Source organism: Pinus tabuliformis, chromosome 9 (assembly GCF_031772625.1).
Source record: "Pinus tabuliformis cultivar Carrire ecotype Pingquan chromosome 9, CPIR1, whole genome shotgun sequence".
Lineage (NCBI taxonomy): Eukaryota > Viridiplantae > Streptophyta > Pinopsida > Pinales > Pinaceae > Pinus > Pinus tabuliformis.
In genome coordinates, this window is record NC_142307.1 from 668,729,885 (window position 1) to 668,874,063 (window position 144,179).

Sequence of the window (144,179 nt, forward strand, 5' to 3'; positions counted from 1 at the left end):
CTATTTAAAGAGTATGAAGAGTCATTTGTAGGGTGATCGTTCATGAGATAAGCTTATGAAATTTTATTTCTTTTACATTAATAAATTGTCTGAAGTGGCCGCGTTGGCTTAGGGCGTGGACTATTTCCCTCTTTGAGGGTTTTAACCATGTCAAGAACACTAGTTTATTGATATGTGATCTATTTGTGAGCGATGTCCTCTGGTGTTCTATCTGAGTAACTTACCTTGTAAATTCTTACATGGTATCAGAACTATTTGAGGGCTGCATCCATTGGTGATCAAAATCGGAAGCTGGTACAACTGCATCCGACTGTCGTTTCCTAGATCCACTATTTCTGACTGCTTTCGGGCCGAGAGGATTGCTTTATTATGTTAGGAGCATCTGTTCAAGTGAGGAACCCCTTTCGTTTCACGCAAAAAGGTTTCCAGTAGCTCTAGCTACGTCATTTCTAAGCTCTGGAGGTATACAATCTTTATTTGCAGTTTTAGTTATTTATCTCTCTGTTTTTTATTACTGGATCTATACGTTTCATTTCTGCGCATGCTCTTTGCCTCGCGACTCTGTGCGATTTGGGAAAATCAGAAACAGAAAGGAAGGAATTTTCTCATGTGTATGATATTTTCCGCCGCGCCTTAGTGTGATTTCGGAAAATCAGAAACATTAAGAAAAATATTTAGTTTTTGGCAAAAGCTAACTACAAGCCATAAGGTTTGGTTTTTCTATGTCCATGTTGGGTTGTGTGTTTTTTGTTTTCTAAGCAAAAATGCCTTTTTCAAGTAAGCACACACCCCAAAGCTTCAACGACTAAAGAAAAAACCCCTCCCTCTTTTCCAAAAATTACTAACCTTTTAAACTACCTCACTTGGTCCAAAGTTACTTTATGAGAATATAGGTCTTGAGTTCGAGTCTTTCTTTTTGTTGAGTTACTTTTTCAAAAAGCAAATGTAATTTATGTTTTAAAATTACTTTATGTAAAAGTGTTCTCACCCATTATAAAGGTAAGTCACTTATAATTCTAAACTCTATTTATCTTTTATTTAAGTTACAATTTAGTGGGTAGCTCATAAAGTACCATTGTAAAAGTGACTTTCACTTATTTATAAAAGTGGGTCACATATTTTTTTTTAAAGTGAACTAATTAGATTAAGTTTGGAAAGGGGGAGGATCTTTTTAAAAATATAACATTATCATTCACTTCTGCACATTCACACACTTCGTCGGCATCTTCAACAACTTTTCTTCAAAAAGCCATAACTTCTTCATCCAGAAGCCGTTTTTTTTAATCGGCCTAATTTTTCGAAGTCTTTCCATTGGAACACTTAATTTCAACATCTACTGCTTTAGTTTATGTGAAAATGGAAAGTCCATGCCAAGTTATTCTTGACAGCATCAACTACTTTCAATGGTGGTCCTACATTGTAGATTTACTTAGAAGTAAATATCTTTACATAATAGCCTCAAGCCAAGAAATTAAACCTAAAGATGAAGATAAGGCAACCAAATGGGAAAATAGGCAAGATCAAGCACACGGGTTGATATGGATGTCTATTTCTCCAGACCTTAGATTCTATATCACATAACCGAATACCCCTAATGAAGCAATGAAACAACTCAATAAATTTTTTGGAATTAAAAACGAAATTAGAGCTCATCAACTCGAAAATGAGTTGCTTAGGTTGTACCCCAATAAATTTTCTTCATTGAAGATTTTTTTGTCTAAGTTCAAGACCCTTAGACTTCTCTGAAGGTGTTAAGGTTAAGAAAAAAGATGGTAGCTTTATCTATTCCATTCTTACTAAGTTGGGACCACCCTACTCTGTGTTTGCTTCCACCTTCCATTCTATTAGAGAAGCCTTTATTTCTCCTTTATTTCTCAAGGACAAGACTACAAGTCCCCCTTTTTTGATGCCTTTTGTGATTCTTTAATAATAGAACAAGAAAAACTCTTACATCTTGGTCTTCTTAATCTTGGAAACTCTTCTAAGAAAGCCTTAGCCATCCAGCGACAACCAAATTCAAAGAATCCTAAGAAACAGTATCCTAAAAAGAATGGTCCAAAACCAAGCAAGGGTCCTAAGCAATTTCAATCTCAAAATGAAAAATCAATTCAAAAAAATGATAAGGCAAATAAAAACAAAGGGAAGAACATTGACAGACATTGCAACTTTTGTAATCGATACGGCCACTTAGAATCCAAATGCTTTAAGAAGATGGAAGCCTTAGAAGCAACAATGAAGAAGCATAACATCCATTTGGAGCACTCTTCAACTTCCACTTCATTTTCAGGAATAACACTTTCTGCATGTGGTTGTCAAGCATCTCGGTCTGGTTATGCACTAAATGTATCTTTTTATTCTCATTCTCATGAGTGGCTCATTGATTATGGAGATTCTTATCACATGACCAAAACAAAGTCATGTTTTCTTCTTTAAATGATTGTAACACCAAAAATATATATGTTGGTGATGATAGATCTCTTAGTGTTGTAGGGACTAGAATTGTTCATCTAGACAATGGTCAATTTAATGATGTATTATGTGTTCCAACCTTATCCTGCAACCTTCTATCTGTATATCAGATAACTCATTCAGGTGAAGATAAAACCGTTGAATTCAACTCTTCCCTTGGTATTTGTTGCTCATAATGATGAAGTGAGTAAACTTTGGCATGAGCGATTTGGTCACTTAAACGATCGCTCCCTTCAAAATCTATGTAAAGAAAATATGGTGACAGGTCTTCCTATGGTACCTTGTAAAGATGGTGTTTGTTCCATATGTGTACTCGGAAAACATCATCAGGATAGTTTTGAAAAATGTGCCTCTCGGCATGCCTCAATCCCTTTACAGCTTGTGCATAGTGCTTTATGTGGTCCACTTCTAATTGTTTCATTTTCTGGCTACAAGTATTTCTTAACTTTCATTGATGATTTCTCCAAACACACTTGGGTATACTTCTTAAAACTCGAGAGTGAAGTATTTAACATGTTCTTGGCCTTTAAGGCCTTTGTTGAGAACAATCTGGACATCAAATTCTTAAACTAAGATCTGATAATGGTAGAATATGTTAACAACAAATTCATCAACTTTTGCACTAAGCATGGAATTGAAATGCAACATATTGTTCCATATACTCCACAACAAAATGGTGTAGCTAAAAGGAAGAATCACACCTTAAAGGGAATGGCTAATTGTATGCTTCAATCTAAAGGACTTAGTCTTAATTTTTTGGCAGAAGCAATTAACTGTGCAAATTACATAGCAAATCGCACTCCTACTAAAGTTTTAAAGAATATCACTCCAGAAGAAGCATGGAGCTCAATTAAACCAGATGTAAGTCACTTTCGAGTTTTTGGAAGTGAAGCATGGGCCCATATTCCAGATGAGAAACATAAATTTTTAGAACCTAAGAGTGAAAAATGTATTTCTGTTGGATATTCTGAAGATGTCAAAGGATATAAACTTCCTTCACCTAAGTCCAAAAATGTATTAGAAGAGATGTAAAGTTTGCTGAAAATATATCGGCCTATGAGCCTAGCTTGGCGAATGTGCCACCTCTCTTTATTCCTTCTACTTCTGAAAATATTTCTTCTTCGGATGATGACAACGAGGATGAAAATCCTCCCCCACCTTCTCAGGATCTTCCTTCAGCTCCTCAGCTTCCAAAATGGTTTTGTGCTACTTGGGATGCAACAAGTGCTCTTGTAGGTGATCCTACAGATCAATGACGTACGCGTTTTCAGTTCAATAATGCCTCTTCTTTACTAGCTCAAGCTTCAGCGAATTATGATCTTGACACCTTTCCAGAAGCATCAAGCCATCCATATTGGGATGCAGCTATGAATGAAGAATATCGTTCATTATTGACAAATGATACATGGGATCCTATTCCTCTTCCAAAGGGACAAAAACTTGTTAGATGCAAATGGGTTTATAGAACCAAGTTTGGACCCAATGGAAAAGTTGATAAACATAAAGCTCGTCTTGTTGCTAAGGGTTTTTTACAAGTTTAAGGCATTGACTATACTGAAACCTTCTAAACCGTTGCCAAAATGAAATCTATCCACCTTGTTCTTTCCCTTGTTGCCTCTTTCAAATGGGAAGTTCATGAGATGGATGTTAAATCTGCCTTTTTGCATGGGGACTTGCATGAAGAAATCTATATGGAACAACCTCTTGGCTTTACACAAGTAGACTCCAGCCTTGTATGTCGACTTAAGAAATACCTTTATGGTCTCAAGCAAGCCCGTCGGGCTTTGTATGCCAAAATGGATAGTTTTCTTTTAGATACTGGATTTTCTAGGTGTCGTTTTGACAATAATGTCTACACCAAGAAAGTTGGTAAGTCTCTCATCATTCTTGTTCTTTATGTTAATGATCTTATCCTTACTGGTAGTGATCCCAACCTTATAAACCATGTGAATCCAGCCTTAAAAAGAAGTTTGAAATGACAGACTTAGGACACTTGCATTGTTTTCTTGGACTTTAAGTCTTGCAATCCAAGGAAGGTATTTCCCATTCCCAGTCCAAGTATGCATGTGATCTTCTACGCCACTTTCACATAGAAGACTGTAAGCCAACCCCTTCTCCCTTTCAGTCTGGAGCCAAACTTTTAGTCACTTGTACTTCCCCTGAAGTTGATGCTACCTTATACTATCAACATGTAGGAAAACTTTTGTATCTGACCCATACTCGTCCTGACCTTTCCTTTGTTGTTGGCCTTATTGCTCGGGTTATGCAAAACCCACATGAAAGTCATTGGAAAACAACTAAAAGAATACTTTGTTATGTTCGAGGTACTGTTCAATTTGGGATTCATTACAGTGTAGAAACATCTCCTCTATTGGTTGGTTTCCCTGATTCTGATTGGGCTGGTAACCCTGATGATCAGAAGTCTATTGTCGGTTATGTCTTCATTCTTGGTTCTGGACCTATTACATGGGCTTGCAAGAAACAAAGTGCCATTTCTCTTTCTTCAGCAGAAGCAGAGTATCGTGGCACCGTAGAATCTAGTAAGGAAGCCCCATGGTTTCGTCAGATCTTGTCAGAGTTTGGCTTTCAACAGCAACATCTGACTACACTTTTGTGTGATAATCAAAGTTCCATTCAACTATGCAAAGATCTAGTCCAACATCAGCACAACAAATAAATTGAACTACACATGCACTTCATTAGAAAGCTCATTCATGACCATGTTCTTGAAGTGCAATATTGTTCCACAGATGATCAAGTTGCAAACATCTTTACAAAGGCTCTCACAAAGGTGAAGTTTACTAAACTTCGATTTATGGTTGGAGTTCAGGAAGTTGTCACTAAGGGGGGATAGGCTCTAATGCTCCTTCCTTCTCCTATTGTGTCATATTTGTACATCCTTCAATCCTATCCCAAGTTGTTCTTTGAAGTTTTTAACCACTTCAAGAACATTAATGTATTGATCTGTGATTTGTTTGTGACCAGTGTCCTTTGGTATTCTATCTGAGGAACTTACCTTGTAAATTCCTACAACGTGACCTTAAAAATAGATTATTATTATATTATGATATGTGATTTTAATTAAACTTGGTTATTTGCAAATTTATTAAAATCAATGTTAAACTGTGATAATGTATGCATTGAAGTAAACTTCAAAGAATGTAAAATATTTGGTTTTATGTTAATTCAAGTAAGACTAAAAGGATATAATTTTTCATGTAAGACCTTCTCTATCCTAACCTTTAGAATGGTAAGGATACATTTTTATAGTTATTTTAAACGTATGGAGAATGGTGAGGATACAATTTTTTATAGTTGTTTTAAATGTATAGAGTCATGAATGAATTTAATTTTTTTAATTATATTGAAATTAGAAGTTTGAAAATCAAATGAAAATTTCCATTAAAAATATTTTTTTATTCAATTTTTTTTTAAGAGAGAAAAGAAATAGCAACCTTATAAATTATCACTACATAATCGAAAAATGAAATAAATCACCACCTAATCCAAATAAAAAATAAAAAATAAATAACATAAAAAGGTAAATTGATGACATTGTATAACCATAAAATTTTATTATAAAAATAATAAAAATAAACAATTCATTGGAAAAAGTGATTAACTTGTAGCATCACATATTGAATCAACGCAAAACCATGTTATTAAATGCCACCATTAAAAAAATTCATAACTCTATAAGTTTCTTATTGAGTAGGAGATAGCATTATCTTAGCTGTTATCACTTTACTAGAAGTTGGGGAAGTAGCTAAGTGCAACTATTACCTTGTGGTCTCCAAGCTGGCATAATATGCACTATGTGTGCAATCAATGTGTCTCTCTATTGTAACCAACTATCGAAGGTGTTAGGGAGAGAGGAGAGCTTTATTTGTTCTACATGGGTGATTTTATAAACCTAAGTGGTATTGGGCTAGTGGTGCAACATTTCATCTATGCCTGTAACTATTGACAATGTATTGACAGTTACATTGGGATGGAATTATCAACTTATTGAAGGAGGTGTGATCCCCAATCACTAATAAAACTTTCTTCCATTTTTCCCCAAGTTTCTTTGTATGCGTGTCGATCACATGCTTGATCAATGGCTTGATGTGCTTTGTGTTGGTTATATGTGGGAATTGGAAGTACATTGAGAGAGTAATTTTTTTTACGCGCTAAGCATTCTCCATGAGCCTCTAAATATTTTAATTGCACATTTAGATTATATTGATAACTCTTTTTCATTGCTTCACAGTTTACCATCTTTTCAAGCTCTCCTTAGCTTCCAGCGCTTTCTCTAAACCCATAATTAATCTAACCAATTCTATGTTAACTATGATCTAATGTGCTTCTTTAAAAACTACCTATGACTCAATTAGGAGGTGATTCTTCTAATTCAATGACATGTACATCTCAACTAGAAGGACATATTGTTTAATAGTCTCTCTCAAAACTTGCATCTTCAACTTCTAAATCAACATATTTTCTAACAATATTATCATTATATCCAAAACAAAATTCAACCAACATATGCTCCAAAGTACTCAACTTTAAAACGATCATATATAACTTTGTATTCAATACTCCCTACACCAAATTGCTCTCTCATAACTCTAGAACCTAGGAATGTGGCCTTAAGGGGCTCAAACCTAAATAAAGTGGTGAACAAGGTGGACCTTTGCCATAAGTAGGCATATAGAGTTCTTGGTTGGTTTGTCTACATAGAAGGTGCTAAAGCTATTATGTGTACTCCATATGTGGGGCTTCTCTGACACTAATCTATGATTGTTCTAGTTGTTGGGGTGAAGTGTTGGCGACTTCGTACATCTCTTTAATAGTGGACTAACCTAGTTGGATTGGGCACTTTTGGTATCTCCATTAGTGTGTTAATATTATCTTTGTTGCAAGGGATGAAGCATTTATAACACCTACTAAGTATGCACTTGTTCCAAAATGGGTGGAGGCATACAAAGAATGATGTGCCTAGCCAAATATGAGAACAAACTCCAAAGCATGAGGGGGTATTTGTCTTTAGGTTCATAATCGACATGATGTATAAAGGAGAGAAGGGAGTCAAAATAATTACAACATGCCACGGTTTATTTATTGAGGTGTATGTATTGATGTTGGAGTTTTTCTCAAGGGGATTTAAAGAAGCAACAAGGTGCATCTTGAGTTGCATTTAGAGGCATTTTTCTATTGTTAGAGAACTCACCTAATTTATTTGAGGTTGATGTATCTTCATATCTAGATTGTTTGCAATAATGAGGTTGATGTATCTCATTATCTAGATTGTTTGTAATAATGAGGTCGAACGATGTATCTCATTATCTAGATTGTTTACAATCATTCATTGGCATTTTTGTAGAATGTGAGTAGGATCCAGGTTTGGAACTAGCACACTCATTGTCATGCCTCTAGTGTGGGGTATTCTACACTACATGATTGTCTTCTTCCTTTGTCTTCTTGGTTGTTCCCTAGGCATCATGCTTCTCGATATACTAGTACAAGATTTTTCTAATGGGGTAACCTAGTCATTAGAGGAAGCTTATTGAACAAGGAATTGGTTGTGTTGAAAACCGCTATTAGAAGGTCGTATGTGTCAATACATTGAATTGTTTCTTGAGCTCTAGGTGGTCAATGCCATATAGACCAAATTGGTAGCAATGATGGATCATTTTGTACCACTAGTTTCTCCATGATGGTGCACAAGAGATACTTTCATGTCCTAGATCATTGCTCAATATATGTTCCCTCAATGATTGCATTGGAAGGAGGAACTACACTCTCCATGTGTCAAAAATTTTGGGTATATGCAATGTCTTGCCATCTTATACAAAATTGATTCAAATTGGATAATTATATTGTTTATGGTATATCTTGATGCTTTAAAAGGGGAAAAATTAGAGGAATCAACTTGCAAGAGCAATTTTATCGACGAGGCCCAATTTGGGATCTAAAACCTTTCATGGCCATTTTGAGTCCTTAAATGACATTCTTTGTGGGTAAATCTTTCTCACATTAGACCTTGTGACACTAGTTTACACTCAAAGACCTTTCCAAAGGTGCAATAGTTGTGGTAACGAGAGCTCATATGCAAAAATTATGCCTCCCATATGTTGACCTATTATGACTAACCACCATGATTTGAGAGGATGGTACGCTAGCATCCCGTTACTCATGCAAAAGGGGCTAGCCATATGTGAACTATGAAGAAGACTCTAGTAGGGTCAATTTTATAACTCTAATTGAGAGTTGAAGGAGTCAAACTTGACCCCTAGTTGGTTATTGGGCTATGTTATACCTAGGCCACTAGGAGGAAAATGGGTTCCATCCTACTGAATTGTATCTTGTTCCATAATAAAGCAGAGCAACTAGGAGTGGAAGTGAGAGGGAATAATAGACGGACTCAAGTAATAGTAGCCTATCAAGTCACAAGTCTCAAGTGACTCCATAGAACTTGGCCAGTTACTGGGTGTGTGCAACATTGTTATAATGTGATTTGATACACTAATGAAAATTAAGTAGTTGAGCATTAATACTCCACAAAATCACATTATATCCTCTCAAAATGCCCTCATTTCTGTGTGGTCATGATATCAAATTCCATTTGCACATAATTCCTTTGTTTATGTTTGTGGTCTCAATGTCTAACTTACAATCACTTGTAGAATGGAATTCATCTCCTTAAGTGAAACAACAAAGGGGGAAGGAGCATTCATGTTTATCATCTAGTTGGTAGAGAGTGCTATATAAGTGTAAGAAAACTAAAATATATTGTTATGTGAGAGACAGAGAGAGATGTTAAAAAGAAAATCATAAGCAAGGAAGCAAAAATGAAAACTAAATAATGTGAGGGGTAGTCTACTATGGTGTTGAGTGAGAATTTATATCCTCTTGAGTTGTTTCTCACCATGTGTTAAAGAAACATAGTTTCAATCCCAAAAATTGTGCAAATTCACTACATTAATTATCAAAAATTTGGTGTGCAAACAATGGGTGTTAATTGTTAGCAATTATGGTGGCATTAAGTCAACAAGGCAAAGTTGATTTAGTGTGGCAATGTGTAGTGTCCAACCAGGGGTTAAATTTGATGGGTGACCCTACCCGTCAGGAATATTTTTATAACGTTTTTATTTTTAAATTGCCCATCATATGACCTTTAAAATTTATTTGTACAAGTTTCATCTAATTTCAAATTGTACTCATAATTGTTCAAAATTTCCATTCTTTGTTGTACCATTCGGCTCAAGTCTCATTGCTACACTTTGTTTTGAGACCTGCTGATCAAATTTTTCTGCAAATTTTTCAGATTGTTCAAATGTTCTGAGTTTTTTTTGTTTAAAATGGAAATAGTGATAAAATAGATGGGAAATATATATAGAAACAACAAAAAATAATATTATGAAGTGAAAAAATATATATTCATAATTATTTTCACATGAAAATAATGAATGTTAATATTGTTGCAACAAATTTGACAAAAATAATTCACTCACACATACCATGTTTTCCATTTGAGTCACTACCATGTTAATCCCATTAAAAGAACAATAGTTGTGAAATAATTTTCAAACCAAAAACATATCTTGAATATTAATAAAACGTTTGGTCACATTTATAAAAATAAATCAATATAATGATGTGCATTTATTTATAAAAATAAATAAATATAATGATGTGCATTGTTGATTAAGGGGCAGTTGGTTCTCAATGGAATAAACTTTTCACATTACAAATTCTCACTGGAATAAACTTTTCACCGTACAATAATTTGTGTTCATGTAGGGTCTCGTAACTTGGCGGGCACTGGGCAGCGCAAGAGAATGTCATAGAATTATTATTATTTTTACTTCAATAAAAAAGCCTGGTGGATGCCAACTGAAATATATGAATAAAGAATGGAACGTGCCCCTCGTGGGGGGCGACTCAGGGGCTACCAGTTTCAAAATCTCAGGATGGCCAAATCGACCTCTGTTTTGCTTAATTACGAGTCGCACTGGTCTGAATCCACCCTTTGAATTCAAACCTGCTCCAGAGAAGCCGGAAATTTTCAATTCCGTTGAAGATTTGGTCATGGTGGGAAAAGCCACACTGGACATTACTATTTTATAAATTGAATCTTTGAAAATGGGGGGAGAGAATTTGGTATTTATTTTCCCAAAGCAAAGAAAATGGAATTTTCAATTCCGTTGAAGATTTGGTCATGGTGGGAAAAGCCACACTAGACATTACTGTTTTATAAATTGAATCTTTTGAAAATGGGGGGAGAGAATTTGGTATTTCTTTTCCCAAAGAAAAGAAAATGTTGAAAGGCCAAATGGCATGGTCTTCGATGTGCTGAAAAAGCTTTGATTCCAATGATTTTATAAATAAAATAAGCAATTCATAGATGACACAAAATAAAAAATCATGGGCAATGGGGAATAAGTAACCAAGACAAGCTTGATGGCCCGGGTTTCCTGTTTTTATTGGGCCTTGCTCCTATGTATACCTGATTTACTTCGATAGAAAACCGTAACCAACTGCTAAATCCCAGGACCAACCTTAACAATGTTCTGAAATTTTAGCATGGACAAGAAAAGTTCTTACCTTGTTGCTGTCCTGTTTTGCAAGATAACATAAGCATTCCATTGCTTTGAGTTGAATTGACTCCCATTGAAGTGATGTTAATGCTAATAGTCTGGGGATCAAATTTTTCTCTTCAATTATCTGACTGAAGGAGCTCCTTTCCTGGCGTAAATTATAGAGCTCTACGAGGGCTGCCTCTATCTCTTCGTCACCGCCTCCTCTAGGCGAGACCAATGTCTCTGCTGCATTTTCTAATCTGAATTTGGCATTGTTCTCCTTCCACTCCTGTATGAGCTCCCTCAAACTGTGGTTAGGAGTCAAATGCTTAGTCGTGAGCTCGCATTTCTTGACAGGGCATGTAGTGTTGCCACTCTCAAACCACTTTTCGATGGCAGATCTTTCATAAGTAATCCCCGACTCCAAATTCACTGGATCCTCCATTATTGTGTCCTCCAGTGGGCAACAGAAATGCGAAGGCGCAACAGACTGGTAATCAGGAGAAGAGAATGGAGCAGAAACAATACTAGACCTACCTAGAAATTCCTGTATTTGATCAAGCATGTAAGCCTTGGCCCTCTGTTTCTCATTCTCGAGGTCTTCCTTCTTCTTTCTTACAACTTCAATCTCAGACTGTAGAAAGCATTGGTCTGTGGGCACACCCATGGCGTTGGCCAACTGTACAATTCACTACAACACTTGTTGGCTGTCACTGTGCATCTCTTTCATTTCTCTCTCAATCTCACTTGCAAGGGACTCCCTTCCAACCTCCCCCTGGAACTCCGCGTTCCTCATGGTCTCACACAGAGCAACTGTTTTCTCCTTGATCTCCAGTGAAACGTCCAGAGTAACAATCCTGAGAGCATTCAAAGACCGTTCTATTCCTTGAGTGATTTCCTTCATTTCATCTGGCAGAATCCTGCACTTGAGAAACAAATACATCCAACTCCCTGAAGTATATGTGTTTATGAGCTTGGAGGCATTGTTCAGTTGTGTTTGCAGGTCTTCCAGCGGAACTCTTAGAGAGTTTGAAGACCCATGAATGTTTCTCTGCCACAACTCTAATAGAATGGGCTCTATTTTGTTTAAATGGCTTGAAAACTCTCTGAAACTCCTCTTTGCAAACAGCACCTTGTGCGCTGCAATGCTTGTGTCTTTTATTTGCATCAACAACCTTCCTATCAGATCACTGGCAATGTTTATGCCTATTGAAGCCAGCGCGCCTGTCATTTTGATGAATTGCTTTGTGGGTCTCTCTGCCTCGAATTATATTCTAAAGGGGGTAAATAAAGGCCTGCTCCCCTTAAATATAGTTGTACGAATGCAAGTGGGTCCTTTTTGAAACTTCTTATGCCCAGCCCTGTGTCGCGGTCACTGTCCTTTGTCCATAAATGCTAAACTTGCAAGTTGCCGGAGATTATACGGTATAAAAAATATATAACGTAACTTGTAATGTTATATATATATATATATATATATATATATATATTATAAAAAAATATTTAAAACTTTTAATTTTTAAACATGCCCGTCAATATGACGTTTTTAAAAATTAATGGCAAGTTACACATGACGTGGAGATTTGAAATTAAAACATATTTTACGGATAAAAAGGCTAAATACGGGCATACGAGCGTCAAATTTAACCCCTGTGTCCAACACTAACTCAAGCATGTACTCTATAGTTATTATCTTGTACAATGATTAACTTGTCACATCCCATTCTTGTCTATTATGTGGCAAATATTTTGTAACAAGGCATTCCAACATCTAACCAAAGTGTGCTTCTAATGTTAATATGGACAAGAATTAGACATGTTAACTCTCTCAGGGTCGAGTCAATCTTTCACTATTGTTGTGTCAATTTGACATGCCACAAAGGTGTGCCATTATGTGTCTGTAATTATGACTATCAATGATGATATTGTTCTCTATTGTTGTGAGTTGTCCTAGATAGTAAGGCACTTGATGATAGTAAAGAATCTGAAACAGTAGAACGGGAGGGAAGAATCTCATAGGTTGTTGCCAACAGGCTATAGGCCATGCCTACAGCCCATCAACATCAAACTTAGCATCATTACCACAACTGCTCTATTCTACATCCTCCTTTGTATCCAATGTAATCTACGCATCTGCCGGTGTGGAGGATGACCCCTTAAGAGTATCACATCATCCAAAAAACTCTTATCTCCTTTGTCGGTCACTCCCACAATCCCACAACACCCAAACAATGAATGCAACCCAATTTTGGCGGACACATGTCCACCAAAAATTGTGGTTCTTTTTGGGCACAAATCAGACACCTTCCATACATGAATCCCAAACTTCAGACAATTAGCCGCAGCAAATCAGGCACGTATCAGCAAAGAATTGCATTCAACACACTGGATTCGTGACACGTTTGGGGGTAATCCAATGACTTAGAATCTGATTCTTTACAATATCTTCAGACATGTAGGTGTGAGCAATATAGTGAAAAAACTAGCATGTTAGCAAAATATGGTCAAATACAAACACAAAGGGCAAGCATGAGGAGCTTTTAGTGCAAGCACGTTATTTTGGTTCAATAGTAGCAATCTGGAGCAAACCAAGTTTACAAGGGATCACTTCATGGCCTCACACCTTGTCAAGGTTTACATGAGCACGATCTTAATGACAATAAATACCATCACCATATGCCTTTTACATGGAGGACAACTTTCCTAATCTATGTTTAGTGATCCACTTGGATTGTGTACCATGCATATGTTGGGTGCACCAAAAATAACTAGTATTAGGAACATTATTTCCCTTCATGTATTTGAACCTCAATGACTATGAATTACTCTCACCTATAGTAGCAATGACAACACTCATATTGAGACATAAATTCCCAAAGTGTTGCTATCCACCATAGGTGAGACACAATCTCACGGAATCATGATCTGCTAGCCATTCGACCAATTACTATGCTCATTTACTAGTGGAAAGGAAAAGTAATGTCAATTGGCAACTATTAGTGTACCCAAGTTTCCTATCAGTTCTTAAATCCTTCCCTCACCATAGTGCCCTAGGCTTTATGCTATCTCATACTAATAAGATTCAAGGCAGCAATCAATGATTGCTTATTTAAGGTCATGGTTTTCCCTCGACTCATATAAGGATATCTCTAGCAAGTGTTTTATTGATCTGTGTCAATCCTTGCATGCAATCCCCACCCTTAAGGTGCAAAACAAATTTTCAAATTCTCTTTTCTCACAAGCAACCCATATTAATGTGTATCTTACATCAATTTTCACCAACACTTATCCAGGATAAAGAATAAAAAATGAGAGACTAGATGAATGGGTGAGCGCACAACCTTCTCTTACACACGAACATCTCACAAAGTCATTTTCTCCCAATCACGGTGGAACATATATCATTCACATCCAACAACTTGGAATGCTAATGTTCTTGTGATTAAGATTTGAGGATAAAAATTGTCGTCCAATCTTATTAGAGAAGTAATGAATCAAATAAGGGGATTCCACATACAATAAGCTCAACACTTGGAGCTCTATGACTTATTTCATCTAGAAATGACTCTTTTTTTTCTACTGCTTAACTAAGATAAAAATAACATCTCTTTTATGAGAAGTCGAATAGGACTTTGTACCCAGATTTGTCCACTAACCACTTAGTTGTAGTAATTATTCATCCATATCAACTCATATTTTATTGTTCACCATTTCTCCATCCTAATTTTGAAATATCTCATTGTAGTCTTAAAATTGACCTTTGATCTGCAATTATAATCTTGTTAATTTATCCTAAGTTTGGGGTTAACAGTAGGGAACAAGACTTTCAGTGTAAAACAAGGCTCCAACACCACAAAGTTTTTACAACAGGCATTCCTGGAGGTGGGGAGTGCAACTCATGGGAATACATTGCTTGAAGACCTGACAAGTCCCACGTCACCATATTAAGGATTCAGATCCAATTCTGTGTTTTGTTCAAAGCCTACCACTTTACGTGTAGCATGTGTATAAGCTGGAAGCTGATAATTGGCTTCCCCTTTAATGGGGTTTAGCCTTTGGGTATTGCTTCAAATGACTATGTCAGGCATGGGCACTTCTAAAGGGGACATAATTTGCCAAAGACATTACCATCAACCACCTCCATTGCATTTTAGACAATGATGTCATGATTGGTATCATAAACCATAAATTCAACGTTAAATCAGTCACAGATAGTTGAACAATATCCCTTTTCATCATCTGAAGGAGGATTTCAGAGTTTCTACTTTTTGTACCTACACTAGATGTACTCTTAGTCCCCTTCAACCTACTTTTGTGGTCATTTGTTGAACAATTATAAAACATTATTCTTATATTATCATGTAGCCTGCAACTTAAATGAAAATTTAAATGATGCAGCAAAGGGAGCAACAAACATAAACATTGTGCATCTAATCATTCATTGCTATAAAAAGCAGCTCAGGAAATTTTATCCCCGTGCATGTCACTTCTTTTTTACCCCCTTCAAGTTTCTTTCTTGGAATTTGTTGCAACTAATTGAAGTATATATAAATCAGGATCTTACAGACCAGTTTATGCACAATGCATACGTAGAGGAGCTTGACAACATCTCAGCTCAAATAAAGGACTTTAGACTTAAATGTTAGCAATTATGTAGCCAGCAGGAAAGAAATGCATCCTTAGGGATGAAGTTGATCAATGTTGTGTATAAATGGGGTAGATCAAGAAATAAAGCACATGCACGAGCATGAACTGAATGATGAATCCAAAAGACGGACCTTCAAAATGTTGGTCCATACTCCAACATGCAATATTTCCAGAGTAATCCCAAAGGAAGAGTAAATCCCAATTTAGAGGAGTCAGAGAAATCGAGCAGTATCCAACCATGAAATATTCCATTGCTTCCATACCTATGTTCTGTATCAGTCAAGAATCAAAAGATCTCATGAAGGAAACCTGCTACGCTACCGCAAACCCAACATATGGACAAAGTTGGTGGCTTTTTGCCTGCTATTTTCCTGATTTTTAAGAATTGTTGTGGAGCTAACAGGGAACTTCTTGGGTGGAAGGATTAGGACTACGTAGCCACTTAAGTCGATAGAGCAGCTCACCAACTCTGATTTTAATATTTTATTATTATACTGGCCAGAAGGTAAAGCTAAGGGGCCCTGTAATTTTAAGCTTTAATATAATTTTGTTTCTACTTTAAAAAATGCTAACTGATTCTGATTTTCCCAAGGTTACAATTATGTCCTTGTTTTTTTTTAACACGTGGCAATGTAATAGAAGTGTATTTCTTCATTGAAATACTTATACTAGATCTGTAATGCCTAGTTTTCATATTGATTTCCTGCAAGTTTGCTTTTGATTCAGTTATAACTCTGACAGAAGACTCAGAAAATGATCTGGACACCTTACCAAATAGCATCTAACATGAAACCCATTAGAAACTCATGGTGTGACCATACTCAAAAGTTCAAAGCATGTAACGATGAGATGACCATACTCGAAAAAATCAACCATGAGATAACCATAATCGAGACATTCTCAAGACATCAATGTATGCACAATATCCTCCAGGCTCCAGCTTTTACCAAAAGGTATGAATTTCTCACAGCTTTTAATAATTTCTTATTGTAGTTGAACTAATACCAGAAGCTCAACAAAATCATGAAAGGAAAATCCAGCGGTTAACCAAGGATGAGTACTGGTATCCGTGATTAATGGATATGACTCCTACCATTTCACTTGCTTGGTAATTGAAATCAATATATCTGATATTTCCACAAGCTTGCTCGCCCATCATCACAGCATATTTATTAACCTTCATATTCTGACTAATTAAACTTTTCCAAAATTATTCTGAAAAACAAAGTGAAGACAATAAAACAACTCTTGCATATTTCAATGTGACATTTCAACTCTTGCTTATGTGCATGCAAATTTCTCTATCTTCCATATCCAGAAAAACAATATTTTGATTATATCAACAAATCACGTTTGATATTTTCTAAACATCAATGTCTCAAAAATATGGAACTGCGATGATATGAGGGCCATGTGATCATTACATACGTATATCAAATTTGAATCAACCGAAGCATTTAGAAATAAAACCATATTCAGATAGAGAGAAACCACAGAGGCTTCCCAAAGATGAATTATTTTCTGAAGCTACCACCCCAATCTTAAGATGTTGTCTTGGGTAAGCAATTTGATGTGTAGGACTGCCTTGGCAGAATTCTTTTACATGCAAAGAAAGTTACACATGACGCAGAAAGAATCTGCCTACAAAATCCAAAAATGTAAATTACAGAAGAAACTCCTATGCTTGGGAACATCTGTACGAAGTATAAGAAACATACAGGCAGATACTCCAAGCTTAATGTCAGAAAAGCTTGTTGAAGAATATGTGATAGTGCCAGCAGGCCATGCTCATCCAAGGAAACACTTGGAATTTAGACATATTTAACAATCAGAACCTGAACAGTTGCCCCCAACCACAAAAATCTCTGTTCAACAGTTCATGGACTGAAGGCAGATAACAAGTGCAAATTAAAAAGGACATGGTTACACTGCTTTAATAGAATTACTTCTCAAATAGGGTAGTCTGCATTGATCCCTAGAATTCGAACTTTGTGCATGTTTGGAAACTTTGCAATAACCAGCACAAGCACAGCAATTGTGTTCAAAAAAAGCCAAGGATTTCTGTAGTCAGTCGTGTGAGATGCAATTAAGTACCTGACACAAGAAATATGAGATTGTCAAGGTGACAGATATAAACCAAAGACAAAACTCAGACCACGGCCCTTTTCCAACAGAATAAGCTCTATGAATTTTCATAGTGTAGATCATAATGCATGAGAAAAAGAGGGCAACATAAAATGTGGAAAAAAAAATCATAAAAGGTAATGCACCAAACCACTTAGTATTATGCCCAGGCATCAATAAGTCAGGTATATTTACTTGTATGGTTTACTTAAAACATCGATTAAAACAAGAATTGGTGAAAAGGTGTTCCTTATCAGTACACTATTACGGAGTAAACAGATCAAGGTATTGAAAAACAGGTGAATCTTGGAGACAAGTATTATAAAAGACGAGGAATCAAACTGTCTGTTAGATTTCCATGCAAAGTGTAACACTTATGATTTGTCCAATCTTTACAAAACCTCTGGAAGAGAAAAAAATTCAGATATGTTGCAGGGAAACAAGGAAGTGATGGTGTGAAGAATTTGTTTCAGACTATACATATAGGCATTGGGGTTTTGCTGGGGGTGTTACAGCCAATAAATACAAACATTGAAGCCTGGTTTGTTACATATTTTTTTTCTCTAATCCAGTTCACATCATCTAACAAGTACATGTTCAACTCAAGACTACATAAAATTTAGAGCCACATAAAATGCAGAATCAAGTACTAGTTATGGCAGGGACAGAATGTAACATGGAGAGAACAAAAGATACAGAGAAGTCCAACATGGTCCAACAAGTTATGTTTCATACCATTACAAAAGAGCCCTGCAAAACTGCTTCAACACTGACAAATAAGCCTCTACCTTGGTTTTAAAACTATCGAAAAAAGATGTTCCAAGTTCGCAGACAATAATTATGAGTGGCTAGTTGGGATATGAAGAGTATTTTCAACATGTTCATGTTGGTAGTAGCTTGGGCAGGTACTTCTGCACAGGCCTAATTGTATAGGCATGCAGAAGTCGCCCAATGTCTCCTTGGGACACTTGCTCAAGCATGAGTAAGTCGCTATTGTAACTTAGCCTAAGTCGAACTTAGGAAAAACACACAATTAATTATATTGGCTATTGAGCTAAAGAAACTTGGGAAAAGTAAAGTATTTTCAACCATTGATCTCAAGTGAGACAAGATCTAATCTCGGTCGCCAATCACTTGGAGATTAGGGTTATGGATTTAGCTCAATGTAAAGTTATAAAGGCAATGCTAAGAAGAGGAGAAGTATGCACAATACAACAGCACGAGACATTGATAGAGGCATCTCAGTGGTGAGAGAAGAAGGACTTCCATTCTAGTGTGCTGGGTCCAAGGAAGGTGCAGAAGTGCAGCATAGGAGTTCTAGATCAGCCAAGAAGATAAAGAATAGATATAGGGCCTGATCAGCTGGATCAGATCCAAAGTATGTTGTAACTGTAGATTTCTTGGTTGGGTCATTATAATAGGACAAGAGCCCAAGTAGGTTCTAATTTAATGAAGAACTGATTTGATTGGGAAAAATTTAAATGTGTTACATGTGATTGAGATTGGTTAATATTTTGCTTCCATTGAACAATTCTTTTAAGAACCTAGTTGCACATTTATTCAATAGATCTGTAATCTGCTAGGTTAATAAAGTGTTGGGTGCTAGGTTGAGGAAATTAACAATGTATCTACTTGAGGTATAAGTTATTGTAATGCAATAGAATATAGTTGTTCACAATATATCTTTTTAGCTGTTTTATGTATTAAGGAAACATCCCTACCTCAGCTATTGTCTATTAATTGTAATTCTATGCATATCGATATTAATGAAAGTGAACTATTAATAAAGAAGAGCCTGTGAAGTCGAGCAACAAAAACACAATAGTGAAATGAAGGCAAACTGCTGAGTAGTTTTTGCATAGCAAAGTTAATGCTATGTAAATAACATGAACAAGAAGAGGTTTCAAAAAACCTGGATATTTAAAGGCAAAGCAGCACCATAGAATCATTTTTCAGAAACTTTTACCATTCAACATAACCTACAAAGTCCACATGTTTTCCATTTGCATATTCTTACCATTCTTCTTTCCCATTGGTTAGCATTCAGTTATGTTTCCTATCTTGGGAAAACCAAGAGTAAAAGTACCAAACTACAAGCAAAGATATACTTACAGTACTACGGGAACTACAGTCAAAAATTTCCTGTTACGGGTAAGCTGTTTGCCATTATCCATCTGCTCCCACCATGTTAGCTTGTTGTACATTCCTTGGTCTTCTGAAAAAGGAGTTCCCTTCTTCCAGTGGAAAAAATGGTAAGTTACCTGCGAAACATTATCAGAAAATATGTCAAAATTGAGGAAAAAAAGATTCGAGAAGATTTCCCATACTATATTTGAAGGCTAGAAAGCATGCAGCTCAAACATAGTTCAAAAGAAACAATACAAGAACAAAGCCATCTAGGGTTAGCTGCCATCAACTTTGATATGAAACAGTGTTATCAGGACTGGACCGGAACCGGTGGAACCGGCTGGTCTGACTGGTTTGGGGGTCAAACCAGTCCGGTTCGAGGTCTGGTACCAGAAATGGCCATTTCGGTATCAAACCGGCCAGTTCCATTTTGATATTGAACGGCCTTTTTTGACATAACCAGCTGGTTCTATACAATGCGACATTGCTAGTTCAAAGGGTTTTCTGGTTCAATCAATGGTTTGGTTCTGATAACAATGATGTGAAAGGCAGTGCTGGGGGGAACACTTCTCCAACTTTGTCAACTAGGTGAGTAGTTACCAAGGTTGCCTAGTTGGCATCATACTTTCTAGAAAGCAATGATGATTCATTTTCCACATAATCTATAAGGAAGCTAGTCTCTGTATTGAAATTTTAACTAAGCCTTTGCATCAAAAAGTACAAGCAAACATAGTGCTAAAGATGAGGGAATGCCCAGTATCTGGCTATTTGAAAAAACAAGAATATTAAGGTTGGACCTTCAACATACCTTGATATGGCTTCAAACTAGTAGGGTCCCATTTTTAGCTTCCAAGAGATCCTAGAATAGTAAAAAACGTGCAAATATGCGGCGGACAAAATAAATTGGTTCCCAAAGTAATCCTATTAGCAATAAGGCATCAAATACATGCAAAACGTGCTAGAAGCAACACTTGTATATTATTCTCCCTATTAGATCCCATCCAAGGCAACCTAAGGTCTAATACCATACCTCTAGGTCAATGAAGGGAGACTGAGGCTTCAATAGGTTATGTGGCCCATTTGTTCTTTATCCAATGAATATGGGTTGTAGACATTAGATATATGATATATTGAGGAAACTATGTCCCAATGGATCCTTTAAGTAAGGCAGAGGAGAAGAAACCTGCAAGATTATAATTAGATTTGCTACTCTCTTTGGAGCTACAGATGGAAAAGGTATGTGAGGGTTAGGACTAGAAAATTTAATTTATACGTCAGCTGGAGAATGTGAAAAATGGGGGAAGCATGCAAGCCTTCTCCCATATCATATGTTGAAGAACCAACAAAGGGAAGCTCTTTGTTAGGTAAACTTGACTTGGGGTTAAGAGTCAAAGTTGCTCAGGTCAAATGGCAATGGTTTTGGGCACATGGTTAAGCATACCCATGATTTTCTACCCATGGGATTCATGTGATGGAGTGTTGAAAAGGACGAGAAGAACTTCATTGTAATGAGGCCAAGGATGTAAGGTGTGAAGACTAGCTTAGACAGGGTTTTGGCCAAGGAGATTAATGGAATTCCATCGGGCTAGGATTTTCCTTAATGTTGGGGTTTTCCCAAGGTAAATTTTGTGGATTGTGTTAAAGTTCGTTGTTGTGTTAATGTTTCCCCTCAGTAATTTTAATCACTTTGGTAAATTTTTTAGATATGGTATCAGAACCAAGAGTTGGCTTCAGAGGGATGGCTTTGTTGCCAAGGGTTTATTTGGCTTGGTGAGTATGAGAGATGCACATGAATATGAAAAAAGGAGTTTAGAGTTATGGTTTTGTTGGTTAACCCAGAGCTAATGGAGTTGGGAGCGCGAAGGAGGATTTGTTGCATCTATGAAGATCTAGGCCCAAGAATGGCGAGCTCATATTGGAACTTGGATCTGTGCGGATCGGTGGTGCTTATGGAAATGGCCAAGTGCAACCACACAGAAGAGGATTCAGATGACATGAGCTAGTTTTGATGGGCACAAATGATGAGGACAATGAATTGTTGTTGCAGGTGCTGACATTTGTGCCTGGAAGCTTTGCAGATCTTAATTGTGTGATGTCAAGGGGTGCCCGATCAAAGGTGGTGATGAGTTGCGATTGTGGCAAAGCTGCACAGGTCCTAACAGAAGTCATTGTAGAGGGTTCCAACAACAAGACAACCCTTGTAGTAGAAGAAAAGGAGGAACTAGAGGTTGAGCAAGATCTAAACGTGCCATACAACTTCGGCTATCTCTGACTGGAATGGCCAGCATCGTGAACACCCTGCAAAAAATGGCAATTGTAACAACATGCATCTAGGGTGATAGGTTGGGAGATTTCACTTCATTTGGTGGAGAAAGGAGCCAAAGTGGTCTATAAGAGTTGCGTAGAGGGAGTTGTTATGTATGTTAATAAGAGTGAGTAATGATGGGCAGTGGCATTTCCAAAAGCGAGAGCACTGACACAGATCTGTAGCTGCTTGATCTTGATCCAAGTTGCGAATGGGTTGGGCAAGCTTGGGTCATCAAGCAAGCCAAAAAGCCATCAATGATGAAAGATCCCATGTTGCGGTACCTCCACTTGTATGGGATGAAATGAAATTGTGACTTATGCTGAGGCTTATGCAAAATTGTTTTAGATGGTGACGACAACACAGTCATCCTTGCATATTGAAAATCGATCACAATGAGAGCCAAGAAAAGGGTAGCGACATTAGCAGTGGTCTTGTTTAGCAACACAAATCATAGTTTAATGTGAATGGATTTGTAGATTATAGTTTGGCCCTAGACGCCATTAGCACAGAGGCTAAAGGGTTCAAATCGTGCAAGAATTTTTAGCCAAGAATGAGTACATTATCAAGTGGGCCAAGGGCGTGAGTGTATTGGTGAGGGCATGGATTGTTGATTTTGATAGCTTGGGAGGTACTCCAATCCCTAGGGTTCAGGGTTTGGAGGTTGGAGCGCCACAATAGGGCATTGTGGGTTTGGAACCCAAGGTGTGGGCTTTGCACCCAAGTATGTGGGTGTGAATTTGTGAGGGCTATTGGACATGTGATGATTTGAAGTGACAAAGGATCCCGAGAGCAATTGGGAGCATCGAAAATCACTCAAATCCAAGGTCTAGAACATGAGATGAATTTTTTAATGTAATTGTGGGTTAATGTGGCACCTAATGGAGGACAACTTGATGTTTTAGAGTGCCACAAGTTGTGTTGTTGACACCACATGGGTTTTGTATAAATAGAAGTGAGTGGAGAGGTCATTTTCACAATCCAAATGCATCCAATGATAGAGAATGTATCTCTGAGGCAGCGAAGTTAGAAAGACGGCAGATTGAGCTTGAGACTATTTGTGTGGGTTTGTTTGTCTCTTACAGAGCCAAGACTCTACAAGCAGAAACCGCAGGCTAGAGGGCAGGTTTGTTGATGTTTTATGGTCTGTTTGGGGTGGGTTTCTCTCCTAGAAGAAGGTTGCAGACCTGTTTTTGTTCAGAAGTCAATGCTAGTTGGATTAAGGTTAGATTTCTCTTTCTTGATAATTGCTTGTGAATTATGCTACCTTCTTTTACTTATTTGTTATATTATATTTCATCAAGCAATTACCAAATTATGTGTGCATGAAGATCACAAAAACACAAGACACAAGATGTAGGCACTTTGTTAGGGCAAAATCCCTATCTAGGGGAAAACCTAGTCAAAATCTCTTCCTTCAATAGTTTTTCTTGAGACTCTTCAACCTAGGCACAGACCTCCTCCACACCAAGCCAACCTCTCCTTCTTCGATCCAACCTTCGACCTAGTAGCAGCAGCATTTTGACCCTAGCAACTTCGACTTGGCAGCTTCCGGCATCAGCAACAACTTCGATTTTGACAAGGAGACTTTGATCTCTTAAACCAGCCCACACGAGAAAGACCAAAACTTTGATTTTGTCCTTCCCTTCCTTCTTGATCAAACTCGCACTCCTTTTAGCCTCCTTCACCTTCGCACTTTTCCCAGCGCCCAGCTTCCAACTTTAGATATCGAACTATGTGAGAGAGAGAGAGATGCTCCAAATGAAGTCAAATTGCCTTATATTTATAGCCTTCCAATGAGGTCAAATTGCCTTCCTTGAGGCCAATTTGGTGTGGAGGTTACATAATTCATTTTTGGCTCAAAAATAATTATTTTTACATCGTTCGAAAGCCCAAGAAGGGTCTCGTAAAATAGACAATGATTCTAATGAATCTTTATTAATCCTAGGAGTCCACAATGGGGATACTGACTAATAAAAAGATGACCCAAGCATGAAACCCATGCTCTAATAAGTCATTGTAACAATAATAAAAATTATTTTGAAAAATACATTTTATGAAGACTGAACCTAGTTACATTTTTCAACACTCCCCCATAACTAGGGAGGTATTCATAGAGAAGATCTCAAACTATATTAACTATGAAGAGTTTAGGCACCGCAATGCCATTGACTAGATTCCTGACTAGGGCAATCTATCCAAGGTCCTCTAACAGTTTAAGCACTACAATGCCATGGACTAGATTCTTGACCAGGGCAATGTATCCAAGGTCCTCTAACAATTTAGGCACCGCAATTCCATGGACTAGATTCCTAACCAGGGCAATCTATTCAAAGTGGGACTAAGATGGACTAAAGCTTTCAGCCTCTCTAGGTACCATCAAGCTTACTTGCTAACCATCAACCCAGGGATCTAGGTGCGTATCCGAGGTCAGAGCTCCATGACCAATGCCACCGTCCCTACTTCGAGAACTAGACATCAGCACAAAGGTCGGCCAGATGTCCTCCCAGGCAATGTGTCTTACAAACAAAGCCTCAACACTCCCGATTATTCCAATTGGTAACAAATCCTTCCCGATCAAACAAATTGGTAACAAATCTCTCCCGATCAAACTGATTGACAACTCTAAGCATGTAAAACATGTTATCAAACCTTCGAGAGATTTACCTGTACAAACACAACCCCAATCAGTAACAAACTTTCAAATGTACATAAATAGATACAAACCTTCGGGATCTTCCAGACAACTAGATGTTGCTTCTCAATTTATCACAATAGGACTTTCAAATGAATCTTGACATAAGATTCCTCAATCATACATTTTCGTTTCCTACTTTACATGCAACAACATATTCTACAAATAGATCCGACTTTTCTCATCTCAGCAACCCCTCAAAATACATTCTCCACTTTTCTTCTCACTCATGGCCTTCACTAAGACTTACGACTGTTAGTCGCAGTCTAGTACATGACATATGAAGTAGAGAACCATATCCATCACTCCCTATTAATCAAAGAGGATCTAATCATTCCTATACAAGGAATATACCCACGCTCCCTCTTAACCTAGGGAGATCAACTTTCATCCAAGCTCCCTCTCAACTTAGGGAGATTTCTTTCATCCAAGCTCCCTCTTAACTTAGGGAGTTCCACTTCTTTTCTACGACATTGGAGAATCCTTCATGGCTTCCATCCTTCTTATCAGAGTTATCATGACCATCATGCTTTACTTTACGAGCATCTTCACCATCTTGAAGATTATGTACTTGCACTACTTAGATAGCAAGTACAACCAAATCTATAGAAGCATGAAGTTAACCATATCAAAATCATATAATAATGGAAGCATTCAACTTTATACATCAGATACCCAAACTTAGTTACAAACAAAAGACACATACTTTTCAACTTCTTGCTAGGGTTTTTGTCATAAACCCTAGACTATATCAAGACTTTGAGCATTTCATAACAACCTTCATTACATCTAGGGTTTCAATGTTTCTTCCAGAGGTATGACATACCCTACTACAACATATTGCAAACCCTAGAAGCAATTCAAACAAGTATAGATCTACAATGTATGTAACAACTTTAAAGTTCATATGTTAGAATTACTACTAGGATTTAGAATGAAACCCTAGATTTCATGAGCTTCAACAATCAATCACAACTCAATTCAAAGTAACAACATGACTAGCTTCCACTAGGGTTTGTTGTAAACCCTAGATTTTACTAACACCCACAATGTAATTTTAGATTTTATCAACTTTTCATAAATCCCAGATTATCACATTGTCATCATATATCAGAGATTCAAACTTCCACTAAGGTTTAGTTAGAAAACCCTAAAATTCACAAATACTATCATCCTAGAGAACCAAACTTCGGCTAGGGCTTAGTTCCAAACCCTAGGACTCATGACCATCAACAATTAGGTCAACACATATATCTAGGACTTCATCATCATGCACAAGCATATCATAACATGTGATAGTCAAACCCAAAGACACAATATCAATAAAAGTTAAACATATAACAAGCTTGATCAGACTAGGGTTTGATCGGAGAAACACACACATGCCAAGGATTTCATTCCTAGGACAATATCTAAAATAAGGGTCTTGCTTATATGCCCTAACAAACCCTATTGATCTAGGGTTTCAATACAAAACATACAAAACTTTAATTTACCAATACTTCAAAGGTTTGGGATTTCAGACATTAACATTCAACCCTAACAAGTTAGGGTTTCCATACCCATACCAAAACCCCAAACATGACATCATCAAAGCATCAAACAATTTTCTTTTGACTTCAACAATAACCCTAAGTAGTTTAGTGTTTCAAACATTATCATTGACATACCCTTAAGTTAGGGTTTTTCACAAAGAACCTTTCTAGGGTTCCACAAGAGTAATAAAAAATATGAGAGTAGATCTATCTAATGATGAATCACCCAATCAAAAATCTTCATGATTCAGGAGAGCTAGACACAATGATGTTAGTAATAGTCTATTAAGAATGAATATTATGAAGAGAGCAAAAACTTATAGTTTAAGACATACCTTTGTTTCTTAACAGACCTTGTAATTCTAATGCTTTGTCTTGTGAAGTCTTCTTTCATGGTCCTTGAGTATTCAACGTCTTTCCTAAACAAGGAAAATATGAATATAAATGTGATTAATGTTTAATGCAAACAAACTTAGATAAGGAAACTAAAAATGAAAAGGTAATAAGATACTTATCTTTGGAAGTCGGTAAGGGCTCCCTCCAAGCTTGAGGGATACTTATGCAAGGGATAGAGTCCCTAAGAGTTCCTAGCAAATACATCCTTGACTTCGAGTCCTTTCATCTGTTGATTTCTGGTAGCATCGAATGTGCTCTAAGCCTCAAATTTTGCAAGGAGGCTTGGGCACATGTATTCCAAAGAACCCATAAAGTGTTTTGGGAAATTCTACCCAGAAACGGTTTTATTAAAATAATTAATTATTTTTAATAGGACCCTAAGTCTAAACTTAGGAAATAAAATAATTAATGGGTATTAATCTAACTGTGGGTGTAACTTCTAGAAGAAGATGAGGATCAAGCAAAAATGATCTTAGCCATTGATTAGCTTTTAATCTGGGTCGTTGAATGTCAACGAGAAAATTATTTAAAGAAGCTTGAGGGTCATTTGGAAAACACACAGAGAGTTCAAAAGTACGATTTTCTAAAGCAGAGCAGAGGAGTTGTTGGGAGAATTTCGATAGAGTTGTTGCAGTGAGGGGCAAGGATAGTTGGGTTGGAGTATCTTCTCTAGAGTCGAGGATATGCACCAAAGAGGCAAAGAGACACCAAAAGGAGGCAGGGCAGACCCAAGAGGGTTGACGCTAGGCCAGAAGGGCCCACACAGAGCTTGACGCTGAGCCAGGAGGGTTCATGCAGAAGCTGTGCAGTCTTCAGTTCAAAAGTCCAAGTTTGCCAGGGGAGCTGACATTTCTGAGCCAAGAGGGCTGGAAACTGCTCCAGAGGGCAAACATTTCCCAGTTGAGTTTACACAGCCTTTTGAGGCTGACGCAGGGCCTACGCAGGGTCAGCGCAGAGATAGCCAGGGAAATTTGGTTTAGCTATCGGAGTAGTCGGGAATTGTCAGGTAGAGTGAGGTAATCTCACTAAGTTTTTCTGCCAATTTATTTCTCTATAACTAGATTGCCATAAGGGCATCTAGAGTTGTATTTAGAAACTACTGCTTAATAATATAAAACCCTTAGAGCTATTGCACCGGTTTTTCCAGGGACATTTGTCCAAAAAATATTGTCACTTGTGTGGATTTTTTCTCTATTGTTTTGGGCAAATTAATTAATTAAGTGAAGGTTGCAGCTATATTAGCTTCGATATTTGTTGTAGGAAGCAGTGGATAATTTGTTTCAATAATTAACAAATAGGAGAAGTTTAATCAGTTGCTGCAATAGTAGATTCGGGTGAGGATTCTCGAATTTCCACATGGTATTGGAGCCACTGCAAGTAAAGCAAGAAGAACAGTGCCAGAGAACATAGTGCTGAGCACAAGAGGGAGATCGAAAATGTTGCAGGAGGCAACGATTCGAAACCCCAGAGGGTTTGTGCAGTCCTAGCCGGAGGGCTGATTTTCAAGGCAGTCTCTCTCTGAGTGAGTCGACAGAGAGGAAGGACTCCCAGTTCGAAAGTTTGTCGGGGTAGAGGGAGCAGCGTTGAAGCCTCAGCGTGAGGAGAAGCTGGTGGGATGCAGTCTTTTCTGCAGGTCGTTTTGCTGGGCAGAAAGACATCAAAAGAGAAGAGAGGCACGGTTAACGGAATTTCTTCCTTAGTAAGACTTCCTGCCAAGAAGTTCCTTTTCTTATTGACTGAGTAGCAGCAGTAAGAACCAGAGAGGAGATTTTCGACATTTGTGGCAGAGATGGCAACCAGTGGATTGAGGGATCAGGATAGGTTGGACGGCGTATCCAACTTTGTAATCTTGAAGGCTAGAATGTCATTCCTTCTAGATGAGCATGCCCTCAAGACATATGTCGACAACATGGTGGTTGTGCCTGCAGATGCAGATCCATTGAAGAAGTACCGAGTTGAAATGGCAAAGGCAAAAAGGATGACCCTCGACAGAGTGAAGGATCATGTGGTCTGTCACATTGCTAGCAAAGGGACTGCTAAGGAGATGTGGGACGCATTGTCTACGTTATATTAGGGATCTTTCGAGCAGCGGAAGATGTACTTGGAGCAAAAGTTGAGATCTGTTTAGATGCAGAAGGGGGAGTGTGTGGATCCATTCCTCACGAAGCTTCAAGAGACCCGAGATGAGTTATCAGTTGTGGGGTCTACACCTCAAGACTCAGAGTTGGTTAGATCGGCCCTCAATTCTGTCTCAGATGAGTCGCAAGTCTTTGTCCAAAGTATCCTGGGCAGGGCGACTTTGCCGAATTGGGATGAAATGTGGGCAACTCTAAAACAAGAGGAGTTGAGGAGAGACTTGGTCAAGTGTAAGTTTGAGGGAAGCAGCAGCAATGGGTCGAAGCCCAAGGAGGAGGATAATGCAACCCTTGCATCGAAGGGACAATAGGAGCAGCGAAGATGTGAGAAGGATGTCTTGAAGATAAAGTGCTTCAGGTGTGGTGAGATGGGTCACTATGCAACTCAATGTCCTCTTGGAAAGAAGGACAAAGATGAGAAGCACGATATGAAGGTTGTGCCTGCAAAGATCGAGGAGGAGGAGTTTGCCATGATAGCCGAGATACCTCCAGATGGCAACCAGTGGATTGAGGGATCAGGATAGGTTGAACGGGGCATCCAACTTTGTAATCTTGAAGGCTAGAATGTCATTCCTTCTAGATGAGCATGCCCTCAAGACATATGTCGACAACGTGGTGGTTGTGCCTGCAGGATGCAGATCCATTGAATAAGTACCGAGTTGAAATGGCAAAGGCAAAAAGGATGATCCTCGATGGAGTGAAGGATCATGTGGTCTGTCACATTGCTAGCAAAGGGACTGCTAAGGAGATGTGGGACGCATTGTCTACGTTATATCAGGGATCTTTCGAGCAGTAGAAGATGTACTTGGAGCAAAAGTTGAGATCTGCTTAGATGCAGAAGGGGGAGTGTGTGGATCCATTCCTCACGAAGCTTCAAGAGACCCGAGATGTGTTATCAATTGTGGGGTCTATACCTCAAGACTCAGAGTTGGTTAGATCGACCCTCAATTCTGTCTCAGATAAGTCGCAAGTCTTTGTCCAAAGTATCCTGGGCAGGGCGACTTTGCCGAATTGGGATGAGATGTGGGCAACTCTAAAACAAGAGGCGCTGAGGACAGACTTGGTCAAGTGTAAGTTTGAGGGAAGCAGCAGCAGTGGGTCGAAGCCCAAGGAGGAGGAGGATAATGCAACCCTTGCATCGAAAGGACGACAGGAGCAGTGGAGATGTAAGAAGGATGTCTTGAAGATAAAGTGCTTCAGGGGTGGTGAGATGGGTCACTATGCAACTCAATGTCCTCTTAGGAAGAAGGACAAAGATGAGAAGCACGATATGAAGGTTGTGCCCACAAAGATCGAGGAGGAGGAGTTTGCCATGATAGCCGAGATACCTCCAGGAGGGAGGTGGGCTGATTTGGAGCTGTAGTTTGAAAGAGCTACAGATGGGCAGGATCTTTGAGGAGCCCACCTCTTGGATCATTTCCTTGCTACGGAAGCCCAAATCAGAAGTAGCAAGACGAACTAGTATCGGATGATGCCAAGGAGTATCAGAGAGACAGTTGTAGTGGCTAGGAGCAGCAGAGACTGAGCAGCGCAGAGAAAAGTTGGCAGCAGTGCAGATGGCACAAACCAGTAGTCAGTAGTAGCGCAGTAGATTCAAAGGGTCAACGCAAAGACTATCAGCAGTCAGGCTCCAGTATTTACATGATATCATATTGAACACAGTTAGTTCAGTAATTTGGGATGTTTTTCCATTGTTGATGCAGTATCAGCAGCATTTGCAGTGCAAAGGCAATTGGCAATGGCAGTGCCAGCACTAGCACGAGTGCAAAAATTCAGGAGTTGCAGTATGGATGCAGCATTGATAGTGGCAGGGTCAGCGACAATACAGATGCAATATTTGTGCAATGGTTGGTGAACAACATGTCGGACATCAGCAGCGCAGAGGGAGATGTTACAGAACAGAGTGATGCTTCAGCAGGTTGCATTGCTAGAGCACATTCCTTATTAAGAGGGAGTGTTGATTTCTGGTAGCATCGGATGTGCTCTAAGACTCAATTTTGCAGGGAGGCTTGGGCACATGTATTCCAAATAACCCAGAAAGCGTTTTGGGAAATTCCACCCAGAAACAATTTTATTAAAATAATTAATTATGTTTAATGGGACCCTAAGTCTAATCTAACTGTGGGTGTAACTTGTAGAAGAAGACGAGGATCAAGAAGAAATGATCTTAGCCATTGATTAGCTTCTAATTTGGGTCGTTGAATGTCAACAAGAAAATTATTTAAGGACGCTTGAGGGTCATTTAGAAGACACACAGAGAGTTCAGAAGTTCAATTTTCTTAAGCAAAGCAGAGGAGCTGCTGGGAGAATTTCGATAGTGAGTTGTTGCAGTGAGGGGCAGGGATAGTTCGGTTGGAGTATCTTCTCTAGAGCCTAGGATACGTAGCAGAGAGGTAAAGAAACACCAAGAGGAGGCAGCGCAGACCCAGGTTTGGTTGACGTTGGCCCATAAGGGTCCACATAGAGCTTGACGCTGAGCTAGGAGGGCTCACGCAGAAGTTGTGCAGTCTTTAGTGCAGAATTCTGAGTTTGCAAAGGAAGCTGACATTTCTAAGCCGGGAGGGTTGGAAACTGCTCCAGAGGGAAAACGTTTCCCAGTTGAGCTAACGCAGAGCCTTTTGAGGCTGACAAAGGGCCAGCGCGGAGATAGTCAGGGACAATTGGTTCAACTATTAGAATAACCTGGAATTACCGGGTAGAGTGAGGTAATCTCAGTGAGTTTTTCTGCCAGTTTATTTTTCTGTAACTAGATTTCCAGAAGGGCATCCAGAGTTGTATTTAGAAACTAATGCTTAATTATATAAAACCCTCGGAGTTGTTGTATTGGTTTTCCCACATCAGGTTTTTCCAGGGACATTTGTCCAAAAAATATTGTCACTTGGGTGGATTTTTTCTCTATTCTTTTGTTCTTGTTTTGGGCAAATTAATTAATTAAGTGAAGGTTGTTGTTGTTGTATTAGCTTCGATATTTGTTGTAGGAAGCAGTGGATAATTTGTTTCAGTAATTAACAAATAGGAGAAGTTTAATCAGTTGTTGCAGTGGTAGATTCAGGTGAGGATTCTCGAATTTTCACACAATCATGTTCTTCTTTGGTGAAACTTCTTTGGCAAAGTTTGCTTGATCCTTGTCCCTTCTTTCTCGGCCCTTTAGACTTCTTGATTTTGTAGACTTCTTCACTTTTCCATTTACCAGATCCAAGACTTTATTCCTTTCGAGGATGAGATCTATCCTCTTCTTCCAAGCATTGTAATTGGATGCTCCTTCTAATTTGTTCTCTCCATTTATTGTGTTAAACATTGTCCTTGAAGATAGTAAAGCTTCTTTCCTTATAAAGTCTCCTTGTATGATCATTTCATCGACTTCTAGAGGTTCCTTAGATTCCTTTCAATAGATCCTTAAACTGTCTTCTTCACCTTAGCTCCATTCTCTTGCTTCAGTGAAAGTTGTTTACTCTTCCCTGTCATATGCCTAGATGCTTCACTGTCAATAATCCATGCATTATCATCATTAAGTGAACCTGTAAGTGCATCTGAGAACCCTTGACTTTTGACTTTGTTGAATAAGTAGTAGAAGATCTTCTTGATACAGCGTCCTAAAGTATTGAATCCCATTCTTATCATAGAGAGAGTAATCATTGTTCCTTCAAGCCAACGAAGTGATCTTCAATCTTCTTTGATCTTAGCTCTGAAACCATGTTGAGAAATCAATGCTATTAGGATTAGGGTTAGATTTCTCTTTCTTGATAATTACTTGTGAATTGTGTTGGCTTCTTTTACTTATTTGTTATATTATCTTTCATCAAGCAATTACCAAATTATGTGTGCATGAAGATCACAAAAACACAAGACACAAGATGTAGGCACTCTGCCAAGGCAAAACCCCTATCTAGGGGAAAACCCAGTCAAAATCTCTTCCTTCAATAGTTTTTCTTGAGACTCTTCAACCTAGACACAGACCTCCTCCACACCAAGCCAGCCTCTCCTTCTTCAATCCAACCTTCGACCTAGTACCAGTAGCACTTCGATCCTAGCAACTTCGACTTGGCAGCTTTCGACATCAGCGGCAACTTCAATTTTGACACGGAGACTTCGATCTTCTAAACTAGCCCACACAAGAGAGAGAGAGAGATACCAAAACTTCAATTTTGTCCTTCCCTTTCTTCTTGATCAAACTCGCACTCCTTTTAGTCTCCTTCACCTTCACACTTTTCCTAGCTTCCAGCTTCTAGCTTCAAATATCGAACTATGTGAGAGAGTGAGATGCTCCAAATGAAGTCAAACTGCCTTGTATTTATAGCCTTCCAACGAGGTCGCCTTGCACTTTTCCCAACTTCCAGGTTCTAGTTTCAAATATCGAACTATGTGAGAGAGAGTGAGATGCTCCAAATGAAGTCGAACTGCCTTGTATTTATAGCCTTCCAATGAGGTCGAATTGCCTTCCTTGAGGCCGACTTGGTGTGGACGTTACATAATTCATTTTTGACTAATAAATTTTCTTTTTACAATGTTCGAAAGCCCAAGAAGGGTATCATAAAATATACAATGACTCTTTATTAATCCTAGGAGTCCACAATGGGGACTTTGACTAATAAAAAGATGACCCAAGCATGAAACCCATGCTTTAATAAATCATTCTAACAATAATAAAAATTATTTTGACAAATACATTTTACGAAGACCGAACCTAGATACATTTTTCAACAGTTTTCACATGGGAAGGAGGGTCATAAGGTTGGTAGAAGCTACAAGTGATGTCGTAGATCAAAACAAGGAATTAGGAGCTATTTGGAGGCAAGTTTACTAGCCCATAACTGCAGCAGAGGAGTCTTGGAGGGAGGCCGCAGTCAAACAAAGGTTTGATGGGGCATGAAGAAAGGGTTGTAGTAGCATTTAAATGATCCCTAACCAGTGACCAAAATTGCAAAAAAGACATAAGCCCTTAAGGATTGCAGAGGTATGTAATTGTTGATGTATTCATGTTGAATTGGGATGAGAAAGGATAGGTCCAAGTGTGGACAAAAGTATTGGGCACTTTCTTGTTGGTGGAGGGCAACGTGTAAGTGTCCAAAGTAGCCCTAGAACAGGTGGACAGAAAGGACACTGGATAGTTGTGTGTTGGGTGAAGAGTTGATGTCCTAAGTAGCTCCTTGATGGACAAGGAAGCTACTAGGAAAGGCAATTTGGTGCTCAAGGATTGGCCAGCCTAGAGGAGTAGATTGGATCAGCGAAAGTTCATTGTAGCAGAAGAGACTTGCAGCAGTAGCAGTGATAGGTCGCAACCCTCCTGGAGTCTTTATGTGTTGTTCCTTAATGGACTAAGGAGCAGCTAGTGAGCAGATCGGGAGCGACAGACCGACAAGACAAGATACGACATAGAGGCTGTGGAAATGCACTAGATCAGTAAGATTGTCATTGTATCTTGTATTCCTGTACCATTGGATAATTAAGGGCCATTATCCCTAGTATAGGAGCCCTAGAAAGTTGTATTATATGTTGATAATATAATGATGTTGGGTTACATAAATTGTCGTTGTTGTTCTTATTGTTAACGTGATTGATTTACTGCATTATATTGTTCTGCTGTGCAAAGTAGCTTTGTTGAGATTCTTGGTTTGGTGGCATCAGAGATCTAAGATTCTATCCTAGTCACTAGGATCATGGAAATTCAACATAGTATCAGAGCGTGTCTAAGCTACTTTGAGAAACAGTGAATCGGGGTGTTCACAACGAAGTACGTCTTAAGGAGTTGGTCACATTGTAGGTGATGGGCTCACTACAATGTCGAAGTTGCAGGTTGGTCTCCACTTTGAAGACAGGTTGGAAGGGTTGTCCAACTATAGTCCATGGAAGGAAAGGATCAGTTTGGTTTTGCAGGTCAATAGGATCTAGGAGTTCACTGAGAAAGAATTCAAGAAGCCAATCGACCCTAAGGAGTTGGAAGTGTACAAGGATTTGGATATGAAGGCGAGATTGATCATCCTAGATGGTGTGAAGGACCCCCTAATACCTCATTTGTCCGGAAAGAACACTGCACATGAGATGTGGATCGTTTTTCAAAAAAATTTCTAGAATAAAAATGAGAACCGGGTACTTGTATTGGAGGATAAGTTCAAGTCAACCAAGATGTTGCAAGGTGGAGTCACTTCGTATTTGACGAGGTTGTCTCAGGTCAAAGATGAGCTTCTTGTTGTCGGTGTGACTATTTCAAATTCTAATATGGTGAGGATTGCTTTGAAAGCATTCACCGAGGAATGGAAGCCCTTCATCAAGGGGATCGTTGCTAGAGAAAAGTTGCCAAACTAGAATAGGCTGTGGGACAACTTTATTCAGGAGGAGTTGCGAGACGAGGATCTTCATCCGAAGAAGGCTTTAGATGATGACGTGGCACTTGCAGCACGAATGAAGGGTAAGAAAAAGAAGGATTTGAGTAAGATCAAGTGTTTCAACTGTGGTGAGATGGGTCATTTTTTGTCAAGATGTCCAATGAAGAAGAAGATGGGAGATGATGAGAAGAAGAAAGGGAAGCAAGTCGCCAATGCTACCACTTCTCCTGAGATAGATGCTCTCACCAAGAGATTGGAGGAGGAGGACTTTGTCTTGATCTCTCATTTTTCTCAAGTTATCATCGATGAGGATACATGATACGTGGAAAGTGGTGCGTCGAAACATATTACAGGGTCACAGGAGGTATTCAAGACTCTCACTGAGTGGGACTCGAAGTTTCACATGGTGTTGGGCGACAAGAGTTAGAAGGAGATCTATGGATCAGGAGTTGTGACATTCAAAATGGAGTCAGGAGAGTTGATGTGAGTCTAAGATGTATTGTTTGTACCAGGACTCAGATATAGTGTGATGTTTATCTTAGCAATCGAGCAGAAGGGGTTTGAGGTTTTGTTCCAGGATCGGAAGGCAAGACTCAGAACATAAGGCTTTAGCTCTGCAGGTGTGGTAATTGGAGTTAGAGAGCATGGTCTATATAGGCTGATGGGCAAGTTTATAGATCATGGGAAGAAGAAGATAGAGGACTAGGTGCAGGTTCCAAAGAAGCAAGTGTAGGTGTAAGCCTCAGAGGAGCAGGTAAAGTTTCCAGAGAAGAAGGTCCAGGTTTTAGAGGCTCAGAGGGAGTCGAATTCTAGAGGGAGCTTGCACGCTCAAAGGGAGACTTTGCAGCCCAAGAAGAATGTGTGTTCAGTAGGGAGCAAGGGTGCTCCTACAGCTGCCAAGAAGGAATCATAGAGAGAGTGGAAGACAATTCAGGAAAAGAAAAAGAAGTAGGATGCTTCAAGTGACAACGACACTTTTGAGAAAGGTGTAGTTCATGCTACAGGGATTACTACAGTTGTGAGTGCTAGGAGTTAGGTGAGTGTTGTGAGTAGTAATGATGATGATGACCTACTTCCTAGTCTTGGAAGTACCTCCCTCGCTAAGAGGGAGTGTTGATTTTTGATAGCTTGTGAGGTACTCCATCCCTAGGGTTTTGGGTTTGGAGGTTGGAGTAGCACAATAGGGCATTGTGGGCTTGGAACCCAAGGTGTGGGCTTTGCACCCAAGTATGTGAGTGTGAATCCGTGAGGGCTATTGGACAGGTGATGATTTGAGGTGATAGACGACCTTGAGAGCAACCGGGAGCATCAAAAATCACTCAAATTTGAGGTCTAGAACTTGAGATATGAATTTTTTAATGTAGTTTTGGGTTAATGTGGTACCTAATGGAGGTCGACTTGATGTTTTAGGGTGCCACAAGTTGTGTTGTTGACACCACATGAGTTTTGTATAAATAGAAGTGGTTGGAGAGGTCATTTTCACCATCCAAGTGCATCCAATCATAGAGAATATATCTCTGAGGTAGGCGAGTTAGAAAGAAGGCAGATTGAGCTTGTTTGAGACTATTTGTGTGGTTTTGTTCGTCTCTTACAAGGTCAAGATTCTACAAGAGGAAGCCGCAGGTTTGAGGGCGGGTTTGTTGTTGTTTTATGGTCTGTTTGGGGTGGCTTTCTCTCCTAGAAGAATGTCGCAGCCCTGGCTGTAGCTTTCAAATAAGAGACAGGTGTGTTTGCACTTGGGAAGGAGGGTCGTAAGGCTCGTAGAAGCTACAGGTGAGGCTGCAATTAAAAACAGGGAATTAGGAGTTGTTTGGAGGCAAGTTTACTAGCCTTGAATTGCAGCATAGGAGTCTTGGAGGGAGGCTGCAGTCAAATAGAGGTTTGATGGGCATGAAGAAAGGGCTATAACAACATTTAAGCAAGCCCTAACCAGTGACCAAAATTACAGAAAAGACATCAGCCCTTAAGGATTGCAGAGGCATGTAATTGTTGATGTATTCATGTTGAATTGGATGCTAGATGATAGGTCCAAGTGTGGACAGAAGTATCGGGCACTTTGTGGTTGGTGGAGCGCAACATGTGAGTGTCCAAAGTAGCCTTAGAACAGGTGGACAAGAAAGATATTGGACAATTGTGTGTAAGGTGAAGAGTTGATGGCCTAAGTAGCTCGCTGATGGACAAAGGAGGCTAATGGGAAAGGCAGTTTGGTCCTCAAGGATTAGCCAGCCTAGAGGAGCACACTAGATCAGCCAAAGTTCATTGTAGTGGAAGAGACTTGCAGCAGTGATAGGTGGTAGCCCTCCTACTGTCTCTATGTGTTGTTCCTTGATGGACTAAGGAGCAGCTAATGAGCAGATCAGGAGCGACGGCTCGACAGGACGAGATATGACATAGAGGTTGTGATTGTGCACTAGATCAGCGAAATTGTCATTGTATCTTGTATTCTTGTACCATTGGATAATTAAGGGTCGTTATCCCTGGTACGTGAGCCCTAGAGTGTTGTATTATATGTTGATAATATAATGACGTTGAGTTACATATATTGTTGTTATTGTGCACGTGATTAATTTACTGCATTATATTGTTCCGCTGTGCAAAGTAGCTTTGTTGAGATTCTTGGTTTGGTAGCGCCAGTGATCTAAGATTTTATCCTAGTCACCAGGATCGTGGAAACTCAACATGGATGTCGCATGTTAATGTAAATTTGAGATCAAGCATAAATTTGAAGGGATTTGATTAGGAGAGTGTGAAGGCGATAGCAACAATTAAAACAAAATACCCAAAATTTTGCATGTAAATGGGCATATTGTTGTAAGATTTGGTAAGGCATGCGTACCCTTGGAAAAATTACCAGTAAAATTTGAGTTAGATCAAGGTGATAGGGCGAATACTGGATTAACAAATACCCCAGGTATAAACTTTGAGGAGGGTAAGGGCAAGAGTAAGCAAGGTTGATTCACTTGCCAAATTTAATTGGTTTTAGTCAAGGAAACCCTGAGTCAAAGTTTAAGGGGGGAATGTTAGGTAAACAAAGCTTAGGGGAAAGAGTCAAAGTTGACCGAGTCGAATGGCAGTGGTTTTGGGCACAATGTTTAGCGTACCCATGGTTTTGATCTGTTAATTGTCGTGGATATTCCACTGGACAGTTCGTCACAACAGATCTGATAAAATTATATTTAAAATATGAAATTCTACATTTACAGTTCTATTTCTTTTTCGATGTATGGACTTGTAGAATATTGTTAATAGTGCATGCATGTGAATGGTGTTTTTTGACATCTTTTTCTGTTTATTTTAGAAGCTCAAAAGAGAAAACTAGTAATCAAATGGTCGTTGAATCTCTATTTGAACAATTTCTAGTGACAAGGTAACTCATGGGTCTTTTGGCATCTTCTTCTCTCACCAACTAAAGCAAAATCTTGAAAAAAATTGCAGACATAGGCTGAGCTGCTGCGCGCTCGCTCGGCCCTGCATCGCGAGATCCGCACCCCGCGGATCTGAAACCTGCATCCTCGCTCGCTCCTGCACCCTTCGGTCACTGCGAGAGGGTCCGCCGAGGGCTCTATCTACTGACTGCGGTCGGCCAGGGGTTGTCCGCCGAAAGCTCTAGCTTCTGGCTGCGGTTGACTAGGGTTTGAGTTGGATCTCCATGGACGAGCCAGATGCCCCCCTGGGACCTTCCTCCCCTTCTCCGTCCTCCGCTGCTGAGGCCTTTAGATCCTTGTTGGCCTCTCTGCCCAAGAAGAAAGCTGTGGAAGCCACCAAGTTCATGAAAAGGCTTGAAGACATCCCAGAGATCGCTCTTCCTCCTGAAGGTCCGATTCAAGTAGCTCTATCTCTGGCAGATCGCGCTCTGGTGGGTCAGTTTACAAGTCTTTGGCCCTCCCCGAAATCAACAGAGAACTGGGTTTCCAGAAACTGGGCTCCACTGATCAAGAACAAAGTAACATCTTACTTCCTCGGAAGAGGATACTTCCTATTTGAATTCTCAGAAAAAGAGGACAAGGATCTTATTTTCAGAAATGGCCCCTACTTCATGGGGCCCCAAGGGCTGTATTTGAATAAATGGATGCCAGACTTCGATCCGGCAGTGGATGTGCCTTCCGTGGTCCCGGTATGGGTAAAGCTCCCCAATCTCCCGGTTCACTGCTGGAACTGGGACTCTCTGAAACACATCGGAAACACTCTTGGGAAATTCATAGACAAGGCCAACAGCAGGGATCAGTATGACTGTGCCAGAATTTGTGTGGAGGTGGACCTGGAGGTCAGACTACTAGAAGTCATCAAACTAAGGGTAGGTCCTTGGACGCATGTTCAAAAGCTGGACTATGAACAATTGTTGTTCAAATGCCAGAAGTGTCAAGTCTACGGACATTTCGCTAGAGATTGCCCGTCCAAAGGGGTCGAAGAAAAAGGGAAGGATGAAGGATGGAATCAGGTAAAGGGACCCAAAACTTCCTTCAGGAGGACCGCAAATACTAATACCAGAGCCCCCCAAACGGGCCCTGCTCAGCAGCCACCCATGGAGAGTCAAGGGAACAAATTTGAGATCCTTGGATCTGAAACCATAAATACCCAAGAGACAGAAACCCCGAAAGAAGTCTCTCCGCCTAAATCTAAAAGCGAACCAGAGAGATCCAAAGGGAAGATGTCAGAGGAGGAGGAGGAAACCCAAGACTCCGAGGAATCGGAGGAAGAAGGGGAAATAGGGGATTCGTAGTCTACCCCCAGAAGATCTACAAGAGGTTGAATGTCAACAAAAGAAAAAAGGGACCAAGAAACATACAAAGACAAGCTCCAGGGCAGCCAGCCTACGCTAGAGAAACTTCTAGCAAAAACCCCGAAGACGAAGAGGATCCAAACCCAGAGCTCCAAAGGAGCTCACCACAGCAAAAGTAAATAATGAAGATAGTCTCTTGGAATTGCAGGGGAATGGGCTCCAAAGCCAAGGAAGAAGCAATGAACAGTCTAATAAGGCTAGAAGCCCCGGGGCCCGGACAGCTCATCCAGGAGACCAAAATGGAGGATTTAGCCTTCCTCCAAGCAAGTAGAAAGTTTGGAAAAAAGACGGAGCGCATGCAACCTCTGCCCGGGGACCATCAAGAGGACTTGGGTCGCTTTGGAATCCAAATAAGTTCTCCCTTATCTCTGAGTCCCTGAACACTCATTGGATTTTGTTAAAATTGCAGCGTTTAGAATCTAAGGAATTATTAGTCTAGTCAATGTATATGCTCCTAACAATGCAGGTGAAAAGAAATTATGCTGGGATTCCATCAAAAACCTGGCAAATCTAGAAGTTTTGGAGAACATTATCATCGTTGGAGATCTCAATCTCACCCTCCTTTCATCAGAAAAAAGAGGAGGCAGTATTGTCAGAGATCCGGCAAGAGAATCAGTAGAAGATCTCATGCAGGATTGGGATCTGATAGATATTAAGCCAACCACCGGCAAGTACATGTGGTCAAACAAGAGGGTTGGCCCAGGACACATAGATGCAAGATTGGACCGTTTTTTGGTGCAAAGCTTCTTCTTGCTTCTTGGATTAGAAGCTAGATCGCACATCCTACACAGCAGTATATCAGATCACAAGCCTATTAGCCTGGAACTGCTGACCACTAAAGATCTGGGGCCTATTCCATTCAGGTTCAGCTCTCTATGGATCAAAGAGGCAGACTTTATGGACAAGGTTAGAGACTGCTGGAAAGATCCAGTCAAGGGTTCTGCCTTCTTTGTGTGGGAGGAAAAACTTAGAAGAGTTAAAGCCATGCTAAAAAATTGGGCCAAGACCCTGCCCAACCCAGCTGCGGAAAGGAAAAAATCTCAAATAGAACTTGAAAGCCAGCATCTCCATCTTGAAACAGCTGAAATTTCAAAAGAAGATCTGGAAAAGGAGGCCAAGCTTCAGCAAAACTTCCATAAGGCATGCCTGGCAAAAGAGGAGTACTGGAGGCTCAAGTCTAGAAGTCTTTGGCTCAAATCTGGAGACAGGAATTCCTCTTTTTTCCACAAACAAGCTCAAGTTAGGAAAGGACGGAACTCCATCATTGAAAGAAAAAACAGCATTCTAAAGGACTCTGCAAGCATAAAAAAGGCAGCTTCAGATCATTTTGAAAAGCTGTACAGGGAAGAAATAGGAGATGAACAAAATGATAGTCTTCTAGACGCTGTCCCTAATCTCATCACCCCCAAAATGAACCAAGTTCTAGAAAGCAAAATCACGCACAAGGAAACCAAGGAGGCCCTCTTCGCCATGGATCCGGATAAAGCCCCGGGACCGGACGGTTTCACACCGAGATTTTTACAAACTTGTTGGCAGATAATTGAGAAGGAATTCCTCAAAATGATTCACAAATCCCAGCACTGTCAGAAGATTGGAGGCTGCACAAACTCGGCATTTCTCGCCCTCATCCCTAAGGAAAAAGGGGCAAACTCCTTCAATAGATTTCGCCCAATTTCACTATGTAACATTAGGTACAAAGTGATCACCAAAGTGATAGCAAACAGGTTGAAAAGATTCCTCCCTAAAATCATACTGGACAATCAAGGGGGATTCATCAAAGGCAGGCAGCTGGTGGACAACTTCGTGCTAGTGCAGGAGGCAATTCATTCCAGCCAACATCGAAAGGAAAAAGGTATGGTTATCAAGCTAGATCTAGCTAATGCCTTCGATCGTGTTAGACATAGGTTTTTGTTTGATATGATGTACAAAATTGGATTCGGGCAAAGCCTCATAAAGTGGATAAAAGCTTGCATATCGGAGCCTTGGATTGCCCCTCTGGTGAATGGAAGGGCCGTTGATTTTTTCAAAGCTTCTAGAGGGCTGAGGCAGGGGTGCCCTCTCTCACCTCTCCTCTTCGTCATTCAGGCTTCTATTCTCAGTTTCTATTTGAATAAAAAGCAGCAAGAACAAGCTATTACCGGATTGTGCATTGCAAGAGGGGTGAAACGCATCAATCATGCCCTTTTTGCTGATGATACTCTTCTGCTGGGAGCTGCCACACCGCAATCAGCTATTAATTTCAAAGCAGTTTTGGACGACTTCTGTAAGATCTCAGGCAGTGTGTTAAACAAGGGGAAATGTCAAATATTTTGTTGGAACATCCCTGCTTCTACTGCAAACTCCATAGCTAGATGTCTGGGATTTGCAGCCTCCACTATTTGGTCCTCATTCAAATATCTTGGGCTGCCAATCTTCAATAGGAGGGCGTCAAGCAAAGACTGGTCTCCTCTACTAGACAAATTCAAAGCAAAGATGCAAGCCTGGGGATCCTCTTGGCTCAACATCGCCAGCAAAGCAGTGCTCATCAAGGCAGTTCTCAACAGTCTTCCGATTTTCAAATTCTCTGTCCCCCTAGCACCTGTGGGAATTATCAATAAGATGGAGGAATTAATCAGGCATTTCTTCTGGAAAGGTGGCAAACAAAATGATAAGAGATTCTCCCTAATCAATTGGGAAACAGTCACAAAACCAATTTTTGAAGGGGGACTGAATCTTAAAGATCTCAAGGCTCAAAATCTAGCTATGGGAGCCAAATTAATTTGGAAAATTATTGCTCCTAATCCAAATTGGGCACAGATTGCATTATGGAGGAAATATTTCAGAGGAACGAGGCTCAGGTGTTTGGATCAGCCAAAAAACACATTCAGAACTCACTTCAGCAGCTTCATTAACAGAATTGCTCCGATGATAAAAAACCACTCGCATTGGATCCCTGGAAATGGCAAGCGTATTCAGTTATGGAGTGATAGAATACTGGATCGCCCTCCACTGGAAGAATTGGGAGAATTTACTGCGTTAAAGACTTGGCTTGCTGCGACAAACGTCCACACTCTGTGGGACATTTCGATGTGGACATAGGATTCCTGGGCGGGTTGGAAACAACTTTCTGTGCCCAACGTCTTGCAATCTAAATGGACAGCGCTCAGATCTCATTTACACGGGCTAGCCCCTATCCACGCATGCAGGAAGGACGTGAGAGGCTGGGGGAAAAAATGAGCAGGCTACACAGTCAAGCAGGGATACTCTAATTATCTAGAGCGCCCCCACGTGCCTCCCAATCCTACCCCTTGGGCAGGCATATGGAATTTCCCCACTATTCCCAAAATAGACCACTTTTGCTGGATTCTCTGTCACCAAAAAATCCTCACTGAGGACAAACTCCAAAAAAGAGGATTCAATGGACCTTCCAGATGCATTCTTTGCAAGGCAAACTCAGAAACTGCCCTTCATCTTATGATTGAATGCAATTTTACAGTCTCTATTTGGCAGGAGCTGCTGGATCCTTGGAATTTTGATCTCATTTTTCCCACTTTTGTTCAAGATTTGTTCGCGGGCTGGATGGCCAGATATCCAGGCATTCAACCAAAAAACAAAACGATCAGATCAACTTGGAGTGCATTGCCAAAATTCATCAGTTGGCAGGTTTGGTTGGAAAGGAACAGGAGGATATTCCGGAACAAAGTTCAGGATCATAGAATAGTAGCCAACTCAGTGAAATGCCAATTAAACGAGTGGCTGGAAGGCATAGGTGATGACTCAAATCTTAGTCAGCAAGACAGAGAACTGGGTTCTGTCCTTAAGCTTAGCTTCCACAAGCCAAGAAGCTCACCCCCAGCTCTCGAAGATTGGCAAATTAGGAAAAATGAGAAAGACTTTCAGGATTGGCTGTCTAATCAATCAATTCCCTCCCTATTCTTTGATGGAGCAACTAAAGGGAACCCAGGGAAGGCCGGGGCTGGAGGACACATTATTATGCCAGACAACACATCTCCACATAATTTCGCCTGGGGTCTAGGCCATACATATAGCATGCAAGCCGAGGCGTTGGCCCTCTTTCAAGGTGTAATCTTCCTCAAAGAGCTGGGAATTCAGGAAGCAAATATCTTTGGAGACTCCCAAGTAATCATAAGAGCAGTGGCGACCAACTCCAACCCAGCAGATCTATAGCTAGCAAGGTTAATTTCAAGAATCAAAAGCATATCAAAGTCCCTACACTTTACTTATTTTCATGTACTAAGAACAAATAATAAAGCAGCAGACATCCAGGCAAACAAGGCAGTTCACTTAGAGGCTGGAACTATTCTAAAAAATAAGGAAACCCTGTGGGCACCTATCTTGTAAAAAGCCATGTTTTACTGCTATCTTTTAAATTAGTTCGTTTGTATCTTTCAGCTTGGACAATTAGCAACAAAAGTGCACTTTAACAATTGTAAAAAGAGGAAGCGGATAAGAGCAAGAGCCAATTCCCATTTGGTAGAAAGGCAGGCTGAAAATTGCTCCTCCCTTTGTAACCGATTGTGTGGCCATTAGCCAAGCAGTTAATGAAATCCTATAACCGTTCTTGTAAAAAAAAAATAGTGCATGCATGTGAATAAAAAATTATGTAGAAAATAGAGAACAATGAAATAAAAAGCTCACACATACATTTGACACAAGATATGACCTGGTAAACCCTTTCGGGAGAAAAACCCTGCTGGAAGGTGAAGTTGCTATGCTCTCTTTCTCTGAATAGAAAATGTCTACGACTATAAAGAAGTATGGCATGTGGCCTATGGGCTACAACAATGCACAAATCCTCTTTGTGTGCTCTATCTCCTATCCCTCTCGGCTATTTTTTCTTAGATATGGAACAAATGCACTCGAAAGAATGAAACCCCTTTTTCTCCTATTGGCCTAGTTATAACATGGCCCAATAGTGTAATAGTGGTTAGGTTTTACTGCCTCAAATCTTAACCATAGTTACAATGTAGACTCTTCTAGCGTCTTCTTCATCATAATCACATGGCTTGCCCCTTTTCCATGAATAATGGGGTTGATGTGGCATCCTCTCGAATTATGTTGGTGAAAATAGGAAGGTCAACTTCTCAATGGCATAACTTTCGCATATGGTTTCCGATTGATGTGATTCTTGTGTCGTTGGAAATGTCTCTGTGTAGAATAGGAAAAAATGGTGGTGCACTAAAACAACAAAGTTTTACCCCCAAAAAATGTCGTTCGATACCTCAAAATGCTCCCGAAAGGTTTTATACCCCAATTTGCCAAACAAGGTCCCGCCAGTAAAAATGGTCCCGAGAGTTGATTCCTCCACTTTTTCCACTCTGAAGCATCGAGATGGATGACAAACAATATAATGATCTAACCCGAATCACACCTCCTTATTTTGGGAGGCTTTTGGTCCCCAAAAGCTTCTACTAAATGAGGTGAGGAAACTTTTCCTCCATCTTTTGGTGTACCATTTAGCTTTGCCTGGAAGTTTTCCTTTCAACCCAATCTGCCAAAGGTCATGTTGCCCCTGTCTTGTAGTTTTGAACCTCTTCTGCAAAATTGTATCTTTTGTCAACTTTGCCTGAGCATCTAGTGCCAAATCCTCCACAAAAGGTAGGACTTGTTCCTCTTCTTGATCTAACATGGAAGGCTCATAGAGTTTCAGATTCTCTATATTCACAACTGAGTAAATGTGCATATATGGTGGTAAACTGAGTCGATAGGGCATTATCACCCACCTTTTCCAGTATCTCAAAGGGACCATACTACAAAGCCTTAATTTTCGTACTAGGCCTCTGTAGCCTCTCCTTCTTCAACTTTAGCCATACTTTGTCTCCCACCGTAAACAATTTCTCTATTTTATGATAATCATACCTAGCCTTATATTTTTCTTGTGATTCTGCAATGTTTCTTGTACCTGTATATGGAATTGTCTATATCTTCTCTATATTTTTTTCATCCCTCAAGGAGTCTCTTGTAAGATATTCCCTCACTCCTTGCTACCCATATGCAATGTCCAAAGGTGAAGGCGACAAATATTCAAAACAAGTTTCATATGGGAACTTTCAAGTAGAAGTGTGGACTACTCTGTTTTAAGAATGTTGTATGTATATAGCAAATTTTCATCCCAGGTCTTTGGATGCATCTGATTATATCCGCTTAGAAGTTGCACCAAAGTCCTGTTGACTACTTCTGTTTGCCCATCTGTCTGCAAATGGAATGATGTAGATCTAATCAACTTTGTGTCCATCTTCTCCCATAATGTAGTCCAGAATGCACTGACAAATCTTATGTCTTAGTTTGAAACAATGCTCGTTGGTATCCCAAAGTGCACCCAAACCTATCCAAAGAACAAGTTTGTTGCTTCTTGCCCATTGACGGTCTTTGACAGGGCATCAGAACACACATCTTGTTGAACCTGTCAACTACCACGAACATGTAGTCATGTCCTTTCCTGGTTGTTGGTAAACCTCCCATAAAGTCAATGGATATGCTTTCCCAATGATGATTCGATACAAGTAAGGGATGATATAAACCTTGTTTTTTGTTGCTAGGCTTGCCAGTACAACAAGGCATACATCCTCTTATGAACCTAGCTACCCGCTCTTGCATCTTGGGCCAATACATATACCTCTGTAATAAGTTGCAATCGCTCACTTTTAGGAACACATGGCTTATCCAGCTAGTAGAGTAATCCATCCTAGATATGGTAGTCAATAATGTTGTCACCATTGTGCACATGACTCTGACTCAGCAATTATTGAAACACCTCCTTGAGTTCATCATCCTCTGAATATGCCTCACTGTGTGCATCATGGGTGAATGGCTCCATGAGCATAAGAGTCCCCAAAGTTGTTATCTTTGATTTGGGTGGCCTTGAGAGCATGTCGGACAACTTGTTTGTGTTGCCCTACTTGTACTTGATCACCAAATGAAACTGTTGTAGAAACCCCATCACTCGTAATGCCTAGTCTATTGTAGCGTACTCTGGCCCCAAAAGCACTGTAATGGCTAATAATCTGTGTGGATTACTGTCTCCTTTCCCATCAAATAGTGCTTCCACTTCTTCATAGCTTGCACCAGGGCATAGAACTCCTTGTCATATGTAGGGTAGTTAAGAATTGCCCCATGAAATACTTCAAAATGGTAGCATACAGAGCTTCCTCCTTGCATCAAGATCGCTCCCATAGCATACCCACTCGCATTTGTCTCCACTTCAAAGGGGTATTGCAAGTTTGGTAATGCTAGAACTAGTGTTTGACTAATCTTCTTCTTTAGCTCCTCGAAAGCCTTCTACTGACCCTTTCCCCACTGGAAACTCTTGCCACTTCAATAAAATCTAATAAAATCAATAAAATCGACACTGATGGCAAATCTAATTTTTCATTGTTTTGTTACCTTCAACTCTGCATCCTTATTTACGCATCACAATGGATATGGGCTTGGATGATCACTAACTTCCAACCCCAACTTCTTGACCAACTCTGTTCTAATGAGATTCACTTATGATTCTGAGTCAAACGAAGCGTCAATTTTTGTCTTCTTGGTTTGTATCTTTATATAAAATGTCATTTCTTTCTCTTGCTATTCACTTCTCTCTGCACTGACGTACAGGCAATCTTCTCATCCACATCCAAGTTGCTTTCAAGTTGGTTGCTCGAATCAGTGGCCATGAGATTCTTCTTCTTATTGTCTTTATTTTTGTTCTTCAGGTTTAGATTTGGATGCAACTTCTAACACTTCTCTTCTATATGGTCGTCAATGTTGCAGTGGTTGCAATGGTTGCTAGGATCGTTGCACTGGTGTGTTGTGGTTGTTGTCTTTTATCTTTTCCCCTTTCCGCTTCTTCTTCTCCTCTTTAGAACCGTCTTGTTGCTCCTTCTACTTCGATCCACTTGATTGCACTTTCTTCAAGCCTATGTTTTCCAGGTACTGTGCTTATAAACAAGCCTCATCCATTGATTTGGGCATGAACAACGTCACTTGCTCCCGCAGATGGTCGGAAGACCCCCGAATACTTGGGTACATTTGGATTCTTTGGGGAGATATTCAGCATTATGGTTGTCTTTCTGACCTCTGTAGTGTACACCTGCATGCTTTGCCTGACTTTTCACTGAAGTAGTGCCACCGAATCCACTGGTCCTCTACATACCAATAGGGTAAAATTGTGACTTAATGAGGGTTTTGAGGTCCTCCCACTTAGTCACTGGAGGCTCTCCCTCCAACCTCTATGTGGCTTTTCCACCAATTTAGTGCATGGCCCTCTAATTTCAACCACGCAAATGAAATATTTTGTTCTTCCTCAATTTGATGGACATTGAAATACACTTCCAGTTGCTGTAACCAGTGATTTAGATTCAGAGTGTCGATCTTGTCATGGTATGACTTCATATTGATTCACAACACTCGAACATGGTTGATATTTTTTCGGTTCTTTCTTTGGTTGGTTCTTTGTTTCTTCCTGATCTCCTAATCCTCCCTCTGATTTGTTCTCTGCATTTGAACTCCCATCTTCTCTGAATATTCCAAGCTTATTGCTCAAGGTTGCCATGAGGAGATTCACATTATGATTTATATCCATGACTTGTTGTTCCAGCCATTAAAAACTCTCCTTTGTAGGATCACGAGGGTTATTCACAAATTCGGCCCTTCTATTCTCCATCACTTATGAGACACAAGTATTATGTTATTTTCATTGATAATTATTCTCGGAAAGCTTGGATATTTTTTATGAAGAAGGGAGAGGTTTTAACCAAGTTCATGGAGTTTAAGGCCTTGGTAGAAAACCAAACTGGTAAGAAGATCAAGGCAGTGAGAAGTGACAATGGCGGGGAATATATCTCCAATGCCTTCAAGGACTTGTTTTCCAAGGAGGGAATTAGGAGAGAGCTGACAACACCCCATAACCCTCAGCAGAATCAGGTGGTTGAAGGAAAGAACCACAACATAGTTAGAGCTGCCAAGGCCATGTTGCCGACATCAGAGAGTGCCTATGTTCTTGTTGTTGAAATTGTAACTAGTGTCAATCTTCACAATGTAATATAAATCTATCATTGATGTATTTAATATGTTCATTATTATCTTTTATTTTGGTCAAAGCATGTTCTTCATGCTTAGAGACTCAAAAGAGTCAAAAAGAATTTATTATGAGTCAAAAGAAAATGTATTTGAGTCATGTCCCATTTGGACATTTGTAAGAAAAAGGAATTTGAATTTTTGTTTGAGTCAAAGTCCACCAAATGAGCAAGTCGGCCCTCCTTGGAACAAGTCGGCCCAGTCCTCCAACAAACACCTATTCGACCTCCTGGACAACTATATATAAAGGACAATTCAACCCATTTGAAGGACAATAAATGATCATCACAATAAGTACTTTCTGCACCTAACAAAGAAGAAATATACCAAATTAAAGGAGAGAAAAGGCAAGAAGAATCCTGCACATGTGAAAGATGAATTCTGTGAACATGCCGAATTTTCTGTGCTACTGCAGGTCTGAAATTTCAAGCCAAAATTTCAGGAAGTTGACCAGTTTGACCTATGTTGACTTTGACTTTGGAGGTGACTTGGAGGAGGGCTTGAATTGGAGTTTTTGGTGGCAGTTATGGTCTTGGTATTGGTCTCAAATATCTCATTTTGCTCTGATTCTATAAGAGAAGGATTGTTGGGTTTCCCCTTGTGGGTTTTTCCCTAGCTAACAAGTAAATTTTGTATATTGTACTCTCTCTCTCTACTGAACTTTTGAAGAATAATAAGAAGACTTGATCAAAGGGTTTTCCCCACATTGGGGTTTTTCCCTAGCATCCGCCAAATATTGTGTCCTCTTGTCTTGGCTTGTCTTCTGGTTATTGTTTATGTTATATCTGCATTTACTATTGATGTTAATGTGATTGCTAAATTGGAAATTGATATTGGGCTAACAAGAAAAATTGAAGTAAATTGCTCTTAAGCATAGAACATACCATTGTTATCTAAAATTAACAATGTCCGACTACCTCCCAGTCCCATAGGAGCAGCCAAAGACCTATTCAGAGTTCCTTCTTTTCGATCTTGGATGCTGAAAGTATCACTCGCTCATACATCCCCCCCAGGATCATACAGTCAGATCCACTACTGGCCCCAGGGAACTTCGACAGCGAACCTGTACCCAGTTTGCCTCCCTCACCATCGGTCATTAGACTCAAGAGCCCCCGACATATCTAGCTCCATTTCCAGACCTTACCATCTCCCTCACTCATTCCTTTTTAGCAGGCCATTGTTATTTTGTGTCATGCCACAAACTATTGAGTATTTTGTATTATACCACGCGTCTCCTATATATGTGTTGTGGCAGCACTACCAATGGTTTGTTTCTCTCTATATGTTATTTTTAGAATTTTTTTAGGAGGTGTGCTTGCACTCCCACATTGTAGTCATACTAACCATACTCTTCTTCAGTCCCATTGACCTACTTCTGTAGTCATCAGTAGGACATTAATAAATTTATTTACTTACACACAATGAATATTTATTGTATGCAAAAGCATATGTGACATATTAGATAGCATGAAATTTCTATAAACAACAGGACATGTAGCCATTGCATTATTTTGTGCAAAACAATTAGGAATCAACCTTTCAGATACAGCTGCATTGAAATCTACCTTTTACAGGTATCTTAGAGATGTTATAAGTACCCACATGTTGCAGTAATGCATGAGTCTCTTCCTATACCCACATAGGCAAATGCATCATTTGCTATAATTAAAGCATCAATTCAATGATGCATAAAGAACAGAAGACATCGGTAACAGTGGACTGCTGTTTAAAGACCAGACCTGAACTGAATGTATAGCCTGGAACCCATTACAACCAAAAGCTGTGATTCTCTTTATATTCCAATGATATATACAGCCAATCTTCTTTATGCTTTGAGAGATTAAACATATGAAACAACATAATTTTATCAGCACGATGTAGGTGCCTAGTGTTAAATTTTACTGCTTGATACACTACTATACAGGCCTTTACTTCCTATGAACAAAGACCATAAACTAGGAATCTGAACAACTCTCAAAACCGCAGATTGCATATATACTAAAATCTGGCCTGTACAACTACAATCAAAAGTGCAGACACTGCATTCTACGTAAGACTCAGAACAGCAAACTGTATTTACTTAAATTTGCATTAAACAATAAACTGGGAAATATGACAACATGGACAAAATTCTGCAGCTCTCAATCACGTGTCCTCTATTAACTGAAGACAAATTTACAACACAATAGCTCAAAACTAAAACTGTCATTCACACCCTGCCCTTGACTTTCTTTTACAGAGTAAGAGAAGGCTAGGGTTTAAAAAAATAACCCATCCAAGTGGTGCATTTATACTACATGAAGAAACTGCCTAGAATAGTGTGGGCGTTGAAGAAGACTAACTGCATGTATGCAATGTGTCGTCCTTATCAATATCTGAAAACTCTCCAAGCCTTGCACTCTTCCAAAATTAAGAATAGTGCCTTCTAAAGATAGAACACAATGCAACTTTTCTATATATGGGCAAGCATGCTAAAGATAGGGAATGCATGCTACAAGTATGCATGCACCTCAACCAGCCTAAATAACTACTGCACCTACCACACTAGTGCATGATAAACTAATGTACCTAATCAATCAACTTCAATCACTGCTGCTGCACAAGAACCAAGGCAAGGCCGAGATGGATCTGCTGTGCTGAAGAAGAACAGTGACTGAGCAACAGGTAAAATATCAGGGAGAAGAATGACTGAGCAATAGGTAAAATCTAACACATATTAGTATCTATGTAGTTCTTTATGCTTTACAAGACTAAATACATGAAAGAAAAAAAGTTAAATCGCCAGGATATAGGGGCCTATCTTATCTTGACCGGGGATCTTTCGTAGAATGCAACTGTAAACTGTGAGCCCACACAGGAGGCCTTAAGGCTTCATACCCACAGTCTCCAGCCACCTCCCAGGCCAGATTCTGTTCATTAGCTCACCTCCTTTATGGTGCTCCCGTCAGTTAGGGGCACTAAGAGAAAGACTGATGACAGCATCACTTCTAGCTCTAGATCAGTGGAGAGCAAAGGGACCATTCTCCCTCCACAAGAACCTCAGAGACGTTGCCAGACCAGATCCTTTACCGGCAGGCAGATCAGATTGCCTTGACATACAGCGGCAGGTTATAGCAACCATGCAGCAGCACAGGAGATAGTCCAGACTCCAGACCCTCCCGTGGCTCTTCTTCAGGACATCATCCTATCTTGAGTTTTCTTCATTTGGCCTTGGATGTTAGGAGAAGTAGATCTACTGGATCAGGACCCAATCCCTAGATCCTTTCCCCTCTGCACATCCCCCTCCCATTGAGGTGGCCTGCACTTGAATATGAGGATTTTCTCATGTTTTCACATATAGACTTCATGTTTTTCTTTATTTCCTTGCTCATTATATAGGAGACTTCTTAGTACTCCTGTTTTGTATTGACATTATTGTATTCAGCAGTTCCATTGACCTACATTTATGGTCATATGGTCATTTGTTCTACATTTATGGTCATTTGTTGGACATTAATATAATTATCTTATCTTATCCTTGTCTTACCTAGTTCATAAGCCTCCAATTGCAACAACTAAAACATGCATCATCCATGCGATAAATAACATTAACACCTTCAGACAAGTACTTTTCCCTGCCAAATTATTATAAGAGTTTGCAATGCCAAGGGCTTCTTTGATCAAATATTAGACATACAAAGGTTTCCACAAGTACTGTTCCAATTTTGGACAAATGTTCACGATTCCTACAGCATGCACCTATAAATCATTCATCTTTTCATAATGTTTGAACAGTTCTTGAAAAGAAACTAACAAAGAGGTCTTTAGCACTAAGAACTACACCATGTCTACCGCATCAAAGCAATATTTAAGGATTCTTCATGAAAGCGCAAGAGAAATAAATAATATTGATGGCACATAATGCAGTGCAGGTGTAGTAGAAGATCTGGCTAACTACTATAGAGCCACAATGTCAACAAAATCTCAACCCCCTTCACCTACTGTAATAAAGCCTACTAGAACCCGTCAAAATATATCATCGAAAGAAACCTTGCACCATTAGGGTTGTTTTGCACAATCCTAGAGTGCTGTTGTACAACTCACAACGCGGAAGACACAGTTCTTTCCATCCATGGCCTATTGAAAAGACCATGATGAATGCTAAACTGGGACTTAAAATACGATTGTTGGTATGTATCTCCATAGATCATCACAATTTACTGTAAATAGAGATAATAATCTGATCGAAGGGTAATGTTTCATATATCTATAATGAGCATCACTATTGCTTAAGCTGGGCATCTCTCCACATGTTTGTGGACAGATGGAACAAGAAAGTAATATCATGGAATTAATGTGCACATGATGATACAATGACAAACAAGATCCACTGTCTCCTGTGTCTCAATGTCCGTATGGCATGTCTGGGTCCATGCAGCACGCTTGTGTGCCCTATTTTTGGCCTGGGACCCACTAAATTAAAGATTAATTACTTTTAGTGATTAGGATTTAATAATATATTTTGGAGTTTAATGTACGCAATATGTATTATTTGTCCAATGTCTTTTATGTTTCTCATTTAAACCTTCTTGGCCTTGGGACTTGCTCATTTATTCACAAATCTGTATTCTAAATCATAATGTAAAAACTTAACTGCTTTCTTTCAGAGTTTCAATATAATTTCTGAGATGGCACATTCTATATATCTACACACACAGAACGATGACACACACACAAAATGAACGGTGATGAAACGTTCAGTGGTCATGTCCCCTGATTATTTATGGTGCATGCCCATACTTCGATTCCAAGTTATGATGGCCAGCACAACGCATTTCCCCATTTCCTAATCTTTGAGGGATCACATTTCCAGCTCATTTTCATTTCCTCGTAACATGCAACTTACACTGGCTCACAATGAACGGTGATCAAATGTTCAGTGGTCATGTCTCCTGGTTATTTATGGTGCATGCCCATACTTTGATTGCATGTTATGATGACCAGATGGCATTTGACATTATTAATTGTAATAGATTTCTGTTGATGCAAAACTCCGTACATATTACTTAGCCAATTTGGAACTTCTTATGTTTTCGTGGTGCATTTTGGTATCAAATTAACCAAGTTTGGCCTACCTGTAGCAGATGTTGTTTTCTTGTAAAAAGGCCTGAAATAACTGCTTACTTGTTTGCTATTAATAAAAGTTTTTTTCAATAAAAAGAGAACCTAAAAGGCGCTGATCAGAGATCTCATCCCATGCCATCAAAAGAAAAAAAAGTAACATGCCAAAAAATGTAATCTCACATTCCAAATTCATACAGCTTTGTAATCTCATATTCCAAATTCGTCAAGAAAATACTGATAATGCCTTTTCTCAATGTACAAATATAACATAACGCCTCTAGTCAGCTAATTGGCTGATCATAACAACATAAAAATATAACATAAATCGTCTGCTGACCTTAGTAAATTAATCTGGATTAACATGATAAAGATTGACTGCTAATTAGCCGACCATACCATATACAAAAATAAAATAAAGTGTCTGCTGACCTGAGCAAATTAATCTGCATTAACTGACAACGATGGACTACGCTGGCCTAGAAGATAAATACGGGCTATCGAATATCCTAACCTTAATTAATTTATCACCACTTCATACAGAGAGCGAAATTATTTCACTTTTCATAGAGGATCCTCTCAAGCCTGAAGTGCAATAATATTGACTAGATGAAGCACGATTTCACAGTCCCTTTAAGGACCTTGTTATATATTACTTTAAGAAAGAAAATCCCATTATAGCATATCAGTTATCTTTCTGAAAATATATTTAAGAACTCGTGGAATTTGGCTGCTTCACACCGCCTGCCGTTGCAGATTAATTATATGGTAATATATTTGGGATTAAAGATGTAGATATACAAACCTGTAAAGAACTTGAATGTTATAGTGGAAAAATGATACGACCTGATAATAATGCAGCAGTACTCATTGATCGAGAAGGAAATTCAAAAGGAGCTCCAGAGTTTGATGACGTTGCTTGGGAATTGGACAATTGAATTTGACAAAAGATGGAAGTCATTTAACATGATTGTTACAGAATGGTGTGCAAGCCACTACAGATCTTCGTAATCAATCCGTTTTAGTAGACTGCATGAAACCGCTCTAGAATGCTAGCCTCATGAAACTGAAGCCCTAAAATTAAACCGATTCGGAACTTAATTGACATATGCCTGGTCGTTTCAGGTTGAGGACTGAAAACCTGAGAGCAAGGAATAATAAAAGTTCCACACGCCGAATTCGTCTTGAGGATTAATCAGTGACAAAAATAATTGGAAAATATTTTAGGGTTTGGAGCGAAAAAAACTGTTTATGTGATCAAATTTTCATAGTGAACTGCAAGAGAATTAGATTTAAGATCGAAACAAAATCAAATTCGTGAGAATAATCGAGCCACCTCACCGCAAAATGGGCAAGATGCACGATCGTCCAGGCCGTGCCGGCTGTGCAGCCCAAGAGAGACAGAATGACGAGCCATGAGAAGAAGAGGATGAAGATGTAGATCGTCCACACCCCCGGGTATTGAAACCAGGATGTGTTCTTGTTCAAATCCACTGGTTGCACTGCCTCCACGTACAGATTCCTCATTCTTACTTGCGCGCCCACGATCTCAGATTTTTGCTCCTTCCCGAAGCAAAAGAGAGGCAGGGTAGCCGAAGCAAAAGGTTTTAAAGTGTTGAAAATGAAGCTCTCATTCAACTGCCATGTCGGCTTGCCAAGTCGATTCACAAGTCGCCGCTCGAGGTTATGAAGTATGAATGCGGGAGAAAGTGGGCGATTTAAAAATGGAACGGGATTCTCAGAGCCTTCATGTATTACTGGGCAGCTGTGTGCGATGTCTTTATTATCACATGTGTTATTACTTTTTAGGTCGTGGTTTTCTGGTTGCCTGAAACAATCATCTATAACATGGGTGTCAATGATCAGACCAGTCTCGTTGAAATAGGGAGATGCTGATTTTTCATTCGGTAACCTATTTTCAATAAATCAAATGGGTTTTAAAGAAGTTTAACTTATGCTGACTAAGTCAAATTGGTTTAATTAGAGGTTAATAATATATTATTTAAAAAATATTATATATTTATTATTTACTTTTCAATCAGTTTAAATTTTGTGAAAGTGATTGATTTTAGAAGAATGGTTTATCTGGATCATCAAAGAGTGAGTTTAAAATATATTTAATGGGTTACAAATGGGTCACATTGTTTTCATTTCATAATCAATAAGATTTAATATATTTAATAAATTAGATTGTTTTAAGTGATCATTGTTTTTATTTTTTTTAATTTCATTAATTTTTCAATATATTACTGGGTAATTATGGTTAAGAGGTACTTTTACATATTTTTTATTTGGAACAAATTATTTTCAAAATATATTGTAATAAAAAATGTATAAATCTAATATCTGTTATACTCTATTGTGCCTAAGCTTTTACATATGAATAACTTCTGATTTTTATCGCTACAAAACACATATCTAATTTATATTATGCCAATGTTCCTAAATCTCTATCTAAACCACCTAATGCATTTAGCATATTAACATTCAAATACTTGTGTCATTTCAATGCTAAATTTTTAACAATGTGTATGATATCTTTTATTTGGGAAGCATGACACAATTAACATTTCAAATAATTAAAAGTTGACAAAGTCTATGGGTTTAACATAAGTGTTATCAACAAATTGATTCAACATTTAATGAAGTTGGTTGTCTCTTGAATCGAAGACACCATGTAGATCACGTGTTTGTGTAGGATCAATGACAAACAACAAATAAGGGGCAAGGCATATTGTCTTACTCAATATCATTCCATTAACATAAATAACATCAACAAATTGAAAATTTTCTTTTTTTCAGTAGGAAAAAATCATCATATTATATATTGAGAAATATATGGATCATGTTTACATTGAGACCGCAGTCATGGAGAATATGGATATATGGCGCCGAAAGGGCGCATATGGAGATGCATCAAACAGCATCATTCAGATATAACAGCATCAAAGATATGAATCAAAATATTGTATGATAGATCGGCAGCATGTGTTAGCAACCGAGGCATTATACATATAAGGAAAACCTGTATAGTGAAGAGAGGATAAACAGATGTAATCATAACTGTAACCGCCATAGGAAAAATATGATCATATAAAAAACCTGTGCACAAATGAGTCTGATATAGTATGGCGCCGAAAGGGCGCATATGGAGATGCGTCAGACAGCATCAATCAGATATAACAGCATCAAAGATATGAATCAAAATATTGTATGATAGATCGGCAGCATGTGTAAGCAACCGAGGCATATATATATAAGGAAAACCTGTATAGTGAAGAGAGGATAAACAGATGTAATCATAACTGTAACCGCCATAGGAAAAATATGATCATATAAAAACCCTGAGCACAAATGAGTCTGATATAGTTGGATTCATCCGTCATTCTGAGTGGATATAGATCCCATGATGAATGGGAGGATGGAGAGCAAAGGCAGGCAGGAGGCCTGAAAGATGCGCCGATTCCTCCATGTCCAGATATTCCAGCATGTGAGGCAGAAGAGAGCCTGTCTTTCGGAGCTTTGTTCTGCCCACCATATAAAGGCATCCTGGATGGAAGAGAAGTGATTGAGAGGGAAACTGTGCATGAGCGAGAGTTCATGCCAGATTGCTTGGGCAGCAGGGCATTGAAGAAACATATGAAGATTGGATTCATTGTCCTGCAGACAAAGAACGCACCGACCAGGCCCAAGCCAACCTTTTCTCTGTAATACATCCCAGGAAAGATTTTTATCATAGAAGAGCAACCAAGAGAAAAGAATGACTTTAAGGGGGCAAGGGGCCTTCCAAAAATTGACTGGATAGAAAGAGGAAAGGGGAGGGAGGTCAGCAATGATGAAGGAGTATATCTTGCGGACAGAGATGAAGTGGATGTTGGAGTCAGTGGACCAAATGAGGGAGTCTTTTGAACCATGTTGGAGAATCCCCTGATGGGAGAAGTGAGTGGTGAAGGATAGCCATAGGGCTTGGAGAGGGGGAGGGATAGCAAGCTGGAGGTCGGATTTCCAGATTGGATGGAGAGAAGACCAGGAGTCTATAAGGGTGTTCCATGTGAATAAACCTCTAGAATGGAGAAATGAGAGGAGGGGAGGGGGGATCATAGACTCGAGGTTGTAAAGAGTGGGGTCAATGCCAATGAGAATGGATGAGCCAGAGAAGAGCGTCCATTTGAGATGATTTCTGAAGAAAGGATGAATCTTTTTAAAACTGATCCAAATGGGGGAGCCACTTCGAATGCCAAGAGTGGGTCGATGAAGCCAATGAGCCAAGGGGCGTCCTTTAAGATATTTCTGTTTAATCAAGTGACTCCATGGCCCGTCGCCAAATAGACCTCTGTGCAGGGATTTGCAAATGAGCGCCCTTCCAAAAAGATGCAAGTCAAGAATGCCCCATCCACCCTTCTCCTTTGGGCGCGAGATGGAGCCCATCTTAACCAAATGAATTTTGTTGGGGGAGGATCGGCCGCTCCACAAGAAGATGGCAGCAATGGATTTGAGTTGTTTGATGATGGAGATAGGAAGGAGAAAGAGGTGGCACCAATAAACTGATAGTTGAGAGAGGACAGACTGAATCAAAACGTACCTGCCCGCAAGAGAGAGAAGACGCATTTCCCACCGGGAGATCTTGAGGAGGAAGCGGTCCACCAACCATGCCCAGTCCAAACAATGATTTCCCATAGCTTTAAGGCGAAAACCCAGATAGGTAAAGCCGTCCTTAATGAGGGCAAGATTGATTCCAAATCGATCTGCAATCCATTGAGCCAAAACAGGGTCCGAGTTATTGTGATATATCACAGATTTCCCACAGTTAATCATAAGACCTGTAGCAGTCTGGAATTTTTTGAAAAGCATATAGAGGAAAATCCAGGATGGTTTGCAGAGCATGGCGAAGAGGAGGATGTCATCGACAAAAAAGTTGTGAGAGAGGGAAATGTCTCTGCAAATTCGGACCGGCTTGCATCTACCTTCGACCACAGCTTGGTTGATATGAGAGCTGAGGCAATTCATGACCAAAATAAACAAGAGCGGGGAGAGAGGGCATCCTTGTCGAAGCCCTCTCTCAGCATGGAAGAAAGATGTAGGAGTCCCATTGATGATGACTGAAAACTGGACTGATTCCACGCATGCCATAATCCATTTGATAGCCTGGGGCCGCAAGCCGATTTTGGAGAGAAGAATATTGAGAAAACTCCAATTGACACAGTCAAAGGCCTTTTTGAGGTCAATTTTGAGAGCGGCCGCGTTGATGTTCTTGTTGCAAATAGAGTGGATGCACTCCTGAGCCATGGCAACCGCATCCATAATGAGCCGGTCCTTGAGGAAGGCGTGTTGTTCTCTTGATATAAAGGAATTTAAAACCTTCTTCAATCTTTCTGCGATTATTTTTGAAATGATCTTATAGAGAGAGTTGCATAATGAGATCGGTCTATAGTCGCCAAAAGAGGATGGTCGATCGGACTTTGGGATTAGGGCAATGAAAGTGGCCGCAAGGGCGCTGTTTATGCTTCCAGAGAGACGAGACATGTCAACCATACATAGGAGATCCTTTTTGAAGAGCTCGAAAAAGTGTGAAAAAAATTCCATCGGCCAGCCATCCGGGCCGGGGCTCTTGTCTTTGCTAAAAGACTTTATGGTTGCGGAAAGTTCAGCCTCAGTGACAGTCCTGAAGAAAGCATCGTTGGCCTCGTCATCAAACATAGTCGGAAGATGCTCAACCGCCCAGAAGGAGTCGGTTAAGTCAATATGTTGTCTTGAGTATTGATGCCTGAAGAAACGAGTGGCCTCCGCTGCGATTTCATGTTGAGAGGAGAAGCATTGACCATGCTCGTTTTCGATCTTCCATATGGAGTTTTTGAGTCTGCGACCATTTGCAAAGGAGTGGAAGAAACGGGTATTCCTGTCCCCATCTTTTAGCCAGGTGGCGCGGCTTTTTAGCCTCCATGTTGCCTCTTCTTTTTGGAGAAGAGCATGTTTTTTCCTTTCAAGGGAGCACAGGGTCGTGGCCGTTGCGATAGATCTCCCACTAATAGGCATGGAGGAGACGATCTTATCTATTTCAGAGTTGATGTCAAGGAGTTCTTGGGAGTCCTTGATCTTCTTGGAATGCTGCCATGTTTTTGTTTTATCTCTGAGAAGATTGACCTTATCCCGAAAAGTTAGGAGGAAGGCGTCTTGGGAATTAATTATATCCTCCCAGCATTCCGTTATATATTTATTGAAAGATGCGTCCTGAAGGTGGGTGGAATTGAATTTAAACGAATACCCCATTCGACGCTCCGTCTGAGCCCATTCAAGGAAGATGGGCTTATGGTCGGACGTGAGCTCCCCGCCAGTCTTTGCGTGAGGCATCCCCCATTGTTGGATAACACTGACATGCAACAGAAACCGATCAAGTCTTTTCGCGATATAGGCAGAGTCTAGTCTACCATTGTCCCAAGTGGGCGCCATGACTGTCGGGCAGATGTCAACAAGATTTCGGTTAAAAAACTCCCTTCTCATTCTAACCGCCATTCTGTCGACTGGGATGCCATGTCCCCAACATTCATCTGAGCTTAAAGTGAGATTGAGATCGCCAGCGATAAGCAGCGAGTCAATGTCCAGAATGCCTGTAGAAAATATGGAGTCCCAGAAAGCTGTTCTGAGTCTGTATGGAGCATATATATTCAGCAGATTTAATGAGACCGAGCGCCCTCTGATAGAAGCAGTGAGAAGAATGCCTGCGGAGCATTTGAATGCCTTAGCCTTAATAATATTGGGATCCCACATGGAAACCAGACCTCCAGAGAGACCATCCGCATTGGTGGCGGCCATGTGCCAAGAAGGGAGCATTTTGCGGAAAAAAGCTAGGGAGACTGAGCTGGGGTGCATAGTCTCTTGGATGAAAATGATGGAGGGCCGAGCAGAGAGGAAAGTGCCCCTTAGAGCCAAAAACTTTGGGCCGGCTCCTAGGCCTCTGATGTTGTAGGATATGAGAAAGGTCATTTGGGCGTCTGTCCAGCCGAGCCTGCTCTAAGGGGCTGAGGGGGAGGGGATTCGAAGATGGGGACATCAACAAGGGGGAGGTTTGATACGCCAAAATCAGAGGAGATGTCCCGGCCTTTGTAGTGACGACTTCCACCCCGGGATTTTTTTCTGACTGTGATGTTCCTGGCCGAGTTGGGGCTGATAGAGGGGAAGGATGGTTTATGGATAGTCAGAGGCTCCAAAACGGGAGGGTTGCAATTGAGAAGTTGCTCGATGTCACTGTCGAGAGTGTTGACCGGGGAGTCAGATGGGGAGTTTAAGGGGGTCGGGGAGAGGTGGATTCCTTTCCCTTTTTGGGAGGCAGAGGGAGGGGACGAGGAGGAGGAGATAGTGATGGGGTGGGAGCCGACCACGAAATCTGAGGTATTCATGGTCGGGGGAGCAGTGACAGGGGCCTCTTCATGCTGTTCCTTGACCGGGGAGCTGCAAAAATCTTCCCTTGAGATATTTGGAGATGAGGGGATTACCTCGGTTGCCCCCGGAGAAATGGGAGTGCTTCTGAATCCTGAGAAGGAGGGCGAGCCTGGTCTGGACTGTGAGACTTCATTAGTACATCTGAAATCCGCCGATTGGAAAGAAAAATTCTCCCCCAGGGGGACTTCTTTTTCAGAGTGGGATATTGATCCTTCTTGATCCTTGGTGACCCGCGTGGGGGGCCGGAGCCTGCGTCTGCGGAAGTGGCAGTCCTTGACTAAATGACCGGTGCGATGGCAAGCAGAACATCGGAAAGGAATGCCCCAGTAGTCTAGCCTTTGGAAGATCTTAATTCCGTCCCAAGTGATCTCAATTTGGTCCGGGTAGCCCCCTTTGTATGGTCTTTCTATGAGGATCCATGCAATTCTCTTATCCTTTTCACCACGGACCCAGGGGTCGACATAAATGAATTTTCCAATAGCACCGCCGATGGTAGCAAGAATCTCAGGCGTCCACAGCTGCAGAGGAAGGTTCGGCAATTTGACCCATATCATGCTGTGGGTGGGAGTGTTCTTAAGAGGATCGAAGCCAAGGTACCATCTCGAGAGAGGAAGGAAACTTCGACCCGAGACCCATGGCCGATTAAGAATCAATTCCAGGTCTTCCTCTTTTTGGAAATGGAAGGAGAACCAGTCCTTCATTAGCCTAGAGATGATTGGAGAGTATCCTATGATGGGAGTCCAGGATTTTGTGATCCAGTTTCTCATCTGAGATTCATCGAGCTCCGGAAAATACCATTTCCCCACAAGGGCGTATCTTTGGAGGCTTTCAATTCGATCTACAAGAGTCGGACCGGAGACAGAGACGGTCGGTTGCGGAACCGTTTTGACCGGGCGCTTTTGGCGCCCCTTTGAGAGACGCGTGGATTCCATTAGGGGAGGGTCCCGCAGCTCTGGTGGCAGGAAGTCGGACAGCGTGGAGTGCCATCTTGGATTTCTCTTTGACAAGTTGTGAATTGTCTCGGTATGTATTGCAGCGGCGAATAATTCCTTTGTTGCTGGAGAGTCACTGTCGGTGGCCATCCCGAGAAGAAGAATTAGTCAGAGGATCAGTAAAATCCCTGAAAAAGGATACCCCGTACCTTAGATAGTTGCCAGAAGAAGGATCCCACGTTCAAAAAAGATCTGTGGAGGAGGAGCCGGCGGAGAAAAATGCCTGGAGGGAAGGATCTATAAAGATGAAGGACGATAAGGTGACAGGCCCGAATGCTTAGAATAATCTGGAAAGGGATCCATTGAAGAAAGGTGACGGGAGGCTGCCGCCAATTGACATATTGAGGAAAAAGGTGGCAGAAGACATTTAAAGAGTCTGATTGGAATTAATGAATGTCGCCGGGAAATGGATTTGAAATGAGATGCCGGAGGAAGATCTGAGAGAGATCCGGGAGGTTGGACGGAAAAACCCCCCCGACGTCGGGGAGAATCGATGGAAGGATCAAGAATTACAGTCTAAGCAGCAGCAGCAGCAATGTAGAACACACCACCATTTGCAGATGCGAACTCGAATGTCTCGGCATGGTCTATAGATATATAACGTGGACCTGATTCTGCTTAGTAATGCACTAAAGCACATCCACATTGAGCAGGGACGACCACAAATAGATGTTGCCAGAGAAAGACGGACCTTTATGAATCCATGTACATGGCGACAGAAAGCAGGAGAACCAAAAATAGCAAAAACTTTGTTCCAGTATCAGTAAACAGGAAGGACCCCGACATATATGCATATATTAATAAGCATTTTCCAATAATTTACGATGCTTTGTTCCAATATCAGAAAACAGGAAGGACCCCGACATATATGCATATATTAATAAGCATTTTCCAATAATTTACGCCTGAGGGAGAGTAGAAAACACAGTCTATCTAAAAAACAAGCCCCTATATCTCAAAGCTTGGAGACCTCAAATAAAGTTACCTTCCATCTCGCCAAATTTTGGAGCTGCGGATCCCTCGCCGTGAAATGGAAGCACAAATGCATCAACAAAGAAAGTAGAAATTTCGAAATGTGCAGATGCTATAGATCAACTGATTTCTCCAGAAACGAGAAGACATCATTGAATTGGACGACTTTGACTATTAAGATTTACTTTTGACTACCATTATTCAACAACATTGTCATTCAAATATTAAAAATTTCAACTCACAACTATAAAGATTTACCTAGTCTTGAGGATGTGGTCCAATGGTTGGTTAAACAGGGACATTTGGTCCCCACAAGTCTTGTAGTCCAATCTCGGACAGGCTAGGAGCTGCTCCATGCATGATTTCTTCAATTGGAAAAAAAATTATAAAGATTTACTTCGACTATCATTACTCAATAATATTATACTTCAATATTAAAATCACGAGCATCAATTACCATTAATTAATAGTATTATGCTACATATATTAAAATCATGAACCTCGACTACCATTTCTCGACTTCAAATATTTCAAATATTTAAATCACAAACTGATTGTTCAACTTGTCAATTTGCAACTCAACAATCCAATAGTCATAAATTTATAATAGTTGTATCTTGAATTATGTTAAATAGTCATAAATTGGTTGTTGGATTTAGGGCTTATTTTGTTCTAATAAAATATTTCTTCCTTGAATTAAGTTGTGAGCCGATCTGCTTATAATGGGATGAGATAGAGAAAGACTGACCCACTTTTGATGAAGTGTTTATCACTAAGATTGTGGGTGACTCCATTGAACCTGAAAACCTTTAGCGAAATTTAATTCCCACACAAACCATATAATATACACCTAAAAGTGTCCCAATAAATATTATTTTCCCACCGACCCAACCCAAATAATATACACTCATGGTATCCCAATAAAATATTATTTACACGTCATGGTATCCCAATAAAATATTATTTTCCCTCCCACGCACACCGACTCATATACACCTCATGGTGTCCCAATAAAATATTATTTTCCCTCCCCTTAAAAACCAAGATTGTTATGAAGTTGTCGACGCATGTAAATTGGGAAACCATGATCGGGATTTGAATGTTGTTAGTCCCTGTCGTTAGCGAGACCCTTTTCTACTTCCCACCGGAGTACCAAATAGCGCGATCAACTTCCGGCCATCATAGACGATCTGCGGGAGTTTTGCAGCAAATGTTATGTGGGTCACGATCTTAAATTCAGCCATGACGTTCTCGAGGTCGAAATTCGAATCCCATCGCGACGGCGAGCTTCAGTATGCGAACAATTCAAACTAAAAGAACGACACCGTCATCACCAAGAGGTTTTCCTTACTCTGGTCGTTCTCAGACAATGCCGACAAAACATTGCTAAAGTAAGGCATGCTTTTCTTAAGCTTATTTCCAAGCTGTCAATGGTGTTGGAGGGAAAACTCTGGCACATTAAAACCCTAGTTAATTTACGCATCATTGTAGATAATGAAGCAAGACGATAACAACTGGCCTAAGCTGGATAGGGTTGGTCGCCAGGAGTTGGAAATTGGCATGGGAAATGAGTTATGGGGAACACGTACTGTAAGAAGTTCTTATTGTTTACTGTGGCTGAGCTCATGAATTTGGGGACTACAAATTCTGGGTCGGTTTTCGAGGATCGATCTTGTTCATGGCCGAATAGGGAAACTCCTAATGGGAGGAAATAGCTACAATTCCTTTGCTAACTATTGTTTTTATATGTATTCTGAATCTGGCATGTAATAAGAATTTCATGTAATTTTCTCTATAGGGAGTTAAATTTCCCTAGTCAGTGAATTTCAGATCTGTGGTTCTTGACATTGGCATCTATCTGGCCAAAAGGTTTTCTATTAATTATTAAAGGTTATGTTGAATAGCATTGCATGAAACACTTTGTGTATTTGCCATTTACAAACTAATTGACATGCCCATGGTTCTTTTGCTTCCACTAGGCTTTGTTGGAGAACGTGGCAGGCAAAACTATCCAGTTACTCTGTTAGTTAACTTGGTAATTGATGTAAATGACTCGCCAATCTTCTAATGATTGGCAGCTATCAATGAACCCTATCCTACCGTGCATTGTGCAATGCCCTGTATGCATTATGAAAGTGGGTCAGCACTGAATTCTTACCATTTGCCCTCAAATTTGTCATTCATGGGCCGGTGGAAATATTTAGTGGCACTTAAAAAGTGTTTCTGTGCCCCATCATATTCTGTTGTGCAAACCTCCTTATTGCATTTAGAGATTTATCCCAATAATAACAACACAACCAAAATTAATCTCGTTATCCGTACCTAAATCACAGTTCTTCATTGAAATCTCTATTGGGTTTTTCTCTTTTTATCTCCTTCAATTTTATGAAATGATTATGGGTAGTTCTTTCCATGTCTGGATAAATTATTGTCCGATTCAGCATTGTTCTATTACGCTTTCTCTAAAAGCATAGACTAAGTGAGCATGTGTCCAGTACTCATTGGCCATCCATGCTCCTCTTTCCATGTGCAATTTCTGCACATTGCCTCTGTTTCTGCTTGCTCTCTTTTTTTTTTTTTTATACATAAAGATACATATATTAGTGGGGGATTTTGGTCAGATATTTTCATCTCAATGGACGAGTTAAACAACAGACCTTTGAGGGTAGGACCATCAGATTTTTCTTCACCGGCTCACAGAAACTGATTAGCCTGTTGTGATAGCAGATTCAGATTTCAAACTTGTGAGCGTCAGGTTTTAACTTTGACGACTTGTGAGCATCAGGTTTTGACTTTTGCCCACTTCTAATTCTCCCTGATGCTAGCCTAATATTCAAGTCTATAGCCCTCAGTGTAATAATCAAGCCTATGGCCCTAGTGTTGATATGTAGTTCATGGTAATGTTAAATTCATGGTAAAAGTGACATTCTCCTTTATCTTTCATTTTAATTCTTTTACTTAAATTTTTAACATTACCATGAAATAACTCAGGATGTTTAAAATTTTCAACATTACCATGAAATAACTCAGGATGTTTGAGAGTGGTTCCAACCTCTTTGGATTTCATATGGAGAAAATAGAATTTTAGATTTCACTCAAAATGCAACAGATTTATGTAGATTTTAACCTCGTACAGAAATTACCTGCATACGAATTCTAAAACACAGAAAATAAACAATGCGAGAGCATAACACATAAACACATATACACAGAGATTTTCCCCTAGATCCCAAAACCGAGACTACCAGCTTGATTTTTCATTATAATCCTTTCAATGTTACAATACATATTTATACATGCCGAAGCATCCAATACCATGGACCGAAAACCATAAGTAGGTCCACCCAACTTAATATAGGGTCGAAAAAAAAATTCCCTGGGGCGCTGCCCCGAACCCCGTAGAGGGGGGCAGGTAGCCCCCCTCTAACCCACCGGTTCACTACGTGGGCTAGTTGTGGAAAGAATACAACACAACCCAACATTCTCCCACTTCTTGTTTTTTTTCCACAGGGGGCCACAAGAGAGCTTAGTCATTTATCAAGCCTTAAAATGCCCATTGTTTTTCTACACCAAGAGAACTTCTCAGAGCTCACAGATTTTGTCAATGCATCTGTAGTATTCTTCAAAGTGTCCACTTTTACCAGCAACACCTTTTTGTCTTGTATCATATCCCTCACATAGTGATACTGAATATCAATGTGCTTTGTCTTTGAATGATAAGCACGGTTCTTTACCAAGAAAACTGCACTTTGGCTGTCACAGTGTATCCTTATAGCTCCCTATACTAACCCCATACTTGAGCACAATCTCTGCAACCAAACTGCTTCCTTGCTTGCATGAGTGCTTGCCATGTATTCTGCCTCTGTAGTTGATAGTGCCATTACAGATTGTTTCTTACTCATCCAACCGATTGCACCTCCAAATAGGTTAAAAACATACCCACTTGTAGATCTTCTCTGATCCAGATCTCCAGACCAGTGTGCATCAACAAAGCCACAAATATCCAACACTCTGTCCAATCCTGGTCTTCCTTGGTAGCACAAAACATAATCACTAGTGCCATGTAAATACCTGAAAACCCGCTTCATCGTTGTTCAATACTCTTTCCCTGGTTTTGACATAAACCTGCTCAATACTCCCACTACATGTGCAATGTCTGGTCTAGTACAGACCATCGCATACATCAGGCTACCGACTGCACTTGCATACGGAACACGAGACATGTTCTCTTCCTCTTCTTGTGTCTTGGGACACTGTTCAGCAGATAACTTTACATCTACAGGAATAGGAACCCTCATTGGTTTACTATCCTCCTTATTAAACCTTTGCAATATTGTTTCGACCAATGTTGCCTTAATCGTTATCAGGATAATATCGGCACGAGGAAAAAACCGGAAAAAAATCATAATTATCGGGAAATAATCGCGAAAAAATCGTTTGGTACAAAAATTTTCATTTTTTTCATTTTTTTTCACTTTTTTTAATATCTAAACCATCTACAACATAAAATAAATACATTGACACATAAATATGATAAAAGAACTAATATATAAGATGTTTAATATCATTTCTAGTGCTAAAATCACATATAACATTGAATCACGTCCTGAATAGTAAGTCCTAACTCCCGAGTCTCAACTCAGCCTCAAAATATCAACAAAAAATATAATAATGTATCTCGTCATGTCATAATGTCATATACAATAAAATGAAGAAAATAACTAAAGTCTAATCCTATTGATTTCCTCAGCCCCTCTTACGAGAAAATGCCACAGCTTTCCCTTTTCGTCTAGATGTAGATGCTGGTGCCCGTGCTGGTGGAGATGGCAGTGGACTCTGATGTGCTCTAGAAGCTGAAGAATTAGAAGTAGGAGCTATAGGAGGTAGACCACGTCCTCTACTTGTGGCAGTGGTAGCTTGGGCAGGTGGTGTCACCTCCTCCTCCTGCTCCTGCTCCTCCTCCCCCTCCACTACATCCTGCACTATTCAATCATCAGCAGACTCCATGAGAGGCCTCTCGGCCTCAACCCTCCATGCAGCAGTGGTGTCAATCCCATTCAATGAGATGTTCTCCACATCAGGTGTCTTATCAAGTTGCCTCACCCACAATCAAAGATTGTAGTAGACGTAGACCATGTCATTAAGTCGCTAGGACTCCAACCTGTACAAAGATCATGAAATAATAATTAATAATTATAAAAGAAATATTGTTTAATGAATTCAAAAAATTATTTGGAAATTTGCAATATTTTAAATGTTTAAGTGTTAACCTGTTGCGCTTCTTGTTGTGTATTTTTTCAAATACACTCTAGTTGCGCTCACATCCTGAGGAGCTACATGTTTGGCTGAGGATGTGAATGGCAAGCTTTTGCAGAAGGGGTACCCTGCCACCATACATTTTCCACCATGCATTTACAACAAAATTACAAAATAAAATTTTAAATAAACATAAGAAAAAAATGGAATTTGAAAAAACAATGAAATTTGAAACAAAGTTACAAAATAAAAAATACCTGCCATTTTAATCGTTCTATCAGTGATAGCCATCTCAAAGCCAAATGTGCCACCAGCCATCCTATATGTCTCAATTTGTTTAGAGATCTCTATACGTTGTTCTGGAGATCGCACCATCTTCTGGACACAGGATAAGAATCCATCCATGATCTCAGCATCAAAATAAAACCCACATGCGTAAGAAAATGCAGGGTTCAGGAAAAGCGCAGCAGCATGAATGGGACGATGGAGTGTGTTGTTCCATTGCTCATCAATCACTCCCCATAGGAGGAGTTGTCTCTAAAACCCATCATCTCCCTTACCATCATAGTAGGCCCAAATGGCTTCTTTGGCCCTGTCTATGGCCTCATACAAATAGCCCATTGCAGGCTTCTCACCATCAACCAACCGAAGAACCTTTACCAAAGGTTCAGTAACGGCACACACCTCCTGCACTCCTGCCCAGAAGTCTTCCTGGTATGAAACTAGTTTGCATACGGCCTCTCTCTCTGGTTTGCGGCTCATTGGCAAAGCACGCCACTCCTCTGAAAGAAACATTCTCTTCACATCCCACATAGAATTCAAGAGGGATTGAAGAGATATGAAACTGGTGGCAAACCGTGTAATGGCGGGGCGCACCAACTCTTTGTTGTTGGTGAATCTTCTCATCAAGCTAAGCACAGATGTATGGTTATATATAAATTTTGTAATGCTTTTGGATGAATCAACAATATCTTTGACAAAGGGAATTTTCCCTATGTCCTCCAACATCAAATCAATACAGTGTGCAGCACAAGGTGTCCAAAATAAAGTAGGATGCCTGTCCATAAGCATCCTGCCAGCAGCAACATAATTTGCAGCATTGTCTGTTATGACTTGGACAACATTTTCTGCACCCACCTCCAAAATAAACACATCTAGCAAATCACATAAAGTTCTTGCATCTTTGATTTGTGCAGATGCATCAACAGATTTGATAAACATAGTCCCCTTGGGACAACTAACCAAGAAGTTTATAAGGGTTCTCCCGTTTTGGTCAGTCTAACCATCTGACATAACAGTGCATCCTGTTTGTGCCCATGATGCCCTAAAATCCTCCAATCTTTTGGTGTAGTCAAGCTTTTCATTTTGAAGAATCCAGCCTCTGACATCATGATAAGAAGGGATTTTGTACCCTGGGCCAACACTTGCAATAGCATCAACAGCAGGTTGGAAAAATGGATTATTCCTTACAATGCTGAAAGGAATATCACTCCAGAGGATAAATTTTGCCAGCAACTTGTCTGCTTGTTTTTTCTCAGTTCTTTTTAGCATTGAACTGATAGATGGCTATGAACCAGGTGTGGTTCGAGGAACAAAAAATGATGTGGCAGCTACTGGATTGGTTGATGCTGCAGTAGAACCAATGCCACTTGCTTCAGCTGACCTTTTTAGTTGCCTTTTGATTTCTTCTTTGGCCTCTCTATTGTGGTCTTAAGTTTCCAATGCTTTCATGGCTCTTTGGATGAGTTCAGGATTTGTATTTGAACAAGGCCCCACATCTTTTCCAAGGATTTGTGGAAGGTGATACTTCAACCTGTACACCCCCCCGAGCATAGGGTGGCCACACAACTTGCAAGTCAAGTTAGTTTATCATTCGGAGCATTAGGTTCACCATATTCCCAGAAAGGATCCAATTTCCTTGGCATGTTTGTTTTTGAACTTTAAAGTTGCAAACTTGAATGGTGTTTCGATGAAGTTGTGAACCTATGGGAAAATAAGGATTACAATTTAGTATTTACAAAATTACAAGTTACAAATTTACAATTTAATATTTTAATTTTTAATTTTTACATTGTACAATGAAAACCCAAGTTACCCAACCAAAAACAACCATTCCAAACCCAAGTTACCCAACCGAAAACAACCATTCCAAACCCAAGTTACCCAACCAAATGGCAAAAACAATGAAAAAAACATAAACAATGTTTAAAAACAATGAAAACAAAAAAAATTTGGTTCCCATAGTCATACCAAGTTACCCAACCAAAAACAATGAAGAAATACAAAAACAATGTTTAAAAACAATGAAAACAAAAAAAATTGGTGCCCATACCAAGTTACCCAACCAAAAACAATGAAAAAATACAAAAACAATGAAAACAAAAAAAAATTGATCTCCATACTGTTTCTATGGAGAAATCGGTCTCCTCCTCTTGATTTTCTCCTCTAAGCACTTGAATCTGCTTCAAACCTTCTCCAGCAACGTCGCCCAGCTCTCCTCTGCCCTCTGCGTGCGACTGTACAAATGAATTCATAAAAAAACCAAAAAAATCTTTATAAAACCTCGCTGCCGCGAAGCCCCACGATAAATTCGGTTTTTATCGCGATATTTTGGAATTTATCGCGATAATTTGAAAAACTCGCGATAATTTCATAAAAATCGCGCAAAAAAAATACCCTTGATAAATTCGAATAAAAATCGCAATATTTTCGTTTTATTGAAAAACTTGCGATAAAACGATTTCACAACACTGGTCTCGACATACTTCCTCTGGTTTAACCAGAGCTTCCTCTTTTTTTGATCTCTTTTAATTTCCATGCCCAAAATATAGTTTGCAGCACCAAAATCTTTCATGTCGAATGTGGAGGACAAATGGGTCTTCAAATCCTGGATAATTTATTTGTCATTTCCAACCAGCGACATATCATCCACATACAAGACCAGATAAATAACACGGTCACCAATTAATTTAAAATACACACAGTGATCTATTTTGCTTCTGGTGAAGCCAAGTCCCCGTATAAATGTATCAAATTTTTGATACCACACCCTTGGTGACTATTTTAACCCGTATAGAAATTTCTTTAACTTGCATACCAATTCTTTCTTACCCTTCACCGCAAAGCCTTCAGGTTGCTTCATGTAGATCTCCTCTTCCAGATCCTCGTGAAAAAATGTTAGCTTCACATCCATCTGTTCTACCTCAAAATCAAAAGCAACAACTACAGATAAAAGTAATCTAATAGAAGTTACTTCGGCAACAGGAGAAAAAATATCACCAAAATCAATACCCGACACCTGGGAATAACCTTTTGCTACCAACCGAGCTTTGTATTTCTCCACCTTTCCTTCTGCATTTGTCTTCTTCTTGAACACCCATTTGTTGCTAATGGGTTTCCTTCCAGCCAGCAACTCCACCAGATCCCAAGCCTCATTTTTGTGCAAAGATGCCATTTCATCAACCATGGCCTCTTTCTAGAGTTTTCCATTTTCTGAATCTACTGCTTCCTTCATAGTTCTGGGATCATCATCAGTAATAGATAAAGCAAAATTTCAACAGAAAGTAGATGGACTATACCTTTTTGGCTGCCTTCTTTCTCGAACTGATCTTCTTACACCCGGAGTTTGTGGCTCTTCATCTTCTGATTTCTCCTCTGCTGTAAAGTCTGATTCTTCCTCTTTTAGCTCAAACTCTATCTTCTCAGGTTCCTTTGGTTGGACTTTATGTTTAATAACATCTTTCACCTCTCTGAACACCACATCTCGGCTGTACACAACTTTCCTTGTTATTGGGTTCCAAAGCTTATAACCCTTTAAACCATCTTTATACCCAATAAAAATGCGCTTTTTAGATTTATTATCCAACTTGGTTCATTTATCCTTTGAAACATGTACATATGCATCACATCCAAATACCCTCAGATGTGAAAGAGAGGGTTTTTTACCAGTGCATACCTCTTGTGGAGGCTTACCCTCCAACGCTGATGAAGGTGATCTGTTGACCAAGTAACATGCTATCTCCACTGCCTCTGCCTAGAATTCCTGTCCTAACCTGGCACCACTGAACATGCTTCTTGCCCTTTCCATCAACGTCTTGTTCATTCTTTCTACAACTCCATTTTGCTGAGGTGTATATGGAGTAGTCCTCTGCCGTGCTATACCACACTTCTTACAGAATTCTTCAAATTCCTTACTGCAAAACTCTCCACCGTTATTTGTCCTCAGCACCTTTATCTTCTTCTCTATCTGGTTTTCCACTAGAACCTAAAATTCTTTAAACCTGTCAAAGATTTCAGATTTTACACAGACTTACCCAGTGATGGAACCTTCACAGGTCCAAACACATCATTGTGCACAAGCTCTAATATCTGTTTCATCCTCTTACCACCAGACGGGAAACTCACCTGATTTTGCTTTCCATATACACAATTTTCACAGATATCAAAATCCAGAGAGTTATTACTCATACCTTCTACCATACCTTTACCATGAAGTATTCAAAGGCCCTTCTCTCCAATATGTCCAAGCCTTTGATGCCACAGCATGGTCTTTTCTCCAAAGACCACTAGATTTTCTGCTCCACTTTCAGGAACCACAGAACTGTTGCATCCATCAACAACAGTGCTAACTTGCAGCTTGTATAGAGTTCTAGTCCGCACTCCCTGCATCAATACCAGTGCTCCCCGAACCATCTTGCAGGTATCCTTCTCGAACACTGTTTTTACACTTGCATCATCCAGCTTGCTTACAGAAATCAGATTTTTGGCTAATGCAGGAATATGCAGAACACCAGGAAGTGTTCTGACTCTTCCACCTTGCAACTTCAACTTTATCTTTCCGCGACCAACGATTCTAGCCTTCCTATCATCCCCTAAGAAGACATCACCACCATCGTATTTATCATAATCGCAGAACCACTCTTTATGGGGAGTGAAGTGAAAGAATGCACCTGAGTCAATCGACCATGCCTCATGATCTACATGTGTACTTGAAGAAGCCAAGTACACATCCCCACCTTCTTTGTCAGGTGGTTTTCGCCTCTGCAGAAGAAGCATCATCAGATCCCTTTCCTTTGTCAGGAGCTTTAAATTTACAGTCCCTTTTGTAGTGCCCTTCCTTTCCGCATTTCCAGCACACCACCTTTACAGGTTTTCCTGGAAATTTAGATCTCCCTCTAGATTTAGATCTCCTACTCGATGACTTATTTTTTTTTCTGTTCTGAGACCATCCTCGTACAGACAAGGCATCACCATTCTGGCTCTCCATATTTTTCCATCTCATCTCCTCCGTCAGCAAGGATGAGACTATTTTATCAAACTGCAAGGCAGTTGCATTGATACCTATTGCAATAACCAGACTATCCCACGAATCTGGTAGAGCACACAACAAACTGATATACTTATCTTCATCTGAAATTTTAATATCAACAGATAATAACTGACTTACCACAGTATTAAGTGCGTTCAGATACTCTGTCACCGAGTCTCCATCTTTCATCCTCAGGTTGTACAGCATTTTCTGTAAGAACAATTTATTCACCAGAGACTTAGATTAGTACAAAGTCCCTAACTTGTCCCACAAAGCCTTAGCCGTAGCTTCCCCTGATACATTCAGCAATATTGAATCTGAGACACACAATCGTATTGTGCTCTTTGCCTTTCGATCCAACTTCTTCCATTCTTCATCGGACACTCCTGTTGGTTTAGTACCCAGATCTACTGCAATCCACTGATCTTTATCCACCAACAGATCATTCATCTCGAGTTTCCACAACTCAAAACTTAGACCATTAAATTTCTTGATCTCTATCTTTCCACTTCTTGCCATCTTCTTTCACCACTAGAATCGATCCTGCAAATCTCCCACTGAACAGGGTCTACCACAGGTCCGAGCGAAACCCCTCAGCAACAAATGCGTCCCCTTGAAGCCAAAACAGCTTCGATACCAAATGTAGGTTTTAACCCCGTACAGAAATTACCTGCATACGAATTCTAAAACACAAAAAATAAATAATGCGAGAGCATAACACATAAACACATATACACAAATATTTTCCCCTAGATTCCAAAACTGAGACTACCAGCTTGATTTTTCATTATATTCCTTTCAATGTTACAATACATATTTATACATGCGGAAGCATCCAATACCATGGACCGAAAACCATAGGTAGGTTCGCCCAACCTAATATAGGGTCCCAAAAAAAAATTTCCCGAGGCAGCACCCCGGACCCCGTAGAGGGGGGCTACCCGCCCCCCTCAAACCCCCTGTCACCCCCCGCTGCGTAATCGGTGCAACGAAGGGGGACCCCGGCCCCCCCTCTAACCCCCCACTATGTGGGCTAGTCATGGAAAGAATATAACACAACCCAACAACTTAATAGTTTTTCAGGATTGAGGGATTGAGGGGGATTGCAACATTTCCATTGGATTTTGTCATGTACAAGGGTATGGAACTAGTATTTAATAAAGAGCACCAAGCCCTCTATGTAGTTCAATGTTAATGGCATTGGTTGTCAAACTCCTCTATCATGACTCTATTAAAAATGTACCCATCACTCAAACAAAATCTTGACATGACATGCTACGTTTCTTCTATCTTATTTTAATGCCTAAATGGCTATATTGATTACGAAGACCCCAATATAGGCAATGATTTTGATGATATGTAGGCATTTGTTATAGCATGATTTTTTTTATGCTAGAGGCCATCTAGAGCCTATTTGCTGATATATTTTCAGTTCAAAGATGGATTGCACTCGATGCTAGTTTGGTTATGTGCACCCTTATAATATGTAAATGAGAACTTTTGCATATTTGTATATAAATGGTTTGGATTCATATGGATGCACATGTTTTTTTTTTTTTAAAATATGAATATTTTATGTGTTTTTGGTAAACTGGTTTTTTTTTTTTTGTTCGGTTTTTTTACCTGTTCCAATCCGGTTCTCGGTCCACAAGGTTTTTTGGTTCGATCATCAGTTTGGTTCTAATAACATTGGAGGAAACCAGTGAGAGAGCCCTCTGCCTGAGTTGGGTAGACCAAGAAGAACTCGACTATTTGATTGTGTTTATGCATGTAAAGCATTGGAAACTAGGGAGGATCATCGAGGGCACTATAGGAAGTGGTGAAATGATCTCCCTTTGTGTTGTGCAGGCCCTTAGTGCCCATATTTTGCTATGTATTCAACCCAAACTTAGTGCTTGAGAAGTGGCATCCTTGTTTCCTAGACAATGAAGGAGATAAGCCTTCATTTTCCATGCCCTAGTTTAACCCTTTGGTGTAATACCCTGAATGAAGCATACTTCAGGCATTGGATTTAGCTTGGGGGTGGCCTCCTTGTATTATAAGGAATTGAGAAGAGGAGACCTGAAGCTGCTTGGTTAAAAGCAGTGAAATGCGTGGTTGGGAGTGACTGAAGAGTCCTGATTGAATGGAAGTAATTGGCCTTAAGTTCTAGATTCTTCAGAAATTTCAATTTTTGGAGGCCTCGGTCCCAACCCCTGGTCACATCACCAACACAAGAGCTATTCCCAACAATCAGTGTAGAGGTGAGCTTTTCAGAATATTGCCCCTTGAGAGAATGAAAAGAACTGCATTTGGGGAAACCCCCGTTATAGTGCGGCTCTTATAGATGGTTGATGATTGACGACAAAATGTTATGTTACCGGGTACATCTAATGATGGTTGCAGAATATCAAAGAAATCAGATTATCAGACACCCAGAAGATTTGAGGGATGACATCATGATGATGTCATGGATGGTGACGTGAGCTATGCCACATGTCACCCATATCTAGCCCTTTTGGGCATGCCAGTTGTGCAAATACAAGTGACATGTTGCACATGTTAGTAGGTACCACATGGTTGAGGACACGTCAATGTTTGCCACATGTCAAACAGTGATTAGATGTTCAAGGGCGATGTGTAGGCTAAGTTGTTATATCGGCCTATGGAGATTTCTAAGGGATTGTGCTTGGAAAGTCTCCAATATCTCGATATCCTGATATACACATCAGCAATGCCATGTGTCTAACACATCAACCTTTGACATGTGGCAGGTTGTGATTGGGTAGTAGAGTTATGAGGCGACTTGTTGAGCTGGCCACAGGCCTATCGACTAATTGATGTTATGTGGAGGATTTATTATATTGGCGTATCGGAGGGTCTATGCCCTGTTGATTTGGGGTAGCATTAAATGTGCTCTAGCCTTGAAAATTGGTGGAGAGGCTAAAGCACGTGAGATCTCCAAAACCCAGAAATGGTTTGGGCAGAATCTAACCAGTTTGGGAGATATTAAAATAATTAATATTTTTAATGGAGTCCCTATGTCTAAACTTAGTGAAAATAAAATATTAATGTGAATTAATATAAAACTGAGTTAGAATGGTCCAAAAGTCATGGATCAAGCCAGATCTAATCTTAGTCGTTGATTAGGGACTTAATCTCGGTCGTTGAATTTTCAACGAGAAAAGTATAAGAAGAGGCTTGAGGGTCAGTTGGAGAACACATTGAGTTGATCAAGAATTCGATTTTCTAGGGCAGGGCTTGCTGAGGAAATCGAAGGAGTGATCAAAGTTGCAGCTGAGGGGCAGTGAATACAGTAGCAGAGAGGCAGAGATAGTACCGGGAGCATCAGCGCAGAAGCCGGGAGAGGGTTGACGCAGAGCCAACTAGAGGCCACGCAGAGGCAGCCAGAGGCCACACAGAGGCAACCAGGAGCTACGCAGAGCCTAAGGAGGGCCATCGTGGGAGACGCAGAGGCTCTAGAGGTTGACGGAGAGCCCCGAGAGGCTGACGCTGGGCCAAAGAGGCTAACACAGACCCTAGAGGCTGATGCTAGGAGATTTCGTGGGGCAGATTGGGGTTGATATCTGTCTCCGACTGAGAGGTACTACTGCCAAGGGCATTCTCTGTTGGGTGAGCCATTTCTGGCACCCATATTGTATTTTGAAACTGCTTAATAATAAAACCCTTATATCGTTGCACCGGTTTTCCCACATTGGATTTTTCCGGGGACATTAGTCCAAAAATAACGGTGTCACTTGTGTGCTTGTTTTTCCTTCAATTGATGATCTGTATGTGTTGAGACTGTATTTGTTTTATTTTCAGTATTTACATGGTAAATAACTTGTTAATTAACAGAACAAGTAGGAAGAAATAAATCAGAAAGTACAGGAAGGATTTCTCACTGTTAGACTTAGAAATTCCAACATGGCCATATCGACATTCTGGCTTATCAAAGGTTGGGACGTCACAACTATATTGGCATATTGGTGGATTAGAAGACTTGCGCCATATCCACCATATCGACATATTTGGTATACCGGGATATCGGAACCTTGGAGCTTTGGACAAGGCACATACTCTAGAAATTGCTGATATGGTAGGGCTCGATGTGACACGTGGGTCAGGGACATGGACCAATGTGGAGGTTCCATGTGGCCAAGGAAGTCACATGATAGCCACATGGACTTGTACAGAGGATAAAGGGTAGGATTTTCAAATGGGCATAACTTTGTTCTAGGAGCTCTGATTCAGATGAAATTTATATCATTGGAAAACTCTCAACAAGTTGAAGACTATAGTAGTATCATAAATGTGATTTGAGGAGATGGAAGAAATAGGAATTTTGGATAACCTTGTGTTGAGAAATCGATAGGGGCAACAGTTAGGGTGATTTCTCTTTACTTGATAATTGCTTGTGAAATTATATTGGCTTCTTATTTCTTTTTATTATATTTTGTTCATCAAACAATTACCAAAACCATAAATCATGATGATCACAAATAGACAATGGACACAAGATGTAGGCTCCAAGCCAGGGCAAAATCCCTCCAAGCGGAAAACCCCAAAAATTCTTCTCTTATAGAATCAAATCAAATGAGAAACCCAAGACCCAAACAACAAGACCAAGATCTCCAACAAGACCCAAGTCAACTTCTTCCAAGCTCTTCCAACAAATCAAAGTCAACACAAGTCAACTCAAGCAAAAACCTTCCAAATCAGCTCCAACTTCATATTTTCGGCCCCTAGCAACAAAATTTCAGACCTACAGTGGATTTTTGCAACTTTGATCCCTGTAGTAGGTTCATAAACTTCATACGTGTGAGCGAAATAGGGCAGATTTTAGGGCAGAAACTTCGATTTTCTTCCTCCTTAAACTTCACTTTCTCTCTCTTGATTTCTTGCTCCTCTTGAATTTTGCTCTTCTTTGCCCAGAAATCGAACTTGGTTGTGGTGTCTCCAAATGAGGTTGAACTGTCCTCTATTTATACACAGCCAAGAGGTTGAATTACCCCTTCGAGGGCTTACTTGAAGAGGCAGGGCCGACTTGGTCTTGTGGTGATAAAAAATAACATTTTTGACTCAAATAAAAAAAAAAAATCCACTTTCTTTTCAAAGTCCAAATGAGACTTGACTCCAATACAATATTTTGACTTATGACAAATCTTTTTTCGACTCAATAAACCCTAGAAGCATGAAGAACATGTTTGACCTAGATGACAAATCAATTTGAGCATGAAAGCCATGCTTGAAAAATATTTTTTCTTCTTCTTTTTGATCTTTACATGAAATATACAATAATGTAAGTACAATAGCAATTATGAAAACTGAACTTAGTTACATTTTCAAACACCTTGAAGGATGGGTCTAATTGCACCCCACATCTCTAATATAACATTAGGGGGTTGCGTGTGCAACACACAATAGCCCTAGTTAGCATAAAAACAATATCTTTGCTACACTTGCTATTGGCTAGTGATATTAACAAGCTGTTCAAATTTCTTAATCTATTGAAATTACTACATGGAAAGAATGTGAAGAAATTTGGGATATAAAGATTGCATAGCCTTGACCAATCCATGACCCTGTGCCAACATTACTCTGTGTATAATATCATTGCGCAAAAGAAAGCTTGATTCATGCTAAAGATTTTGATTTTGAGTTAGTGACGGTGAGGGATCAAGTAAGTTTGTACTTATAGGCACCCACATTGTCACTTTGACTTGGGAAGTCTGCACTACTGATGTTGAGCTAGAAGTTCAGGCATTGCGAAAAGAACATGTCCACCCTCTTTCAAGCATCAGGGAATCAACCAGAAGTTCAACAGGGTTGTATTAGTGCATTCACTTACCATATGGCACTTATAATGGTTATCTATGTGATTGTAAGCTAGTCACAGTAATGGGAGTGATAGCTAAGCACTAGCCATGGGGTCAGGAGTCGATGAACTGAAGAAATAATTCATAAACTCCACACCAGGATTAACTTGGGGAAGGCTCCTTGGAAATTTATTGGAGATTGATCCAAATTTATATTCCAGTTATGGACTAGTTTGTGCGTACACTTTTAAATGCATATGGTTGTTAGATCACAAGAGATATAAGGCTTAAATTGAACCACGAACAATCCCTAAATCAACATGAACCATAAGCATATCATACAGAAAAGAGAAGATGGAACTATGAAAAAGAGAAACACAAAATATGGGTTAATTTCTCATTGGAAGCATATAGGTTTCAATTAGTTGGCACTTTTGAACAGTGCATTCCCTTTCTAAGCTTGAATTTTAGAATCACCCAATTCTTAGCTCAAGGGGTGTAGGAGGAACGGGTACAAGGATAAGTTTTGAATATATGCTGGAACCTTGGAAAAATTGCTTGAGTGTGCTAAAGTTGAAAAACACCCCAATTTCCATCTTCTTGTGAGGTCAGGTGGATGTGATTGATCATTGTATCACCAAATATCCTAAAATGGAGTCCCACTTTAACTTAATGCAAAATTAAGTCAATGGAAGTAAAACATAAATAAAAGTTAATGCTAACATCAACTTAAGAATTAAGATTAAGCTGTAGCATCAATTCTTAAGAACACGTTGAAATTTTTGTCAGTTTTTCAGTGCAGAATTTCAAAGCTTGTGCTTCCAAAGTTTTACCATCTTGTTGCTTTTGGAAAATAATTCCCGTCTTGTTGCTTTTGGAAAATAAGATCACTGGTCGTCAAATCTTGTTGGTCTTGGAAAATAAGGTTAATAGTGAACAATATCTCAGACAAGTTATATTATGTTTCCTCTAAACTTCACCAGAATTAAACTGTTTCCCACCCTTATTTGAATTAGTCCATTTTTATTTCGACCATCAATTTAACTACAGACAAGTTTAAATGTTCTATGTTTTTGACGTTTTTCGTCAATCATTACTGAAATCCAACTATGCAATCGGTGGTGAAATGACAGTCTATAATGGCTATAATAATGTTTACGACAATGGCTATAATAGTGTTTAACTCCACATTAATCTCTTCCAAACAATCTTGAATGCAGTCTCCAAAAATTACCGGATTCCAAATTTGTATTCTTTCCCAAATCAGTATATCTTCATCAATAATAGAACTACCCATAAGCATTGGCTATCAACAAGACGTAGAAAGACTAAGTTATCTGTTTATAGGTTTACACTCAGCGAAAATAGCTCCGAGAAAGCATTTTTTCCTCCCACCCGTTGTAGCATTTTCTTGTCCAAAGGATCCAGCGAAAATGCTTTGAGAATTGCCGGTTTGTTTCCTGGCCAGACTCTTGGGCACATGACAGTTTTTATAAATATAGTTTTAAAATTTTGGTTTTCAGGGCCCAGTGTACTAAGGTTTAAATGCAGAGGCTTTAAGTGATTTTATTAAAAAATATTGGGTCTGCTCCAGACCCAATCTCGAAGTTCGAATAATCGCATTTGTCACCAAGGGTTGCAAGTCCAAGCTGAGCATCCCAGCGCATCAAGCGCCAATTCACAGGACATGAGTGTATTGTATTGTGCACTACGCGTTGGTATGGTTTACAAGGGTTGGTGTATATAAACACCATAAGCCTCCTCTACATGGTCAATGTGGCATAATTTCTCACGACCAATCAAATAAAAAAAGGAATCCAAATTTATTGCATTTGTTTACAAATTAAATCGATGGCAGTTATATGGAGTTTATCATGATGCAAGTATGAAATCTATGGTAAAGAAGGATTGCACACCTTCCTTAATTTTCGAGCTTTAACAAAGGGAGGGGGTCACAATTAGTGGTTTTGGAAACGTGGCAGTGTTTCATTGGAGCAGAACCCCTCAGAAAAAACTGCTTACCACAAAGACCCCGTCCGCATTTTGCTTTTGAAAACCACTGTATAGTGACAACGCAGGGTTAAAGGTGGCAACAAGGTTGCTAAGTGGCCATTGCACTGCTATAGGCCTTGACAGCATACCATTTAATTGATATCGAGTATGAAGCCTGCGAGAGACATAAGTGGCGGGTTATTTGGCTATATCCTTATGTCATTATTATTATTTGCGTTTCTCTGCCACAGTTACTGAGTGACAAATTTCGTTGAGTATTCAGGAGCCAAAAGCCTGGGTCGTTGTGCCTATTCACATTTAATCATTCAAGAAACAAGGATCTATCAAACATTAGACGATGCAATGTAGATTGTCATTGATTGCTGCTAGATGACAGTGATACCATGTGTCAGAGATTGGGTTTGGAAGATTACTGTGCGAGTGCTCAATGTATGGAGTAAAAGATGAAGATTGAGTTAGCACGTGCAATGATTGGAGGATGTGCATATTGTTGTAGCTCGAATGCCTATGCACAGACCATATGTGACAGAGATGGTGCCTGAATCTATAGGTTTTGTATGGTGTGCGATTAAATGTGGATTCGTGCTATCCAAGCTTAGAGTATGTGATGTTACTTAGTGTGTCACTAACCACAACTCTTTATATGCTAATTCTAGATTAGATTGCCAAGGGTTTGTTACTAGAACTTTGCAGCAAAAATTGAGTTGAAATACACATGACTATAGCATAAACAAGCCCATGATTTTCTTCTAGATCAAAAGGGAAGTTGTGAGATTGTTAAGTCCAAAATACAGAGCAGGGTTTAAACAATTTCACATTCTCATTTAAGGCCATTCTATTGAACTTATTTGGCTACAGCAAGAACAAAAGTATTCCTTCTCGTTTGATAAGGTATTTTGTCTTGAGGTTACACAGGAAGCAAAGTGAGTCAAGATTGTCATTGGACTGGCGAGATTCTACAGGAACAAAATAATCATTTGTGAAATCCCCTTTACTATTTTCTACCAAGATGAAAGGAGCATTCACACATGCATATATCTGTTCATGGAAAGGAAATGGTATAAGCTATATGGTGTTTGAAAATCTACATGAACCCGAGTTTATACAGGATTTTAAAGGCATGATTTAGGGTTGCCTGGGGGCTAGAAATGATAGTAAATTTGTGACTGTCATGGAGGCCCTCATAAAAAGATCTACTTTATTCCCTGTTTAAAATATCTGGGGCTATGTTTATGACAACGGAGAGGTGATTGACTGCATGTTAAGCATGATGCCACTGCTTGCATCCTCAACATTTATTGATGCTATTTGAGGTCTTCTTAGGGCATACAATGTGATCGACATTTGTATAGTTGTAATTTGGGCATTTTGTACTCTACTCAGTGTCAAGGTCATCTTTATGACAAAAACAACTACCCAAAAATGCCTAGGAAACAAGTCTTGATAATGGTTCTATTTCAAAGGAATTCAAGGAAGCTCTCAATATGCTTCAATGCAAGGAAAATCAGTTTTACTTGAAAAAATTTATTTCAAAAGCTTGCCTACGGACGAAAAAACACCATTTAGGTGGTTCTGCTCTTGCTTATATTTTTTATCAGATTGGTCATGTTTTCCCAAACTTCCATAATGTTTTAGATTTCAAGAAAGTCTTTGTTATAGTCCAGAAATTGTTTGAACGAAATATTGTTTCAGCACGTCATGATATTAGTGATGAGGGTATAGTTGTATTCGTGCTAGAGTTGTTGCAGGAATATTATGAGTCTCATGGCCATTTCAAGTAGCAACAACTAAGAGAAGTAGCCTTGATGATGAATGGTACATTAAGAGGAGACATTTCTTGTATGACTGTAAGTGTTTCTCCTTCGGCAACAGTGGAGTGAGGCATACAAAAACAGAGTGTTAGTGGTATTCAAATAAAAGGAAGACAAAATCGAGGCAGCAGTTGGACATTCATTAGCCTAAACAAAGAAGTTACACAATAAATTCTCATTTTGCGAGAATGACAGAACTTGGTAAAAAAGACAGGTGGCAAAGATCAACAGGCATAAAATTGTTTCCATAGTTAAGAGCATGAATATATCAGTCAAAATGACAATTGGTTAAATAGGTGGCAAAATTTCCATTTTAAAAGAGACGTGGACAAATTTTCAGGGATTGACATCAACAACTCAGATTTTCAAAATGAGGCTCAACAGGTAAAGAAACATTATCCAGAATTCTAGTCAGAGAATTTTCTATTACTTCTAGATTGAAAGAGCATTTGACTCCAGAAGCTCCAATATTCTAGACGCCTTGCAGTCGGTTCTAGATTTGGTTTATTTTTAGAGATTTTTATTGATTTTGATTCCTAGAGCTCAGCTTTCTGTTCTTAGAAGTTAGAGACAGTTTGTTGATTGTAATGTTCTATATATTCTTTAATTTTGAATGTGAAAGAGTTGGCTTTTGGGCATACAAGCACTTGCAATTTTTGTAAAGCCTAAATATTTCAAAGATTTTTTAATCAAAGGGTTCTGACTTCAGTTAATGATAGACATTATTTATTGTGTCAGTGGTTACTAGAGCATTCATATTCTGTTTCTGCATATATTTGAGGTTGTATAGAACATTGGGCAAGGCTAGGTTGAGTGTCAACCTCCCTAGAAGCCCACCGCAAAGTTATGTTCATTACTGAGTAGATCAAGGTGATAGTGTGTCATGTTGATCCCTCTGCATCAATAGATTATTGCTTCTATATCAATTCTTAGATTTATTGTTGTTAGCTATAGAGATTCTTCTATACGCTTCTGCTCTTATTAGATGATTAGACATTCAGGGAGGATATTTAAGTGTCTAATTTATTCTCTATTCCTCTATCACCATCTTTGAAGCTATGTTACTCTGTTATAGTTGAACGTTGACACTTTGATAAGGACTGAAAGAGAGGGTTTTATTTGTTAAGCAGAGATTTGAAACCCTAAGCAACCACCCTATACAACAACCTCTAAATATGGCGATTGTGCTTCATAGGCTATTGTTCAGTTACAGTGAACAACATTAAAGCCTCGTAAAATTGAGGGAGCCCCCTCTGGTCCAAGGGCCAGCTTGAGCGTAAAGTTGGTTGAGTTGGTTTCTTGGTGCAGTTTCCAGCCAATAGACTGCCTTCGAGAAACAGATACAACATTTGGTGTCGTTGCCGGGGAACAGAGTATTCAACACTTTTCCCTGGAGAATGATCATGACTAGATCTATTCTTTACTGGTGAACAAAGATTAGACATTTGATATTGGTTACAGTTCTTTCACCAGGCGGCTCCACTTTGTTTATTTCGTGATTCCACTGGGTTACCGCTTTCACTGGTTTAAGATGTTGATTGCATCTGTTGTTGTGTTTCCTCAATGCTTAGTAATGTTGATTGCATTGAACGATGTATTTTTTTCCTTCTCAGCAATAATCAGAAAACTCAGAAGTTTACAGAGGATACACTCTTCAAAGTTCACTTGTAAATATTATTTGCCTATGGAATTTGAGTTTCATATTGTAAATTTTTTTCAAGCTTTCAATTCCATGCAAGGTAGTCTGTCAGTTAATTCAATCTTCACGTGGTTACACTGGAAGTTTGATTACACCTAACAGTGCATAATTTCAATCCAACAAATTAGGAGTGTGTGCAGTAGATCAATTGGTGTTTGATTTGTTTTCAGTATACTTCAGCAAATTGGGTTTGCAATGTGTGGTTTCCAGAATAAATTAGTTTCGGTCGGTTTTTGCTTCAGCAGTTTCGGTTTGCTGTTTATAGATTGTTTCAGTTTGAGAAGGTTACAACTTTCACTTCACAGCAAGTTACCTGGTAAAATCTGAATTCATTAATGGGAAGTGAAATAATGATTCCATAACTCAAATCAGAAGACGGGATAATAATAAATATGTCTTCTAGCATTTCCTTATGGAGAAGATTTTATGATTGTCTTCAGGAACATTGTGAGAGTATTTGTCTAAATTGCTCGTATATTTAAAGATTGTTGTAGGCATTAATCTGCAAGCATCACATATTAGAATGTTTTCCTCATAAGTGGAGTATGATAATAATGAAGAACATGCAATTTTGGAGCAGTGGTTTCATGAACTCAATGGACAAATATATGATAGTTATGAATCAGATTTTATGAACGACAGTGGAGCAGATATTTTGGTTAATAGGAAAATGAAAACATTACTACTTCTTTTTAAAGAGAGATTACACTTTCAGCATTGTTTCCGAGACAAAAAGATTATGTTGTTGGCTAATGAGCAAGACTATAACATACTGAAACACAAAGAAGTTTTTCGCAGCTATCGAAAACATGACAATGGTGCAGCAGAATTTGTTACAAAATCATAATAAGAATCCATCATTCATGAGGATTATGAGCAGATTTTTCAAGTCAGATGTTTCAGTGGTCCTCCTTTTGTGTATGGAGAAAGTGATATCGTAGGTTCCAACAAATGGACAATGAGATTTTAGTCTACCATATAGTTTGGTAATGAGCAGGAATCCTCAATTCATAAATTCAGAGCATTATAGATGACTAAATACCATTAAGCTTGATTTGCAATTGTATTAGGTAGTTGTTTGTTGCCGATTTCTTTTCAAATGGAGTATTGATTGACTGCTAGTTTCTTCTAATAAAAGCTTGCTCTTATACACTTATGATTGTTATTTGGTTTTGGGACATGGGCTTGTCTTGAAGAATTGTGATTAAGGCTCATTGGTTTGTCACAATACGGTGACTTGTGGACTAGCGAGACTTAGATTGATAAGAGCTTGATTATGGATTTTTTTTTTCTTTCTCAGTTACGAACTCGTTCATGTTTGCACAACGTTTAGATGGGAAAGTTTACTTGATGTTTTCAAGGACATAGTATTTGGTTATAGCAACCTTGAAAAATTTAATGTAACACAAAATACTCAAAGGTATGTGCAACATGTCAGATATCAAGCTATTTTCAATGAAGCTTTGAAGATCATCTATCAAATAGCGCACAACTAATGAGAAAGTTGAAACAATTGCTGGTGGAACAAAGGATTGTGAAGTGCTCTGGAAGCGATCAATGATGTAATTTGGCAACCAAGACAATATGAAGAGCAGGGGAAAGCTAGATCCTCGATTTTCATCATGTGTACCAATAGATTAAAAGGAGTAAAATGATGTTGCTGCGGCGAATAAAATTGCTGGCCATGGTGGATCTTGCCAGGGTCATTAATGGTTCTACAGTAAAAGAAACATTAAAATTGTGGAAGAAGTGAGTTTTGTATTGGACTGACTTGAGTCTTGTGATAGAAGTAAATAAGAAAATTCCTCACTGTTTTAAATTTTTTATTAGAAGTAAACTTGGAAGCTTCATGATGAAGAACTTGGAATCATCAGAGAAAAAACATTTTGTAGTACTTTGCAACAGTTTGTTTCAGTTTGAACAATTTTCAGTTTTCATATTTCGGTGTGGTTCCAGTACACAAGTTGCAAGATATTGAAATGAGTCATTGCTGCTGATTTCTTTTCAAATGGAGTACTTGCTCTTCCATTTCAGTTTGAAGTGTGTGTATAAGTGTTTCAGTTTGGGCAGAGCAAGTCACAAGTTGCAGTGTGGTTCCAGGTTACAGATGGAAGATTACAAGTTGACTTACAGTCATCGAAGGATGGGCATGACAACATTAACCCAACAGAAAGGCACAGGTCAGTTCTCTGCGTCCCACAGGAGGGGCAGATTTCTTTTCAAATGGAGTACTTGCTCTTCCATTTGAGTTTGAAGTGTGTGTATAAGTGTTTCAGTTTGGGCAGAGCAAGTCACAAGTTGCAGTATGGTTCCAGGTTACAGATGGAAGATTACAAGTTGAGTTACAGTCATCGAAGGTTTGGCATGACAACATTAACCCAACAGAAAGGCACAGGTCAGTTCTCTGTGTCCCACAGGAGGGGGCAGTCTCCGGGTGGAGCCAATGTCCACCCAATGTTGTAGCATTTTCTTGTCCAAAGGATCCAGTGAAATGCTTTGAGAATTGCTAGTTTGTTTCCTGCCTGGACTCTCAGGCACATGATAAAGTTTTTATAAATTTTGTTTTAAAATTTTTGGTTTTCAAGACCCAATTGTGCTAAGGTTTAATTGTAGAGGTTTTAAGTGATTTTATTAAAAACTATTGGGTTTATACTCCAGACCCAATCTCGAAGTTTGAATAATCACATTTGTCACCAAGGGTTGCAAGTCCAAGCTAAGCATCTCAAGACAACACCCAACGTATCAAGCGCCAAGCCACGGCGCAAGGGAGTATTATATTATGCACTAGGCGTCAGTATGGTTTACAAATGTTGGTGTATATAAGCACCATAACCCTCCTCTACATGGTCAATGTGAAATAATTCCCCATGACCAATCAAATAAAAAATAAAATCCAAATTTATTGCATTTGTTCACAAATTAAATTGACGGCAGCTATATGGAGTTTATCACGATGCAAGTATGAAATCAATGGTAAAGAAGGATTGTGCACCCCCCTACTTTTCGAACTTTAACGCATGGGGGGCACGCAATTAGAGGTTTTGGCAAAATGGTCTTTGGCAATGTGGCAACATTTCATTGGAGCGGAAACCCTCAGCAAAAAACTGCTTACCACAAAGACCACCTTCGCATTCTACTTTTGAAAACCACTGTATAGTGACAACGTAGGGTTAAAGGTGGCAACAAGATTGTTAAGTGGCCATTGCGCTGCTACAGGCCATGGCAACAGACCATTTAATTGATATGGAGTATGAGCCCTGTGAGAGACAAAAATGGCGGGTTATTTGGCTATATCCTTATGTCATTATTATTTGCGTTTCTATGCCACAGTTACAGAGTAGCAAATTTCGTTGAGTATTCAGGAGCCGGAAGCCTGAGTCGTGCCTATTTGCATTTAATCATTTAAGAAACAACAAGATCTATCAAACATTAGACTATGCGATGTAGATTATGATTGATTGTTGCTAGAGGACAGTGATACGATGGGTCAGAAAATAGCTTTGGAAGATTACAGTGTGAGTGCTCAACGTATGGAGTAAAAGATGAAGACTAAGTATGTGCAATGATTGGAGGATGTGCATATTGTTTTTTCCAGTACGAAAAAAGATATATATATTAAAATGGATCATGTATTTGCATCATGCAACCATATCATCATAGAAAACCATATGGGATAGCATGTTCTTGCATACCCCATCAGAATATCCAGATATACATATAGACAAAATATAAACACAAAAGATCAGCGTGCATCAAGTAGCAGAAATAGGTGGGGGTGCGAGGCAAATACACACATCATATTGACCATAAGAGGAGAAACAATGATCATCCCCATTGCTATGAATATCTTTGATAAAACCAAGTCACCAGCAAGTTGTTGATGTGTCTACTTGATACAGAAAAAAGGTCTTTTCTAACAAAATTATACAAAAATATAGAGCAGAGAGTTAATCTTCAGATTTAGCTAGGGAATGGGAATTCCCCAACATTTAGAACATTGCCATCCAATATTATATCAATGTGCATTTCTCCCAATTTTCCTTGTAGCCCTTTCTTTGAGAGATCATCCGCAAGCTGGTTGTATTCTTTGCCTATATGCATGATGGATGGGTTCCCGAGCTGTGTCCAGAGATTATCAATTCTCCTTAACCATCCAAGGAGTGATGATTGATTGATAATTGCATACCCATTTACATGATCCATGATAATCTTGGAATCCCCATATATATGAATATCAGGGATATTGAGGAAATTTGTGAACCATAATATACCCCATAAGGCCATTGCTTCTGCCCTATTGTTTGTGCCAATTCCCGCATTCCAGTAACATTGAGGAAGTCCCCTCTGGTTCAATGACTAGCTTGAACCTAAGGTTGTTTGAGTTGGTTTCTCGATGCATTTTGCAGCCAATACACTGCCTTCGAGAAACAAATACAACACCACCCATAGGCACCTAGGTGCCATCGACATGTCGGGAACCAAAGAATCTCAATTGTGTTCAACCATTATCTATGAATTCAATGATGGCTTCTATTGGCATTTATGGCAACAAAACTAGGGTAGTGACATGTACACATTGCCTTAGTCCGTACATTCCTCATACAAGCTCCTTAACTATCCCCTATAATGAATGATTAATTCCCCCCTTAGCCAAGCATAAAACAATTCATTTGCAAAGCTTGCATGCACAATAAATTTGTATGACAATTACCACAAAGTCTAGTAGGCCGAGTGCAAAGTCCCACTAGGCAATTTAGGTCTTCTGACAACAAGAGATCTACCACCATTATGACCTCAATGACCTCTCTCTAGCTATTTAGTGGTGAATTAAATCCCACAAGGGAGCCTTCCCTATAAAGATAATTGATGAATATTCAAGAAAGAAGGACTTTAAGGTGATGAAAGGTCTAATAATTTGAGGCAGGATATTGGTGGAGCCTAGAAAGGTTGGGATAGAATTTACCAAAATCCAAGTACACTTTCCTAAGATCATTCACATATATTAGCAAGTTGTTAAAAGCCAAGGTTTGAGGATATTCAATAATATGGCCTGTGATGTCATATGCTAGAACAAATACCCTTTTAAGCATAGATCAATGAAGGAGTAAGGCTATCGAGTAGGTAAACAAGTTTTAGGGTAGGAAATTGAGTTTTTGTGGTTGAAATATGCACAAAACAACAAGAAAATAGATGACATATGCCCTAATTGCAGGTTTTTATAATGCAATTAATGCTAGATTTTGCTTTCTTCGAATTATTAAATGTAATCCCTGTCAAGAGGGCAATAACGCATCAAATAAAATTGCTATTAAATATAGTTTCAAGAAAACAAGAGCCTTAATCCTAATCCTAACCCTAGATACCTCTAAATTGAAGGAAAGAGAAAATAGATAAAAAAAATAGGGGTTTGATCAACCTGTACTAGACTAGTACCTTGATCTAATTGGGCAATGTAGTCTTTTAGGGAAAAAAATCTATGAAGAAGGCCTTGTTGAAGAGGGTGAGAGTGAAAATCTCTACTTAGAAACCCTAGCAACTATCTTAAATGGGAGATTTTAAATTCAAGAGATGCATATATCAAATTTCTATTGAAGGGTTCAAGGGAAACAATTTTGCATACCATGAAGAACTAAGATTTCAAGAAAAGTATAACAAGTTTAGCATGGCACACATATAAACTTTAATTTACATAATATAGCATGAAAAATTGAAGAAGATCAACAATAAACTTACACATCCATAATAATTTCTTCAATCAATCCCAAAGAAGTCTCATGCAAAATTACTACTCAATAAACAATTCACTCCATAATATCATTGCGTCCAAGTAGGAAAGAGGCCACTAACTAGTGTGCACTTTTGAAAAGAGAGTTGTGATGAAAGATGATGATGAATAAGTGAATGAGACTCCCCTCTATTTGTCCGAGGGCTACCAAGTCTCATTTCACTAATTTTACAATCGAAAGGTCTAAAACAAGTTTACTTAAGCATTCAACTAGGTCAAAGGTCACAAGCCAACCTTGACATAGCTCTAAAACATAATAAAATGCTAAAAATAATCCACACGTGTAACATCATCCTCAAAGAGTGGTTAATAATGCATTAAGTAACTGAGGCAATGGTCCAAGAGTTCTCCTCACTCAAGAAATGCTCAAAGTGCATGTGTACATCTCCAAAAGGCAATGCCTCAACCACGATGTCATACATAAAGTGGCCTACGTCACCCTTCCAAGGCATGTAGTAGTGATGTGGAACCATCTAAGACAAGCATTGACACCAAGGAAGAATGTGCTAGGCCCCCCAATTCATCTTAATGAACCACCCTCATATGGGCTTTGAAACAAGGCATCATCCATGAAGCAGGGTCAAGGCTAGTAGCATGGGGACATCTTGGGTCCATCTAAGCACTTCATCAAATAGTCTAACACCCATGCTCTCAAGCTCGACATTTCAACATCTGGAGGCACATCTTGTAGAATTATGTTGAAGCTACTCAATGCAAAGTACCCTTTGGAAGGTGTTGGAAAGAAGTCAAGGTATCCTTCACATGATCTTTGTTGCATGTATAATACCACCTAAACAAACCTCTTAAGATCAAGTGAGATCAAATCATTAAAGCATCATAATGGACCATATCTAATGCTAGAGGCAGAAAACTACTTCACATAAAACTCACCTTCAAATGTCTAACTAGCTCAAGACCTATCAACAAGTTAGCACACTTATGTTAGGGATGATTAGGTCAACAATCCTATTAGGTGTTTCCAGCTCCCAAGGGGAGTGACATGTCCTAGGTAGACCCATCAATCCATAGGTGTGCATGATAAGGTGGTCATGGAGTGAGAAAGACCTCAAGGAAGATGCCACAACCATGAGACCAATTGATGGAGGTCCAACATCATGAGTATAATGATGTAAGGAGGGAGCAATCATGGAGGCATGAGATAGCCCTTTCCTTGGCCTACTTTTTCCACATATCTAGTGTACCTTTTGATTTAAAGATTTATATTTCTTTGGTGCATAACTTAGGAGACCAATTTTTTTTAAATACCCCTTAAAAATATAACAACACTAATCAGGTTGGGACATTCAAGAGTTCCTTTCTTTTAGATGAAGCATTACATGATTGAGGAATTGGGTGACGGCTAATGATGGGGGTAGAGCTTATGTTATTTTTTTCCCATGTGTTAAATACGTCCCAAGCATCATCTGTCTTTTACATTTTCTTTTTATTGCGACTTTATATGCTTTTATCCTTCTTTTAGCTATATCAACCTTTAGGGCATAGTTTTTGGACCCTAACTCAAGGATGTGGATATAGGGTGCCAATTCTAATGACCAATGACAATTAACCCAAACATTGGAGATGAGTAATTAGAAATGGTGGAAAGTGGTATGGATTACCCTAGACATGTTATATCAATAAATGCCTCCCTAGTAGTGCCCTTCCTAAACAATAATTCCTTAGAGGAGGTCCCACTAGAATATAGTCAAATGCTAACCTTCCAGATGAAGTGTGGAAACAAGGATACAATCAGGAGCAGTCAATCATCCATTTTTCCATGTGATTCATACGAATATTCCATAACATTAAATAAAAGCACATGATTGCTAGAATGGTTAGAGTACCTGCGGATAGATGACCCGCCTTCCTTCAAGAAGAATGCTAGATGGGAGAGAGAATTGACCCGAGCAATAGGTGGAGAACTCTTATGTAATGTTATTTGAAGACCATTGTAGGCCTATTGGTTGGTTGGCTTTCAAATGAGGGGAAACAAATTTCCTAAGGGTTACCCAATTTTGATGGGTAACAAGGACCATGTGCCCTCCCATAAACATGGGACATAAGACACATAAGGAACATAATACAAAAGATAGGAAGACTTACGGTAAAGACACATGACAATCATAATAAAATAATGGTTAATTGACTCCCCCTACTTCCCCACTTGTTGGTTCATTACCTCGATTATGCTTCTAGGGAGATTACCCACAAGTTCACGTTTTATTAGTTTGTATATTAATCAAATGGTAAACTTACCACATCTTCATCATACACTTACACAATATGCTTATATGCTCATAAGGGGTGTCACATTATCCCTCCTTTTGGAACACCACCTTCCTTTATGGTCCTTTCTCCAATCATAAAACCATGTCTCCATTATTTAGTTCTCTCTATAACAATCTTCAAGTAAAACATGCATGTTATAACATTTTTATGTACCATTTGTAGGAATTTTTTATTCTACAATACAAGCATGTACATTCATAAAAATAAAAAAAAAGTATGCAATTCTAGCTTAATACTTCTCTGTATGTTTATTTTCTCTACTCCAAAAGGCTACCACAAGTAAGTGTTCGACTCATTATCCTTTCTGGCACACCATCTTTGATATTAGTAAACATGCTATATGAAATTCTCATAGCATATTCATTTAAGTCACCTCTTCTTTGTAACTTTCCAGGCGTAGGGACCCCCTTCTCTATTAAATAGCTCCTCTAGTGATCCATCTTGTTAAAGTTTGCATGTGTAGGAAGAGCACCAACATAGGATTCTAGTGTTATCATAGTCATCTTCTCCTCCGGGTTTCCAACTTACAATAGCCACCTTTCAACCTTTCTAGGTAGATCCACTATCCATGTAAGTCATAATCATATAAGTATTATGATGAGTTCTCTTTAAAGGCCTTTAAACCAATTTTGGAAATAATTAATTATAGTAATCAAATTCCAAATAATATAGGAAATTCTACACAACACTAGCTCTCCATTGCATGGCAGTCATCCTTTGCTTTTATTGTGTCTCACTTCATTTCCATATCTAAGGCATTTCTTTATATAATTCTATTGTGATGATAAAATTTTCATGTAGTAAAATAAAACATGACTACTTATCCATACAATCTTTTGCTATAAAATCTAAAACTTTCGATGAAATTATCTCATAATACAAGACACAAATAACATATTTATTGGAATCAAATATAGCATAAGCAAGCAGTCACACAATGCAATCAAATATATGTGACAACATCCATGTATGCATATGGCACCACTTGCACACACCAACCATATTTTATTATTATTTGCCTATTTATTTTGTGGGGTGCTTCCCTTTGCCTCCCACTATGTTTATTTTTATTATTATGTTGTGTATTATAGCCATTCTTATTATTGTATGTTAATTAATTAATTAAATTTTATATTTCGTTATGTGCTTTTACATCACACAAAATACCACATTCTCATGTCATTTATTCCCCCATGATGCACTGGAATGTCTAGCGAACATCTGGGCATACCATCCAACCACCTCCCCAATACTTGCTCGACCATTTGGACACCTTCCTCCTCAACCCAAACACAACATTAGGAATATACCTTTTGAGTGCTCTTCAATGTTGTCATGAAGGTTACATTCCAAGACACAACATAAATAGGGATACCAAGGCTTCTTGTCTTACCATGCCCCTTGGGTGTCATTTACCATACCCCAACTAGGTATTATTCACATAAATGCATTCAAATAGAATAAACATATCAATCTATGATATCAAATCACTACTAAAGGAATTCTTACCTAATTCCCTTCAACACTTATGTAATATAACTAAATCATACATGCATAATTGACATATATATATATATATACACACATAAGATTACCTTATTAATTGGTGTCTTATGGAAACTTGCACAATCCTTCACCAACCTCTTGATCAACACTTTCTTGTCTTTGTCCTTTCTTCACAAGGATGACTATCAGATGTTGTAGTGTCAACATCATCTTCAACCATACCTCAACCAATTTCGATCATAGAACCATCATCAATCATATTTAATCATCAGGGCATATTCATTGCATTTTTCAAGTCGCTCTTATTGAAAATGCAACATCATGCATGCTTAAGCATATTTAAATGCAAAATCCATCATCTCAATGTGTTCCTACTACATATGTATCCCAACTATTTTATTTTCTTCCATTGAGCATTCCCATGTCTTGAAACTATTTACATATAAAACTCAAAATAATATAAAGAAAACAACAAGATATGAGTTGAAGAATTTTTCCTTCCAATTCTTGTACATGGCATGAAATTCCATAGCATAACTAATCTTTTTTATTGGTTGACTATTATTGTTGGAAAATCAAGGTATTTATACATGTGATTCTCCTTACTTGATAATGACTTGTGACATTTTTTGGCATTTTATTATTTTGGTTTACTACTTCATCAAGTAATTATAAAAAAACATAAAGATCACAAAAACAAAAAGAACACAATATATATAGGTTCCACCCCAGGGAAAAACCCCACAATTGGAGGAAACCTGAAAAATCCTCTTCTTATAGAATCAAATCAAAATGAGATTTCCAAGACCCAATAACCAAGAGACTTCCACCAAACACCAAGTCAACACTCTAAAAGATCTCCAAACAAGATAAAGTCTACCAAAGTCAACGAAGGTAAGTCTACTCTAATCAAAGTTTGGCCATCAATTCAGGGCTGCAACTTTGGCTTGGAGCTCACACATAAACCCTAGACTTTCGAACGTGTGGGAAGAAATATATCAAATTTCAAATATTCTTCCTTCATGTGGTCTTTCTTCTTGTTTCCTTGTCCTTTTATCTTGATTTCTTCTTTTCTAGGTGCAGATCAAACTTTCTTGTCATTGTTGTCTAAATGAGTCGAAGTCTCTTCATTTTTATACCCTTCTCAAGGGGTCGAATAAGCCTCTTCTAGGTTGACTTTCACTGGCAGGACGACTTGGTCTTAGAGGTCATTCGATCTTTTTGGACTCAAAAACATTTTTTCTTTCTTGTTACAAAATGCCCAAATGGGTCTTATACATATGACAAAGACTCTTTTTGACTCATTGAACGCTAGGAGCATGAAAAACATGCTTGACCTAGACTTGAGCATGAAACCCATACTTAAATAAATAAAAAATTCTTCTTTTACATGAAATACAAACTGATACAAGTGCAAAGATAATAATGAAGACATAACCTAGTTATTTTTCCAGCACTCCCTCTTAACTATGGAGGTATTCATAATGACTCAATATGGCTATCTCAAGTTGAAATATTCTAATAAGAAGGGATCCATATTGATAAGCATCAATGATGATAGTATCATCACAGGCAACATTGTCACATTACCAATGCCTTGACACATAACTCTATCTCTTTATAAGCTCAGAGCACAATGTTGGGAGGCATTCCTTGGGACACTACATGATCCAGATCTCTTCAGCTACTGGAATTAACCAAGATCTGTTGCTTCTATGATGTTAGCAGAATTGCATATGAAAGAGTATAAAACAACCACATGTGCATAGTGAAAGAAGAGGAAACATAATGAGATCTACAAATCAAAGGACACAAACACATTGATAATGGAGTTTACCCAGTGTGGGTTACATCTCCGGGCCCTGGTGTAAGGACCTGTGATCCTTGGCACGCCCACCGGCACGATGTGCGAAGCTTGTTGGTGAACGAGCGAAGGGAAAACATGAAGTGCAAAGGTTGGTTGGCAAAGTGCGCACGAACTACACGAACATGGCAGAGCGAACACTTAGCATGCGTGCGAAGAAGTGTTGAGAGAGTCACATGTATATACCATGGACAGCGTGGGCGTTCACTTGGGTAAGTTGACGGTGATGAAAGGTTGCGTTTGGAGTGTTGGCAATGGGCCGACCGAACGGTAAAGCAAACGAAGGGCGTCGGTTGGGAAAATAATGCAGGTCAACCATGAGATGGTTAACCACACGTGGAGCATATATATATCGATGCCTTGATGATTCATTTGGACATCGAACTTTCGGTCAAGGAACTCGAGCAAGAAGGAAGTGCGCAGTTAAGTGAAGCCACAGCGAAGAAGGTGAGGCGCAGTTCTATGCGCCTAGCCTTGGGCAAGGCCGCATGAAGGAAAACGCATGGGTCTTAGTCTTGGGTGAGAACACGGGTAGGAGCACCCGTCATTCGGATGAAGGAGCGCGGGTGAGACTTGGTGAAGTCGCCCGGCGTGCAAACATAACGCGGTGGTGTTGGTGAGACCGTCGTGCGAAGGGGAAACGAGGGTGTCTTGGTGACTTGGTGGAGTCGCCCACCCATTGTGCACAAGGTTCGGTTGTGAAGTGTGGTAGGCAGCTCGTGTGAGGGCGCGCCCACCCAGCTTGGGCAAAGAATCTTGGTTATCACACGGAGGTGTGAGAAGTTGTAATTTTGGCTAAGTATGAAACTTGGTGTTTCCAAGTATACTTGTAAAGCTTTGTAACATTGAAAGATTGTATAATATATTGTATTCGGGCAGACTCATTGTTCAGGGAGTTGCCCCTCCCTTTATACTGTGCAATTGTGTTCTCTTGTATAATTGTTGATGATAATGAATGTGTATGGGTGTTCATTGGTATAAAGGAAACATAATAATTACTTGGTTGAGAAACACAAACTAAGTAGGACATATGGTTAGGCATAGTCCATGAACATAAGTATTGGTGAAAAGAAAGTGTTTGGTGGTGTCGCACCTCGCCAAGAGTGGTTGAAAGACTACCACCGGCTTGGGGGCGTGGCAGTTGGTATCAGAGCTAGTCTGAAGACTTGGAGGAGTCTTGCAGGAAGTTGGGTGAAGCAATTGTGCATACGCTTGAGAGTTGGTGACAGTGAAGCAGGTACTTGCAAGTGAAGGAAGTTGTTTCACATACAAGTGGAACAAGGACTGGTTCAGGGTGCAGGCAACTTGGTGACGCTGTTGGATGGTTGAAACTAGATCGCAAAGAAGGAAGCTGTTAGCAATGGCAGGTGAATCTCAGGTTGGATCTAGCCATGGTGCGAAGGATGCTTCGCTAGCTTTCATTGAAAAGGTGTTGGAAAGGATGGAGGACTTAGAGGCTTACTGGACTAAGAAGATGGACTTGGTCGAGAAGGATCAAGAGGCCAATTCGAAGATGAGGGAAGAGCTCGATGAACTCCAGACTCAACATGAGTACATTGATCTTATGTGTACACAACTTGAAGTAAAGGTCAAGGAGATTGAAGAGGCAAGAGATCGAGGCTTGGCAGAGATCGTGAACTTGCAGAAATCTCTTGATGAAGCCAGAGATGAGATCGCGGTGTTGAAGAGGGCCGTGAGGCATAACTCAGGTGGAGGAGTGCCTCATGTGAAAGTCAAGGAACCAGAATCTTATGATGGTACAAGAAGTGCGAAAACTCTTGGCAACTTTCTCTGGGATATGGAGCAATACTTGGAACGCTTGGGTCTATCCGATGATGAGACAAAGGTGAAGGTAGCTGCTCAATTCTTGACAAAGGATGCTAAGATGTGGTGGCGAAGGAGGATGGATCAGATTGCCAATGGCAATGCTGGTGACATAACTTCATGGGATGATATGAAGAAGGCTTTGAGGACCCATTTCAGTGCTCAGGATGAAACGTGGGAAGCAAGGATGAAGATTAAGTTCATAAAGCAGACATGGAACCTACAGACATATCAGCGGGAGTTTGCAAGTGCAGTTTTGGAACTTCCTGACATGGCGGAGAGGGACAAGGTGTTCAACTTCATTATTGAATTGAAACCTTGGGCACACAATGAAGTGAAGAGGCAGAAGATTAAGACACGTGAGGAAGATTTTGCTGCTATGGACAGGTTGGTGGAGCATTATGATGAGACTTCTGATGATAGGAAGAAGAAGTCCGATAAGCCTAAAGAGAAGAAGAAGGATGATGCTTCGAAATCGGATGATAAGTTGAAGATGAAGAAAGCCTTGAAGTGTCGAATATGTGTTGAACCACATACGGTGAAGAATTGTCCTTCAAGACCGAAAGTGGCCGCTATTGCACAGTCTAATACGAAGAATGAAGAAGCTTCTGTGGGGATGATGCAGATTCTTGGAGCTGCTGCTGCTACAGAGGTGGTCTCTCGAAGGGATCCTGAGAGGAACAGTTTGGAGTATGTTCGGATGAAGATTGGGAGTGCTGATATACTCACTATGGTGGATAGTGGGGCTACTCACAACTTCATGAGTGAAGATACTGTGAGAAGGATTGGGCTGAAGTTTGTACCAGTGAAGGCACAAATGAAGACAGTGAATTCTCCTCCTGATTGTGTTCTTGGTGTAGCTGAAAGAGTGGACACAACACTAGGTGAGTGGACCGGGAAAGTCGACTTCACTATAGTGTGGATTGATGACTATGAGGCTGTACTGGGGATGGAATTCTTGAAACAATTTGATGCTATGATTGTTCCACATTTGAAGAAGCTGTACATTTACGATGGAATGGAAGATGTACCCATTGGTGTTCCAACCATTGGTGTGACAAGGCTTGATTGTAAACTAGCAATGATGCAAATGGAGGATGAAAAATGCATGGAAGACATGAGTAAGCGGTTGTCTACGGTTGAGACAAAGCTTACCGAGTAGTCATTGGTCATCAGGACACTATCTGATAGTATCTTGGATTTGTCAAGAAGGCTATAAGTGGTTGAGGATGATGATAATGATGAGGAGGCATATGTGAGGCCGAATGTCCGGGAGGAGGATCGGGTCACTTATCTACAGAGGATGGAGATAGAGGATCCTGACAGATGGATTGAGCTTATTAGTGAGGGTGAGCCTTTAGGCTCCACTCCCTCTACATCTTCTTAGATGACATAGAAGATGGGGCTCATTGTTAGCTGCTCATGGTAGTGAGTCCTTAAGACAGGTTGAGCAGGTATGACAGATGGTGCAGGGATGGTTCGACATCAAGCATCATGACATGTTACAGATGGGATTGAGTTTCCATGGACCTGAGCATGGATAAGATTCTTGGTGAGTCCAGGATGTGGCAGAATCAGAGATAGACTGGTGAAGGCATAAGGATGTTCACTCTCATGGCTTAAGCGTGACAGTTGGATTAGCTACCCAACTAGTTCAAACATGGGGTCCGAAAGTGCACGGAAGGATGTTGGCATCACGCAGGCGAGGAGGACAGTTCACAGGATGGGACGACACATGATGGAGATAGTAGTTCTACATATGTTTTAGGGATGTTTGCAGTATGTGGAGGAGTTGATATCATGGATTGAGGATGAGACAATTGTTGATGTTGGTCTTGGTGGATGGCTACCAGGATGGGATGTTGTCAAGGACGACAACGATTTCAGGTGGAGGAGGATGTAAGGACCTGCGATCCTTGGCACGCCCACCGTCACGATGTGCGAAGCTTGTTGGTGAACGAGCGAAGGGAAAACATGAAGTGTGAAGGTTGGTTGGCAAAGTGCGCACGAACTACACGAACATGGCAGAGCGAACACTTAGCATGCATGCGAAGAAGTGTTGAGCGAGTCACATGTATATACGGTGGACAACATGGGCGTTCACTGAGATAAGCCAACGGTGATGAAAGGTTGTGTTTGGAGTGTTGGCGATGGGCCAACCGAACGGTAAAGCAAACGAAGGGTGTCGGTTGGGAAAATAACACAGGTCGGCCGTGAGATGGTTAACCACGCGTGGAGCATATATATCGATGCGTTGATGATTCATTTGGACATCAAACTTTCGGTCAAGGAACTCGAGCAAGAAGGAAGTCCGCAGTTAAGTGAAGCCGCAGCGAAGAAGGTGAGGCGCAGTTCTATGCGCCCAGCCTTGGGCAAGGCCGCACGAAGGAAAATGCACGGGTCTTAGTCTTGGGTGAGAACACGGGTAGGAGCGCCCGTCATTCGGACGAAGGAGCGCGGGTGAGACTTGGTGAAGTCACCCGGCGTGCAAACATAATGCGGTGGTGTCGGTGAGACCGCCATGCAAAGGGGAAACGAGGGTGTCTTGGTGACTTGGTGGAGTTGCCTGCCCATCGTGCACAAGGTTCGGTTGTGAAGTGTGGTAGGCATCTCATGTGAGGGCGCGCCCGCCCAGCTTGGGCAAAGAATTTTTGTTATCACACAGAGGTGTGAGAAGTTGTAATTTTGGCTAAGTATGAAACTTGGTGTTTCCAAGTATACTTGTAAAGCTTTGTAACATTGAAAGATTGTATAATATATTGTATTCAGGAAAACTCATTGTTCAGGGAGTTGCCCCTCCCTTTATATTGTGCAATTGTGTTCTCTTGTATAATTGCTAATGATAATGAATGTGTATGGGTGTTCATTGGTATAAAGGAAACAAAAATTTAACTGGTTGAGAAACACAAACTAAGTAGGACATATGGTTAGGCGTAGTCCATGAACATAAGTATTGGTGAAAAAAAAGTGGTGCCGCACCTCGCCAAGAGTGGTTGAAAGACTACCGCTGGCCTAGGGGTGTGACACCTGGTGTCAAGAGTTATGAGGCCGCTTCATTAAATGTTGCAAATGATGATGATGTACATGGCATATTCTTTGCCATTACAAGGATGAATACTCTCAACCAGAGTGGCATGTCTCTTCACGAGACGTTCACAGGAACTCTCACTCATATGGGCAAATTCTCTCAACAAGAGTGGCATGTTCTCCATGAGACGTTCTCCCTATAGTTTTCCATTCCATGATTTTTGTTTATTATTAACAACATGCTTGTAATTAAAATGAACTTTAGAATACTGAGACTATTTATACCTCTCTCAACTGTCTCTAGTGCGATTCTGGCAGTGAGAGCTTTCCTTAGCTTTCCCTTTGCAATGTGCATTGTCATGGGAGGATTGTGATGTGTTCCAATCATCATTTTTCTGTGATGGCTTCGACAATTCCTTGGAAGCTTCTGATACCTTTGAGCACTCTCCTTCAGTGTATTCCAAACCTGCAAACTAAGGTCTTTGTACCACCTCCAATGGTTGAGTCATCCCTTAATGATTAACACCAAGTCCTCCTCTTTTATACCCCATCTTGGTAAGGAGTGTCATTCCAGTTCTTGAAATTGGTACCTCCATGTTTCCAATAGAAATAGTGTCATGTGAAAAAGAAACTGAAGAACGATCAACACTATTTACATCAACTGTCGATTCTGAAACATGCTATGATGGTTTCAATAAGCCTTCGTTGCGCTTCAATTTTTCCAAGGCCTCTTCCGCGGCTCGTAACTAAAGTTGCAATCTCTGCTTCTCCTCTTTTTCTTCTCATAGAAGCCTCCTCAATTCAACATTCTATACTTGAAGGCTCTGATTGATCTCCTCATCTGAATGATGAGAAGACGATGAAGAAGATGAATGTACACTCGAGGGGATAGATGGAGCATTGCCCTCTGCTCTTTCTTTCTCTCGTTCCTCTCTTGCCATCTTCTCCTCATAATCTGCATACATTATCTCTACCATTTTTTACATCTTGTAGAAGGCCTTGTACATATCTCTGTCATCCTCCATTTTCTTTCTTGTTGCACGTTCAATTGTTCACACTTGTAATTCACATCAATGAGAAGACCGCTTTGACACCAAACTTGATCCGGATCTCTTCAAGTACCGAAATTAACCAAGGTCTTTTCTTTTATGATGTTAGCAGAATTGCATATGAAAGAGTATAAAACAACCACATGTGCATACTGAAAGAAGAGGAAACATAATGAAGATCAGCGAATTAGATGACACAAACAAATTGATAACGGAGTTCACCCAGTGTGGGTTATGTCTTTGGGCCTTGGTGTCAAGAATGGGGAGACCGCTTCATTAAATGTTGCAAATGATGATGATGTACATGGTATATTCCTTATCATTACAAGGATGAATAATATCAACTAGAGTGACATGTCTCTCCATGAGACTTTCTCAAGAACTCTCACTCATATGGGCAAATTCCCTCAACAAGAGTGACATGTCTCTCCAGGAGTCGTTCTCCCTATAGGAACTCTCACTAAAATTGGCATTTCTTCAGCTTGACAAGCTAATAAAATCTCACATGATGTGGCATATAAGTATCCCTCAACATAATGGTAATCAAGGATCTCAACAACAAAAACATCATCTCAGCAAATCAAAGAAAAACATGACATAACTACATCATATACCTTCAGTTTTGGGGATGATCAAAAAATGCAAAGCTCGGATGCATATCTTAAGCACACCATTGTGCTCCTTGCGAAATTCTGTGAAAAAAACTATAAAGTTGGCATCATTTTGCTTCGGTCAAAAATCAACCTCAAAGGGAATATTTTAGATTCCATAAGATTCTCCAAAGATTCATTGTTGCTGGACAACTGAATTTCTGTTGTTCAGATGGAGATTCTGACTGCAGGGTTGGACTCCGTTGAAGAATCTAGGGCACATGTAGTTAATGAGATTCTTCTTGACTTGATAACTATTTGTGAAGCTTTTTTAATTTTCTTATTAGCACAATCTTCTCTTTGACATTATTAGAGTGTGTGTTTCTTATTTCATCAAATAGCTATAAAAAACAAAGAGACAAGAACACAATATGTTGGCATTCTGCTAGGGCCAAAACCTCTCCCTCTTGGAGAGGAAAACCCGCACATAATTCTTCTTATAGAGATTCCAATTGACGAACACCAAGACCATGACCCTTGACTATCTATGCCACTCCAAGACCAAGACACCAATCCTCTTCTTTGACACTGTTGAAGTCATCTTCATCATTGCTGCTTCAATGAGGTCATCATTACAGTAGTACCATTGCTACACCTTTATCTAGATGATTGTTGTTGCACCTTCATCTAGATGATTGTTGCACTTTTACTAAGATCATCAACATGTCAACTAGATCTTTATACTGGCCTTGTCTTGGTCGAGATCATGACAATGTTTCCATGATAGTATCATTGTTACTTAGAATGTATGCTGAGATAGAGAACATTACTGTAGGATCACGGAAGTTCTTATCATAATAGTTATGTCAAGGACGTGACTGTGTCTCTCTTACTAATGTCTTCACCAAGATTGTAACTATATTCTTCTTGCACCAAGATCACAGTTATGCCGAGACTGTGAGAGAGTGTATCCCCTGTCAACCCATCTGAAAGTCATGGTATATTTACTCTAACTGAGACATTGAAATACTCCTTTATTCGAGATTCTTGTAATACTGAACTTGACCGAGATTTCTGAGAGCTATGCGAGATGTTTGAGACTGTGATTACTTACTATAATCACCACCGAAACTTCAGAGACATCCACAATTCGTTCTGTGTGTAATGTGAATACTTTCCACGCCTATATATAATAGTTAGGTTCCATAAATAAGTCGACATGACCACTTAAAGTGTTGTATCTCCTTTGTGAGCTGACTTGTCATTTATATTTATCTTGAGGCTTGAGGCTGACATGACTGCCTTTCCTCATCGTTTTGTTGGCATACTTCTTTGTGCTTGTCTTGGAGGGCCTTTTAGACTAGTATATATATTTACAAACATGCTCAAGAAGATCTCTTTGCATGTCTTTGACTCTTTGTCTTTCCTAGACATAGGGAATGAGCAAGAAACTCATTCTTATAATTTACAAAAATAATATTTATTTTTCGTGACAAGTACAAAGATCAAAGTTAAATTTGTAAATACCAAATCTAGTTACACTTTCTTCAACAGACTCGTGGCAAGAAAACATGAAAAAATGACTATCAACTTGTCAAATTCTGACTCTGACATCTTTGGCTCTTTAAGGGAATCTTTTTGGCATCTTACATATTCTCTGGCTCATGGTTCTGCTCCCCAAATTCACTCATGGTTCCACTCTGGTCTCCACGTCGATCCCGGTTGAATGGAAAATTTGGTTTTATATAATATGTTTGGCAGAGATTTCAATGTTGGCATGTTGGCGCGTTGGTGGCACGTTATAACAGGGGCCAGGTGGTTACAAGGTCGAACCCCGCGACATCCCAAAATTGGTGCATTATGCATTTTTTTTAACATGAAAATTGTTTGGTAAAATGTGGTGACAATTAACAATATAACAACGGTTGTGTTGTTTATATATATATGGTATGGTTCCAGTCGGGGTTGGGCAGTTCCGCCGAGGGTGGCCTACCCACTCCATATATATTATTTTTAATACGATCTGGTCGGCGTTAGGTTGTGGCCCATTTGTAGTATGACGTGTGGCAGGGTTTGATATATATATATATATATATATATATATATATATATATATATATATGACCGGGGGTGGCAGCTTGCCCCCCAATTTTAATATATATTTTTTGTTTTTAATAAACAAAATGGCAAAAAATTCGCCTGTTCTGATAGTCAGATTATGTACATCGGGATGTTGCCAAATTGTTGCCTCGTTAACACTGCCACCTGGTCAAGTTTGACCAAAACTTTGACTGCGAATATCTGGAGCATACGAACTCGGATTTGAGTGTCATTTGCACTATTGGAATCATGATGATGAGCACTATGATGTGGTCCTAGTTTCATGTCTATATGAGGAATTTATTTTTGAGATTTTGTTGAGCCACTTATGAATTCTGAGCGTGTTTGGAGCCACCTGGATCACTACACCACCTCACCGAGGTACATACTCCACCTAGGATACCTGAAGTATGTCCTCAACTGGACCATTTCCCTCAAGGGAATGTCCGTCCACTGGACAATTCTTTATTCAAGTCCATGTACTTTACTTAGGATCTCCATCCTAATCCATCATAGTGCATGACTCAAGAATGCCTATCCAAGATACTTATCCAATCCACCATTCTCCTTATCCATGCCCATGTACTTGACTTAGGATACCAATTATAATCCATCACAGTACCCGACACAAGGAGAATTAGTGTCCAGCCTTACTCCCTCTCAACCTGAGAGGAGAAATCCAAACTTACTCCCTCTCAAACAAGGAGAGTGTATCAACAAGCCTCAACATGTGTTAGAAGTACTCATACTTCCCTTGCATCAGCGATATGCAATTATTGTAGCTTCCTCAACCAACCCTTTTATCACCGAGTTTGCTCATCTTGCAACTTCTTGAATTAGGGCTCTGAATCTGCCTCTTAACAATCCATGATCATGTACTTGAGGTCCTCACCTACTGCATCTTGAACTGTGTCCAACACTACTTGCACTGCACTGTTTCCTGCCTTGAAGTTATTCCATCACACAGTTCCTACTGCTGACTTATTACAGTACAAAGTTAGTCAATCTATTGTTCAGTTAACCTTGAACTACTACAAGGAAAATACCTTCTAATGGAGGTTATAACGAAGGTTTTTAGTGTTATAAAATTGGCAAAAATTGTCAAAAAAACCTCCGTTACAACATCTATTTGTGGTAGCAAATGTTTTAGTGGAGCTGATAACAAAACTTCATCACAACTAAAAGAATCTAGGTGGCCTCAAGTTTTAGCGGATGTTTTCTTAGCGATGTGCTTACTAGAAAAATCGCACTAGTGAGCTACTAATATAAAAACATCGGTTTTGTAAATTTAAATAAAAGCACTGGGACTAGAAACACACATTTGGAGAGCTAGTGTGTTAAATTTATAAAAAACGTCGATGCTTTAATAATAAAAATGCATCGGCTCGTACAATTTATGATACCATGCACTAGGGCATTGAATGCAAACAACACCGGTGCCTGAAAAGTATATCGCCCCAATGCTTATGTCTTCCAAAAACACCCTAGGAAATACTTTTTAGGAAGGGCACTGGGGCAGGCAAAAAAATCTTGCAACCTTGGTGCTTTTATCTTCTCCAACGCATCGAGTAGTTATGTGTAACAATGCATTGGTGTTAATGAGTTGTATTAACAACACTGATGCTTCAAAAGTATAATGCCTCGGTGCTTATGTGTTTGCAAAAGCCTCGATGTTATACTTTTCACAAAAGGCATCGAGGCAGGCAAAAAAATCTTGCAGTACCAGTTCTTTTACGTAATCTAATGCACCAATGCATTAAAGGTAACGATACACTAGTGCATTAAAGACAAATCACACTGGTGCATGAAATATATATCTTCCCCGGTGCGTATTTATTTTACAAACACAATGGGATACCATTTTTTATTATTGTAAACATCGTTGTTGAAAAACTCATATTTGGAGTGATGCACATTAATATACGATGTCCTTATATCCATTTTCTCCTTTTTAGAAACATTGACCTATGATAGTGCAATTATTGTGATTTTTTAATCCATTATTCATCAAAAAATCAAGATATATCTTATAACAATATTCATATAAATTAAATTTTGATTAGTGCATTTGTATATGATGTTTGGATTAATTTGTTATATCATCAGATTTCACATCTCTTCATTATAATATTTAATCAGTGGTGTAACATTTCAGAACGACATTGAACAACACAATAGAATAAATTAAAATGTATTTTATTATATATGAATAAGCATTAGATGAATTTTGAGATCTAAAATGGGTCTACTAAGGAAAATATAAAATAATAGTGGAAATAATAAAATAGGATTAGATTACATCATCAAATTTTAGAGGGAAAAAAGAAAAAACTACTTTTGCAACTCGTATTTTCAACTTATCTCCCTATGGGTTTACTCAAATTTCGAATGGGAACACTCGTTGGATGCATAATTTGATTCTTCATTTAAAGAGTACATATGTTGCATACTTTCGATGGACCCTACTACACGAAAAATGACAAATACATGAAAAACGTGATTGAAATCATGTTTTTTCATGTATTTCTCATTTTTTGTATAGTAGGGTCCATCAAAAGTATGCAACATGGGTACTCCTTGAATGAGAAATTAAATTTTGCATCCAATGAGTACTCCTACTTGAAATTTGAGTAAAACTTAGGGAGATGAGTTGAAAAAATAATTTTATTATTTTTTAATCTTTTTACCTTTTTACCCGAAAATTGGTGAATCGTCCCCCAACATGATCATCTTGAATCCTATTGGTTCTTATAAAGTTTATTTTGGTTGTACATTTTTTTTAGGAGGTCCATTTTAGACCTTAAAATTTTTTTAATGAGGCTCTTTGTCATACAAAATGGGATAATTACTGATAACCGTTTGTCTTTCAATCGAGACATTATCTCCATTACATTAAATTAAATGTTTGATTTTCACATACAATTATTTCAAAAACTTTACAACTTGCATTGATATCCAAATAGATCATCACTTTTCATTGGAACTGATGTCAGTGTTCGAGCTTCTTTAATGAATTAGTTTATTTGGACGAATGTTTTGTTGATTGCATCAAGTATTTTCGTTTTCTTCAGGTTCCATCTACAAACATAAAGTGTAATGAGTGTATCTACATTTGTGAGAAATGAGAATAATGAAAATTGAAATAAATAATATACATCAATGTAAATAAAAAAACAATGTACCATAGCAAGAAGTGAGCCGTGAATTATACACATTCTTTTATAATCAAATCTCATGTCTTCTTTCAACAAATCTTCCATTGACATAGTTTCATACTTTGTTTCTTGCAAGTTTTATACCCCATAATAAATCATAGATTTAATATAAAATATATTTGTGTTCTATTAATTATAAACTCAGAGAAGTAAAACAACATAGATATTTACAAATTTCACAAATAAATTTTGATATACCAAAATATACTCACAACCCATATTTAACTCAATGTCAATTAATTATTCTGGTGACCCTTCTTTGTATGTTAACACCTATTTGAAGACATTCGAGGATGGTTGCTGTAAAACAACTTGAAATATACAAAAATGAAATCTTAAATTGTTATAAAGAAATATTAACAATTATTCACAAACTTTGATCTCAACTCTTTTCTTGTCATCATGTTTTATGTGCTAAATGAGTTCCATTTTGTTTTATTTACTGGAAAAAAATACTTGAAAATTAATATTCAATGTTAAATTATTTGTTTATATGTACCTAATAGAAAAAATCAATGATTACATACATTTGAAGCACATTGTTCTTGAGATGGCTCCTCCTGTTATGCAATTATGTCCATTTCTTTGACCGTCTCCTCACACATTTTTTTGGACATTCTTACTAGCATGTTTCGAATTTCAACTCATTGATCCTTTGAGATTTTCATAATCTTCCTGAAAATGTAATAAACTATCTTTATATTGATATATGAAAACTAAATATAACAAAATTGATATTAATAAAGAAATGTTTTGTAGTAATATATGTATATAATTCTAGAAAAAACATTTTAATTGAGAATATTACTTTTTGAATGATTCTTCTTTGTTAATGTATGTTTTTGCAATTGCAAGTCTGATAGGTCTCATTGACTATTGCTCTGGAAACGCTTCATGTAGTTTAAATATAACTTGGTTCTTGGAATCATTGAATTGATTTTTGTATTATAAGTGGAAAGTGCGTCTATACTTTCATTCCACTATATCCCTCATAGTTTTGTAAAACGTTTTCCCTGTTTCATCAACTTTTAACACCACTCCAGATGAACTAAGGACCAATTCATTGTCATTTACATATTCTATTCTTTTTTTCCTTAAAACCACATTCTTTTCTTTCGTTGTTGGTCCCTGTAGAATATTAAATATGTGTGAATTAATAGATTGTTTGAAACATGTTATCTTATATTCTCAAGTATATTATTAATGAAAAAAATTAATGTATTGAATATTTTTTTTCATTCACTGTATTCATCCTTCTCCAATTTTTCTATCAGACTTTTATGCTCTTCTACACTTATAAAAACAATCTTATCAAGCTTTTCCATTTTGTGGCTCTACATGACACACAATGACTAATATATATTAGTTAAACTTATATATAGTTCAAACATATAAATTTTGTTAATAATTTACAAAGAACTTGTCTTTTCTGCTTTTTTGGATGTGTTATTATTGTGCCGATCAATATTTTTTGTTATTTGACAACTTCTTAGATATTTTTTTTATCAATATACAACCTGCACCATTCAATACAGAAACCATTAAATATATTTTATAAATAAGTCACATAATTTTCAGCCAAAAAGAATTCTGGTAACTGATGTAGTTACATACATAAATGCACCAGTGCATTATATTACATAGGGCGCACCAATAAAGATAAGCCCCTTTTTTTTAAATGGACATGGTAGACAGGGTTTGGATCCGATTCAATAAGTGGTTCTCTTGCTTGACATGTCAAACGTCTTATATATAGTAACACAAATTCATTAAATCTAAAATGCCTAAAATGAAAAGCCCTAATTATGAAGTGGTAGAGGGAGTTAAACCCTAAGGTGAAATTTTGCAGACACATAATCAAGAAGAAACAAGGGTTTAAGGTAAGTATTGATTTTTTTTTGTTTTCTTTTGAATTTTAATTAAATCTAAATAGAAACAAAGATTGCAAAAAAAAATTATTACTAAAATCAACAGAATAATTTATATTTTTTACTATGCATGGTTTTTAGTGAATCACCACACTTTTCAAATTTTAATCTTCTAAATAGTTCTGTTGTTTTAAAGTATTATGTTGCTCCACAGTGCTCCCGGTATGTCTCTCTTGAAATTCTCTTTTGAAATTTTGGGAAAAATAACAAAATAGTGAATAACTTCTTACTATTTATAAGGCTTTATGAAATTAAATTTCGAAAAATAAATCACTGCTCATTTTTCAATTTGAAAAAAAAAAATCGTGCCTTTTTTATTCAGTTTTTTCAGAACATCGATGCATTTCATAGTAAAAAGCACCAGTGTGTTTAATAGTAACCCCACATTGATTAAGATAACTTATCAGTGCGCTATATTTTTTTTAACGCACCGATATGATGGAATTCCTTTTTTATTTTCGAAATCTTGGAAAACAGTGTGGTTATTAGTTTAATGCGTCAGTGTGGTTATTATTTAAACATATCAGTACAATTAGTTTTACAAGAGCAACAATATGCTTTAAAAGTTATTTGAATTTTTATTTTCACATAAAATGACATATTTATCTCAAATTATTCTTTAGGATGCATCCACATGAGTTACAGTAGTTCATAGTATACATTTTCTGCTTAAAGTCGTCTTATTCTTGAAAAATGGTTTGAAAACTATATTGAAATTTAGATTGAGATTATATGGTTCTTGAAATTAATTTTAGGTATGCAAACAAAAAATTATTGTTGGTTTTGCTCAAATGCAAGGAGAAAATCTCATAATATGAAATGGTCAATTTTTTGAATTCCAACTCGTTCCATATTGCTTGAAGTCCTTCGCAAAGTTCTCCCTTTCTATGTTCATATTTTATTTATATTTCAATTATCTAATTGAATTTAATTTTTTTTATCCATGTCAATTTGAGTGAAAATGTATCCAAATTTGTAGGATCTTGATTCAAAATCGAGTTCAGATGCTGAAAATATTCCACTAGTTCAAAAACGTCAGAAGCTCTTATCAAGAGCAGCATACCACAAGCAGTTGGTAGATGAAAATGGATAGTTGCTTTACCCTACCAATTGTAACATGTCATCTTCCAGCCACATTCTTGGGTCAACGATAGTAATAATTGTTTGCTATAATGTAATATCAACAAACCAATTGCATTGTGCTTACTAATATCATTGATGTAATATTGTTCAATATTTTTTGAAATTAGGATTCTAGTGATGATGAGTGACCTACCTACCATCTTTCGGTGCACACCACTAGAATTTCAAATGCAAAGAAGACTGCATTAAGAGAAAAATTTGCAGAGGAAGCATATCGAGAATGGTTGAATCAACAACCTATTCAATTCCCACTACATCCAGATTCACCAATTAGGAATTACAACAACAATAGTAGTTCTTCATCACACGTTGGTAATGGAGGCAATCACATAGAGGTTGGTATGGATTATTACTTACGGGATATGACTATCATGGAGACAATGTTGTTAGATGCATTCTGCGATGATGAGTTAAAGGATGATGCTCATATCACTGATACCTTTTTCGAAAGCCTGAAATCTGCTTCCACCACCCCTCTCTTTGGACCTGATGGCTAGTCAAAGTATACCCAGCCGGGGAAAACGATGGTATTGTATAATTTGAAAGAAAATTTTGGCATATCGAATGCATGTTTCTCGACAATATTGAGGTAATTGACCATGATCAAGTTCCTTATATTTTGAAAGATCTTATCACACAATCAACATTAAAAATGGTTGATTTTATGAACATTAAATATTGAAATTTATATTTATATTGCCCACCAACTACAGGTTATTCAAAGATAAGGTTCTTCCGACTGATAATGTCTTGCCTACTAGCTGTGAAGAGGTATCATAGTTGTTGAAAATGTTCAGTGTTGAGTACATATCATATCATGCATGTCCAAATGGTTGTATTCTATATAGAGGAGAATATGCATACAAGAGGTATGTCCAAAATATGGGCATGACAAGAACCATAAATAATAAAAAATAAGGTAAATCACATGGTCTTCCTCATAAGATATTGAGACACATGCCTATAATCTCAAGGATTCAAAGTCTCTTTTGCTGCAAAGAATTATTTATGTTCCAAGGATGACATGCCTCACATTGAAGTGATTCAAGAGTTATGTGAATCCCAATAGATTCAATAGCCATGAAGCATATAGATGATACATGGCCCAAATAAATTGAGGATGAAATACAAAGTCTATGACTCAGCATAGACATGGATGGCGTCAACCCATATTCCCTCCAAAACACCAACTATTTTGTTTGGCATCTAGTAGTAATCAATAACAATATCCCCCCATGATTGTCCGTGAAAAATGAACATCTTATGTTTGCTCTCATAGTCCCTGGTAGAAGACAAGTGAAAAATATGGATGTCTACTTATAACCATTGGTATATGAATTGAAGGATTATGGAAAGAGATACATGTATATGATGTTTCAAGACCCATCACAACAAAGAGAAGTTTTACGTTGTATGGCATATGTGCATACACCACACATGATTATCTAGACATCGGAGTTTGCTATGGTAAATTACAAGTTTATTGATTTGTTTATATAAATAGCAATATTGTTTCACTTATTAATTTAAGTTGCTACAATTTTTTTGATCTTCATGATCGCTAACGTGCCCTATATACAATAATTTCATAGGTCTTGTAACAAAAGGGTATCATGGATTTAAATGTTGTGGACCTTCTCTGAAGGCTAGGTGGTTCGACCACCTACGAAAGCTAGTGTATGACTGCTCCAGGGTATTTCTCCCATAATAAACCCCTTATAGAAGAGAAATATTCATTTTCAATGGTAAACTAGAGAGTACCCGATGGATTGCAATAATGACACTAGTTGAATGGCTTAAAGCATATGAGAGAGAGAAGGAGAAGGAGATTACATAAATGTTTGATTCAAATGGGGAGCGTATGTTTGATGATGTCGAATTCTTCAACACCTATGTTGAGAAATCCACCATTGGGATGAAAAGGAAATCTTTCTTTTATGAGCTCCCATATTGGGAACATTTTAAGAGTGCCCACTTACTAGATCTCATGCATATATTTAAAAAAAAATCTTCTTTATGGAGGCATATATCATCGAAATAAAATGACATATTGGTTGTTAGGAAATATTATTTCTTCAAAAACTAAAAAGAAACATTGGCCATGACAAGAAAGTAGAGGAGAGGTTGGTCCTTCTTGGTCTTTCAAAGAAGGTGATGTCCCATGGATTTTAAAGAAATATGATTTTTCTTTGGAAAATAAAGTGATAATGGGTGTGAGGGTACCTTCTTTATATGGGTATTCACTACAACATTGCTTCACTATAGAAGACCCTTTGTTAGGGTTGAAATTGCATGACCATTTGAACCTTCTAAGAGTACGTATGTCAAAAACATGATTTTATTATTTGTTATTACTTTTATGTAACGAGATAAAATATAATTATTTTTTATGTGTTTACTTTGCAATGTCATTATCCTTTGCTTATGCGTGGGTGTGTGAACTATGACTTCCCCCAATACCTACGATGTGCCATATCTAAACTATATACATTTGTATGTTGGATCACATCAAAGGATATTCATATGGCTAACATTCCACGGTGATGTCAAGAGATAGTTGAGATTGTTTGTATGTTTGAGAAGGAACCGCCAACGAGTTTCATGGAATTGCAAGTCCATCTTCGAATTCACCTAGCAGACGAGGTTGAATTAGTTAGGGTGGTTTATTGTCATTGTATGTTCTTCTTAGAGAGATACATGAAGAAATTAAAAGGTTTTGTTTGAAAAAGGGCAGAATTTGAGGGGTCTATGGCAGAGGGGTACATATCATATGAGTCTTTCTATTATGCCAATGAATACATCAAGCAGATCAACAACACACCAGGTGTGGTGATTTGGGATGATGAAAGGGATGAAGACAAAATAGGGGGAAGTTATCAAAAGGAATGATAAAGGTGTGTGGAAAAGAGTACGTGACTTATTATTTGTCAAATTTCTACACAATAACTATTCGCACTGAACTTCATAATGTATATTTTGATCTCATACATACTATATATGTCTGTTCGATTTCATCAGCAAATTTAGAAATTGAATCCATTAAAAAATCCATTCTTTACAATTCGGAAACGACACAACAATGGGTTGCATTGTATGAACATAAGAGAAGGAAATGGGACAGTGACAGGAAATAATTCAGACGATTGAATGGTATAAATGTGCCTTATTTTGATCATTTAAAAGAAAATATTCCAATGATATGCCCCAACAGTTGGGTTGTTGACCAAGTCATAGAGAAATATAATGCATTTGGTTGTTACTCATGTGCTGAAGAGGATGCGCTAAACATAGGGATTGGGTGCGACAACTCGGTAATAGTCTCTTTCTATACATTTTTAACTTCATAATGCACCTTTGAATTGGAACATATATGTTTTATATTTTAATTATGTTCAGGTTATTAGACACATGACAATGTGATTTTTTCACATTTTTATAGGTGCATTTGTTCTCACCTATGTGGACATATGGACATCATTTTTGCACGGAGGATGTTGATGTTGGACGCATGACACAAGATTGTGGAGTGGAATTCAAGTTCGACCAATCTAGTCATGCTAGCCATCGCGATCAAAATCTAGTACAGAGGACGTTACATTACGTCGGAAAGATACAAGAGATCATTGAAGTGGAATTCTCTTCATTCCAATGTGTTATTTTTAGGTTCAAGTGGTGAGACACCTTTGATCGGAATAATGTAAAGGAAGATCATGATAGTGAGTTGATATCTGTCAACTCTAGAAAGTTGTGGCATGAAGCTAGGGAGCCTTATGCTTTCCCCAAACACTACACCCATGCGTTTTTTACCCAAATGTGTTGGATAGGGATTGGTGGTTCGTATTAAGACATGACCCTTGATCAAAACATATTTTTGAGAACAACAGTGTTATCATGCCAAGTGAGGAAGATAATCAGGGTGATGACAATGAGAGTGATATGTGCTTGTGCTATTTCATCATTTATACTATTGTTGTATGTTTTTGTTTTCTTTATTTCCCTAATTATATTGTGTTTTATTCGTCTTCTTGATATTTAATATAATTTGTAAGATTCACAAACATTTTTACACTTATTATTATTATTATTATCATTTTTACACTTAAAACTAAGTATTTCCAATTGTGTAATTTATAATTTAAAATTAAAAATTTAACACATTTGTTTAATTATATGTTTGTGATAAGTTTAATTTAGATTTTGTGGTAATTTGGTTTTTAACTTAGCTATTTGTTAGTTTACATACATTTATCATTACTTTTGGAAATATTTAAATTATACCAAAACCAAAATTAATGAAGTAATTTAAAAATTTGATAGCAATCAACTTAAGGAATAATGACAAAAGCAAAAAATATAGGAAGATTTTCATCCATAAAATTTTAGGGCCAATAGAATGCTTATGATTGGAGATCGTAGTTTTTTTATAATAACATTTTTTAGGGTAGAAGAGTCCATTAAAAAGAGTAAATAATACAATGAAAAATAGCATTTATTCATATGTAATTGTTTTTTGAAAATGAATTTAGTTAGAATGAATATGAATGAACTATCTATACAATGGAAAAATACTTATGGTAATTTTACAATTATAGTTTCAACCATATTAAGCTTTGTAATTTATAAAACTGTCTTTGCATTTTTATTTAAAGTAAGTCTTTTTGCATGTAATTTCATATATAAATTTTTTATATAAGTTCACCAATATATAATTTATAAGAAATATATATATTTTCATAAAAATAAACATCAAGATGATAACCATCTAATAAACATAAACATAATATAAAATACACATTCAAATTCACTAACATCATCTAATTATATACACCTCTAACACATATAAACATCATTAGCTAGCACACATATCTAGTAGTTTAGTAAAGCTTCATCATCGTAATCACATCTAACAATATCTCATGCTAATTGTATTATTTTTTTATTCTTCTTGTTGACATTTTATATAATTGGTAAGATATTAAATTTAAATTTAAATTGATAAGAGTTGCTATAAATATTAAATTTAAATTGCTTGAAACTTTGATAACTTTAGTGTTAAATCAAATTTTATTAAAATAGAGTTTTTAAAGTTATATTAAATCTAAATTAATTATAAAAAAAATTGACTTAAGCTTTTTAAATTTAACAATAGATTAAGTTTTATAAATAAACTTAAAAGATTATTTTTTATATTTTTTAAATAAATATTGTTGACAATGGTTTATCGATTGCATTTTCTTATTTATTAATTTAAACACTAGAAAATAAAAAATAATTATAGTTAAAATTTAAAAATACATATGAATTTTTAGTTATATTTTAAATAATAAATATATTTTTTCAATGATACTTCATTCATAATTATTATTAGTAAATAAACTTTAATTGATTAAATTCATAAAATCAAATTAATTTTAATGTTATTTTTATAAGCCCATATTTTATGAACAATTTTTTATTTTTTTTAATTTTTTTAATTTTTTAATTTTTCCAATTATAGTTGATTTTAGAAATATCATAATACATACTCTATAATAAATATCATTTCATAAAATAGACATCATGATGATAACCATCTAACAAACATAAACGTCATTTAAAGTACACATTCAAAAGCTCTAACATCGTCTAATTATATACACCTCTAGCCCATATAAACATCATTAGCTAGCACAAAAATCTAATAATCTAACATGGCATCATCATCTGATCACATCTAACAAAACAAAAGCATTGTCTAACATCATCGTCACACACATCCTCAAATATACATCTCATATTGTCAAATAACTACTATAACATACATATATATCTAAAAGCACATTAAATGAACATATCTAACATGACCTAACAATACACACATCAACACCAACATATAAATTAAGTACATCAACATGAATATAAAAAATGCACCTTATATATATATATATATATATATAAACAAGTCAAATAACTGCAATAAAATATTTAATACAACAATAGTAGTGGCAGTGTGGTCTATAGCAGAAGATGATGGATGGTCACCTGGCTAATTAAGAGTCAAACTATGAGGTGGAGGAGGAGGTGGTTGGTCTGTTATATGAGGAGAAACATGAGGCAGTGGGTGATTATGAGGTGAATGAGGAGGACTAGGTGGTCAAGTACTGCCAGAAGGATCGTCGATATTGTCAGAAAATTGTATATTACAGAGCAATGGAACACATAAAATACTGCAGAAATATAAACACAAAAAACGCATAAAACAAAAGACACACAAATATACGTGGTTGACCCAATTTGGGCTACATCCACGGAGAAACAACCAGTCCTTCATTTTATATTACCTAGCAAAATGAAGAGATACAACCTACAACAAATCGTTGTAATTCCCTCTTCGCTCTCACACAATCTCCTCCCTTTTTCTCTTTTAGAATACACATCTCCATAGCCACAATACAATTCCCTCATATATAGTGAGGGGTTGCCTTCTAGGGAAAAAAACCCTAAATTAAACATAACTTCTACCATTAGATTTCTGCCTAATGAATGGCCTAGATTGACTACGATTTTACAACATTTTACAAGGAAATTTTACATCTATTTTTAGCTTCGGGGGCGTTGTCACCCCCCCTGGACCTCCCTTGCAGCACAAATAACGGGCAGTGTTTCCGCCACAATACAAAATGGGGTCCAATGTGGTGATACCTTTGAATAAAGAAGATAATCAGGCTCCACACTCAACAGATACCTTGATCATCATCCAATGGGCCAGTGGTACATGTGGGTGAACTTTGTGTATCTGATGCATGGGCGTCATCCCGAGGAGGTGGAGTACTACCAGAAGGATCACCACCCTGATAATCATGATCTGATGGGGTAGTATTGCATGAAGACTCTATATCTGCTGCATGTCAGCCATCCCTCCTTAATGCCAGTATAAACATGTCAGCTCTGACAATATGATGCATAAGACTCATCATATCGCACAACAATTTTGTCTAAAGATCTAAGAGCTTAGGATCTACCGTGATGTCTCGAGTCGTCATAGGGTGGACTCCTGCCTCAACCACAATTCTAGAGAATTGGTTGCCCAATTCCATCTTAAATCCAATATCAGGCATATGGTGTGGTCGCATGCCCGCGTGTATCTTATGAAGATGTCCTTCAGCATATGCGGCATCGACCATCTCTTCATCTGCATCTGATGGGGGAGGATGAATGTGCCCAATGAATATGATGACGTCTACAAAATTTATAATACACAACAATAATTAGCAAATTTCATTAAATAATTTAATAAAACAAGTTAAAGAATGTGTTATAATAAATTTTATTCTAATTAATTAAGACAATAAAATGAAACTAGAATAATTTAAAGAAAACACTAAAATTACCTCTATCATCAGTTGGCTCATCATGTGTGAAGAGGATGTTGGGACGCTATTGCCAAATCATTCCTATGTAAGGACACGACACCAAGATGAACATGTGGGTGAACTCACTAGGCAGTAGCCCTAGTGCATTGACCAAAATCCTGGCCAAATACTCCAGCTGGCCCCTCTTGGGCTTCATCTCACCCCACATGCATATCTGCACCTTAGTCATCAACCTAAGAGGGTGACAGTCAAAAGTAGGCCTCGTCTCCAAAAAACTCTCCAAAAATAAACAAAACAGATCTAAAGAAAAAAGGGAAGTTCACCCTCCCATATATCATAGCACGACATCTATCTGAAGTAATAAAAAACTTCCACAAAAAAATGGCAGACCATCTAATACATCATGGCCTCTACACCAACAAATCAATATAAAACAAAAGAGGGAAACTAATGTGTTTCCCATCACTAGTATAGTGTGAAATGATACTCACTAATAGTAAGAGACACCTAACCTCCTCTGCACCAAAATAAGTGATTCATAGATATCCACTAGACACCTGAAAATTCGCTGGAGAAGATACATGATCCCCAACATATCTCTGAGAGTGGACAAGCTGACTCTTTGCTACAACACCATGGGGATCATCAGGGAACTAGGGAAAATCCTCCCCTCTCCTTTATATGTCAGTGATAAAATAAATATACTCTGTAGTGGGCTAAAACCACATGTCAGAACTGACACAAAAAGCTTGTTGGTGGAAATCCCATCGACGGATCGGTTGTGGCAACAACCCGGAGTGCCCCTTCAAGATGTAGTCACCTCATAGTACTTAAGGAGGCCTACATTCCTCAAGAGGCCTTCATTCATTGCAGTAATAAGGTGAGGGTACAAATCCCTCTCCTAATCTCGTGCCTCCCACCCTCATGCCATATTGTATTGGTCAACTCTTTTCTCTTGCTATTGTTGCTTCTCTCTCCTCTGACGTCTCTACATGATTGACATATAAAATACATCATCATACATAAAACATACATTTATTTTATTAAATGAAAAATGTGTTTATAGATATGGACATATAACTTTCAATAAAAAATATTCAACCTCAGTGCTCCACAAAAATAGGAACACACTAGACATGGTGCGCCACAAAAACAGGAATGCACCAAAAATAATGTGTTAGGGTCCATCCCTAACCCCTTTATTTATGTAATAAGCCCAATTTGCCTAGTTAGAGTCATAGTTATTTAGTTTAGTCAATAAATCTCATAAACGGTTAGCCACATCAATAATAATTATAAGTGGTTGAGCCGCATTATAGAAAAGTGACCACAATTAGTTATAAACTGTCCATAGTTAATAAATAAAGTGGTTAACCCATATTATGCAAGATGATGAGGCTCATCAATAGGTACATCATTAGGGTCATAATTCCATCCTCCAGCTTTAGAACTATCTCTTTCTCACATTTATTTACAATTTTTGTTATATTATGCTTAGTGAGAGGGGTGAAATATGTTTTGCTATGTCATGTGGCCTAATATGGTTTAAATGCAAGAAATAGAGCATTTTTTTAGATGATTTCAATGTAGGAGCTTAGAGTAGACAACAAGGAGATATTTTAGGAGGTTTTCCACCTCCTTAACTCCCTCAATCAGCCAAAATCACCACACTCTCTCTCATATGCTCGAAGTCAGTGGCAGCCAAGCAAGACAAGGTCATTGGCAGCCAAGCAAGTGTAGTTAAAGAAGATCAAGATTCACCCTTCTCTAGTTTTGAGACAAACATTCCTATTTTCTAGGGAGTTGTGAGCAGCTGCCCTCTTGTATAAATAGACATGCAAAAGAGTTCATTAGGGTTCAAACTTTGTTTTCAGCTAGGAAGCTATCAAACTTAAGCACTTGATACTGCTATTTTTGAGTAGTTATCTGATGTATTTGACATTGATGCAATGATAATGAGAAGGTTCTTAGTGATTAATCATTGAGTAAGTTCTATAGGGTTGAGGCTCTTGGGTTTGGGCCCAACCCTAGTGGCTTAGGTCCCTCTTATGTATTGATATTTCTTTTTAACTTAGAATGCTTATTAGTTTTCTGCATTTCATTAGAACACAACCCCTCAAAAATCTTGTGATTGCAACCTCTATCTCATCTCTCTCTTGGGAGCATGAATGGAAGCCTCTACAATCACAGTCCAAAAACACTATGTTTATGATTTCTTAGAAGAAGGTCTATGTTATTCATCTTGTTTACATGTGCTCACTATAGCTTAAGTTTTGAGTTATTGACTAGATCAGAGTTTTGGCATAGATTAGATGGAATTTAAGTTCAACTCATCTTTTCCACTATTAAGTGTTTCATTTTGTCAATGATAAAAGAGTATGTGCATGTGATGTTGTAGGGATGTTTGGATCTACAAGAAAGAGGCATTTCACCATCTCCATCTTGGACTTCTTCACCCTCTCTGATGAATCCCAAATTTTGTTCTTGAGGTCATTCCCTTAGGTCACCATGAGCAGCTCTCCTAGTACAAAGCATGCCTTCCTAAGGTTTTGATATTGGCTAGGGGTGTTGGCCACCATTCATCCATCTAACCAAACCTCCATTCACCTTACCATCCCATAAACTAATCATTCCTACCTCCTAAACCTTCTCGGAAACCTTCCTGTAGCATTACAGGTCTTGTTGTAGCCATACAGGGCACCTGTAGCATACCTGTAACAACCTGTTTCACCATTTGTTTTGACCTGTGATGCAATTTTGACTCAGTTTAGAAGTAGGTTGACCCCCAGCTATGACTCCAAGCACCTAGTCAAATCCAAACCCTCCTTTTCCTTCACTGCAAAATAGAATAGCATTAGTTTCTTTATCACAGATTTAGCATAAATGGAACATTGATTTATACGCAAGTGTCAGCTAGAGAGATAATCCATGGAATATTTAGTTATGATTTGGTAGGTTAGCTTCATGTCTGCAAGTAGATTTTGTAGTTATATGGTTGATTGTAGGATATTGTATTTCCCTTTCTACAAGTACTGTAGCTCTTGTCTTTTCATGAATTGATTCAAGAGCATTTACAAATTGAAGTTCAAGAAGCATTTTCCTTTTTATTATTAGAGATAGTTTCTGAATTGCACCTTCATTAGCTAGTTTCCTTCCAATTAAGTAGAAAGAATGGCCTTGGAGCACTATTGATAAAATTTCATAGTTGAGGGTGACATGAGTAGAATCCCATCTATTGTGTATATAGCACTTTCACCTTGAAGTTTGTACAAACCCCGGGTTGAAAAATATAGTTGAGGAGCCCTCATGAGTTGCAGCACTCTTGGTGCCATACCAGGGCTCAACACAAGGGACCACTAGTAGTTAGAGTTTTGGATGTCATAAATCTATAAATAGTCATAGATAGTAAGGGAAGAATCATCGATTCTTATTGTAATTGAGCTGAGTTTGCTCTGGTGGAGGTTGCCCCCTCTAAGAGGCAAGTGAACATTGTATTATGCCTCTGAATAATAAAATATATTTTCGGCTTGTCTCATTTCATGTGATATTTCTGTGTTTTGGGCCATATAGTTTCGTACTTCTAGTATTCTGATTTTCTCGTAGTGCATAACAGGTGGTACCAGAGAACTTTCTAGGGCTAGTTGTACCTCCAATTTTCGAAGATTTTTTTTAGGCTATGGACACGTTATAGTGTCTTTAAACTACAAGATCCATTATTGAGTGCATAAACGTATATATTTGAGGAGGCATACATGTAGGAACTAAAAGAGGTGATCACGCTTATTAGACACACTTGTAACCCCTGTGGCTACCCCTTCAAGTAGTAGTGCATTAGATAAAACCACACACGTACTACACTTCCACGTACCCTTCGGTATATTGGATTCCACCCTAGGGTAACTTGAAACCTAACCTTAGATAAGTTGTTGGTTGTCTTGCTGCTACAATGCACTGAGAAAAGAACCTAGGGAGATTAATCTCACGTACAATAGGGTAGTCACGTAGGACGACTAAGGGTATCGTCTATCCTCCTTAGTTAACGCCCTCAAATATTGGGTCGAGTACTATTCTTTGACCCTTGTGTATACTATAATCTATAGCACCTGACACTCCTTTGAGACCATAATAGACTTAGTTATCTGAAGATCTCCCCTACCTTTTTGTCCATATTAGATTTAACAGTTGGGCTTCGACTGTCATTGTCTAGATCAAATCCAGTAGTTGGGGTTGTGTCATTATTGTCCAGATTAGATTCAGCAATTGGGGTTTTCACATCACAGATCAAACTCTCTGCAGTGAGGGTTTTGGCTGCCATAGTCCAGATCATATTTTCGCAACACTTTTTGCATTACCAAGACCTTGGGTTTTCTGTTACCACAGTCTAGGCCTGATTTTCACAGGATATTTGGTAGTATAAAAGATTCTAGAATTCGGCCACTACAACATTGATCAGCTGGGAGTAAAACTCCTTTCATAGTAAAAAAAAGAGTCAGGGGCCATCTCGAGATGCTTGCAAGAGACTTAGCCCATAAGATTCAAGATGACGAGCTGATCGTAGTGGTATCATTCACCTGTAATCCAACCATTTTCATGTGGTCCTGAATTTTTCCCGACGCGGCTTTAAGTGACACACATCCCTAAAATCTTGAGTTTGCCCTCTTTCCAACTATACTAGTCATAAGTAAGCTCAAAATTTGACCGAGGCTAGTGTATGTATGGTACCAGGTCTCAATTTATGGTTGCAAAGAAGGTAGTAGAGAGATTCAAAGCTCTCGAGAAAAGAATCGATAAATTCTAGGCATCGATTGACAAAATCACAGAAACATTGATTGCCCTACAGATGTCTCACAAACCCATAAGGTAAGAACATAGTGTTGATGCACACGTAGAAGGAGAATCCAACCATCACATTCATTTCCATGGATATCACCAATATTCGATCCACCAAACACCCAAGATGGACATGTAAAAATTTGATGGCTCTAACCCAGTGGCATGGGTGGCACAAATGGAACAATACTTACACTTTAACAATATCTGGGAAGATGAAACTAAACTACATGTGGGAGCTCTTTACTTGGACCTAGAGTAGTAGCAATGGTGGAAGTGGCATCAAAAATGTTATCCAAGGAGGAAAACTTGGAACATGTTCTCCAAAACCATTTGTAACCACTTTGATCGGGAATCTCACTTTTTGAGTTGTCTCACTAAGCTCAGGAAATCAAGTATAGTACGAGACTACGTTGCAACGTTTGAACATTTGGCCATTCAAACTGAAGGACTAGGACATGCCTTTTACTTGGAATGTTTCACCAGTGGCTTAAAGGAAGCTATCCAAGCATGTGTTAGAATACATCACCCAACTACTTGGTTGGAAGCATGCGACAAGGCCTTAGAGGTAGAAGTCGCTTTACTTTCCCAATCCAATCATCCAAATTCATCGCATGGGCACATCCCACCTCGGCTACGAGCCCCACCCAAACACTTAATGTTCATAAAGTTTCACCAAAAGAAATGGCCAAAAGTATAAGGAAGCAAGGACTCTGTTACTATTGTGATGACAAATACTCCTCAGGACATAAATGCAAGGAACCAAAATTCTTTCAAATTGACGTTATTGAAAACAAATTTGTCGATGAAGCTTCATCCACTGATGTGACTTAGGAGGAAGAGGGTGAACCTCTAACAAACCCATACACTGATACTCCAACTACGCCAGGTGATTCAGTTATCTCACTCCATGCCCTGACTGATATTTCCTCTCCCCATACTCTCAAAATATGAGGTTTTATTAAACATCCACCAGTAGTAGTGTTGATTCATAGTGGAAACATGCATAAATTTGTCCATAAGAGAGTAGCAGAAGTAATTCTTGTTTTGTCAGGGTGGTATCTAATTTCCATATCCTTATCACTGATGGGGGGACCATGAAATGTGAAGGCCGCTGTGTAAATATTAAGCTTCAAATGAGGGATTATTAGCTCCAAACCCACATTTTTTCCATTTAAATGAGTGGTTGTGACATTGTCCTTGGTGTTAAATGGCTCCACAAATTGGGCCCTATCACAATGAACTTCCAAGAGTTATATATGATCTCTAAGCAAAACGACCACAGTCATACACTGCGGGGACTCCAGGAAGGTGCTCCTACTATCATCAACTCACATCAAATGGAGAAGCTTTTAAAAAAGGGCCATCATGGGATAATAACACAATTTAATGCCATTCATGCCATTGAATCCACTCCTCCTCCCATTCATCCTGATATGCAACAGGTATTAGATCGCCACCAACGGGTCTTCGACAAAACTAAGGAGCTCCCACCCTCTAGGGGTGAACATGATCATAACATCCCTTTTCTCCCGGGTACCCAATCACCAAATGTACACCCTATCGATATCCTTTTGCCCAAAATAATGAAATTGAAAAATCATCAGGGAAATCCTCAAAGTTAGTGTTATCTGACCTAGTACCAACCCTTATTCATCTATGGTGTTCATGGTTCTTGTTGTAGCTTATGTTGTGTTTTTAGCTTTATTTATTAGATATATCACTATCGGGGGTTCACCTCAATGAAACTTATTTATATTCTTTACCCCCCGCAAAGTCTAAAAGACATGAAGTATTTATTTATTTCATAGCGAAATCACAAAAGAAATTGTTAAAGTGTTAAAGGGCCAGACCTAAAAGGTATATACATATTGGTTTAAATTCCCGTCGGGTCCACCGCACCACAGAGCTATGGACGTTGGGTTCCGCCGATTACGACTTGCGATGGCGGACCCGAAAAGATATATATTACATTTATAATGCCGACAGGTCCGCAATAACATAGAGCGCCTATATATATATATATATATATATATATATATATATATATATATATATGGGTTCCGCCGATTGCGATATGCGATGGTCGACCCAATATTACATATATTATGTTTAATTCTGCCATCGGGTCCGCGATCATCGCATAACGTTAATATATGTATATGACTTATGCCTATTGCGATTTGCAACGGCGATTCAGACCCGAAATTCTTTATATCGCATTTTATAACTCCGGCGGGTCCGCGAGGCGTATGAAAAGGCAGATTTAAAGTTACAAGTGGGATTTTGGGTGGAGTTAAAATGGTAAGCGGTTTTTAGTGGAGCTCACCTGATCCCACTTATCATTCGACACATAGCAACCAAGTGGAGAGAGAAAACCACCCATTTCGAGCAGGTATTCTTCCGGCTTATGTCTCACCCGAAATCTTTATAGATCGTATGATCTGAAAAGTGTAGATATACGGTGGGGATATATTAGCGGAAAAGGTATGCCTTGATAGTTGTGCCGAGTCTGTATTAAAAGCGGAAAAAGCATGTTTTATGGCATATTTTCATTATAAAAGATATATAATAGAAAAGCGCAAATATGAAGGATTTATGCATAAGTTCAACACTACCATAGTTATGTGGCTTAAGGGTGCATAAAGTTAAGTTTGCAGTGATATATCGGGCCGATTGCGATTTGCGATGGAATTCAACGGAGCACTGAGCGGGCAGATTTGACAGGTTTATAAAGCAAGATTAACTCTTTTGAGTTCTGTATTAATCAAGGGTTTGTGTTAATTTCGTTGTGTAAAGTGGAAAATCAGGGTTAGAGCCGAATCTGAAGAGGAAGACAATCGGGTATGTTTTCTTTATATTTGGGCCAATCAAAATGCCTATGTAAGCCCAGGATTACACAAGCTAAACGCATTTCATTACGGCTAAACGAATTAAGCATCATTAGGGCATTTACAGAGGAATTCGGCAGTGGATTAACAAAGCAAGCCAGCAGTTATCGTCCTCTTCTAAATTCAGTTATGTTCCTGTTATTTCATGTTCTTTGAGGTGTCTTTTACCCTCTGTAAAATTTTGTAATAGTTTTTACTTCATATAGTTAGAGAAGTAGTTAAATAATTTGGGCAGTTTTAGAGATCAACAACTGTACCATAATGTATAAAAAGAGGAAAATTTACAAAGAAAGGGTTCGAATTTTGGGAGAACCCAGAGACTAGGCCACTGTATTTCTGATATACTTGTTGATTAATGAAAGAATTAGAAGTTTCCATGAATTGTTGGGTATAATTTTGTAACCCTCTCTGTTATGTGTCATCTTATGTTTTCTTCTTTCAAGTATAGTAATGAAGTTGCAGGTCTTTATTTGCTTATGTAGATAAAGTTAAAATTCCTTAAAAGAGCACTCCTATACTTGAAGTTTCCACCTTCCTTTCTAAGTTATAGATAATAGTTTCTGTGAAAGACCAGCATATTATCTTTAACTTCTCCAAGGGTCACAGATAATAGTTTATGTGTTAAGCAGCATATTGTCTATGATTCAGTTCTCATTTTCATAATTCTTCTAAGTGACGGATAATAGTTTCTGTGAAAGATCAGCATATTATCTTTAACTTTTCCTTCAAGCTTTCTTCATTCATCATTTGTATCTAGCAACAAATGGCATTTTGAGATGTTTTGGTCATACATGTATTAAGAGTAAAAAACCAAGTCTCCAGGTCCTTCATTTGAGAAAACAACATATATCTAAGTGACAAACAAGTGACAGTAAATAATATTTATTAATGTCTTAAGCACAATTTCTCTACAGCCAGGAAATTGGTTTCTTAAGGAACTACAATTCTAAAGAAAGATGATGAATGACGCATGTGTCTAGACTTTAATGCCATTAACAAGCTCACCATCAAGGAGAAATTTGTCCTAGTAGTTGATGATCTGCTTGATGAACTACATGGTGCCAAATTTTTTACCAACCTAGATCTATGCTCAGGCTATCACCAAATACGAATGAAGGAAGTGGACATTCCCAAGAAAACCTTTCGAACTCATGAAGGCCATTATGAATTCTTAGTCATGCCATTTGGTCTCTGTAATGCCCCATCCACTTTTCAAAGCCTCATGGACCACCTTCTGGAACCGTATCTCAGAAAATCTGTCCTAGTCTTCTTTTATGACATTCTCATCTACATCATAACATGGGACACTCACCTTTAGTATGTTGACCAAGTACTACAACTGCTCCAATATCATAAACTATTTGTGAAATTATCCAAGTGTTCCTTTAGCATGGAAGAAGTAGAATATTTGGGACACATTGTAGGCCGTGAAGGAGTAAGGGTTGATTAGAAAAAGATTTAGGCAATGCAAAACTGGCCCCTACCAAAAACCTTGAAGAGTTTGAGGGGATTCTTGGGTCTCACATGCTACTACAGAAAATGTGTCCGCAATTATGGATGCATTTCCAGGCCCCTCACTAATATTCTCAAGAAAAAATCATTTCTTTGGATTGACGCAACTCAATAGACCTTTTTGGCTCTCAAACAGACCACGTACTCCACTCTCGTATTGGTCCTACTAGACTTTACAAAACCTTTCGTGATTTGATGTGATACTTCAGGTACGGGAATTTGTGCAGTATTAATGTAGGAAGGTAGACCATTGTCTTTCATGAGTCAACATATCAGTGACAAGCATATTGGTCACTATACATATGAGAAAGAAATGATGGCCATCTTACATGCAGTAGACACGTGGTGACCATACTTATTGGGGTATCATTTCCAAATCTGCACTAACCATCATAGCCTAAAATATTCCTCAAGCAACATCTATCGTCACCACAAAAAAATAAATGGCTCACAAAAGTGTTGGGATATGATTATGAGACAATCCACAAGAATGGGCATGAAAATGTAGTGGCCGATGCCTTATCACGCTAATTTGAGGATGAGGGAAACCTTTTGTCCTTTTCTCTACCCATCCCCAATTTCATTGAAGAGGTATGTCATGAATGATTCTCCCAGCCCTCTCTGCCCCAACGCATTAATATATTAAGAGAATATCCTAATTCCTCAGTGGACTACTCTTGGAAGGATGAGGTTCTTCACCACAAGGGTCGGGTAGTATTATCCCCAACTTCTACCCTCAAATCCTACATCTTGGAAGAGTTTAACTCTTGTACCATCAAAGGACATTCATGATTTTAGAATACTTATGCACAAGCATGCCACTCTTTCTTTTGGACCGGCATGAAGAATTACATTCTTACTTTTTTAGTTGGATGCAATGTATGCCAACGCAACAAAGTGGAAATGACCAAGCTACCAGGAACCTTACAACCATTGCCACTCCCTGCTTCTGTCTAGACAAATGTTCTCATGGATTTCATTACAGGTCTCCCAAAGTTAGGAAACAAATAAGTTAGCATGTTGTTTATTGTCAAACTTTCTAAATATGTTCACTTTTGTGCACTACCATGCTCATTTACCACAACATTGGTGGCTCAAGTTTTCAGGGACCAAATCTTCAAATTGCATGGCATGCTAACTTCCATTGTGTCTAATCAAAACCCCGCTTTTACCAACAAATTTTAGCAAGAAATTTTTAAGCTACAAGGCACACAACTCCAACTGAGTATCGTTTATCATCCCCAAATCGATGGTCAAACAGAAGTAGTCAACAAATGTTTGGAGACCTATCTGTGGTGATTCACTTCAAACTTTCCATTGATTTCATTACAGATCTCCCAAAGTCAGGAAACAAATCAGTCAGCATGGTGGTTGTTGAAAAACTTTCTAAATATGTTCACTTTTGCGTGGTACCACACCCGTTTACCACAACATTGGTGGCTCAAGTTTCTATGGACCAAATATTCAAATTGCATGGCATGATGATTTCCATTGTGTCTAATCGAGACTCCACTTTTAATAGAAAATTTTGGCAAGAAATTTTTAAGCGACTTTTTAAGCTACGTATTTCCCATCGACGTATCATGGACTGAAGATAATAAGTTCTTCATACGGAGGTAAACTGATAGATAACCAAGTATTGATAATTGCACAAGTCCTCTTGTACTTTACCCATCTTGTTTCAAGAGTCGCACATAGTTTCATGCGAGACTAACCTACAAATGTAAACAAGCAAACAAACACAAAACAAAGCGAAAGCAGAAGCAAAAGTGTAAGCAAAGTGAGTAAGAAAACATGTAGGAAAACAAACAAACATGCAAAGTGAGTAAGAAAACAAGCATGCAAACAAACAAGCCAAAAGCAAACACTACTCCTACTCCTAAGCTAACAGTGCATGCACTTGATCACATGAAGTGATACTTCCAATGCAGCCACCGGTGCATTGGTCGACTGATGTTGGTGAAGGCATGGTTCACGAACAACAAAACTGTGCGAACTAGCAAACAAGAAAGATATAACAATGAAGACAAACACACTCCAAGTTTAAATGTGTCCATAGAACATAAGTGAGTGCAAGTGCATGACATGAAGCCTATGGACTTATCACGGTGTTGTGCAACACTACGTGTAACTATTAAGAATACGCATACTCTTGACTGTGACATGCAAGAAAACAAAAGAAACAAAGACAAATTGTGTTGTGCATGTGTGCTCTCTATGTAAGATTCCTCCAATGCATGAGCGATAGCATCGTGTAGTTCGAGTGGAGGAAGCACGATCTATGTGTGAGATTGATATTCAATGCATATGAATGAGTGATGAGGAGCCTTGGGTGTTTCAACAATTTCTTGATCGAAAGTGAAACCAACCTCAAGATAACGAGGGCTTGACATAACCATAAGCTCAGGCTGAAGTGCCTCGAAAATATATGGGGTTTCGAATTCGTCGAAAGATAGATCATCATAAACAAATGGCTTCGAAAAATCAACTGCGAAAGAATCATCATCATGATCGAATACGAGAGTAAATAGATCACGACAACTACGATCAGAAAAATCAATGATTTCATCGGCATCCTCATGATCTGATGAATCAAACAAAGGGGTAGATGAGAAGTGGAAAAATTCACCCTCTGTGTTTCCAGAAAAAGCAGATGAAAAATCAAGTGGATTTTCAATGAATAATTTGTCCTCTCCATTATCGGATGATGGAATGACATCCGGTGTGTTTTGCGAATGATCAACAATGGGTGCATCCGTAGATGGAGATACACATGTGGAATCATGGATGGCAGAATCATCAAAGATGTCATGAAAACATGGAGGATGTTATGTAAAAAATTAGTTAAATTGGGTTATTATTTAATTTTCAGTTAAATTAGATGAAAGGGCACGATCATAAGATCATGCCCTTTCCCCAAAGGGTGTCCATGGCGATATATAAGCCAAGCACCTGCAATTGTAATATCATCATCTGTAATTTCATCTTTTAATAAAATATTTATACATATTTTCCGCGTATCAGAAGTTTTTTTACTTCATCTGGTATCAGAGCACATTCGCTCCTCGGCTCTATAGTTCTGCTGGCCATCAGGCTCTATCGGGTTTCCATAAACCGTATCCACGTGTGGGCTGTACGTCTGTCTGCGGTACGTGTGTGCTGTACGTCTGTCTGCGGCACGTAGGGTCCATACGTCTGTCTGCGGATACGCTAAACTAAACACTGTGATTTCCAGCCCAAGATCGAGTGGCATTTTTTTTTACCTGTGGTGATAACACTAAATTCCAGCATTTGTTTTATTTGCGGTGACTTACGCGTTGACGGAGAGAGCCTCAATAATTAACGTTGAAGTCCGACCCCTGTTCGACTGCGTGGGCTTTGCGGGTAACAGTGTAGAAGGTCCTGCCATTTGTCTGCGCTAAACCAACGAAATTCTGGTGTTTGTTTTATACCTGCGGTGAGTCGTGCGCTGAGTGCTCACGTTTTTTTTTAATTATCTACGGCATCCTTGTCCGACGGGAAGATTCGACCGTTCAACAGAGGTGACCCCCCCCACCAGCGGACGTGACGGTGTATGTATATATATATAACGTGTATATATATATATATATATATATATATATATATATATATATATATATAACGTGCAAAATATAAATATATATATATATATATAACGGTAATCTATATATAATATATATAACATATATATAATTATATTATATATTATATATAATATATATAATTTAATTAATTAAAATAATTATATATTATATATAATATATATAATTCAATTAATTAAATTATTTTAATTAATTAAAAGTTATATATATATATATATATATATATATATATATAAAAGTTAATTTAATTAATTAAATTTATTTTAATTAATTAAAATTTATATGTATAAAATTTATTTTAGCTAATTTAACAAAAAAAAAAGGGGAGGAAAAATATTTTAACTGGCAAATAAATACACGCCCCCGCAAACCCGCTCAATGTCGACAATGACAATGTCGGATTTCCAAAAAAAATTGTTGGATGCAGAGCATAATATAAATAGCAACCACGATGAGGTCAATAAAAGATTAAATGAATTCGAGATCAAGCTTGGGGAGCAAGCGGACAAAATAAAAAATCTTCAAGATACGACAAATCGAATAGAGATAAAGATGGAAAGTCAACATGTCCAAACAGAAGTAAACATCAGAGATGCCTTAACAATGCTGAGACTTCTGTGTAAAAGGTCGAATTGTACACCCGAAGAGCTATTAAAAGAAAGTGAAGAGAATCAAGAACACCTCTCATCAGATTCAACAAAGTCAACAGATTCTCATGAAAAGGTTGAATCCCCAAGAAAATCAGCGACACCCCACCAAGAAGCAAGTAACACGGCCTTTACAAACAAGCAACTTTGGGATACCCTTACTAATCAACACCCTTTTTTTGCTCAACCATTAGCCACATACCAGAAGAGGGCAAAGGTTGAGATGCCTAAATTCGATGGAAACGAAAAAAACAATGTTGCATGGATAAATAAAGCAGAAGAATACTTTGAGATATATGACATCACTGACGATGACGAAAAGCTCAGACATGCATCCATGAAAATGGAGGGAGAAGCATATAACTGGTATATGTGGTGGAAAAAGACAACACATGTCATTAGCTGGAGGAAATTTAAAGATGCATTCTTCAAAAGATTCCAAGGTGTAAAGGAAGAAGAGTTCTTTTCAAAACTCATCAAACTACAACAAAAAGGAAGTACCTGGGTTATCAGAATCTCGTCTAATTCAGTCATACATCTCGGGACTCAAAACCCATTTACAAGCATAACTTGAGATGCATGACATTACATCTATAGAAGTAGCAAGATGAAAAGCAAAAACAGCCGAAAAGAAATCCGAACCAATATTTTGGTCAAAAGCGGAAAAAGCTTATGCAAGACGAAGGATACCCCAGTATGTGGACTCAAATAATACAAGATATGTTCCACCACATCGTCGTGAAGATGAAAAATCTAATGTGGAAATGCAAAGGATAAAAGAGGGAAAATGTAAACGTTGTGGTGAGAAATGGGACCCCAAACATAGATGTGCTAAAGGAAAAGAACCAAAGAACCTATATAATTGTGAAGCAACCAATGATTCAAACAGTGAAGATTATGACATAGAAGACATAGAAGACGCCCCAGAATTCTCACCAGAATTAGATGATGGAAGTATTCCACAAGTGTCATTATCAGCTATGACAGGTATATCACAACCTCAGACTCTAAAGTTAAAAGGACATGTAAAGAAGAACAACGTAGTGGTTCTCATCGACTCTGGAAGCACACACAATTTTTTAGATGCAACTGTGGCAAAGAGGCTCAATATCTTTTCATTTCCCTTACCAAACATGAAAGTGATGGTAGCTAATGGTAAGAAGATTGAAAAGGTAGGGAAATGTCATAAGGTCAATTTGCAGATTCAAGACTTTAATCTAGAGTCTCCATTCTTCACAGTACCGTTAGGAGGAGTAGATGTAGTCTTAGGTATCCAATGGTTACGAACTTTAGGTACTTATGCCGCCAACCATCAAGTACAATTTATAAAATTCAAATGGGGAGGTCAGAAGTACAAGCTACACGGATTCCAAGCACCAGAAAATCAAGTTGTATCATCATCTCAGATGATGAAGCTGAGTCGAAAGAAAGCACCTGCCTATGCAATGCAATGTCACCAATTAGAAATGTTATCTGCAAATATGACCAGAGAAGAGTCACCAGAGATACAAGATCTGATTCGGAAGCATGAAAAAGTATTTCAAGACCTACCTATGAAGATGCCACCTAATAGGGAAATTGAGCATACAATAGAAGTCAAGGTAAGATTAGACTCCGTTAACATCAAGCCATACCGATATTCACATCACCAAAAAACGGAAATTGAGAGATTGATCCAAGACCTTTTAAAGTGTGGGACCTTGATCATCTTGGAATATATAATCAAGTGGAAGGACTTACTGAAGAAGATGCTTCTTGGGAGAATGAAGCATTTTGTCAACAACATCCGTCGTTGCGTATGCTTTGAGGACAAAGCATTCTTTCGGGAGGAAGGCAATGTTATGTAAAAAATTAGTTAAATTAGGTTATTATTTAATTTTCAGTTAAATTAGATGAAAGGGAACGATCATAAGATCATGCCCTTTCCCCAAAGGGTGTCCATGGCGATATATAAGCCAGGCACCTACAATTGTAATATCATCATCTGTAATTTCATCTTTTAATAAAATATTTATACATATTTTCTGCGTATCAGAAGTTTTTTTACTTCAGAGGAGGCTCGGACAGAAGGAAGTCATCCTTCGCCGAGGATTGATGTTCAAGCTCCCAGTCATACTCTTCATGAATGACAATGCATGTTGGTTTTGCAACACCAACTCTGTCGATGGCTTGATCCTCGTTCACAAGAAGGGTAGAGTTTGGAATGGAAGAACACAAAGACAGTGTCATCCGGAGGATCATCCGAGTACGAAGATGGAGGTTGAGATACAAAATGCATGTGATAACTCAATTCACTCACAACCAACCTTGCGCGAAAATCGGAAGGAGCCATGTTGGGAGGATGTGACGATTGAACAGATGTGTGTGCCTGCTCTCCCACATCACTCTATGATGGTGGAGTTGTTTGATGAGTGGATGGTGGATAGTCACTTGTGACAGTGACCGCGTCCATCTATGATTGTGCAAATCCATCACCAAAGTATGTTGAGCGGGGCTTGGACTCAAACTTCTTCTTGGGATGGACTGATTTATTAAGATAGTATTCGAATCTATGCCTAAGATATGGAAATTTCATTTGACTTTTCGGAGCTTGAAACTGCAACACACGGAAGCGTTCCCAAAATTCCATAGGTGATTCATGTGGGGCCTTCTATTGTTGTAACAATTTTTGGTCAAGAGGTTCTGGATCAAAATGATGGAAAGTAGATTCAATGAGATCAGAGAACTGCTCAAGTGAGTGCATGCTACCAGCTGGCAGACTATAACACCATCGTTGTGGGGATTTGTGAAGTGTGTATGAAAGTAGTAGACTGACCTCTTCAGCATAGAACTTGTCTTCATTCTCAAGAAATGCATAGAAGTCTTCTAAGGACTCAGGCCAGGCTACTTCACCTTCACCATCATACGTGAATTCAGACAAGAGATCAAAAAATTCCCTCATGATGTTGATAGGTTTGGCATGTGTTTAGTCAATTTAATACGTCCTAAATTGCTACATTCATTATCGACCGGGAGTCGTAAACTGACGAAGTGTGGCGCACTATATGTGCAAGACAACCTCTTTCTTACTTTTTTATTGTTTTCAATTTTTGTTTTGTTTTGGGGGTTTTATCTTCATTTATCTCCTAATGTGAATAGAAATCCTATTCCTAAAATTCAAGAATACTTCAGAAGGTAAGTATGGATATATATTTTAAGGCAATTATGTCCTTTATGCTGATTTCTAGAGCTTAACACTTTAGAGGAACTCAAAACGTACTAGTAATGAAATTGTCATTTAAAAAAGAATGGAAATGTGTTGCTAGTAAAATCAAATAAATGATGAACTACTGATCATGAAATCACTACTTTTGCTACTCATCTAAATACAGGAAAAAAATAAGTTAAGCTGCTGCACTCAAACAAGTCAAAAACTGCAAACTAATAAAAGTAAAATCAATTTTCTTCATTCATAGTCCGATAGCTCGCCATGTAGTCTAAGCTATGGCTTTAGGAGATAACGTCAATGATATGAGGAAATTGATATCTAATTGCGGAAAAATAAAGCTAAAATCAAATCTCATCATTCATAGTCTGATAGCTCACCATGTAGTCTAAGCTATGGCTTTAGGAGATAACGTCAATGATACGAGGAAATTGATATCTAGTTGCAGAAAAATAAAGCTAAAATCAAATCTCATCATTCATAGTCCGATAGCTCGCCATGTAGTCTAAGCTATGGCTTTAGGAGATAACGTCAATGATATGAGGAAATTGATATCTAGTTGCAGAAAAAATAAAGCTAAAATCAAATCACATCATTCATAGTCCGATAGCTCGCCATGTAGTCTAAGCTATGGCTTTAGGAGATAACGTCAATGATATGAGCAATCTGATATCTAAACTAGCTAACAAAGCAAGTGAATAAGATTGAAATCAAAGCATAACTGGAATTAAAAAAAACTAAGAAAAGCAAAGTCAACAGAGAGGCTAATCTCAAGTCACTAGTTATTGCAAAAATTGTATGAAAATGCCCAGGCCTACCCTATCCTAAAACACACACACACTGATCAGTGTTAACAACAATATACAAAACTTGAAAAATCATGTACAGGAATGAGATGTTAATACCATAGCAAATAAAATATACACAGGTGGATAACTATGAAATATGTGCAATGAAAAAAAAAAAAACAATGCATAAAAACTTTACAGCAATAAGGAAAATGAAACCTCAGCGTGCAGGGGCCCTTTGCACGACCTTGGCCAACAAACTATCAGTCCAGAATTATGCTCACGCAATCATATAAAACATAGTCTTATTTATATTTCAAAACAGAGGAAGAATCCTCTCGTTACCATAGTGGAACTAGTGTCACGGCACAGTAAACTTTAACAGAAAAATTACATTAACAAAGACTAACTCTATGCGTTTGGAAACACGTTGTTTATAACAAAAACTTCATAATTGTTTTCCTATGAAACTACTTCAACTGAGGATAGTAAAAGGATAGCGTCCGTAAACTTAGCATATTGGTTGCCGAGATTATTCAATCTATCAAAAGTGGCTGTTGGATTCGCATTGTGGGGCAGTCTACAGCTGTCAACATGACCCCAGGGATCTAGGAACGGCCATGAATCCTTCACGTGTTTGAAAACAGTGTCCTGTTGCCATAGGAATCCTTCTTTTAACCACCGTTTGACCACCATTGACCACGGCTTTCATTAATGAATCCGGCTGAACCAATAGGACCTGATCCATGTCCAGGTAATTCCTAATCTGCCCACGTGTCCTCTTTTGCCCGATGACACCTGCAACCTAGAGTTTAACAAAAACGGCTGCGGAAAGTTGAATCAGTTGTGGAAAGTGGCTGCATTTCGCATCTAATGAGAAAAATCTAAGTCAAATAGTAAACACAAAAACATAGTTAGAAAACCACTTAAATGCTCTTTTAGAATCAATATGCAATGTTCTTTGATAGCTTATGGAGTACTGGTAAGGGGGAAAAGTCTAGGAAAATGTGTAGGAGAGGTGTAATTTCAAAGCTCAACATACCCCCACTGTGAAGGTGTTGCATGTCCCCATGCAACCAAAACTTTGACCATCCTCCTTTCAGTTCATGTTTTCTGAGACTTCTGCCAATACATCCAGCCTTCTTTTCTTCTTTCTTGGGACCACTGTCATCCTTGGCTTCATCATTAGGCACTTGAATTTGAGGTTGATGAGAGCCCTGCTCAACCTCCTGTTCTTTTTCTTCAATTTTCTATTTTTATTCTGCCATAGCCCAAGATGCAAGATGGTGTTGTCGTGAATAATCTTAACTAACCTGCCCTATTCTTTCAATGTTTCATTTTCTCTTTTGATGTGTCTATTTAGGACCTCCAGCTCAAAAACTTCCTGTTTTAGTGATTGGATTTGAGCTTCTTGGGCTGTATTAGGTTGGGCAGATGAAGTGCCTTGGTTTGTGGCAATTTTCTCCAATGTATCAATATAATCATACATTTCTTGCTGGATTGGATCTATCTCAGGTGTAGTCTTCCTTGGGCTGTCCCCAAAATCTGGTTGAGAAGGATTGATCTCAAAATCTAACCGAGAAGGACTATTTTCAAAATCTGGCTGAGGAATAGGAGTATGGTGTGGGCCATGACTAGGAGCGATTGCTGAAGGTTGTTCTGGTGTTTCCCCTCCTAAATAAATAAAGTGGGGCCCTTTCATTTGTACTTTCCTCAATTTTCCTTTAACTTTGGAGCTCCTCCTCAAATTTTGTGAACTAGTGTCTTCTTTCTCCACACTCTGTTTTTCTTTCCCTTTTCTCTTTGCTGCAGCTGACTATTCCTGAAGGTAAACTAGTCTTTCAGAAAGTATTTGGTGGTCCTCTTTTGAAGAAGGTTTGGGGTTTGATAGACAGCCTCAATATTTCTTTTCCCTTTTGATTTTCTTGGCTTCTTACCCTCAGTTCTTTCCTTCCTACTTTCAGACAGTTTTTCTTCCCTACTAGTTTCTTTAACTATGTTAGTAGGAGTGTCCTGAATTCTAACACTTGTTTTCTTTCTTTTTCTTTTCCTTGATGAGCTGCTTTCAGGTGTTTCATGTGGATCTTGAAAGAAATTTCTAACTAAAAACTGCTCCCAGGTGTCCCTCTTTTCCTTCAATTGTTTTTCAATCAAAATTTTCACAAGACCGTGATGGTACAGGTGGGGTTCTACGTCCCCCAGATTCTTTTGGACGGTGATGGACATCTTTTTCAGGCTATTTAACAAAAATTAAGGCAAATTAACAGTTTGATTTTCTAGAAAATTCATTAGCAACCGGGTGTGGTACATATACATTGACCCGAATCGTCCCTCACATGTGATAAATTTCTGGATTATCAATAATAGACTGGCCCACTTTTCTTCTAAAGAAGAGATAGGGATTCCACGTTTGAAAATGGTTATATCCATACCTGGATTACGTAGGATAACCCTCCATGCTCTCTCGTCAAAGCTTTTATTTTTGAACCACCGTTCTCCCTCCTGTGGGAGTTCTGTTGCGGCTGCTATGGATGCCTTTGTGACTGAGAATTTAAGGTCTCCAACCTTAGCTTCCACGCCATAAAAATACCTCACAGAAGTCTTCATAACTTCTTTGTTGTAGCCTCTGAATTTCTGAATGAATTGTAGCCACCGTGCCTTACTTAGCATACTTTTCAATTGCGGATACCCCTCCATGAATTTGGGCCCTTTTGGTTCTGCTCTCAACAGAGGACCCATTCCTTCCCCTGCTTTAAAATACGTCTGCGTGAGTGATAGACTAACGAGGGTGAGACAGTTGTGTTTGCGGAGGATGTAGAAGGACTGTGGAGAAAAACCAGTAGTCGTAAATGGAAGAACAGAGTTCTCAGAACGAGGGCTTATGTGAGCAGATCAAAAATACAAATGAAACTTCGATGGGGTAGTATGGAAATAGAGTGAACTCATCAAAGTTTTGAACTAGACGACTGTGGAATAGACGTTAGCATGCTCACAAAATGGCTACGGAATTTGTGCGGTAGGAAAGAGCCGTGAACAAATCGATCACGTCCTCATAATTACCCGGTTTAATAGATGGAGTGTCAAGGTACGATTAAACACGAGTTAAGTTCGGAGATGGATCATGAGGCTGTTAAAAATTAATGCAAGGTTCGTGGTGGAATTATGTAAAGGCCATGGAGTGGTTATGGAAGCTATCAAGGTGAATCATTACATATAATGGAGCCGGTGGTTTCATGACTATGTAAAATTTGTTTTAAAATGCTATTTGAAATGAACTTTGCTCATACCTTGGAACTTACCACTTTCATCCACTGACCTTTGATTGGCTACTTCCTGATGATGCTTCTAGGTGCTTTATATCTTCAGAATATCTTCCTTTGCCATACCTGCATTTGTTTTTCATTATCATTTAACTAACATCTGACTGTCAGTGTTGAATAACAGATTGATGGCTGCGGAAACTAAGTTCAGCTGCGGAAATTGACACAATGATCATATTACTGAATGGAGATGGATAAATGATGACCGAGTGAATGAAAACTGGTCATGAGAGGGCTTTTATTGGCGGAATGAAATGAAATGAAGTGGAGTGAAATGAAGTGGAGTGAAATGTCATGAAACTATGAATACAATGAGAAAATATTATTTTTTTTTTTGGAAAATATAGGGCGTCAGGAGTTCCTGATTTTTGCCCTGTATTTTCTGTATAAGACTGCCAATCAGTGATTTTTTTTAGGATTATACACATTTTTATTTTTTTTTAAACATAAAAGAACAAAGGCTAGGCTGGTGGAGAAGAAGGATTCTTCTTCACCAACCTTATTGTAGAACTATCTTGAAATATTTTGACAAATTCCTCTTTTGAGAGTGGCTTATGATAGATCTTTAATCTGTGGCCATTCACAATAAGAGGAGTTTGATGTTCATCAATGGTTTTGATTCTTACCTCTCCATTGCTAAATATTTTTTCAATCTCATGTGGCCCAAGCCAATGAGTTTGAAATCTTCCTTTAAAATCTTTAAACTTGGAATCAAATAGCAATGCCCAATCTCCTTCTTGAAACTTTTTCTCCTTAATGTATTTGTCAGGCCACTTAGCTCTTTGTTATTGAACTAGATCAGTTCTTAGGATTGCTTCTTGTCTGATCTCATCTAGCTCATTCAACTATTTCATTCTATGCTTTTGGGCTTCTGATAGATCCATTCCCAACTGAACTGCCATCTTGAAAGTTTTGACTTGGAACTCAATGGGGAGCAGGACTTCTTTCCCATAAACAAGTTCATAGGGAGAATGTCCTGTTGTATTCCTCCATGTAGTTCTGTAGGCCCACAAGGCTTCAGGAAGCCTTTCTGCCCAATCTCTTCTGTGTAGATGAACAGTCTTGGTAATGATGCCTTTAATAACTTTGTTTGTAGACTCCACTTGACCATTTGCTTGCGGATGGTAAGGAGTAGATTTTCTGTGCTTGACTTTGTATTATTCCATCAGCTTCTCCACCAGGTTGGATGTGAATTGACTTCCCTGATTTGTCACAATTTATCTTGGAACACCAAAGAGAATAAAAATATCCTCATAAATAAAACTAACAACTGAATGCTCAGTAGCAGAAAATAATGCTTTGGCTTCTACCCATTTAGTGACATAATCAGTACATACCAATATATACTTTCTTTGTTTAGATGGTGGGTTAATAGGTCCAATGAAATCTAAAGCCCATTTTTCAAAGGGTTCGATGAGTACCTGTGGCTGCAATGGAATTTCATTTGAAAGGGTAGGTTTCCCTACTCTTTGGCAGCTGTCACACCTTTTGACATATTGTTTTGCATCTTTGAAGAGGGATGGCCAATAATATCCTAAAGAGAGGATTTTATAGGCTGTCATTTTGTCAGCAAAGTGTCCGCCGCATGGTTCATCATGACATGCTTTGAGGATATCAGGCATTTCATCTTCCCTAACACATCTTCTGATCACAAGATCTGGCCCTGTTTTAAACAATTCGTTAGAAATCCATGAATATTTTGAACTCTCCTGAATAATATTTCTTCTTTCACCAGGAAATAAATGTGGAGGTAGTTTCCCTGTAACCAAATAGTTATATATATCTGCATACCAAGGGGTCTTAGTAGTTACTGCAAATAAATATTCATCAGGAAACTTGTCCTCTACAGGAGAATCTTCTTTAGTATTCTGAATCCTAGACAAGAAATTAGCTACTGTATTTTGTTTCCCTGGTCTATCCAACACAGTAATATTGAATTCTTGTAAAAGTAGGAGCCACCTTGTAATTCTGCCATTAGTAATAGGTTTATTCATTAGACATCTAATTGCAGAATGATTAGTATGAATAAAAGTTCCATAGCCTGTTATATAATGTCTAAACTTATTGATTGCATGAACAACAACTAAGAACTCTTTTTCAGTCACAATATAGTTCAACTCAGTGGGAGTTAAATTTTTACTAGTATAGTAAATGGCACAAGGAACTAAATATTTTTGACCCAACACAGCTCCTAAAGCTGTATCTAAAGCATCTGTAGAAATATGGAAAGGGAGTTTCCAATTTGGTCCTCTCAAGATAGGTGCTTCAGATATTCTTGTTTTCAAAGTTTCAAATGTTGTTTGGAAATCAGGATCCCATTTGAATTCACAGTCTTTTGTAAGCAGTTTGAAGAGTGGAGATGCTATTTTAGTGAAGTTTTCTATAAATCTTCTATAGTATCCAGTGAATCCCAAAAAACTTCTAACATCTTTTTGACAATTTGGAATAGGCAACTTGGAGATGACTTCAACTTTTGATCTATCAACTTTAATCCCATCCCCTGAGATATGATGTCCCAAAACAATACCTTCAGTAAATATCATAAAGCATTTTTCATGGCTTAGTGAAAGGTTTGTTTCTTTACATCTTATAAGAACTTTTTCCAAATTTTCTAATGCCTCTTCAAACGAATCACCATAAACTGTAAAATCATCCATATAAACCTTTACACAATCATGGATTAGATCAGAAAAAATTCCTAGTACTGCTCTTTGGAATTTTGCGGGTGCATTACATAATCCAAAAGGAAGCACTCGATAAGAAAAAGTTCCCCATGGACAGGTAAATGTGGTCTTATCCTGATCTTCAGGTGCTACCTGAATTTGATTATAACCACTAAAACCATCCAGAAATGAAAAGTACTTTTTTCCTGCTAATGTATCTAATACTTGATCGATAAAGGGCAAGGGAAAGTGATCCTTCAAAGTTGCTTTATTCAATTCCCTATAATCAATGCATACCCTCCATTTACCATTCTTTTTGGGTACTATAACCAAAGGAGAAACCCATCGGCTATCTGAAATTGGATAAATGAAGTTTACATTGAGTAGTTTTTGGAGCTCTTCTTTCACTATCTCCCTAAGATTTGGATTCATCCTTCTCTGAGGTTGTCTGATTGGTCTACTGTTTTCCTCGATATAGATATGATGGATGCAAGTCTTAGGGTCAATACCTTTCATATCAGTATACTCCCATGCAAATGCAGTAGAATGTTTTTGCAAGATTTTGGTTAGCTCTTCCTATTGTGATTTTTCCAAATTTTTGTTGATATTCAATGTTTTACCTGGAAAAATCTCAATGGTAGAACTATCGAACTCTTCCATAGAGTAAAGAGACATTTGTCTTGATGATAAGTACTCAATATCAGAATCTAACTGAAATTGTGTATGGTCATATTCTGAAGATGTTTCAAAATTTTCTAATGTGTTCAGAATTTGACTATCTTCACTAATTTCAGAAATGGTAAAGACAGGTTGTATATTGTCCTCATCATCGACCCATTCATTGTCTCCTACTTCTGTAATTGCTTTTTCTGAAGGATACAGATTGAATTTCTTTGTCAAACTACCATCATAAATGTACATATCTCCAGATCTACAACTAATGAAAGCATCCGCTGTGGCTAGCCAAGGTCTTCCTAAGATAAGTGGGTGCCCTCCTAAATTACTCTTGGGAGTCAAAATCATGAAATCTACTGGATATTCCCAACAATCTAAGGAGACTGAAATATCTTCTAATACACCATCTGGTTTGATTATTGATCTATCTGCAAGTTGCAATAAGGTGGGTGTAAAAAGAAGATTAGGAAGTTTAAGTTGTTCCATAGTCTGTCTACTCATAATGTTGATAGCAGCCCCTAAGTCAATCAAAGTATTTGGAATTTCTATCCCATTTATATGTGTCTTGACCATTGGACTACCTGGATCTACATATTTCTGCATGGTGATTTTTCCCATCATGATATCTGCAATTTTTCCTACCAGGTGGATTCTTCTTGTATCTCTTGGTTTCCTTCCTGGTCTTTTGAGACTCAACTCCTTTATTGGTTTTGCTAGAATAGGAATCTCTCTAATGGCTTGTAGCAAAGGAATCTTGATGCAGACATTCTTTAATTCATCTAGAAAATCATAGTCAGGCAACAAGAT

At 38.5% G+C, this 144,179-nt stretch overlaps 1 protein-coding gene and 1 long non-coding RNA gene across 2 annotated transcripts; one reads left to right on the forward strand and one right to left on the reverse strand.

Moving 5' to 3' along the window:
• Nucleotides 1-17,154: 17,154 nt before the first annotated feature.
• Nucleotides 17,155-56,117, reverse strand: LOC149150442 (uncharacterized). The gene is made up of 3 exons (XM_089446112.1): nt 55,602-56,117; nt 19,917-20,065; nt 17,155-17,774 (listed from the first exon to the last, which is right to left on the reverse strand). The coding sequence occupies exons 1-3, from the start codon at nt 55,785-55,787 to the stop codon at nt 17,630-17,632; spliced, it is 480 nt and encodes a 159-aa protein (XP_089302238.1). The 5' UTR covers nt 55,788-56,117; the 3' UTR covers nt 17,155-17,629.
• An 8,562-nt stretch (nt 56,118-64,679) lies between these two features.
• Nucleotides 64,680-65,562, forward strand: LOC149150443 (uncharacterized). The gene is made up of 2 exons (XR_016262396.1): nt 64,680-65,052; nt 65,153-65,562. It is a non-coding gene; the product is annotated as an uncharacterized LOC149150443 (long non-coding RNA).
• The last annotated feature ends 78,617 nt before the right edge of the window (nt 65,563-144,179 follow it).

Bases quoted from the DNA above. Each gene is read 5' to 3' on its own strand.
- LOC149150442 (XM_089446112.1), bottom strand. From the start codon at position 55,787: ATGAGGAATCTGTACGTGGAGGCAGTGCAACCAGTGGATTTGAACAAG. The intron at 20,066-55,601 runs GTGAGGTGGCTC...AATGTTTCGCAG, and splicing joins TGCATCTTGCCCATTTTGCG to GTAACTTACCATTTTTTCCA. The intron at 17,775-19,916 runs GTAAGTATATCT...TTCTTGTGTCAG, and splicing joins ACTGTAGTTCCCGTAGTACT to GTACTTAATTGCATCTCACA.